The 144179-nt window shown below is 44.9% G+C and overlaps 1 protein-coding gene across 3 annotated transcripts; it reads right to left on the bottom strand.

Moving 5' to 3' along the window:
* Nucleotides 1-28402: 28402 nt before the first annotated feature.
* ADAM11 (ADAM metallopeptidase domain 11) lies at nt 28403-118073 on the bottom strand. 3 transcript variants are annotated; one of them, XM_044299165.1, is made up of 27 exons: nt 117899-118073; nt 107142-107329; nt 104465-104541; nt 100669-100732; nt 79811-79905; nt 78765-78825; nt 74302-74356; nt 73032-73087; nt 72060-72134; nt 71558-71626; nt 68267-68433; nt 58487-58571; nt 54110-54200; nt 53976-54027; nt 50786-50885; nt 47950-48021; nt 46153-46248; nt 44616-44696; nt 42781-42831; nt 40090-40153; nt 36744-36843; nt 36012-36131; nt 34012-34180; nt 33607-33721; nt 33155-33245; nt 33016-33033; nt 28403-29892 (listed from the first exon to the last, which is right to left on the bottom strand). In XM_044299165.1, the coding sequence occupies exons 1-27, from the start codon at nt 117954-117956 to the stop codon at nt 29877-29879; spliced, it is 2286 nt and encodes a 761-aa protein (XP_044155100.1). In that variant the 5' UTR covers nt 117957-118073; the 3' UTR covers nt 28403-29876. The 3 variants fall into 3 exon arrangements, with proteins under 3 accessions (XP_044155100.1, XP_044155101.1, XP_044155102.1); XM_044299166.1 differs by having other exon boundaries at nt 34030-34180; XM_044299167.1 differs by having other exon boundaries at nt 34142-34180.
* Nucleotides 118074-144179: the final 26106 nt, after the last annotated feature.

Here is a 144179-nt window from a genome sequence, read left to right as displayed (position 1 = left end):
TAAGGCGCATGCAGCTAGTATAGTGATCCGTGTAAGGCATAGCGAAGATATTGTGTATTTATTATATAAAGGCATAAATAGGCGGAGTCATCACTAGACGGCTCCTCCTATTTAGGAATATTAATTATCGATATTCGCATAATATTGGTGATTAATATTCCCCCTTTACATTGGCGAGTCAGGCCCACTGCTTAGATTTTTGAATCTGTGTTTGGTTTTGAGGCTAGAGGTCGGTTATTCTGTGAATTGTCAAGCAAGAGAGACGCGGTCAGCGGTCTGAACGTCTAGGAGAGACGTAGTCAGCGGTCTGAGCGTCTAGGACCTGATAATTCGGACAGATAACGCGACTCTTCCTCACAGCTCCAGGCGCAGATCAAAAATCTTTAGCAGAGAATCTATAATTGTTCTGTGAATTAATATTTTGATATTTTGCTTTACACGATTACTACATCGCTCGAGTGATTGCAAGAGAGAAGAGGATACGTCACTGGAGAAGATCCACCTTCGTTGGAGCAGCGTACAAGTCCAGCTGGTCGGGAAGAAGCGTTCCGAGAGAAAAGGGACTTCTTCCAAACAGCTACTGAGGACAAAGAGGTACGGCCCCAAGGAGAAGATGGACGCTCATCAAAAAGTGAGTATGGACTTCTCCACACTGCAACACTTAAGTAAACACAGCACTTTTAATCCCATTATACCTACTACATACAAATCCGCTGAGCTGCTATGGTCCGCCTTTCTGGACCAAGCTTACGCTCATGACCGGGTTTGTATCAATAGGAGTATCTTCAATAAAACAAAAAAACGCTTCCAAATGTTAGCCAAATTGGTTCACACCTTTGAGGATACCATTTGGAAGGCAGAACACACAAACACACTCGCCAGCACAGGAAAGGCAGGGGAGGTTGCTGATAAGGCAGACTTCCACTGCAATTGTTGTGTTGACAACGTTAGAAGAATATACACACTAGAGGCTCGGTTACAAGAAGAAACCCAGTGTACAGTCGAACGGGGCAGAGAGATCTGCGTGCTAGAGTCCAGACTCTCGGATGAGGAGGGTCTCTACTCTGACATGGACAGAGAGCTGCTCCGGCTGTACACTGAGAATAATCAGTACAGGAACAGTGCGGCATCTACGGATGCCCTAATTGTTCAAATGAGGGAGGACCTGGCTGCAAAGGCGCAAAGTATTGAGCATTTGCAGAGGGCAATCTCCAATTGGTCTAGGCCTGGTACTAACAGCATGTTACCCACGAAACAGGTTTGCGTTTCGGGAACGGCACAGGGGGAGACGGCGGCAACAGCGCCAAAGTCTTCAGCGGATAACACATCCGCAATGGTGGACCGGTCGCTACGATTCACCTCGACGCCCGGGGAGACTAGTAGTAGCGGCCGTGCCCATGAACAGGACAACAGTTGGGAAGAGGAAAGTAGATGGCCAAACTCCTCTTCCAATCCTCCAACACGTCCGGAGAAACAGGAAGGAGTTTATCTTAACCATTCCAGTATGGAAAGGATAAACTTCCTGTTACGGATTTGCAAAGAGATCCCAAAATACGATCCCAATGTAGATCCGTTCACTTCATGCGATATTTTTGAGGGTCACTGTAATAAATATTCAGTGGCTCCAGAATATCGTATGGAGTTGTTAAAATTGTGGTTACCTACACACCTTAACCAAAGGTATGAGGTAACGGGGAGGACACAACCCACGAATGGCCAGTTTCATGATAAGGAGGAACGCCTCTCCATACTCACGAGACTGGCCACGGGTCATTGGGATGTCACTCCAGAGGTCCTGTCAAAATTCAAGCCTACCATCCATGATGAACCTTTGTCATTATGTAGTAGGTTTGAAGCGATGTACAGGAGGGTTACTAAGGATCAGGGTATTGGGATTCCACAAGGCATGGTTCGCATGTTTGTGGAAAAGTTCCCATACCTGGATACTGCAATCCGGCTGAGTGCAGCTAGGGAACCATCCCTCACGGATGCGGCTATGACTATTGAACAGTGTAGACAGGATATACTGTACAATAAGAAGTCCGTTAAAGTGAGGGAACGTGCGCCTGTATACGTTAGATCACAAGATGAACGGATACAGCGCACAAGGTCTGCATCAACCGTTCGCCCCACGGCCCCGCCATGGGAAAAACCAGGAAACATTCGGTGTTTTCTGTGTTTACGATATGGGCACATTCAAAGGAATTGTCCACAAAATAACTGGACCAACCCAGAAAAGACTGGCAATAACAATGGTTTTAGAATGAAACCTGATATTGCCAAGTCAGTGGGAGAACGTGTTGATAAAAATCTGGGACATTCACCAGGCCAATCACCAAAACGCGTGGCTGCCGTGAATGTCCCAGGGGGTGTGGAATCAAAGGATTCCACACCAAATACTCAGGGTGAAAGGACACAAGTGGCAGTATGTACCGCACAGGTACCTACTGGGAATCTGGTGGACATCAACTGAAGGTTAGGGGTCCCTCAAGAATTGGCACCAGTATGTCCCATCATATTGGATTCTTCAGGGAGACCCCACATAAAAGCCAAAATAAAAGAACGGGAAACTAAAATCATGCTCGACACAGGTGCGGAAATTTCCATCACTAATGTCGAGCACGATTTGCACCCCAACAGCCCCCAATGTGTGGTGATCGGATTTGATCACCAACAAGGGGGGGTAACGGCCCACAGAATTGAAGATGTAATCGTCCAGATTACCGTGTGCACCACCCTCAGGATACCCATGTGGTATTACCCCGGTTCTGACAACATTATCGGAACCGATGTAATGACACAAAATGGGTGGATCCTGGATCTGGCAAATTGCATAGTCTGGAAAGGTCCCAGGCGAGCTAAAGTGTTTGTCATTCGACGGCATTGCCTGGGACCACCTTTGCAGACAGTAGAAGAGTCTACTGACATGCTCAAACACAAATGGCCGGAGGTCTCGCACAATATAGACCTGGAGCTTATTGTGTATGAACATCCCGAACTGTGGGCCCAGGGAAAAAACGATTGTGGCAGACTGATTGGTGTTCAGGTGGACATTCAGGGTCCGATGGAATATATATAGACCACGGCACTCAAAATAAGGTTATCAAAAATTAATTCATTTATTAATTGTCCATCCCAGGTAGGATCATTTATAGTGCAAATGGCCAATGGCCGCCAATGGCCAACAATATTGTTTCGGTCCAGCAGGACCTTGTTCACGGCCTTAGTGCGGTAGATCTGGAGGCATCGGGAGGACTGAGTCCTCCCGATGCCTCCAGATCTACCGCACTAAGGCCGTGAACAAGGTCCTGCTGGACCGAAACAATATTGTTGGCCATTGGCGGCCATTGGCCATTTGCACTATAAATGATCCTACCTGGGATGGACAATTAATAAATGAATTAATTTTTGATAACCTTATTTTGAGTGCCGTGGTCTATATATATTCCATTTGACCTTTCCCACTGAGCACCAACCGCGACACATAAGGAGTGCCATCCACTACATTCTTGACATTCAGGGTCCGGACCCTCCACCACAACGCCAATACCGATTTCCACCAGAGGCCACCCATTCAATTATGGACACCATCCAGGAATTGAAGACCAGGGGTGTAGTTATTGAGGGCAACTCAAAATGCAATAATGCCCTCTGGCCAGTCAAGAAAAAGGACACCAGTGCATGGAGGCTCACCATAGACCTCCGGATCCTCAATAAATACACCCCAACGTCAGCGCCAGTGGTGGCCCAGACTCCCGACATCATGGCCAGAATAAGCGGCAAAAGCCGCGTATTCTCGACCTTGGATGTGGCCAACGGGTTCTTCTCCATCGAACTCACTGAGTCATGCCGGTACAAATTTGCCTTTACGGTGGGGGACAAACAGTACATGTTTGCTGTACTGCCCCAGGGGTTTCATAGCAGCCCCACGTATTTCCATCAAGCATTGGCGGCCGTACTGAGTGTGTTCTCACGGCCGGAATGCCTTCTACAATACGTGGATGACCTGCTCTTGCATACAGAAACCATGGAGGAACATTTGGTTCTGTTGAGAGAGCTGCTGGGACTCCTGGCAAAGTCAGGACTCAAGCTGAGTCCACATAAGGCAAATTTGGCCCAAGCAGAGGTAACCTTCCTTGGAGTCCAAATTTCATTTGGAACCAAAGGTATCATGACAGCCCGCGTGGAAGCCATGGTAAAGTTACCCAGACCCGGCGCTCTTCAGGATTTGAGAAAATTCCTGGGAGTGGCCAACTTCATGAGGGAATTCATAGAGGATTTCGCTGCCAAAGCAAAACCTCTCTATGAACTCCTTCGCGGGGAAGAACCCTCGATCAAAGGTTGGTCTGATGCGCAGGAAGAAGCCTTTTCAACTTTGAAAAAGGATCTCTCCTCGGCACCTGTGTTGGCCACCCCACTTCCAGATGGGGAAATGGCCATACAGGCGCATGCAGGGATGGAGTCTATCGCAGCGGTCCTGCTTCAGAAAGCAGGGTACGAGACCAGACCGCTGGGATATTTCTCCAGACTGCTTTCACCCGTCGAACGAGGATTCGATGAATGTGCCAAACAACTGGCAGCCATACACTATGCCGTCAAGACCAGCGAGCATATTGTAGGCTTCCGACCCCTCACCTTGCAGACTCCACATTCTCCTTTAGCCCTCTTGCTCCGTGATACTCTACCTGGAGTCTCCCAACAGAGATTCGGGAGATGGATCATGGATCTCAGTGGCCGGAATCTGCAGGTGGACCACAAGGCCAAGTATGTTCTGTCTCAGTTACTAAATCTAACTGGAACCGAACATGACTGTGGTCAACCAGAACAGGACGACTCTCCACAGATGTTCAGAACCGACAGGCGTCCAGATGACAGAATCATCTTTGTTGATGGCTCTCGATTCTACATGGAGGGGGAATATGTCACAGGGTTTGCGGTGCTGGATGAGACCACTGGTACCCAGAGTCTTGTCAGGTTACCGGGTCACATGTCAGCACAGCGGGCAGAGCTAGAGGCGGTGAAAGAAGCTCTGCTGCTTCAACCTCCAGGGAAACGAACTATATATAGCGACAGCTCATATGTAGTTCGCTCCCTCACCCTGCATCTTGACATATGGAAGAGAAGAGGATTTGTGGACAGTCAAAACAAACCTCTGGCTCATGTGTCGGTCCTGAAAGAACTGTGGGAGTGGGGCATGGCACACATGACGGAAGCAGCCATTATCAAAATCCCGGCGCATCAAAAAGGCGATGAACCTTTGATAATGGGCAACAATAAGGCAGACGAACTGGCTAAACTAGCGGCAGTGTCTGGTACCCTCCGAGATCCAGGCATGGGGCCACTACCAACTCACCGGATTGCAACACGTATCCATCTGAGTGATGACCCGGTGTCATTTGAAGAGGAACAAACCAAGGATCCTTTTCTAATGACACATATCAAAGCACCACAACATCCATGGTCGATACAACAAGGGATCTTGTGTTACGATACCGGTACTCAGCAACTCCCTCTTCCGGTGGTCCCGCAGCATCTGCAAGCAGAACTGACGCGATTGAACCACCAACTATTTGGACACCTCGGCCGGAATAAACTTTTGCCTCTCCTGAGGGACAAATTGTACTGGCCAGGGATGTCCAATTCAGTAGAGGAGGTTACTCAACAGTGCCTGGTGTGTGCTCAAGTAAACCCAAGGGCTTCCGCCCTGAAACCGGTGTTACAGCGAGTTCCACCTGCTGATGGTCCATGGTCCGCAATACAAATTGATTTTATTGGACCCTTACCGACCGGAAGCCGTAACTACCGTTACGCACTGGTAATAGTGGATGTCTTCTCAAAATGGGTAGAAGCCATCCCCACGGTCAATGATACGGCTACCACCACCGCCCGCGTCCTCTGGGAACAAGTTCTGTCACGATGGGGCATACCCAGAGTGATAGAATCAGACAGAGGGACCCATTTCACGGGTAAGGTAATGAAAGCGCTTTGTGGTCTCTTAGACATAAAACAAAGGTTTCATGTGCCTTACCACCCTCAGTCTGCGGGCATCGTGGAACGGATGAACCGGACCATCAAAACCCGGCTTTCCAAAGCACTGCTGGAGAAGGGTTCCTCTTGGGTAACCTATCTTCCAGCCGTGCTTATGGGTATTCGAGCTACCGAAGCCTCCAGTACCGGTATCTCCCCGTACGAACTGATGACAGGACGCAAAATGCCCCTATGTCTACCCAACGAACCCCAAGTATCGGAGCCCATGAAGGACGCCATCGCCAGAGACCTGTTTCTTCAACAGGTTCAACAGAACCTGAAGGAGCTACTGCCTCACGCAGCAATACGGTTACACAAACCGTACCTACAGGGGGAAACGCCAATGCCCGCTGTAGGAGGAATGGTGATGGTGAAAGTCTTCCGTCGGGCTGGCCCATGGGACGCAAACTGGGAAGGACCATACAAGGTCCTTGAAGTAATGGGAGACACCATGCTGAGGGTACAAAGGCCAATCACCAACAAAAAGAAATCCCGTAGACGGCAGGAACTCTTGTGGATCCACATCGACCAAGCCAAAGCCACCCGGGCTTCCCCAACTCAATAATGCCTGAGTTGGGTGAAGGGAGGGGTAATAAGGCTTGGTGAGTCGATGGCAAATCCACTCCACTTATCACACTCCATCTAATTACAGAACACAAGAGGGAGACACGCCATGAGACCACTTGGCCAGGGAAGAGCTAGGCGTCCTCTGAACGGGATACGTCTCCAGCTTGTGACACTGGTGGTAAGCATGTTGACGGCGGGATCGGCCTCTTCAGGGGAGGGCCTGGGGACTAACATTGATATGGCCAACATATCACTCAGTGGACCCGGCCTTTTAATGGTGGAATGTTTTGAGGGCAAAATCCGGAAACCATACGAGAACTTTACCTTTACATCAGGTCAGTGGTATCTGTATGGTTTCCAGAGAGAGGGTTTTGCCAACGGTGTAATTCAGCATTATGCCCCGGTGGAGAATGTGTCTGCCATTCAACATGACTTACACGCCCTCTGTCTCAAGGAATTTGCACATTTTCGGGACTCAGACCCTACACCTATCAAATCCTTAAGATGGGTGTCTAGGGACCCACACTTGCACCCATATCAGCAGGTGGGAGCCAACACTACCACAGTGTTGTGCACCAAAGAGGGTATCCTGAGTCCTGAAGATGTCACTGGGGCAGAATACAGCGGTTGGCACATCCTGAAGGCTACCTTCTTGGGGAAGGATAGCCGGGACAGGTTAAGGGTTAGGACATATTTTGATAGACCCATTCCAGTAAAAGGCACCCTGAAGGCGTATTGCATGTTGAGGGATTCCCAGATGATTATCACCAGGGAATCCAGTTATGTCCAGGGACATGTGTCCACTGATCATTTACGAACCAATATAATGATGTTAAAATTAAACTGCAGTGACACTGGTCAGGCCATCTGGAATGACCAGAGTGGTCCGGTAAAACTGGAAGGTTTATATCGAGCCACAGTTTTAAAAGTACGGACTGATGCCAAGGACCCTAGGTATGTTCAGTTAAAGGGATCTCCATCCATACGGTCTTTCATGATTACGATCATGAGAGACAACTGTGTTCCCGAGGTGACAGGATACTATTTTGCCACCTATGCCCACTGGGAACAAGAAACCCAGATGGTGATGTTGGACACCAATCCCTGGAGATGGGACTTGGTGTGCAACGGGATAGATACCCCCACGGTGGATGTATGGATGGATGGTACCCCTATGAATGAAGAATACCGAGGTAGGTATGTGTCTTCCGATTGGAAAGACCCCAGGGGCAGAGACATTAACTTTGACATCAATATAGATGGTTCGTTCAAGTGGCCTTTTTGTGAGGCAGTAGACGAAGGATGCTGGACCTTTACTCAGTGGGCCTATCTGTCTCAAACCAAACCTGTAGGGAAGCTAGTGCTGCAGGCTGGAGAAAACGATCAGTGGTACCCGTTCAAAGGAAGGGGACAGATCTGTGCAACAATAGTGAGGGTCCCTTACGATACAGAAGGTCTCCAACCGGTAAAACCACATTCGAACTCTTGCACCGCCCATATCCATCAATTGGCAGATCCTGTAGCTCCTCAACTGTCATCCCCCTGGAAGATCATCACGGATGCCAAATTCATTCTGTTTACCTGGAGAATCTCCGTAGATGACTTTCGAGTGGACCATTGGGATCACAGGCGTGAGGAGTTTGTTAGGAACCAAATTGACATGGTAAGAGGTTGGGTAGAGGCGGGGCAAGAGGTAAGAAAAGACGACTCCCGACGTAGGAAGAACAGGGGGAGGAGAGATCTGGTGGCTATGGGACTTGGCGGAGGTGCTTTGGGAGTAGGCGCGCTGAACACTGTGGATATGGAAGTCCTGAGAAGTAAGCTTGGAGAGGTTGCGCGACATGCCGGGGAAGGATTCAAGACCCAGCTTGATGTAAACCACGTCTTGGAGGGTTTACAGCATTCGCACATTGATGCCACTACCTCTCTATCTTCTGCTATACGTGAGAAATTTAGGAGGTTAGTTGTGGGTCTCTTGGAGGAGCAGGATCGGGCTCAGCTTGCTCTGGCGTGTACGCAGGTCCAAAGCGAACTCTCGGACAACCTTAAACATATTGTCTCAGCGTTACACAACGGCCACTTCCCATTCAACCTCCGCCAGCGAATAAGCCCACTAATCTCTCCTTTTGCCATTAACCATACCAACTGGTGGGTGATTCAATGGCATGGATGCCAAAATTTAACCTGTACTGCTTCGTCCTTGGCTCCTGTGTCCGGTCACCTCAGACAGGGATACGGTGTCCTCAATCTAGGTACAATGATCAACAACCGAACGATACTTCATCCCCGGCTCCCCTCGAGCGTTCTAACTTATGAAGAAGGCCATCCTTTTTTGTTTGACATAGAGGGATGTTGGTTGAGAGAGGATGCCATCCTATGTCAGGGTGATCAGGATCGGATACTTCGACACCAGTGTTGGAACACCGAGGGGACCTGCGAGATGAAGGTCAACTCCATACCCTTATCCCCTTTAAAATACTTGGGACAGGGATATTGGTGTTGGTACCAAGGGAGCAATGGGTCGTATACAATTTATGGTTTTAATTGTACCGAACGAGGAATACTCCTCCCCGGAACGTACTGTACCCTTAGCCCCGTTCTAGGTCTGGATGTCGCAGAGCAGCAAGGAAGAACCCCAATTACCCCGGAGAGAAGACTCGACATTCGCCCCGATGTTCCCGTGAGACTACAGAAGATCCCCCTAGGCTTCGGCACAGAACTTAAACGGCTCCTTTTGGACTTTAACCAAGAGGAAGAAATCTTACAACATCTTCGGGAGGCAGAGGAACAGGCCACCATCCAACTTACCCATGACCGGACGAAAATTATTGCGGTTGCCTCAGCATTAGACAAAGACTCAAAGATCTCGTGGTGGGAGAGTCTTTTTGGATACAGTCCTAAGGCGACCTCGTTCTTCAACTTACTGATACACCCAGTGATCGTGCTTCTGGTTCTGGTCGGATTCATGTACATAGGACTGTGGTGGATGTACCGGAGGGTCAAGAGACTAACGGACCAACTAAACCAGACAGCACTTCACGAACACAATCGCCGGAGGCTCAGGACTTAATTCACCAATTCCTGAAGCCAAGAAGGGTCCTAGGAATAGGAGGACAATTGTGTGGGGAGAGGTTCAGGGTGGAGAATTATCCTGAGGCCTCATAGTGTTTTATATAAATGTCTTTTGGGTTTAGGGGGGTGGGAGAGAAAGGGGAACTGTGTGGGGTGTTTTGTGTGAATGGGGATAAGATCAGGACACGATAGGGACAGACTTCCGTTGTTGACCTTTGCCACCTTGAACCCTGGAACGGTGAAGCTCTTAAAGGGAAGGGCTGGAGGTGTAGTGTGGTGGAGGTATTCTCCACAGTTAGAGTTTGGGTACTGTGACATCACCGCTTAAAGGTCGGGCCTGCCTTGTAAAGACCTACTAATCTGTCCCTGAGAGAACTGCACCCACCCAGATGGAACTAAAGATATTGGACCAAAGTCGTACTTGAAAGTTGGCACAGTAAAAGACTAGGTCGGTGAAGGTGAACCCGCTCCAGATTCCGTGGGGGCGGGCCAGACCTGAAGAACGGCAGCATGCCAAGAGAATGTGTGTGTGTGTGTCTATCCCAACAGCAGGGGTGACTAACACCGGAAGATGGTTATCTGTAAGGAAGACCAGTCAAAGCAAGCAAGAGTCAAGCCAGTTAAAATCAAGAAAGACGTCAGTAGGAGAGACTGACACCAAAACAAGGCAAAAGATGTCAAGAAAGTTCTAAAGAAGAAGATGGTGTGCCCGGTGGATGGAGGAGTAGGTTACGGTGAACGGCAGGTCGGAGGCGGGAGGGGTGATGTCTAGGTACCTAAGAATTCGGACACTACAGCCCTTCCTGAACTGTCACCAAGGATGGGGTTGAGGAGGGGCAAACGGGTCTCAACCCTTTTTCCCTAGTTATTGTCGTATTTCCGACAACAGGGGGATTGTTGAGGAAGGGTTGAGACGTATGCATGTATGTCCATGCATGCCTGCAAACACGTGCAGGCATGTATGGTATACATGCATACTTGTATCACCACGTCAGGGGAAGATGTGTGCAGATGTGCCCAGCATCTGCTCACATCTGCCCATGGTGACCCCCCCAGGGGCTCATTGTGGTCCCTGGGGGAAATATGTGCCCCCTTAGTGCGTTACGTATATACCTTGATGTGAATATGTATATAGATATATATATATAATATGGGGTGTGTATGTGTATATATATATCTATGTACATGTATGGCCCCACGTTCACATAATCCCCCTTAAGATGTGTCTCCCCTCCCCTCTCCACGCCAGAAACCAGATGCATCGGTGTGAATGTGCCCAAGCATTCACACAAATGCAATCTGGTTATTTACATCAGAATGACCGAAATGTCCGGTCATTCTGATGACTACAAAGGACTCAGGTTCAATAGAATCTGGGCCCTTTGTTGTAATTATCCCCAGCACGGCTGGAGATAATTACACATGATAGAAGAAGTGGAGAAACCTCCCCTCCTTCTATTATGCGCATTCCGGCAGCAAAATTAGGTGGGAGATCTGAGGCTTCTCCCGCCTGTTGGCGCGCGCGCGCGGCCCCGATGCGCTCGTTCTGGAGACGCTCGGGCCGGCGCAAGTGACGTCATCTCACTGCGCCGGCCCTCGTGTCTCCAACGGTGGCGCGCGCGCGCCACCTTGTGGGCGGTGCGGCAGTGCGGGCCGCCGGACTTAAATAGCCGGCGGTCCCAGCACTAAAAGTTAGTTAAGAGCCGTGCCGCCCCTGAAGAAGAGAGAAGGAGCCGACCACCCCTAGACTGACGAGCCCCCCCTGGACAACGAGCAGGACCCTAAGTATCCATTAATCCCCCCACTATCCCACCAACGCTATAAACCCCCCACTATCCCACTAACGCAATCATAACCCCTTCCATACCCCCCATTATTAACCCCTGCCATACCCTCATTCCCTCCCTGGTCATTCCCCTGGTCCATACCCTCATTCCCTTGGTTCCCCTGGTCCATACCCTCATTCCCTTGGTCCCCCTGGTAACCCTTGCCATACCCTCATTCCCTTGGTTCCCCTGGTAACCCTCCCTCATTCCCTTGGTCCCCCTGGTAACCCTTGCCATACCCTCATTCCCTTGGTTCCCCTGGTAACCCTCCCTCATTCCCTTGGTTCCCCTGGTAACCCTTGCCATACCCTCATTCCCTTGGTTATCACCCCTGCATTGGTTTGTGGTCTGCTTTACCCCAGCACGACCACCGTTAACCCTCGTCGTGCCCCCTAGGGATAGAATATTAGTCAGGTGGGTGGGCTATTATACCTGTATGTGTGTACTGTATAGTTAGGTGTGGGTGGAATTTGGGAACGTGTAGTGTAGTTAAGTATTGTATGACTAGTGCTGTATTATTACTGTATTGTGTGCGTAGTGTCAGATGTTAATAAATACTGTTACTTGTACCCTTTGTGTAGTGTGTACTTGTTAGCGGTAGTAAGTAAGGCGCATGCAGCTAGTATAGTGATCCGTGTAAGGCATAGCGAAGATATTGTGTATTTATTATATAAAGGCATAAATAGGCGGAGTCATCACTAGACGGCTCCTCCTATTTAGGAATATTAATTATCGATATTCGCATAATATTGGTGATTAATATTCCCCCTTTACAATAGTGCATTGGGACTCTGGGTCCCCGCTTAAATTTGAAGCCATTTGAAACCCCTGGAGATCTTATCGACGATTTATTATGGATTAATTGCATTATAATAAGCATATACTTAGTATGCTTGAATAGCGGCCTCTTACACGGTGCTGAGCGGGTCTGGGTGTATATAGATGAGACTTACAGACAGCAATTCCACGGCATCTGACTGTCCTTAACACGTTGATGTTATATGAATAAAGGGTGGGAACTTTATATACCACTTATCTGCCCCCCCCCCTCACTTTTTTCCTTATCTACCCCCCCCCCCCTGTATTTTTGTCTAATTTCAGTTTTTCTGTGTTCAGTTATAAGTTCAATAACATGTGGAGATTGGCGCCACGTGACTGAATGTGTTCCGTAAAGATTGACTCTGTCTGGAATGTTTACAATATCATAGAGATGTTCCTGATACACGTTATATCATCTTGCGTCTGTATCTTATCTGATCTGAACGGATATGTATCTCTTGTATCAAACAGTCATTATATTTGCTTTATTGGCTAAGAAAACAATAAAAATAGTTTTAAAACAAACAAAAAACAAAACCACAATTCCACCAACTTTTTGGGGGTATTGACATTAATGCGTTTACTGTGCGATAAAAATGACATGATGTCCTTATTCTGTGGCTCAATACGAATATGGCAATACCAAATTTGGATAGTTTTTTTTTTACTACTTTTAAAAAAATACAAACATTTGAAAAAAGAAATTGACAGACATTTCTGTCCACAGAACTGTAGTTTTTATTGGTTTGTGGTACATTTTGATCACTATTATAAAAAAAAATTGGGCAGAAAGATGACTAAAAAACAGCAAATTTTTGTGACTCATTCACTGCACAGGAACTGCAGACGCAGCAATACCGGATATTATTTTTTATTGTTAATATATTTTAACCGTATTTTTCGCCCTATCTGATGCACCGGCCCATAAGATGCACCTAGGATTTTGAGGAGGAAAATAAGAAAAAAAATATTTTGAACCAAAAGGTGTTCTTTTGGTGGGCTTTGAACTAGTAGTAGCCTGTGAATGACACTATTATGGGGGATCTGTGGATAACGCACTGTTATGGGGGATCTGTGGCTGACATTGTTATGAGCGTCTGTGAATGGCACTGTTATGGAGGTCTGTGGATGGCACTGTTATGGGGGTCTGTGGAGGGCACTGTTATGGTAGTCTGTGGCTGACACTGTTATGGGGGCCTGTGGCTGACACTGTTATGGGGGTCTGTGGCTGACACTGTTATGGGGGCATCTGTGGATGGCATGACATGACAGATAAATAGCATCTTATGCTATTTGACATCCACAGATTCCCCCATAACAGTGTCAGCCACTGTGAATGACCCCCAATACAGGGGGAGGGGGCTGGCATCTACACTAGTTTTTATATGGCAGCGGGAGCCCAGTGCAGTCATTGCATTCTATTGGGAGCCCCTACCTCTATAATCTCTGGTAGGGACTCCCTAGCCTCGGCCACGAACAGCAAGGCAACATCTGCATATAAGGCTATTTTCTCCTGTGAACCGCCCCGGCTAAACCCTACAATCCCATCATGCCTCCTAACAATAGCAGCTAATGGCTCGATGGCAAGGGCAAACAGTAATGGAGACAAAGGGCATCCCTGCCTGGTTCCCCTATAGAGCCGAAATCCCTCTGATAGATACCATATAACAGCCGCACCCATGCTATGAAACTATCCCCCAAACCAAACCTCTCCAGCACCTCCCATAGGTACTGCCACTCAATACTATCGAATGCCTCAGCGGCATCTAGGGAACAGATGACTCTATCCCCTATTGCCCACCCGAATATGCATATTTAGATATAGGCTGATGTTAATCGCCGTGGACATATCTGGCAAGAATCCAGACTGATCTATATTTACTAGTAAAGAGGCAGCGTTCGAAAGGCGCATAGCCAGCACCTTAGCTAGTATCTTTATGTCTGTGGGTAACAATGATATGGGTCGGTATGAATCCGGGAGGAGAGGGTTTTTATCCGGCTTAGGGAGAACAACTATAATGTCCCCGTTTCCGAGGCCTCCTGGTAAACCCTCAACAACTGGGGCAGTAAGACATCTCCAAACTGCTTATAAATTTCTACCGGCAGCCCATCAGTACCCCGTGATGTATTATTTGCCATGGAAGACACCGCCTCCTCAATTTCCAGCAACTGTAATGGACCATTAAGGTACTCTCTATCTGAATCTGACAGCCTAGACAAGGATACCCCATGTAGATATGATGATATATCTTCCCTATTACAATCTAGACGTGACTGATGCAAATCAGCATAAAAGGAGCTAAATACAGACACTATGGCCTGGCTATCCACAATTTCCGTCCCATCCACCCGCTGTAAAGCGGTAACATATGCCGAAATGGATTGTGCCCTAGCCACAAGGGCTAGTAGGTGGCCAGTCTTCTCCCCCTCATCATAATACCTGTCGCTGGAAGAATTGCTTTGTGCGGGCAAGTTCCACAACATGCGAGTTATAAGCATCTTGAGCCTCCTTCCAGACAGATAAAGACAACTGATCGCCCTTCTCCCCAAAGTTTGCCTCTGTCACCCCAACTCAGTCCCTCAAAAACTCTCCAAATTGTCGTCTTTTAGGTTTGGCTCTATTAATCCCCTGAATAAACACCCCCCTTAAGCAAGCCTTGATAGCGTCCCATACCACTCCGCTTGCGGCTGAGCCTACATTCAGGGTAAAATACTCCTGCATAGTAGAACTAATGTAGGAACAGTCGATTACCTGTAACCAAAAAGAGTTAAACCTCCACAGCGGACGGGAAACACGGGTGCGGCGGACAGACTCAAAAACAAAGGGGAATGGTCAGACAAAGCCCGAGTCAGGTACTTCACCTCCACCACCTGTCTGCACACCAACTTAGATCCCAGTTCCAGATCAATACGTGATAAGGCCTTGTGTGATCTGGTATAGCAAGAAAACTGACGCACATTGGGATGTTGAGTGCGCCACAAATCCATCCGGGCCAGCTCCTCCAACAATTTACCAAAGGTTGATACAGGGCCATCAGCATCCGCCTGTGCCCCCCCATATCTATCGCAGTAGGGATGATTAGTATTGTTGAAATCTCCCACCATAATGACTGGTATATCAGGGTTACTATTAATAAAAGTCAGGGTGCCTCTCAACGCCACAATGCTATAAGGTGGAGGTATATATAGTGATATTAGCAGGTACTCCTGCGTGAAGATAATACAGTGTATGCAGATAAAGCGGCCGGCAGGGTCGATACTGGATGGCTGAACCTGGAAGGGAATTGATTTATAGACCAGGACACTAACCCCACGGGAATAGCTAGAGAACGCTGAGTGGAATGTATGACTCATTCATGACCTATGGAATGCCTGTGCCCCCTCCTTTGTAAAATGGGTTTCTTGCAAACATATAATAGCGGGGAAATACGGGCGCAGATAATCCATCACGGCAAATTGCTTTGACGGATCACCCAGGCCGCGCACATTCCAGCTCACAATATTAAATACATTAGCCATACTTGAACATCAGAAACATGACCCAGCTAATAACGTAATAGGAGCATTGTAGGTACTGGTGATACAGTGGCGGTATCATACCAACAGACAGGCATGATATCACAGATACAGAGCATCAATACAGACATAGTAGAGAGAATCTCCAGAAAAGAAAGGTAACAGAAATAAAAACCGGAACCAAAAAATCATGCATGCATTGCATAATCTAACAGGCCTAGGCACAAGTCCTCCATGAAACCAGACATCTAAGTAACGTTTCAAATGCTCTACTTCTGCTGAGCAAGATTGTCCCCCGCCATAAAAGGATATTTGCGCTCCGTGGGCAGTTCAGTAGTAGATCAGTAGAGGAATATCTTTCCAATAGGTCGCTCATTAGTAACCAAGGGTACAAACTTGAAATGGACAGATGGCCATTATCTCTCCTCCTGCCGTAGCCGACGTTCGTGCTGGTCAATCCATGTGGCCGCATCTTTCGGTGCATTGAAGAAATGAACACATCCCAGAGCAGCCACCCGCAGACGCGCCGGGTACATCATAGAATAGGACACTTGGAGGGAACGAAGTCGCCACTTGAAATCCAGGAACTGGCTACGCTTCTTTTGGAGTTCGGAAGAAAAGGCCTGAAAAAATGCAATTGTTCGCCCCTTGATAGTGATGGGGGTGGTTTCTGGCAGCCCTCAAAATGGCACCCCTGTCCCTGTAGTGAAGTAATTTAATCAGAACAGGTCGTGGGGGTGCTCTCGGCGGCAGAGGTCTAGTGGGGACTTGCGTCAGTTCGACCACATATAATGGGGAGAGCACCCAGTGCCAAATATGTCTTTAAGCCATGTTTCAAAGTAAGACGTAGGATCATGTCGCTCAACTTTTTCAGGAATCCCCAGAAGACGTACATTATTGCGTCTAAGACGGTTCTCCAGATCATCCGTCTTGGCTATCAATGCTGAGATCTGTTGTTCATGGGTGCAGGATGCCCTGGTTAGAGGGGTTAGCTTATCTTCCACCTCACTGACATGACCCTCCACCTCCACCATTCTTTCATTAACTTTCTGCAGATCATGGCGAATTAGGCTACTTTCACACTTGCGTTCGGAGCGGATCCGTCTGGTATTTGTACAGACGGATCCGCTCCTATAATGTAAACGATGGTATCCGTTCAGACGGAACCATCTGCTTTATATTTTACTAAAAAAGTCTAAGTACAATTTGTATTCCGACGGATCTGTCCAGACTTTACATTGAAAGTCAATGGGGGGCGGATCCGTTTGAAAAATGCACCATATTGTGTCACCTTCGAACGGATCTGCCCCCATTGACTTCCATTGTAAGTCTGGATGGATCCGTTTGCCTCCGCACGGCCAGGCGGACACCCGTTCGGGTGTCCGCCTGCTGAGCGGAGGACAGACGGTGCCAGACTGATGCATTCTGAGCGGATCTGCATCCACTCAGAATGCATTAGGGCTGGACGCATCCTTCAAACGGAACTCACAAGTGGAGCCCCGAACGCTAGTGTGAAAGTAGCCTAAAGGAGAACTCTTGCTTCAGGGACCCCATTTGCTGCTGTAATACTGTCAGGGTCACTCCACACTGAGTAACTGCCCTGAAGACATCTTTTAGTGTTGGCTCTGCATTCTGTGGAGACATGGCCCTCTCCTCTTCTATCATAGCTGCCTCCTTTGCGCCTGCCACACCATACTCCATAGTGTCCTTGTGGGCTCCTCCTGCAGTAGTCTTGGTTGTCTCCTCCACCTCCAAATCCTCTTCCATGTAGGGTCCCTGCAGCTCTGGCATCTTCAGTGGTGCCCTGGAGTTCGCTGCAGCCCTCGCAGCTCCCGGCACACCTCCCACTCTGCCCTGCTTCTTTGCTGTGGAGAGCATGCTGGTGCCATCTTGCGCACCGCGTTGGGCACCTCCCGCTGTCTCCTTGCTCTTCTTGGCAGTTGCTCTGGCCATGGGACCCCATGGCCAAGGACACCGGGCATTAACAGCCGGCAAGAAGAGAGCACTGCCGGTCCCTGGGAGGCTCAGGTAAGCCCACGGAGCAGGCTATTTGTTATAGATAGCGGGAGCTAACACACGCTGCTGCCACTCCCAGTCCCAGCCAGGCCACGCACCCCAGAACCTGGGATCTTTCGACCCCTTGTGCTGTTCACCCTAAGGCCTCATTCAGACGGCCGTAGTGTTTTGTGGATCTGCAAAACACTGATACCGGCCTTGTGAGTTCCGTAATTTACAGACCACACATGGCTGCAACCATAATATAAAATGCCTATTCTTGTCCGTGATTGCAGACAAAAAAAGGATATGCTTTATCCTTTCTGTGGAGCCATTGACATGAGTGGGTACGCACCCGTTCAGCCAAATTGCGGAACGAGTGCAGACCCGTTCATACGGCCATCTGAATGGGCCCTAATATATAAAAATGATAGTTGCAAACAATCCATCCAAGTTGGATTTTTGTGTCGCAGTCGTAGCATGTCGCAGTGCGACACCATTGACTATCATTTCAAAAAATGTCAACAGACAGAGTGTAGTTGTTCCTTTTTTGTCGTCGTGTAGCCTTAGCCTTATGGTGAATGGGATTCAGCTTACCATGGCAGGTGTGCGATGCTTCAGAAGCATCCAGGCTGCCATCCTGAAGATAGGCCATCAGTATTAAAATCCTAGAATACCCTTTTAATCCTTTCCCTACCAGCACTGTACATGTATGGCGCTGGAGCGATGGGTAAACATGGCGCACGCTTGTGCATGCCGATCGCAGTCATTAAAGCCTTTAGATGCTGTGATCAAGTGTGATCACGGCATCTAAAAGCTCCAAAACCCGGAAGTCCGGGCTTCTTACTGGCATACTCTGCGGCCAATGAAGATGCCAGTAGTTGGTTTCAATACGCTGGATCTCTCTAAAGAGACCCAGGGTATTGGAGCTGAAATTCTTATTTTGTCCAGCAGGTGGCAGGCCAACATCAGAAATTAGCAATTCTAGTACCATTATGGATCTATACGAAACATAATAGTACAGATTAAAAAAAAGTGAGTCTTTCCGTAGAATAAAAAAATAAATACATAAATAACAAAAAATTTAAACATCCTGGGCATCACCGCGTCTGAAAACACCCATACTATTAAAATATAAAAATATTTTTCCAATATGGTTAATGGCGTAATGGAAAAAAGGGTCAAAATCGTTAATTTCTAACGATAATTTGTTTTCCCTTAGTCCTAACAGCAGCACAGATGGGGTTAACTGCCCCTGTGGACTGGTAGGACCGGCGGAATTTTAATGAGCCCAAGAACCAATAAACGATCTTCAGCTCCCTGAAAGGGAGGAGATCACCCCCCAGCCCACCGTGTTTTTAACAAGCATAATGTATTTAGGGTGGGATATTTGTGTGCTGCTGTTAGGACTAAGGGAAAACAAATTATCGTTAGAAATTAATGATTCCCTTACGTCCTCAACAGCAGCACAGATGGGGAGATAGCAAGAAGAATCCCCTAGGGAGGGTCCTCATGCCTGGCAGAACTAAGAACAGTCTGCCCAAAAGCCGAAAACTCTGCCATCCTAGCATCTATCCTATAATGGGAGATGAAGGTTGACTCAGAGCTCCAGGAGGCTGCCTTACAGATCAACTCTAAGGGGAGGAGTCTTCTCTCCGCAACCGAGGTGGAGACCGCCCTAGTAGAATGGGCCCTCACAAACTCGGGAGGATCTAAGGATTGGGAGACGAAAGCTTCCATAATGGCCTCCTTGATCCAGCGACTAATGGTGGCTTTAGACGCTTTACGGCCTTTAGACTTACCGGCAAACAGGATAAGAAGATTCTCATCTATCCTGAACTCACTAGATCTATCCACATAGATCTGGAGGCATCTTGAAATATCCAGCGGGTCTCTAGCTGGAGTATCAGAGGAGGAGGCTGTAAACAAAACTGGTAAAGATATTACCTGATTGATGTTCTGGAAAGTAGGCACCTTAGGCCTGAAGTAAGGTAAAAACTTCAGGAGTACTCTATCCTGTAGAAAAATAATGTACGGGTGATTTGCGGAGAAAGCCTGCAATTCAGAAACTCTTTTGGCTGAAGCTATAGCCAGAAGAAAGACCATCTTTAAAGTCAAAAATTTAAAATTGACCTCCTCCAAGGGCTCGAAGGGGGGAGATGCTAGCCCCCTGAGCACTACTGAAAGATCCCACTGGGGGATAGGTTTCAGTATAGTAGGCTTTAGTCTTTCAGCTCCCTTCAGGAAGCGTTTGATGAGTGGGTCCCGAGAATGTGGCCTGTTGAGACAGGCCGAGATGGCATAAACCTGTACCTTCAAGGTAGCTGGAGATAGGCCTCTATCTAATCCATCCTGAAGAAATTGAAGTATCGCAGGAAGGGGCGGATCTGCAGACGCCACCTGTCTGGAATCACACCATGCCTCGAAGATTCTCATGATCCTGGAGTAGGCCTTCTTTGTAGACTCTGCTCGGGAATGCGACAAAGTTTTCAGGACCGACTCGGAAAGCCCTTCTATATTGGGAAGGGACTGATAAACCTCCAGGCTGTCAGGTTGAACTGGTGCAGATCTGGGCAGAGGTGAGTGTCCCACGACACCAGGGTCTGCTCCGGGGGGAGTCTCCAGTATTGTCCCCGACTCATCTGAATGAGCTGGGTAAACCAGGATCTTCTGGGCCAAAACGGTATGATGGCTATTACCGAGGCCTGATCCTGACGGATTTTCATCAATACCCTCGGTATCATGGAAAAGGGAGGGAAGATGTAAGCCAGCCTGAACCTCCACGGTATTGACAGAGCATCTATCGCCAGGGGGTTGTCTTCCCTGTAGAGGGAACAGAACCTCATCACCTTGGCGTTGAACCTGGTTGCCATGAGATCCACTTCTGGCATACCCCATCTGTGAACTAGCTGCCTGAAGATCTCAGGATGCAGAGACCACTCCATGGTCGGTAATCCTCGACTTAAGCGGTCCGCTATCATATTGAGGGAGCCTGGAATATGAACGGCAGATAGATGGGAAAGGTTCAGCTCTGCCCACCGAAGAATTACCCCGATCTCTGACAGAAGGGGCAATGATCTTGTGCCTCCCTGTTTGTTTATATAGAGGACTGCAGTCATATTGTCTGACTGGACTTTCACTGCTTTGCCCCGGATCTGAGGCGCAAAGTGAAGGAGGGCTAGCCGGATAGCTCGCATCTCGCGAAGATTGGAGGAAAGATGCCGCTCCAGAGGAGACCAAGATCCCTGAATTGGGGATCCGTCCAGGTGAGCGCCCCAGCCTACAAGGGACGCGTCTGTAGTCAATATGACCCAAGCTGGTTGGGTCATAGACTTCCCTGCTGGTAGCTGAAACCACCATCTGAGGGAATTTCGGGTTTGACCGGACAGGGAGCACAGGGAATCTAGCCCCGCAGGGCTGCCGTTCCATAGGTGTAAGACCTCCGACTGAAGAGGACGGAGGTGCCATAACGCCCAAGGGACCGCATCCGCAGCCGCTGACATGAGCCCCAGCATCTTCATGAGAGTCCGGATAGAGACTCGACGAGGGACATAAAGGACCTTTGCCAGGTCCTGAATCCGCGCTCTCCTTTCTGGAGTCAACCGGAGGGACATCTCCACAGAGTCGACCACGAATCCTAAGTAATGGATTGAAGTCGATGGGCTCACATTCGACTTCTGCCAGTTGATAATCCAGCCTAGGCGGAAGAGAAAGGAGGCTGCGACCTGAAGATGGTGGGTAAGGATCGGAACTGAAGAGGCTATGAAAAGCCAATCGTCCAGATAAGGAATAATAGTCAGACCTTGGAGTCTCAAAGCGGCCACCACCGAAACCACCACCTTGGTGAAGATGAGGGGGGCAGAAGAGATTCCAAAGGGAAGCACGGCGGACTGAAAGTGCCTGCAAACCCCTGAGATCTGGACCACGATCCTGAGGAGTTTCCGGGAAGCGGAATGGATTGGAATGTGAAGGTACGCATCCTTGAGGTCCAGAGTAGCCATGACGTCCCCAAGATTGAGGATATGGCTGACTGACCTTATGGTTTCCATGCGAAACCTTGTTTTCCTTATAAATCGATTGAGGAATCTCAAATCGATGATCATCCGGAGATCTCCTGTCTTCTTGGGAACCAGGAACACTGGTGAATAAATCCCTAGGCCCCTCTCCCCTGCCGGTACCTCCTCCAGGGCTCCCTTGGAAATATAGTCCTGAATGTAAGATTCTAGGACCACCTGTTTGGCAGACCCGAAGCTTCGTGTGGCGATGAATCTCTCTGGGGGGAGAGAGATAAGATCTACCCGGTACCCGGCGGAAACTATGTCCTGGACCCAGGGGTCTGCAATCAACCGGCTCCAAGAGTCTTTGAAGTGGGTAAGACGGCCCCCCACGGGAATCTATGGGAGGGGTACGGGAAAATCTAGAGGAGACACTGCAGGGGCAGCAGGGCTTATCGAAGAGCCTCGAGGAGGCCCATAGTCAGGAGGGTTTTGCCTCCCTGGTGGGTTTGCGGGGGCGTCTCGGATATTTACGAGACGGCCCCCCCCAATCTCTGCGCCTAGACTGCTGCCCAGAACGACCTCCGCCCTTCTTTTCCTGTCTGGGGCGTCCCCGAAGGGGCTGCTGGGGGAGGCTCTTCCCTTTTTTATCGGAGAGCCCCTCCATTATTTTGTCCAATTCGGACCCGAATAACCTATCTGGTTCGAAGGGGAGCCCACAAAGGTTAAACTTGGATGCGTTATCCGCGATCCACGGTTTCAGCCAGAGTGGTCTGCAGGCAGCTGAAACTAGGGCCATAGTTTTGTAGTTTTGGCGGCCAGCTTTAGCTGCATCTGGGAGGAATCAACTAAAAAGTCCATAGCCAGGTTGGCTGACTTGAAGGCTGCCAGGATGTCGTCTCTTGATACGCTCTGGTCCACATCCGTCTGGATTTGATTAAGCCTAGAGCGTAGATAGGTGGCTACCTCAGTGGCCGCAATGGAAGTAGATGCGGAGGCAGCGGCCGCCGCGTAACCCCTCCTAAGGGTGCACTCTGCCCTCCGGTCTAGAGGGTCCTGCAGGCTAGACCCATCGTCTGCAGGGACTAGAGTGCGCCGGGACAACTTGGCTATAGCCATGTCCACCTTGGGAACGGAACCCCACGATTCCACCAAGGGTTTAGCCATCGGGTACATGAGTCTGAATTTTCTGGTAAGCACTGGACCCTTCTCAGGCTTTTTCCACTCTGTGCGCATCACAGAGAGGAGGGTCTCATCCGCTCTAAAGACACGCTGTGTCCGACCGGCGGGATCGGAGGACTCCCCCATGTCAACATCCTGGTCCCCCGACCTGATGGACTTGAGTAACTTCTGCGTCTTTTCTGGAGGAAAAAAGCAAGAAGTAGATTCTTCTTCCTCAGAAGAAGAAGACCCCACTGAACAGGGGGTAGGTCTTTCGACCGGTGCGACCACCTCCATGGGAGTCTGAGAGGGACCTGGTAGCCTCTCATTAAGTAGCTGAACTACTCCCTTGATGGAATCATCCACGTATGTCTTGGTCCATTGGAACATCTCCTGCATCGTGGGTTCCGTGGATGCCGTGCGACAACTCTCACATCTGGAGTAAGGACAGCTGTCAACTAGGGGTGTGTTACATTCGTAACATGCCAAATGCTTCCTCTTGGCCCCAGCCTTCCGCTGATCCTCCTTAGGGGAAGCCATAGTCTGTAATGGAAGAAACAAAACAGGTCATAACACCTACAACATCAGGAGGTGGAGAAAACAGACCTTAAGGGGGCCCACCAGCACTAGAAGAAATAGAGCTGAAAGAAGAGGAAGTACAAAACCCAAGCAAAGCAATACTGCAGGAATATCACAAAGCACAGGAGAGCTCTGGAGCTAACTTGTGAAAGCAACGCAACCAGAGCACTGACTGATGGGCTCTGGGCGCTTAAAAGGAGGAAACCCCGCCCAATGGGCGGGTTCCTGAAACGAGATCAGCACCACTCCCTTTTTTTTTTGTATATGTGCTGCCAAAGCAAGCACTCAGAAAAACCAGAGCCTATACTGGCTCTACCTAACGAAAAATTGTCTCCCCAGACTAATTCCTAAGTCCAGGATGTCATTCTAGGGAGCCAGTTTAAAGAAAGGTGAGTTTTATACATCACCGCATCGCTTCGGAAAACCGGAAGTGACGTAGCGCCCGGAAAATGGCGGCGCCCATAGCACCGCACACATGCGGTAACGGAGGAACGGAGGACCGTCTACAGATGATGAAAGAAGAGGGGAGGGGACGCCCCCCTCCCCAATGGTACCCCAGACCGAAATCGCCATGATCAGGCCTAAAATAAAGGCACTGAGATCCATAGAAAGCGAGCTAAGCTTTAAGGAGGGAAAAAGGAACCCTTAAGCAATCTTCAGCTCCCAGGGAGGGAGCGACACGCCAGTCCACCTGTCCAGAGGACAGAAAAAAACACGGTGGGCTGGGGGGTGATCTCCTCCCTTTCAGGGAGCTGAAGATCGTTTATTGGTTCTTGGGCTCATTAAAATTCCGCCGGTCCTACCAGTCCACAGGGGCAGTTAACCCCATCTGTGCTGCTGTTGAGGACGTAAGGGAATGGCTGATTCGCTATTTTTTCATTGCTTCTCTTACCCAAATAAATGTAATAAAATGTGATAAAAAAGTCACATATACAGCAAAATGGTATCAATAAAAACTGCAGATCATCCCGTAAAACCAGATAAAACTACAAAAAAGTAATAGAGGCTCAGAATATGGTGATGTAATAAAAAAAAACTTTCTTTTTACACTATTTAGACATTAAAAAAAAAACTATACATATATGGTATCCTTGTAATCGTACTGACCCAGGTCAGTTTTTCCCAAAGGGAACCACTAAAGGACAAAACCCGTAAAACAGTGGAGGAATTGCATTTCGTTTCCCGATTCCACCCCATTTGGATTTTTTTTCCCCCCTTTCCACTACATGCCATAATAAATGGTGGCATTAGAAAGTACAACTTGTACTGCAAAAAATAACCCCTTATATGGATATGTGAACGGAAAAATAAAAAAGTAATGGCTTAAGAAAGATAAGAAAAATGAAAACACAAAATCCTCCAGTATCCAAGGGGTTAATGTCTGCAAAAATGTGCACCATAGCCATACCTTATTTTGGTAATTAAAGCCATGAAGCAAAGAAGAAAATGCAGATATCTCAGTCACAGACTTCTATTACACAATAGAAATGGTGACCTCATGTGGCAAAAGGAGCAATTTAAAATCATCTTGCCAGCAACAGAATATATCTAATTATTTTTATTGTTCCATTTATGTGCTCGTGCCTTATTTCTAGTTTTTTTTATTAAATCCTGTGATTCCAACCCTATTGTAAAAATGGGAGATTATTTCATTTTTAATCATATTTTATTGCATTGCCTAATGAATGCCATGGTAAAACTAAACATAAATAGTCTTTCTCAGGCCTCATGCACACAACCGTATTTTTTGTGCATTTTTTTTTTATTGCAGACAGCTCACGGTTGTCATCCGTGTGCGGTCCATTCTGCAAATATTCTTGTCCATTTTGCAGACAAGAATAGGCATTTCTATAACGGGGACTGAGGAAAGTGCGGGATGCACACTGCCGGTATCCATATTTTGCAATGTGTGTGCATGAGACTTTTTAATGATTTTTTACAGTGTCTCTTATTTTTGTGCACCCTGTGATATTTTAAAGAGAACCTGTGTCCTCTCCTGACTTAGTTTAGTAACTACTTGCATTGTCCATGTATCTTTCAAATTACTTTAAGCTGTGCAATTCCTTTACTATTCCTACTATAAGTTTATGAATGAATTGTTAACAGGCTGCAATAAAAGTCTGGGTGTTGCTCGGTGTGTAATGATGCTGCAACCTTCTTTCAAGTTTCTTATCTGAACGCCAGAATACCCATATCTAAGGCTACTTTCACACTAGCGTTTCTCTTTTCTAGTATCTCAATACCGGAGAAAAACGCTTCCGTTTTGTCCCCATTTATTGTCAATGGGGACAAAAAGGAACTAAACAGAACGGAATGCTCCAAAATGCATTCTGTTCCATTTGGTTGAGCTCCCATACCGGAGAGCAAACCGGCAGCATGCTGCGGTTTTCTTTCCGTCATGGGATGCAGAGCAAAACGGACCCAGCATGACCCACAGAACAAGTCAATAGAGAAGGATCTGTTTTCTCTGACACAATAGAAAACGGATCCGTCCCCCATTGACTTTCAATGGAGTTCATGACTGATCCGTCATTGCTATGTTAAAGATAATACAACCAGATCCGTTCATAACGGATGCAGATGGTTGAATTATCAGTAACGTAAGTGTTTTTTCTGATCCCTTGCCGGATCAGGCAAAAACGCAAGTGTGAAAGTAGCCTAAGAATGGAACTGAAAAACAAAGTGCAATTTTCTGATGTCTTAATGTATGCAACATTTTGCTGAGATTTGCATGTGAGTGCATTATGTCATAAACTTTGTTTATATTGGATATAAATATAACTATATATATATATATTTTTTTTCACCCTATAAGACTCACTACCCCCCCTTCCCCCTAGTGGGGGGGGGGGGGAATTCAGTGCGTCTTATAGGGTGAATACTAATGAACGCTTCCATTATGGAAGCTCTCATTAGTACAGAAGTACCGGGAAGCAGTGAATATAGCACTCCCCAAGCTCTGTACTCACTGCTTCCCAGTCTTCTCCTGCCGGCTGTATGACCTCATACTGTGCGAAGTCGAGTCACAGCACAGTGCTGTAGGAAGACCAGGAAGAGCACTAGATGTTCAGAGTGGCGGTGTCTGGAGCAGGAGGAGTAAGTTGATTTTTTTGTTTGTGTGAGCATGGGGATCTGAACTGGGGTTCTAATGGGGTTTATCACATTGTGGGTCTGATCTGGGGTCTGAATGGGGGTTTAATTCACAGTGGGGTTCTGATCTGAGGTCTGATTGGGGGTCATTCATATCGGGGGTCTGATCTGAGATCTGAATGGTGGTCCTTTTCACAGTGGGGGTCTGAGCTGAGGTCTGAGTGGGGTCTTATTAACATTTTGGGTCTGATGTGAGAACTGAGTGGGGGTCTTATTAACACTGGGGGCATGAGTGGTGGTCTGATCTGAGGTCTAATGAAAAATATTTTTTTCTTATTTTCCTCCTCTAAAGCCTAGGTGCGTCTTATGTGCAGGTGCGTCCTATAGGGCAAAAAATACAGTGTGTGTATATATATATATATATATATATATATATATATATAGTAACATATATTTATAGCGATTGGCGTTGTTTTTCTGATATGACTGTCCAAATCTCATGAAAAACAGTGCACCAGCTGCTTTCAAAGTATAATACGTAATTGGCACACCATTTCACCATTTTGGTCCTAATTAGATTTATAAAAATATATGGTGTTCAAAGGTGGGTTTGCACTTTGATGATGTCACATGCTTAAAGGGGTCATCCGACCCCTTGCTAAAAGAGGTTATAACAAGTATTAAAATTATCCCCTATCCACAGGATACTGGATAACTAAATGATTGATAAGGGTCTGACCACTGTAAACCCTACCAGTCCCGCAAACAGAGATCCTACATTCCCATCCTGATGGAACAGCAGGCCAAGCATGAACCCTGTTGTTCCATTCATTGTCTCCCACCAGTCCGACCACCACCAATCAGTTATTCCCTAGATGTATACAAAAAAGAATTTGGAACAAACAACTTCTTCTAATTCCATCATTGTGAGAACATTCACTTTATTCTTTTTGTTGTATTAAAAAAAAAAAAAGAAATTAAGACCCCAACTTCTGCTTCAGTCCCAAAAACCAATTACCTAACCAAGCTCACCAAACCCACTGTTGAAGAAAGACATTCAGAGCTGCATTGTAAAAGAGTCTTTCTGGACTGTATCCAAGTAATAGACTAGATAGACTATATTTATCTAAGTGTTCCCGATGATTCCTTCCTCAGTACTCACAGATGCCAGGTACTCCATTTTCCAAGGTTATTTAATATTCATTTCATTCAGCACAAATCTATGATCCTTTGAGGCAAGTTCTAACCCATTGTGCTGTGTCCCCTCCTTGCTGGGTACCACGTTTTGTGCTGTGTAGCATCCATATTATGTATGATCTTTCTTGAGTAGCTGCATGATTCCTTCCATTTCACTCTTGGTCGAGCTGTATTCCTGAAGTGTTGTGCTGCCTCAAGTACAGTATTTTGTCTATATGTTGTATTGTATTCTGTGCAGATACTTGGAACGGAAAATATCTTGGCAGTGAGTTGCTCATCTATAATGATGGCAAATGTCTGGTCTGGAGAACGACATGAACGCTTCTGGTGATGTTGGAGCCAAGAAGACAACGTAAGTTGATGGATTTTACATCTGGTTTAGGAGCTTAGTGAGAACCTCTTCAGATATGGACTTGCTGTTCTTTCTGTATTTTGACTTGGGGTAACAAAACCAATCTCCAGCGCCTCATTAGGAACATGGCGTCATATACAGATTTATCCATGCAGTAATCAGATAGCCGGCTGCAGGCAGCAGTGTTTATATCAGCATTGCATTCAAGGCAAGAGATATCTGATATCTTGCCAGTTTTTTTTTTTTTCAAAATGTGAATACAGTTGGCGTAGGCCAGGGTTAGTATAAGCTGTGTTATTAAAAGTTTGAGTAGTCTGCATCATAATCCAGTATTAATGCATTCTATGTTTTTCAGGGGTGGTGTAGTTATTGGTCTTTCTATCCCGTAAAAATTATAAACTCATCCTGTACCCTTCCCATCTGCTTAATCTATTAGTGCAATCAATGGGGGATTTTTATCAGTTTTCCTATTTTTATATTTGAATGTTATAGATATTCTTAAAATTATACATATATATGACTATTTTCAGGAAACACTTAGTTGGAACCTTCTTCTACCACTGGGTATAAAGGCAGAAGTTGTTACCTGGAATCAAAGCTTATTCATGGCAGTAATTTAATTAAGCGCTAAATTCCAGGATGGTACATGGGGTCCCATGGCAATGCTGTATTTAAGAACAGTCCCTCCTACAATCAGTTTCCTAATGGCAGTGACATTTAAATAGTCCCTTTCACCTTCATGAGTGCCAATTTTTTTTATGAGTTGAGCCAATATTCACAAGCTTTTGGGATGCTGAAGCCTCAGAAATATCCAGGGGCGGACTGGCCATAAACCCTACAGGGACATTTCCTGGTGGGCCGATGTCCTCCTCACGGCTGCTGGCTGGGTACATAACGATCTGATGCTCTCATTATTAATCAATGCTAGGAGTATCAGGTACTGATGCACCTGGCTAACAGCCGCATAGGACGGTGATACAGTTGAATACTGTGGTGAGGGCGGCAGTATTTTGTGCTGCACTGTGGTATTTGGTTCTGCTGGGGCGGTATTTTGTGCTGCACTACAATATTGCCAGCCCTACTTCCATGACTACTTGTGTTGCCCCACCTTCTGTCAATTCGGACAGAAGGTGGGGCAGTTAGTTTGTTGTTTCCCAGGGTCACTTTAAGTCCCCAGTCTGGAAATATACTTTCAATTGTCTCAATCCACAAAAATCAATGAGGTGACCAATAAAAAGAAAAAAGTTGAAGTCGTTGTAAAAACTAAAATGTACTCAAGATAATTGGCTTGTTTTTAGTGGTCGCTCCTTCCCAGTAACAAAGTGTACGATCGGCAGTGACACGTTTTAAAGGGTCAATCCTTCCTGAATTTAAATTGCAGCGGCAGCTTTCGGGACTGACTGACAAGTTCAATACGGCTTCTGCCAACAGAAACCTGCTATGTTGCAGTCTATTACTGTCCCAGAGAGACAGCTTAATTCCAGTCCTGGAAGACAGGGAGAAAGTTCCCATAAATATTCACTGTAGTGGTCCCTGCTGCAGACTTGTCATTCTTTTCTCACTCCAATGGATTATCATCATGTTTGCTTTATCAAGCAAGGCCTAGAGGTGTCATGGGAATGATAGAGAATATTGATTGACAAATGGCGAGAGAAGGTGTCACGAAGGTTATGCCACCGGCTATCCACCTCCAGACCTGGAAAACAAGCAGAGGAAGCTGTTTGTACAATGCAAAGAATCAATTCCAGACAGTCATCATAGTAATTCAGTAATGAGCTGATGAAGTAAAAAAACTGAGTAGCCACCAACTTTAGTGGAAGTGCCATTGGTCCGTGTTATCTACATGGAAAAAATTAAGAACGTTTTCCTGCCATACCAAACTTATCTTTTTTCTGATTTTTGAATGTACTACATTGTACCATTTAATTGCTGTAGAACATTAAGGCCTCTTTCACACGGGCGTTGCGGGAAAATGTCCGGGTGCGTTGTGGGAACACGCACGATTTTTCAGCACGAGTGCAAAACATTGTAATGCGTTTTGCACTCGCGTAAGAAAAATCGCGCATGTTTGGTACCCAAACCCAAACTTCTTCACAGAAGTTCGGGCTTGGGATCGGTGTTCTGTAGATTGTATTATTTTCCCTTATAACATGGTTATAAGGGAAAATAATAGCATTCTGAATACAGAATGCATAGTAAAATAGCACTGGAGGGGTTAAAAAATTGAATAATAATAATTTAACTCGCCTTAATCCACTTGATCGCGCAGCCGGCATCTCCTTCTGTCTTCATCTTAGCTGTGTGCAGGAATAGGACCTGTGGTGATGTCACTCCGGTCATCACATGATCCATCACATGATCTTTTACCATGGTGATGGATCATGTGATGGACCATGTGTTGACCGGAGTGACGTCACCACAGGTCCTGTTACTGCACACAGCTAAGAAGAAGACAGAAGGAGATGCCGGATGCGCGATCAAGTGGATTAAGGTGAGTTACATTTTTTTTTTTTTTTTTTAACCCCTCCAGCGCTATTTTACTATGCATTCTGTATTCAGAATGCTATTATTTTCCCTTATAACCATGTTATAAGGGAAAATAATAATGATCGGGTCTCCATCCCGATTCGTCTCCTAGCAACCATGCATGAAAATCGCACCGCATCCGCACTTGCTTGCGGATGCTTGTGATTTTCACGCAACCCCATTCATTTCTATGGGGCCTGCATTACGTGAAAAACGCAGAATATAGAGCATGCTGCGATTTTCACGCAACGCACAAGTGATGTGTGAAAATCACCGCTCATGTGAACAGCCCCATAGAAATGAAAGGGTCGGGATTCAGTGCGGGAGCAATGCATTCACATCATACATTGCACCCGCGCGGAATACTCGCCCATGTGAAAGGGGCCTAACAGGGGTTAACCCTTAACAACCGCCCACTGTCTTCTGACGGTGCAGGTCTCTTCAGTCTGCAACAACGTCTTTTGGGCTGCTGAAGCGGTTTTGCACTAAGAAGCAGCTATTACTAAAATTTCTTAGCGCAGGCTCCTGCATAAGAGCCGGGGTCAGTGGGAGCGCCAACTCTGGCTGTTAATCTTTTGATCACGCCATAATCCATACAGCAGTATGATCAAAGGGGATCCCCTCCTGCAATCGGGTCACCAGGTTTCCCAGTGACCTGATTGTAGCTGGGGGAGCAATGCTCAATCAGCCCTGGGGACCTATGATGGTCTCCAGGGCTGTCTGCACTGTAAGCCTGCTGTCAGGGCACACTATCGTTGCCCTAATAGCAGCCTGTGTCATAATGACACAGGGCATAATGTATTTGCATATAGGAGTCTGTTAATACATTATAAATGTGAAATTGAGTTATAAAACATTAATCCCATAATGGGATATTTTTTTAAATGCCATAATGTAATAAAAAACGTTAAAAAAAAATGTTCCCCCCTAAAAAAAAAAACCTCCATTATTTAGTGTAAAATACATTTTATTGTGTGCACACATTAGATTTAATTTTTTTTTAAAATCTATAAAACTGTAATAACCTGAAGAATAAAATTATCAGGTTATTTACTGTGAAACTTGTAAGGCGTAAAGATTTGACAAAAAAAAAGTGTTTTTCTATAATTCCGCAGCAATAATAAATTACACTTTAATTTATATTTACCACTGAACAATGTAAAAAATACCAATATTTCTCCCACATAAAACAAAGCTCCAGGCAGCCACATCAGTAAAAAAAAAAAAAAAAAAAAAAATATATATATTTTGATGGTCATTAAGACCTTCTGAAGCCTGATCATAACGGGGATTTCCAGGACATAGATATTAATGGCCTATCCTCATATAGGTCATCAACATTAGAAAGGTGGCACCCCCACCAATCAGCTGTTTAGACCAGCAATTGACCCCAGAAAATATAGTGTATGGAAGGCTGCAATACCTAGGCATGACCACTACACAGTGTATGAAGCCTTCTGCTTCCACCTCTTACACTGTATAGTTTCCAGCGTCTGCCTGACATAGCTGATTAGTGGGGGTGCAGGGTGTCGGACCTCCCACCGTTCTGATATTGATGACCTATCCCGAGAATAAGTCTCACCCCTCCCACATGCTTGGGACTACTACACAGCAAAGGCAGTGGTTTTTCTAACAGCTGTGTCTGGTATTACAGTTCAACGCCATTCCTTTCAATGGACATGAGCTATGGACAGATGTAGCAGATTTTATCGTGTCATCAGTTACTATTGGATGAATAAGGGCTCATTCAGACGGCCGTGAGTGTTTTGCGGTCCGCCCATGTGCGTTCTGCATTTTGCGGAACGCACACAGCCAGCCCTATACAGAAAATGCATATTCTTGTGCAAAATTGTGGATAAGAATAGGACACGCTGTATATTTTTTGCAGGGCCGTGGAACAGAACTAACACCATGTGCTGTCCGCATCTTTTGCGGCCCCATTGAAATGAATGGGCCCTTAGAGTACAGCCCAGCAGGGTAGCTGGCTACATGCGGGCAAGCTATGTCCATCCACAGCAAACAACTGTCGGATGATTTTGCGGTAAAATCACACAGCCATTGGTTGCTGAGCATGGGCGTGGTTTTACCGTATGCAGCCAGCCGCAAAATTAGGCCGCACCCTAACGGCAATAATTCTGGATGGGTGATGGTCTTAGTATGTTCACATTTCTAGATTTTTACTGGAAGAGGATTCACATTTGACATATCTATTTTGAGTAATGCTGATCAGACTATAGAGTCATTAGCAGGGTGCAGAAAGAACCGCAATTGGCTGTAATTGTATGGTTCATACCTTCCTCTCCGGATATTCCTTGCAGATAGGAAGAGAGAAAGAAAGAAATACCATTATTAGCACACAATGTCAGGTTTCCCTTTCTCAATATATAATTCTAAAAATGATTGGTAAAAAAAAGAACCTGTTGGTTACTTACTTGAAACCCCATCCGGTTCCCCCTAATACAATGGCAGCAATGAGCACAGCCCCTGCGATAGATCCGATGATAATATTTGTACCACTGGGACCTGCAGTAATAATATGGTTTTAGTAAAAGTAATTCCCCAGTGAAGAATAAGCTGTAGGGCTTATTATAAATCATATATATAGACAATGAAAGTTCACAGTTGAGGCAATTTGAAATTTTCATCTCTCAAGTTTTTTTTTACTGTTCCCATTCCATCAAGTGAAATTATGAGGACATTTGTCCTGTTTCCACGATCCAACAGAAACAATTTACTTCTGATGCTATGCAAACATTTACATTGTGTGGACATTTTTCTTCTCTCATGAAACATTCAATGATTGGTCCTGAAAACATCATACTAGATAGTCCATGAAGACAGAGAGTACTATAGTCTTGACATATAGATGAAATACATAACGTACCTTTTGTTCTCTCCACAACTCCAGTGGTTTTAGGAACAGGAACTGGATCGTATACACTGCAGTCTTTTCCAGTCCAGTCCGAATGACAAATACATTTCCCTTCGTTACTGCAAACCTGAATAAGACAGAGAGGATCTAAATGGTGCTAAGCCTGCTGTTGGCCAGTTCTGACCAACATGCATCAGGATCCTGCATGAGATTAGAATAGCATGGCCGTTTTCTTCCAGAAATAACACCACACTTGCCCGTGAGTGTTTTGGGTATTGCAGCTACTGTAAGTCTCTGGGGCTCAAGTATAATACCACCCACCACTCATGGACAAATGTGGCCCTGGTGCTGGAAGAAAGCAGTTGCTTTCTTCTTGTAAACCTCTTTGGTACATCCAGAATATGAAACTGAACATACCCCATGATCTGAGCATACCCCTCCACGTCCACCGCTTGGGCAGGTACTAAAGTTGAACTCATTTGCTGATATACACTTCCGATCTAGACACATCATGTTAGGTCCACACGGTGTCCCATCCTCAACATACCCCAATCCTGAGCCATCTGGTAGAATCACCTGTCCTCCTCTGTAAGTAAGAAAAGATCATGACATTGTGGTGTCAAAACATTCCCACGGTACATTATAATCAGGGGGGCAGGATACATATTAAAGAGTCACTGTACTTTCAACAATTTCATTTTATTTAATAGAGAATGGTGCAAATAGCAAATTTCTAAATCACTTCATTTAAAAAAAATATGCCTGTATCCACCTTAAAAAAGCTCAAATCATGGCCACTAGGGGTCACACTTTCACCTAATCCTCTGCCTGTTGTCAGGCATGATCCATCCTTAGCAACAGAGGCGGCAGAGGTGAAGTGGGGGTGGGGGGTCAGAACTAGCTGAGATGCTTAGACTGATAAAAGAACTGCTCCTAATAAGTATCTAAAGATCACAGGAGCCTCCTGCCTTTTTGTAAAGGCTCATTCACATGACCGTAGGCCGTCTGTACCTGTATTGCAAACAGCAAACACAAAACCCATTGATTTGAATGGGTCTGCAAGATACAGCGTGGAGGCATGGATCGGAAGCCCATGAAAGCACTACAAAGCTCCTCCGTGGGCTTTTGGGTCCGGGCCTCTGCACAACAATCATCAACTGTTGCTCTACCTGTAGTATACCACGACCTGATTCAGAACCTCACTCAGGCTCCACAATTATATCCACATAATCCACTCAATCGTATTAGTCTTATTCAAAAGGTGATTCGTGAGGTATAAATAATATTTACTCTTTTGAAGCTTTGCTTGTATTTTTCAGTCCATTTATTTTTCATATAAATAAGTCGCTATAATGCATAGAATTCCTGAGAGCACTGAACTGATTGCTGCCCATGCTGCGCGAAGTTTCGGGGTTCACGCATGATTAAAGGGGCGTGGCCCCCGAAACGATACTCCACACAACAAAAAATAAGACAAGTCCTATCTGTTTCCGTATACGCCACTATACAGGATTAACACGGACGGCCTATGGTCGTGTAAATGAGCCCTACAATAAGTGTGATTTTCCCCTCCTGTGAGCCACAGAGCTGAAAGCAAACAGTGGGAAGTAAGGAAAAAAACGTCACAGCAGTACGGTGCTGGCTTATTCCACAGAGAGATACATCCCCTGCTTCTGAGTGAAATGCATCTAGCTGTGCAGCTGAAACAGGGAATAATATGGCTGGAAAATACATTGTTAACAGTTATGATTGTACAAAGAAGCACTGCCATTATGCAATTTTTTTTATTTTGTTTTAAACTCAGGTGCCTTTTAAAAATAAAAATAAACATAATTGAGTTGAAAGTTACAGAAATTTTGTTATAACCTCATCTTTTAAATACTAATACAAGAATACATATGTCCCTTTCATGAGATTTCAAAGACTGCAATAATAACTATACATTGACTACACAAGAGTACCTGGAAATTCCATAGTTGTTATCTGTGCTTAAGCACTGCAATTTTGTTGAATTAGAGCCATAACTTTTTTCCTGGCTTCCTGATCCACCCATCTATTTCCTGAGATGTCATCGCCAATGTCTATTATATGCAGTAATTAATGTCACATTGTGTTGACTTCTTGGCATCTTCATTGAGTATTGTCCAACTAGCCTAAACAGTTGCTTTGATCAGTGGAACAAACGCTCATTCAGACACCATCATATGTAAGGAAGCCGTGATCCAACAAAACGTTGACGTGTCATTGCTCATGCGTCCATTAAAACGACTTGCTGGTTGGCAGTATATTTCCCCATGTAAACAGGGGATGTGCTGCTGACATAGTGTAAAGTGGATGTGAGGAGGGGGTATGAGTGGCACTCATTATGGGCAGAAAGTTGGCATTTTTAAAAGGACTCATATATGATTGTGTCTTACCTGCAATCAATGTATCTGTTCTGGTGATAGAAAGACATACTTGTGATGTCACCATTCAGCTCTCCAATTCTTGGTAATCCAGAGATATTAGAACATAGGAGGTAGCCACAGAGCACATCTCTAATGGACAGAAAGAGGACATCTCTGTGAACACCTGTACAGCATACTGTACCCCACACCTCAAATTACTTATAACAAGTAATGACTACCAGTCAACTGTAGAGATACATGCACACAGCAGTGCAGTTATGCAGTTTTTCCGTGTGGTCTTCACTGCATTTTCACACCAAATCCATATGTGTTACTAGCGGTGGGGATGGGGATTTGCCAGAGATAATGCAAACGGCAAAAATCTGGCCTGAAAATCCATGCAAAAAATTCATATGCTGCGGATTTCAAAATCTGCACCTCAGGTCAATTTCTGCACTGAATATTTCCAAAATTTGTACATAAAATTTTGAAATTCTCATTTACTTAGGTGCTACTGCATTGGGTGGTACTGTATTAGGCCCCCTGCACACGAACGTGTAATTTGCGGGCCACAGCACGGATCACACATGTTCGTGTGCAGGGGGCCTTACGCTGTGGATTGTCCGCACAAATATCCGTGTGGTGAATCTACACGTAATACCCACCTCGTGCATGTACCCTATGGTGTTCATCGCTGCCCTAAGTCAGGTCATACAATAGAGATCGCGTCATCAGGTCGCTGTTGGCTCTGTTCTCACTTACGGTTTGCTGCACTGAATCCAGTTATCGCCATCTCTTCCACAGTTGCCTTTCTCTGTCCCTTCAATGTTTAGTTTTTCATAGCAGAACCTGTCTGATTCACCTAGAAAAAGTAAGAACGGTACATTAGATGTTGCAAGGTCCATCTTCTTGATTTGTCACACTGTTTGAATAGATGGAACCGAAAGATAGCTTTGATTACTTAAGTGTGATGCTGCAAATGTACCATTAGATCTTCCAGACTACGGACATCAGTCTTTATATGTACAGTGCTAAAGCATGTATGAAACCTGCAAGGTGCCTTCGTTTTCAATATAGGGACACACTAACTATAATGTTTAGGTGTTGGCATCTTTATATTCTAAATTTATACAGTGATAGTTGATCTTTCATTTATATGTTTGCCAAATCCCATAAACTTTATGTTAAATGAAAACACCTCTCCTGATTCTGGCTCAGTCTGACATAAGTAACTTTGGGAGGCAGTGAGAATAATAAGATCATTTTACGAAGGTCAATAAACAACTGGAAAGAGTGATTTTTTATTATTTTAATTGTCCTGAGGCAGGAGACTACCACTGAGATTTAATGGAAGCGATCTGGACAATACAAGATGATTCTAGTAGATAATGAGGAAATATACAGAAAAGGTTCTATTATATGGACTGAAGCCCAGGCAATTATTGGGAGGGACGAACTGATTGTGAGTGGAGGTGATAGCTTCATTTACATGCGGCAATCATATCCTCTGTATGGGGATGAATGATCAGCCCTGCGATTGCTCTGCCCTATGCAGATTCATTGTTTGCCGGCAGCAGATCCCTGTTTACAAACAATGATTTATGTGCCACATAAAAGATGATTTTTACTATGTCTGGATAAAAGATCTGATCACATGTTTACACGGCCAATGATTGGAAACAAACATTCTTCTTCAGCCGCCTATTCGCCTGTGTGAAAGGGCCGTAGAGCTATTCAGGAATTTCATAATGTCTAAAGCTTTAACCAAGATTTCAGTTAATTTATCATATTTTTAAGTGGATTGTATGAAGACATGGCATTTTAAAAGCAAAGCTCCACTCTTGGCATCACATTAGTATACTTGTATTTTTGAGCATTTGTATTTTTCTGCGTGCATAGGACCCTGTAACGGTACAGTAAGACTGCACACGTTGAGGATTACATGCGTTTTTTCTGCACACATTTTCATCCAGGAAAAAAAACAGCATAAGGCCTCTTTCACACTACCGTTTTTTTTTTCCGTTTTGCGGTCCGTTTTTTGCGTTCCGTATACGGTCCGTATACGGTCCGTATACGGAACCATTCATTTCAATGGTTTCGCAAAAAAAACGGAATGTGTTCCGTATGCATTCCGTTTCCGTATTTCCGTTTTTCCGTTCCGTTGAAAGATAGAACATGTCCTATTATTGCCCGCAAATCACGGTCCGTGGCTCCATTCAAGTCAATGGGTCCGCAAAAAAAACGGAACACATACGGAAATGCATCCGTATGTCTTCCGTTTCCGTTCCGTTTTTTCTGAACCATCTATTGAAAATGTTATGCCCAGCCCAATTTTTTTTATGTAATTACTGTATACTGTATATGCCATACGGAAAAACGGAACGAAACAACGGAACGGAAACGGAAACACAACGGAAGCAAAAAAACGGAACAACGGATCCGTGAAAAACGGACCGCAAAACACTGAAATGGACATACTGTAGTGTGAAAGAGGCCTAATACAGTAACGGCAAAGTGAGGCCTCTTTCACACTACAGTATGTTGAATTCAGTGTTTTGCGTTCCGTTTTTCACGGATCCGTTGTTCCATTTTTTGCTTCCGTTGTGGTTCCGTTTCCGTTCCGTTGTTCCGTTCCGTTTTTCCGTTCCGTTTTTCCGTATGGCATATACAGTATACAGTAATAACATAGAAAAAATTGGGCTGAGCATAACATTTTCAATAGATGGTTCCGCAAAAAACGGAACGGATACGGAAGACATACGGATGCATTTCCGTATGTGTTCCGTTTTTTTTGCGGACCCATTGACTTTAATGGAGCCACGGACTGTGATTTGCGGCCAAATATAGGACATGTTCTATCTTTTCAACGGAACGGAAAAACGGAAATACGGAAACGGAATGCATACGGAACACATTCCGTTTTTTTGCGGAACCATTGAAATGAATGGTTCCGTATACGGACCGTATACGGAACGCAAAAAACGGACCGCAAAACGGAAAAAAAAAACGGTAGTGTGAAAGAGGCCTGAATGAGATTTGCCAAATCTCATATACACATTGCGCATTTTGTAAGTGCGGAAACTGACTTGCAATGCAGATTTTGAAATCCGCAGCATGTCAGTTGTTTGTGCAATTTTGCACCTTATGTAGAGTAGTTTTCCTGTAGACTTCAATAGGGTTGTTAAACAGAAAACTCGCACCAAAAACGGCATAAAAACCTCACACAAACAAATGCGATTTATGTGCGTTTTTTACGTGGTTTTCACACAGATTTTTTGCATACAAATACCAATGTGTGCAGGTAGCCTTAAAGGGGTTATCCCATGATTAATGTAAAAAATGAAAATCAGACATCATATAATACATGAAAATCAGCCCTGTACCTCACATGGATCCAGAGATCTCCCTATTCATTGCTCTGCTATATTTATATCAAGCTGACAGCTCAAGGGGAGTGTCTTTTCTGATGTAGCTAAGGGGGCGTGTCTCAGATCTCCCTATCACAGCTCAGGAGGTGTGTCCATGCTCTCCCTATAACAGCTCAGGAGGCAGTTAAAGGATAAAACTGAGCATGTGCAGCCTTCTCAGTGAGCAGGACAAAGAAATAAGAGAAAGAATAAACAGCAGGTGGCGCTGTACAGATTTTATTGAATAACTCAATGGATATGCTAAATTTTTAATTACATGCAGTTAAAAAAATATTCAGATCTGGGTGCTGATTTGAACACTGTAGAATATTTTTCATGGAACAACCCCTTTAAGGTCTGCAGTACATGATATACCATCCCCTGTATCCATTATCAAGGATAACAGCGTACAGTATAGTACTTGCAAAATTATCTCTGTGCATCTGGCTTATTATGCTTGTGATATGCAGCATTCATTCCATGTCAAAACTCTGTCATCAACAATGATCCATTCCTAAACTTTGACTTTACATATGCCATTCTCCACCTATCTCTCCCTTGATTATTGCATGTCATTTATTTTGCACTCTATTGCTTTTAGTTCAGCTGTGTATTTAATCTATTTCTTATGCACTAGGGCTAAACAGAGCTAGAGGAAACAAAAATAATCTGATAGATTTAGCTACAGAGGTACCACTTACTCCGTCCCCATAGTGCAATGCATTGACGATCTCTGGTCTTGCAACGGCCTCCATAGCATCGACCCTGTTAAGCATACATTTCTATTTTTATCAATAAAATCAAACATCTTTAAACAAAAATTATACTTCTATCACATAGTGTAAGTTAAACAATTAGGCCTCTTTCACAGGGCGTCGCGTGTGAGGGCCAGATAGGAAGCGGGTGTGTCGCAGGAAAATGTGTGATTTTTCGGCGCGAGTGCAAAGCGTTTTATTGCGTTTTGCACGCGCATGAGAAAAATCGGCATGTTTGGTACCCAAATCCGAACACGGACTTCTTCGCAGAAGTTTGGGTTTGGTGTTGTGTAGATTTTATTATTTTCCCTTATAACATGGTGATGAATCATGTGACGGACCATGTGATGTGCGCAGTGACGTCACCAAAGGTCCTTTTCTCCCAGCTCATTAAAGAAGAAGAAAGAAGAGAAGCCGGGCTGCGCGAACAAGTGGATAAGGTGAGTTTTAAAAAATTTTTTAACCCCTACATCCCTAATTTTCTTAGCATTCTGTATTAAGAATGCTATTATTTTCCCTTATAACCATGTTATAAGGGAAAATAATAAAGATCAGGTCCCCCTCCCGATCGTCTCCTAGCAACCATGCGTGAAAATCGCACCACATCCGCACTTGCTTGCGGATGCTTGCGATTTTCACGCAGCCCTATTTACTTCTATGGGGCACAATATAGAGCATGTGGCGATTTATTACGCAACGCACAAGTGATGTGTGAAAATCACTGCTCATGTGCACAGCCCCATAGAAATGAATGGGTCCGGATTCAGTGCGGGTGCAATGCATTCACCTCACGCATTGCACCCGCGTGGAAAACTCACCCGTGTGAAAGAGGCCTTATTCTTTTTCACAATATGTTTGTAGATTTTTCTCAGGTATAAAAAGAAACAAAAAAATAAGACATTCAAATTATGCCTTCAGAGAAAAACCATGACTAACTACAAGCTGTCAATGAGATGCATGCAATGAACCAATTTAAAAAATAGGGAATAAACCCAACAAGGAGAGTACCATAAAAGTAAATTTTTATAACGCTCTAAAGATTGTCTATAGGATCCAGTCTTTCAGTAAGAGTCTATTTACACGTCTGTCTGATATCCTAATGGGATTCAAAGATCCATGAGAAAGAAACAATTTAGCTGCCTATGGAGCCAATCACTTGCCACTAGTGTCTTGTTACGGTTCCCCTGGCCAGTTGCCAGGGGAACCAGGGCTAGAGGGTGGACCTCGCTGACGTCGGAGCCCCGGGCCAATGAGGAGGTGTGCCGAGGCTCCCGAACGTCAGGCCGTGCGGGCGGCAACTCCGTGGCGTACTGCCACACCAGTGTGAGCTGCCTTCCTCTGGTAGGTGACGGTGAATTTCTTGTCCTCTAGCTCCCCCTACTGGATCCTTGCATTATTGAAGACTCCCCTGGCTTGGATCCCTTATTGGTATTGAGACTCCTGGTTCTGACTCTTTGGCGTATTTTGGTTTTCTCGTTTGACTAGCGTTACTTGTCCTGTATTGTCCAACTGGCATTTGACCCTTTTTCCGTACGCCGACTCTCAGGATGTTTGTTTGTTAGTCCATGTTTTTGTGTTGCCCTTCTCGTATTGCAGTGTAGGGACTGTCATCCAGTTGTGGGGTCAATCCTTAGGGTGCAAGTAGGGACGAATAGCGGGTCCAGGCAGTTTTAGGGCTCTACTATTGCAGTTTATGTGTGATGGTAGTCCTTATCCTTCATTTATGATATAGGGGCTTGGCCTTGAGAATAATTTGCACTGGTGGGCCCCAAGAACCCCAATCTGACATTGATAACTACCCTGTGTTGCCTGTGAAGTAAGTTGGCGAATACAGAGCTCAGGGTCCAGGTCAGGAGGCAAATACAAGTTGGTAATACGACAAATAAGATCAAATACAGAAAGCCAAAATTTATTAACCGTCATGCATTCCCACCACATGTGAAAATAGACCCTTTTGGGACACAAGCCGCTCCAACAAGGACTAGAGTACAATGGTTTAGATGTAGCCAGTCTAGCAGGAGTCAAGTACTATTAAAGGAAATATTTTTGTGTCGTTTCCCAACGGGTGATACTTTTAGAGACTTTGCTTATCCAATTGAAAGCTAGTTACCACTCAGCCTACCCCAGATCATTCTCCCACAATAAACTTGCGAGAAGATTTGCATTCCAAATAAAGGACATAATTTTACTTAATAAAATGTGGAATATAATTTTTTGCCTTAGACACTAAAGTAAAAAATATAAAGGCTGATTTGGAGGAATGAGGAACATCCACATTAACTAATGACAAAATATGCTGAATACCAAATATAAAACAGATCAAATTTACGATAAAGGAGGAGTGTCCCGTCACTCAGCACCTTACCAACAGAAGTGTTACATAATTATATCCTAGTATTTTCTGGTGAGAACTCTTGCTGATCATGTCATTTTAAGATTATTTGAACATGAATTTTATTCATAATTCACTCCTGCACCTGTGTCTAGGAATTAAAGAAGTGGTGGTATAACCTGGTGGATCTGGCATATAAACTGGCAGTAATATTGGTGAAAGCCACCTGTGATTGAATGACTTAGAACATGACAAGGAATTGTTCTACAAACAGTGATATGCATTCAAAGCCACTGTGAGAGTACCTGTTCATTGTCACAGAAGTATCCGTCCTGCTTGTGTAGATTTGCTGGGCACTGTGTAAACACAAGGAGACATGGATTACCTTACATAAGACAGATTCACATTCACAAATCCAATAGTTTTTTTCATTTTGATCTTTTATTCGTTGACGTCTTCTCCCTCTGTTCTATGAGGGAATTTTTTTCTTTGTGTAGTAAAACAGGGATGGATGTGTCCTAAAATGTCAATGTCTAGTAATTTCATATCATTGCCCAAGATCAAAGTTACCTGAACCTTAAAAGGGTTGTCCAGGGTGGTTAGAAATGACTCAGAGTGGGATAAAAAAAAAATATGAAAGAAGGGATATTCGCCCTCAACTATCCCCCGTTACTCACGTTCCGATGTTTACTGAGTTCCTGCTTGTCTCTGCTTCCTGGTCTTAAAGGGGTTGTCCCAGTGTTTAATACTGTTGACCTATCCTGGATGTCAGGATATGTTATCAGTATCTGATTGATGGGATCCGACTCCCAGCACCCCCGATCAGCTGTTCGAAGAGACCTCTGGTGAGTGCCGCAACCTCTTCCTAGGCCACTGGCATCACGTTCATTGAACACAAGTGAATGGGGCAGAGATGCAGGACCCAGCACAGACCCTATCCAATGGACAGCACTGTGCCTGGTAAGCTGTAAGGAGGCCACGGCACTCAATAGAACAGTATGGTGTCTCTAAACAGCTGATCAACTGGGGTGCCAGGTGTTGGACCCCCACCTCAGTATAGGTCATCATTATTAAACACTCGGAAAACCACTTTAACATCCATCAAATGCCTGCGCAACCAATCACTGGCAGTACTGGTGAAAGAAAGGAGAGTAGGGTGTGTGGGACTGTAGGGCGTGGAAGAGGCCCCCGAGTACAAGGACTGCTTACCTTCTGTGCTGTGAGGAGGGCACGACTACCTAAAACGCTAAAGGATGGAGCCGAGCGGGCTATGCACCCTGTTCCCCTCCTGGTGCAGGTTCGTTCACTTGACAGCTGGGGACTCTGATGCAGTACTGCAGGAACATTACGACTCCAAGGACGTAAGGATAAGATAGCATTTATTGGTGACAAAAGGCAACGCTTTTCAGGGTCGGAATGACCCCTTCGTCAGGCTAGGTACACTGTAATCATTATGGTGTATGTAGCCTGATGAAGGTGTCATTCCAACCCTGAAACGTGTTGTCACCAATAAATGCTTTCTTATCCTTACCTCCTTGGAGTCATGATGCTTCTGCAGCACCGCATCAGAGTCCCCAGCTTTCTTCCCTATCGCCAAACAATCAAAGGCTGAGGCAGGTCACTGTCACCGTCAATGATTGGATTGAGCAGGCATTTTCTGTTGAGATGGGACCAGGAACCTGTAAGTGTTGTAACTGGAGCGTAGCCCTTTCTAAAAAATGTACCCCTTGGACAACCAATTTAATGGCTCCAGCATTTAGGGGATGTCCTTATTGACTCTCAGAGCTGAGTTTTTGGGATCAACAATTATTAAGAAAATATCAATAGTCAAAGAACAATATTCTGTGTCTACTATGAAAGTTCTCTATTTATAAAGGTATTTGTTTAGCTCAAAATGGGAAAGTAAATGCAGATAGCATAAATCACTGGTACAGGAAATCCGTCTGCAGTCATGGTCCCAGCCTTCGTAGTAAAGGATTCTAATGACGTACTGTACGAGTTCACTTCTGCACAATATAAAAGGTCCCATAATAGATGCTGGTCCCAGTAAAATGGAGATGGCAATCCTCAGACATGCTGCATGCAGAACAGGTCCAAGGATGCCACACTATCCAATTAACACACGATAAGACTGACTCACCACACTGGAGTCTCCAGGACACATCTCTGGTACATCACATTCATTAATGGGCTCACGGCAAATCGTCCCCCTTGGTTCATACTGTGATCAAGACACGGAAGAAAGATATATCCTAAAAGAGTCTATGAACGCAGCATCACATATTATCTTGAAGTCTAGATGGGGCAAGCCTATAGCGCCTTACTGTCCACCCCTATATGAATCCGACATGCCAATTTCCATTTCATGCTGTATTGCGGCACACACAGTGCCTACAGCTCAATAATATGGTGCTATAATGTGCACCGTAACGGTGTAACTGTTGTGTTCTTTGTTTGTTTTTTTGCTAATGTGTAGGGACAGAGATAGGGAACATTTATCTAATATAATTTATTTAGAAAAATTGTGCATTTATAGTAGAAATCTTGTCCAGAAATGTCAGTTTGCAGCCACTCTAAAATAAGCATTGCTAAGGCACATCCGTCTTCCTAGTGCAGTACTGACTGGTGATGCCCTCACATAGTGGACAATAGGTTGATATCTGTATCTAAATATATATTCGTCTCCCTGCTATTTATCACTGATCAGTGTGGCCAGCGCGGTCAGTCAGTGATTCTGCTGGATTCCCGGAGTAACTAGATACATGATAGGATAGCAGTAAGTGCTCACTATTGTCAATGCAGGGAGGCAGGGGGAAGCTATTCTGCTGTATATAGGGAAAGTTATAGAGTTGAATGGATCTATAGTTAGTTACTCAGTGCGCCAAGAATACAGCAGAATCTGTGAGAATGATCAAGGCACATAAATATATATTTAGATATTGAAAGGGATTTCCAGGATTTTTTTTCCTCAGGATAGGTCATCATCGGTGGGGATCCGACACCTGGGGCCCCCACCAATCTGTTTTGAGAAGGCACCGGCGCCTGGCCTTCTCGCCGCTTAGCAAGCACAGTGCCGTACATTGTATAGCAGCTGTGCTTGATATTGCAGCTCAGCCCAGCATTCACTTGAATAGGGCTGAGCTTCTCCTAGGACACGTGACACATGAACGTGTCATCACTCCGTCTAGGAAATGCAGAGAAAAGGCTGCGGCGCTCACAGGAGCGCCGATGCCTTCTCAAACAGATGATCGGCGGGGGTCCTGAGTGTCAGACCCCCACCAAACAGAAACTGATGATCTATCCAGACGATAGGTCATCAGTATAAAAATCCCGCAAAAATCTCAGCAGCTCCCAGCCCAGCCCGTCTTCCCTGTCAGTACTGCACTGTACACTACTAGGAAGACAGATGTGCCTTAGCAACACTCATTTAACAGAGCACTGCTAAGGAACATTTCTGGGCAAGTTTTCAACTATAAATATACAATTTCTCTAAATAAACTATATTAGAAAAATGTTCCTCATCCCTGTCCCTACACATTAGCAAATAAAAAAAAACAAGGCAGTTACACCTTAAATGTCCCTTCATTTTATAGTCCTTGTAGTAGTAGTCATTATTTTTCTTCTTAAGTATATACTGGTCAGACTTAAATGATCATTGTAGAGGAGTGATCTCTTACCTTACATCGCCGACAACACAGCCCGTCACTACACATGGCATCATGGCTGAGTGTGCACTTCTTACAGCAGTTCAGTGCCCCACTCTTTTTACATTCCTGTCAATAACAATAATAGCGCTAATGACCATTATGTGGTGTTTTATAGAAAACGGCTGCTCTAATATTGTGTAAGTTATACCAGTTTCTGATGTAAACTGCAGTATATTTCTCAGCCTGTGGAGACTTGGCCCAATACAAAAAACGGGAGTAGAGTAAAACAAAAAAAAGTCACAACTTTTTTAATGCAAAACTAAGAGCCAACATTTGCAACCAGAACACTAGAAAACTGGTGAAAGTTGCATAATAAATTTCCTCCATAGTGTCCGTGATAGTCGATATTAAAAAACTGATCGAAATTTGGGGGAGATTTATTAAGCTAAATGTTCTAGAATCCTGGTTCAATTTATACATGCCTTGCACAATATTTCTTATGCGATTTAGACGCTTTTTGTAACATACTAGAAAAGGGGATGTGGCTTAGCAGGAAGGGTCATGGCTTAAGTATCTAACTTTTACCAAGATGCACCAAATTCACTGGGATACATTTGGTGAATTTCTAGACTGCCTGATATAAATTTACACATTCTTATTATTAGACAGGATTAGTAAATCTGCCCCATAGTTTGTGGGAAAGGGTTTAGTCTAACTGGTCACTTACCATACACTCTTTGGGCTTTTCAGTTTAGTAAGCAGACCTACTGACAGCTATCTGTATGCATGCTGATACAGGACAGTCTATCAATCACTGATTAAGACTGCCCACTGGACTCCTAAGCCAAAAGAAATGTCCTATACAGCTGTCTATGTATGACTGTGAATAAAAAGATAATTGTTTAGGAGTCCACTGGACTCCTAAACCCAGAATGAACCGAGATTTAAATAAACTAGAATAGAAGTTATACTGAATCTTTTCCCACAAAAAACTATATATCAGCCTGCTCAGCTTCACCTACTCTATAACATGCTGCCCACAGGTAGGACTGCATGCCCGACTTATCAGATTATCATTAAAGGGGTTATCCAACCCCTATAATGACCCCCCAATGCCCAGGCACCTAATATAGGTTATATTTACCCCACTCTTCAACACCCACGTCGCTCCTGATCCTCGAATGGCTGCAGCTGAATCATCCTGTGCGCAGATCAAAACATCCAGAAAAGGGGATGGCAACCAATAGTAGGCTGTGACGGGGACGAGCCTCTCTAGCATCGCGGGTGACACTAGGGAGGCTTGTCCCCGTCGCGTCCTGCTATTGGTTGCCAATGCTACAGGGAGATGCAGTGGCGGCAGTGCGGGGATCAGGAGCGACGCGGGTATAGGGGAGAGGGGTAAGTATAAGCTATATGAGGTGCCCAGGCATTGAGGGGGTCATTAAATGTCAACATTAACCCTGGGTTCACACCTGAGCGTTTCTGAGACGCGCGTATTTGTCGCGCGTTTTTATGCGCGTTTTTTGCAATAGTAAACGCGCTTTTGACGCGCGTTTGTGTGATTGACTGCAGTGTTGTCCAATGAGTCTATGGCCAAAACGCGCGACAAACGCCCCAAAAAAAGCTCAAGAACTTGTTTATGCATCGGGCGTTTTACAGCGCGTTCAAACGCGCTGTAAAACGCTCAAGTGTGAACCAGGGCCATAAGGAAGCATTGGTTTCCACGTGTTGAGCGTTTTACAGCGTGTTTGAACGCGCTGTAAAACGCTCAGGTGTGAACTTAGGGTCACTGTAACACAAAACAGTAATTGTCACTTGGGTACTCACAGTAGGTGAACCACAGTCACATTCTTCTCCCACTTCTACAAATCCATTTCCACAGGATGGAGCATCCAATAGCTAACAGAGGAAAATGAAAAGAATAAAAATACATTATTAAAAACTGGATGCATAAGATGGCAAAAAAAGCCAAATTAAAGTGAAACATTTGTGAAGGCTTTGGTGGTGTAAGGTCTATTACACTGTGAGTAGCAACCATAGTTAAAATGTACCTACACTTCCAGATGACTGTTCAGGATGAGCTACCATGTTCACGTACAGCAGCAATATTTATGTATGACATTACACAAGAGTTCGTTTGCATCTACCGCATGCCGGCACAAATGCTGACTGTAGGAACAGTTTTTTTTTCGTTTTTTCTGAAACCCAGCATTTATGCTGAAAAGTGGCCGGATCACAGCTAGACTTCATTATAGTCAAAGGGGATCCGGCGGTGAATGGCAGAAACTGGCAATGCCATATCTTGGCACAGCCTGCCAGATCCACTGCCGCGTATGTGAATGTACCAAAACTTGTATTTTTTTTAGCAGTTCTCCCCTCTGCAGGCTTCAACTCTAATTCTCCATTTCCCCTGAGCTAGTAGGTGGAAACTAGCTACTATCATGTCTCCCATACATAGCACCTGGAGAAAACAGGAGATTCTACTCCATAGCTCTCTCTAAGGCTACTTTCACACTTGCGTTCAGAGCGGATCCGTCTGGTGTCTGCACAGGCGGTTCCACTCCTATAATGCAGACGATGGGATCCGTTCAGAACGGATCCGTCTGCATTATAGTTTAGAAAAAATTCTAAGTGTGAAAGTTGCTCAGACGGATCCGTCCAGACTTTACATTGAAAGTCAATGGGGGACGGATCCGTTTGAAAATTGAGCCATACTGTGTCAACTTCAAACGGATCCGTCCCCATTGACTTACATTGTAAGTCTGGATGGATCCGTTTGCCTCCGCACGGCCAGGCGGACATCCGAACGCTGCTGTCCGCCTGCTGAGCGGAGCAGAGGACAAACGGTGCCATACTGATGGATTCTGAGCGGATCCGCATCCACTCAGAATGCATTAGGGCAGTACGGATGCGTTCGGGGCCGCTTGTGAGAGCCTTCAAACGGAACTCACAAGCGGAGGCCCGAACGCTAGTGTGAAAGTAGCCTAACACACACTCACTCACTGCCTCACTCAGAGGTGGTAGCAGCAGCACAATTTAGGCCATTACAGAGGTTTACTAAAAAGTACTGGTGTGAATAAAGCACTTGGGTGAGTCTGTCTTTGGAGACCAAGACAGAGCTAGCAGAGAATTCAGAGTGAATGAGTGAACAGTTAAAAATTTAGGGGACCGGAGAGAATGAGCCAGATCAGTGAAGAAAAAGGCATGTTTCTCCTATTACAAAGTTTCTTATATTTTCCCGAACGATTGACTTATGTAATGTTTTTTGAAAAGACAGTAACCATTTAAAGGGGTCGTCTGGGATCAAATAGATTTTTAGAAACATGACATCTTACCATGTCTAGCGGATTCAAGGTCCCCCTGTTGTGTTCCTGTATTTTTAGCACTTCTCCAGTGCTCCTACACTAAGTATTGACATGTTTGTGTATATCTGCGGTAACTTCCTGTCGCAGCATTGTGGAGTCCGGGCTGTCAGTCGGATCAGTCTCCACTCCTCCATGGATCCTCTCCCTAATTGATATTCCGCCTCCTGCCCGCATATCCCTCCTCTCTATCTTCCTAGATAAGGCTGCGCAATGCCCGATGTCGTCACAGGGCCAGAGGGGCGTTACATATCCCTGATGTGACCTCCTACATACCTTCCTGCCTGCGCTCTGCATAATATTCTTGTCTGCCGGTGACGTCACCGGACCAGGGGGTGTTACTTTAGCGCAGCCTGTTGCTGCCTACTACCCGCCCTCCCTGCGCTCTGAATAATCTCCGTAGGTGCCGGTGACATCACCGGGCTCCTTGCGAGGCGAAAGAGGCTTCGCTCTCCATAAAGAGGCCCTGTACGTCACTAACATGTGGAGTAACCACACTTCCGGCTCAGAATTTGGAGATTAGAAAACGGGGCATCAGAAAAGGAAAATAAAGGTAGCGCACTTAAGCAAATGTCACCAATCCTGGACAACCCCTTTAAACTGCGTTATTTTGTGATCCACCAGCACACAGACTCAAGGATACTTCACTTCCATAGGTAATGCATACAATACAGTAATGTATGCAGATTATTTGTTATATGAATTTCTGTACATATTTTCACATGGAATCTAAACTCACTAATGCTGAGAAACCATAAACCACTGTGATGTGCTATGTAGCTTAGAGCACATATCCGCTACAGGAGGCAGGCGGGAATGTTCACATTTCAATCTGATCCATAGACCTCAATTACCCGACAGAGGCTAATAGCGTGTCTTCTTGGCCTCTGTCAGGCTGCTATGCTTCAGCATCCGTTTATTCAAACTGTACAGAAAAGCACACTATACAGTGGACCAATAAATTTTTTTTTTTTAAATACAAATATTTTTTTTTTTCAACACTGGGGCGTAAGGGTGATGTAAGCCATCTTAGACTTCCATCAGATGCTCCTGACCTATATGTCTGATGAAAGGTGATGTGAACAAAACAACAAGCTGTAGCGGGTGGAGGGATAGAAACATGGGGATATAGGAACATTATAAGAGGTATGTGAAGGCAGATATGCAGCTAGGGGACGAAATGCAAACCCAGACTTATATAGGGACACGTTTTAAAGGAAAAAGCTATGTGAGGATGTAGGACTAGTGAGGATTCTGTGGAAATACCAAATAATGTCATGTTAGGCATGAAAGGTCTCTACCTTATGGGGTTTGTTAAACAAGCACTTCCCTCCTCCGTTTCCCAAGAACTGTCTGTATTCATCAGTACTGCAGCGGGAGAATCTCTGGGGAAGGTAGTACCTGAAAAAAAGCTAATTACTGTCAGTGGCAAACACAACCGTACTCCTGATTTACTGATCCTAATGTCATGTACACCAATACAACAGTCATAGAAAACCACTTAAAACAACCAGAAGCACAATCCTAAAACCTGCTGTGGTAATATTCTGGACTATTGGAATTTTTAAAATGAATGTTAGATTAATGTGTGCATAAATATGTATTTATGAATGCTTTTTCTGGACAATTACCACATACGTCCAGGCATTGTATACATCACTGTATGGAGTATGTCAAGCTGAATTAACCCCATCACTTGTATGTATAATATATATATATATATATATATATATAAAAATGTACCATGCAGCTAGGACTTAAAGGATAACTGTCATATTTTTTACTCAAAATTCAATTTTCATACATGTTGTTGCTGCTGTGGTGATAATCCATAGTCACTAATTATTGTGTTCACATACCACTTGTTTAATAAGATTCGTCCATAGCAACCGCTCCTCACAAGACTATCTGACTATCTTCTCAAGATGGCCGCCGATGCCCTTACCCTGAGGCTAAGACCTCCCTCCCTAACTACCCAGAATTCAATCGGCTCATTTCGGGAACGCGCAGCCTCACCCCAACCAATCGGCTTTCTCCAGACTTAAACACGCCCTCTTCCTCCTGAGTAATCACAAACTTTTAGCACAAATATTCTAATTGCGAATTTTTATCCTGAATATCGGCACTATCCCAGTCCGACGGGAGCGCGCAGGCAGCGATCGGGACTGCCCACTACTACGTCCTCCGTCTTCTGTATATAGAAGATAGGAGACAGAGGACACCTAGGAACGCTGTTTTACCCCCACCTCACTGAAATGCCTGGGGGAGGAAAGAACATGCTGCAAATACTAGGTGACTCAATACCTATACAAAAGTATTAGCTAGGGAACTAAGGTAAACTTAGTCGGACCAATCCAATTACAGTTAAAAAAAAATATGACAGTTACCCTTTAAAGATACAGCCACCACTTCCCCGTCCCATTTCCTATCCTAGACATTTATGACATAACCTGTACATAGTCAGGGACCGGGACAGTGACAAGAGGCAGTCTAGAACCCTCTGTATGTTACACACAGGGGACAGATAGTGATGACTATTGATGAAAGGATAAGTGGAGAATTGAATGACGCCTTACTCCATGGAGCCCAAAAGTTATTCCTATTTGCTTTATGCCTTTTTCTGTGACATTTGTACTGTGACGTGTACTTTAAACTTGTTTGTGACATCATTATGTTATTTTTTTTCCTGTGCTGTGTCAATGTGTATTCGGTTACCTTTCTTGAATGCATTTCTGTGACATCACTGTGTGTATTATCCCTATAACAGTGACATCACGGTGTGCATTATCACTATAACTGTGACATCACTGTGTGCATTATCCCTATAACTGTGACATCACCATGTGCATTATTCCTATAACTGTGACATCACCGTGAGATCACTGTGTGTATTATCCCTATAAATGTTACATCACTGTGTGCATTATCACTTTAACTGTGACATCACTTTGTGTATTATCCCTATAACTGTGAGATCACTGTGTGTATTATCCCTATAACTGTGACATTACTGTCTATGTTGTTCCTGTACTGTGTCATCACTGTTATCACTGTATTGTGACATTGCTATATGCATTTTATCTGTACAGTGACATCACCATGTTTATGATCCCACCCTATACAGTGACATCACTGTGTATATGATCCCTGCACTGTGACATCAGTGTACAGTGTACTGTATATTTTCTCTGTACTGACATGAAAATATTTATACTGTAGAAATCTCTGTGTACATTATACCTACATTGTTACAACTTAAGCTTTATCGCTCTGCCAACAAAATAATGATTTTTTCATTTTCTAAACCCACTGCTACAGTATGTGCCCATTCCAAATTTTGCTATTTGTGCCCCATCATTAACTATTACACCCCTGAAAGTCAGTGTCATCATACACATGCTCTTAGGCCTCTTTCAGACGGGCGTTGCGGGAAAATGTGCGGGTGCGTTGCGGGAACACCTGTGATTTTTCTGCGCGAGTGCAAAACATTGTCATGCGTTTTGCACCTGCGTGAGAAAAATCGCATGTTTGGTACCCAAACCAAACTTCTTCACAGAAGTTTGGGTCTGGGATCGGTGTTCTGTAGATTGTATTATTTTCCCTTATAACATGGTTATAAGAGAAAATAATAGCATTCTGAATATAGAATGCATAGTACATTAGCACTGGAGGGGTTAAAAATAAATAAAAATAATTTAACTCACCTTAGTCCACTTTATCGCGTAGCCCGGCATCTCTTCTGTCTCCTTTGCTGAACAGGACCTGTGGTGAGCATTCATTTCAGGAACAGGACCTGTGGTGACGTCACTCCGGTCATCACATGATCCATCACCATGGTAAAAGATCATGTGATGGAATATGTGATGACCGGAGTGACGTCACCACAGGTCCTGTTCAGCAAAGGAGACAGACGAGATGCCGTGCAGCGCGATCAAGTGGACTAAGGTGAGTTAAATTATTATTTATTTATTTTTAACCCCTCCAGTGCTATTTTACTATGCATTCTATATTCAGAATGCTATTATTTTCCCTTATAACCATGTTATAAGGGAAAATAATAATGATCGGGTCTCCATCCCGATCGTCTCCTAGCAACCGTGCGTGAAAATCGCACCGCATCCGCACTTGCTTGCGATTTTCACGCAACCCCATTCACTTCTATGGGCCCTGCGTTGCGTGAAAAATGCAGAATATAGAACATGCTGCGATTTTCACGCAACGCACAAGTAATGCGTGAAAATCACCGCTCATGTGAACAGCCCCATAGAAATGAACGGGTCGGTATTCAGTGCGGGTGCAATGCGTTCAACTCACGTATCGCATCCGTGCGGAATACTCGCCCGTGTGAAAGGGGCCTTACTCTTACAAATGTCCCAAATTGAAGATAAGATGCCAATCTTTCAACTTCAGGCAAGTGACAACATATTTCTAGCAGCTCCATGTGCTCCGAGGGGCCATAAAGTTTTAACAGTGTTAGGACCCATCACATACCCTGTATCCTCCATGATGCAACCGAGCCACAGGTCTGGACAGCTACAATCGCCTACAGGGAATACATTAAAGCGATTATTACTATATACCAGCAGCAGAAGACATACATGTACAGACATACAGAGATACAATACCTGCAGCCATGCGTGGTCTGTTATACATCATGCCAAGGTTTTGTCCCAGAGCCTGTGCTAAAGTCACCGCCATGGCAGCAATGCTTCCAAACTGAACACAGTAAACACAGTACACATATTAGAACCAGACAGTTTTACCTTTAAACCCCTTCACTTCTTATTCCCATATTTAAAGGGGGGATCTTTTTTTTTTTTTTTTTTTTTTTTTTTAAAGATGGATATGACATATCCATGGTTATCCACTTGACAGAGCCACCATAAGGAGTATGCTATTCTGACTGTCAAGTATAGAAACCTGATGGGAAAGAGCTTAGCCAAGCGTGGACAGAGTCTGAAACAGTTATTTAAACATTTGCACTTGTGACAGAACTTATTTCTAGCCCTACAAGGAACAATTACTAGTAGACTAAGAGGGGTCTTGAGAACCTAAAATGTCCTTGTGATGGGCTAGTGGGACAAGGGAATTCTATTCTTTCATAATGAAGTAGATTCAGAAAATTCATTATGTGAATTCATGTGAGAAATCGCTTTTCAGGTTGGTAATTCAACCAAGGTATATGTACTGATGAAGCAGGACATTTTGTTAAAAGGGTCATGGTAAAGGGTCTATAGAACTCTTCTTGCAAAATATAGGAATCTAAAGGCAGCAGTTTCTTATATTAACTCTTGATTATGTAGTTTAATTATTCCTTATTTTACCACATTTACTTTAAAGAAGTTGTCTCTTTTTTATCAAATGGCATTTATCATGTAGATAAAGCTAGTACAAGGCACCTACTAATGTATTATTATTACCCATATTACTTCCTTTGCTGGCTGGATTCATTTTTTCATCACATTATACACTTTTAGTTTCCATGGCCACGACCACCCTACAATCCAGCAGTGGCGGCTTGCACACTATAGAAAAAAGAGCTGGCCTAGGCACACTCCCGTGGCCACCAGAGAGGATGGCGCTTTTTCCTATAGTGTGCACGTACGGCCACCACTGCTGGATTGTAGGGTGGTCGTAACCGTGGAAACTAAGTGTATAATGAGATGGAAAAATGAATCCAGCAAAGCAGGCAATATGGATAAGTAGTAAGTGCCTTGTATTAACTTTCTCTACATGATAAATACCATTTGATGAAGTGAGACAACCCCTTTAATTTCATTACAATAGTACAAACTCTTTCACTACCATAATATACAAGGCCCAAAGGGGGAATTTATCAATCGCTTTACACCAGAAAACTGGCACACAAAAGTTGCAAATTTTGGTAAAAGCCTCATCTGTGCCCTTTGGCTGTTTTCCAGCGTTATAAAAGTGTCTGTGGTTTACCTGTGAAACAACAGATGAACTATAATTTATGCCAGAAATTGGTGTAAATCATAGCACAAATCTATGTTAGCTCATAGCTGCCACAGATTAGATTTTCTGGCTCACGGACAGACAAAGAGCTTTTGCCTCCTAAATAGTCACTAACGTTGCATAAATCAATACTACAGGAACTACAGGCAAATATAAGAAACTGTGTAATACACAGTATCAGACAAAAATGTCCTTTTCTCCCTCTAGTAGCTTATTTTCCCCCCCACTCTCCATAGACTTTGATGGGCAGCATATAATTAGATCCTTCAGTGAGCTGACAGTTCATCAAGAGGGATTTAATGGAGAATGTTAGTTTTAAAGAACTATTTTTCTCTGATAACATATATTACAAAATTTCTTGTGTTCATCTATACTATTTGTTTATGCAAAGTGTGCTGAAAGGTTAGCATCTGTTTAATATTTTTTTTGCATCTTACAACAGCACACTTTGGACTAAAGGCAGAGTATGAAATATCTCAGAGTATGTACATTTCTCCCATTATCTAGATGTCTAGGATGATCAGCATGCAGTACTTGTTTTTGCCAAGACTACGGACACTTCAAAGGGTATCTCTTCAAGAAAACCCCTTCTTTAAAAAAGAAACTCCTAAACTTCAGTTTCTCAACCTGTTATAAGTATACCCTAGGAGCTACACGCCATATCTTGGAGGATATTCACACTTTCCTTATAATGTGTACAGTGCATAATCATATGCTTGAAGGTACTTTGATATAATATATTTGAGAAGGGGAGGATTACTTGGTTCAGAAAAAGTGACCTAAGTCTGGCTGATATAGCCAGGTTAAAATGTGGCAGGCCATCATATATAGGGGTGGGCCAGGTCTGCCGCTGCGGGAGCTACTCTTATTTGGCATCTCTCTGTTTCAATCCCCTCTATGATGTCCATTTGCCCTACTAAGGTCTTCATGAGACAACCCTTTAAACTTTTAAAGGCAGAATTCACACACAACATATTTGTTGCAGAGTTTCGCGTGCAGAAGCCACACAGATTTTGCATTAAAAGGTGCTGCTTATTGAAATTCTGAGAGTGAACTAATATATTGAGTGTTGTCCAAATTCACTGTTCCAAAAGACAATTGGGTCTTATCTTGTAAGGTTAGAAGTAGAAACCGCAAAAAGAAATATATCAACAATGGTTACTGCATTCATTATACACGCAACATCTCCGATATTCACCAGGTAAGAAAATCTTAAACTATAGTTTAAATAAGCCATCACTCAGTGTGTACTTCTGGCATATTTTCAGGGGAAAAAAATCTATGTAATAATAATAACATTAAAGTTCCCTTCATCCGTTCATCCATGTCACATCAGTATCTGGAAAAACAGAATTATTCTTGTGCACACAGCTCCAACTAGTGGTGTAGTACTGCAACTGTTCTCATATTGCACAAATGAAGAACACAGGGGGACATTTATTAGGACAGGCATATTACACACTCGTCTTAATCTATCCCCAGCTGACATCAGATATACCACAATTAGATTACATGCACACGACCGTGTTTTTCGGTCTGAAAATTGCAGATCCGCAAAAAAAAAAGGATGACATCCGTATGACATCCGTTTTTTTTTTGCGGATCCATTGTTACAATGCTTAAAACAGACAAGAATAGGACATGTTCTATTTCTTTTTGCGGGGCTATGGAACGGACACACTGATGCGGACAGCACACAGTGTGCTGTCTGCATTTTTTGCGGACCAATTCAAATGAATGGGTCCGCATCCCATCCGCAAAAAAAAAAAACGGAACAGACACGGAAACAAACAACGTTCGTGGGCATGTAGCCTTATTAAGAGGCGCACGCCTCCTAATAATTGTAGTGCGTCTGTGCGCCAAAACGGAAATCTACACCGACAAGGGAGCTGGTGTAGATTTCCACTATAATCTATGTCAGTTTTCTGGAGTAGATTATTATAAAGGTGCCAGTCTGTCTATAGCCGCCCCTGCACTGCCCATTACCCGCCCCATTCTGGTAACTTTTTTAAATAGCGGCAAGTGAGGGCTCTAAACCGCTAAAAAGGTGGAAAACCATGCTCAACCATGGCATGAACCAAACTTTGCGACTTTTGCTGCCCGTTTTATGTTGTATAGGGGATAATAAATGTTCCAGATAATGTGGGAGAGGACACTTCTGCAAGATTATGAGACATGCTCTAGAAGTGGAGGAATTTGACGGATATATACAAAATATAAGGAATTCACAAGAACTGACCAGTTTTATAGCATAACATGGCCGTACGGAGCAGTTTATGCCATTTCGGAAATTATACTGTAAACTGGCCAAATATTTTAAAGGGGTTGTCCAGGCATTCTGAAAAATACAATGATTCCGCAGTCCTGCGGAAGAAAGATGGTTTCATAAGCACTGCGGATGGCGCCGTCCCTGCTGCACTCGCACAGACTGCTAGCTCTTCCTTTTGGGTCCCCACCGGATGTGTGCACGTCTTTTCCTGTGCGTATACTGCTATTCAGCTGAACACGAAGAGAAGCGCACACATCCGGTTGGGACCCAAAAGGAAGAGTCTGGAGCCAGGGACGGCAAAACCATCTTTCTTCCATAGGTCTGCAGAATGCTTATATTCTTCAAAATGCCTAAAGAACCCCTTTAAGTAACTGAAAGAGGCAGAAAGGAAATCCCTGAAGAAAATTTTTTTTAATTCAGTTTTTGTCCTGGAAGGATGATCTCTAAACCAAACAATCTTACCCAAAGATCTCTTTATGTCTGCTTCACTTAGATCAGGAGATGACCTTATTGTGGGAGCTCCATCCTGCCCTATGTATAAATAGGTGCACCCTCTGCTGAAAGCGGCAGTCTAGCAAAGGCAGGATTTATCTATACAGATGACCATGAGGCGTGATGGAGGAAGCAGTCCGGTTATCTCTGCATTGCAAGACCCCATTTTAGTGAGTAAATATCCATCAGGCAAAACTGAATTTCGTGTTTTTGCTCAAAGATTCTCTTTTTGTCGTAATGACAGATTTGATTATATTATACTCACCTCGATCACACCACCGCCTTTGGTTGGAGAGCATATCCCACCAAAATAAGCTGCCCCACTGCGGCTACTTTTAAAAGTGCGTCCTCTAAATGCAGAGAAGAGAGAACGTTAGTAAAGAATGTAGTGATTCTTCTAGGTCAAGGGTGGGTGACAGGTCATCATTATAGGAGATGTCCGAGATAACTAGAAATTTGAGCAATGCTTTAAAATAAAGAGGTTACATACTCAACTCTTTCTCTGGCACTCTTCTCTGCGCCGCCGCTTTGTTCCTTCTGTATACAGCACAAGACCGCTGAGGACAGTAATTGGCTGCAGTGGTCACATGCCATGTACAGCCAAGGACAGTTTTTGGCTGCAGTGGTCACATGCCATATACTTCCAAGGACAGTAATTGGCTGCAGTGGTCACATGCCATGTACAGCCGAGGACAGTTTTTAGCTGCAGTGGTCACATGCCATATACTGCCGAGGACGGTAATTGGCTGCAGTGGTCACATGCCATATACCGCTGAGGACAGTAATTCACTGCAGTGGTCACATGCCATACACCACTAAAGACAGTAATTGGCTGCAGTGGTCACATGCCATATACCACTAAGGCAGGGTTTCTCAACTCCGGTCCTCGGGACCCACCTACCAGTCATGTTTTCAGGATTTCCTTAGTATTGAGTAGGTGATATAATTAGTGTCAGTGCATCAGTACTTACCACGGGTATTCATTCTGTGGGATATTCTCAAATCCAGACTGGTAGGTGGGTCCCGAGGATCGGAGTTGAGAAACCCTGCACTAAGGACAGTAATTGGCTGCAGTGGTCACATGCCATATACCACTAAGGACAGTAATTGGCTGCAGTGGTCACATGCCATATATCGCTGAGGGCAGTAAATTGCTGCAGTGGTCACATGCCATATACTGCCGAGGACAGTAATTGGCTGCAGTAGTCACATGCCATATACTGCCGAGGATGGTAACTGGCTGCAGTGGTCACATGCTATATACTGCCGAAGACAGTAATTGCCTGCAGTGGTCACATGCCATATACCGCAGAGGGCAGTAAATGGCTGCAGTGGTCACATGCCATGTACAGCCGAGGACAGTTTTTGGCTGCAGTGTTCACATGCCACATACTGCCGAGGACAGTAATTGGCTGCAGTGGTCACATGCCATATACTGCCGAGGACAGTAACTGGCTGCAGTGGTCACATGCTATATACTGACGAGGACAGTAATTGGCTGCAGTGGTTACATGCCATATTGGCTGCAGTGGTCATGTGCTGTATATCTGCATCTCACCACTGCAGTCTGTCAACAAACAGCAGGTGAAGGACCAGACTGGCGGCATGGAAAACAGCACTGGAGAAAGAGATGAGTATGTAATCATCATTTTTAACGTCTAGTATCTCAGACAACCCTTTAAAGAGGACATGTCACCTCCCCTGACCGCTATGTTTTAGTAAATACTTGAACTGTATTCACCATGAAATAACAATGCTGAAGCCTCTTTTCTTGAAGTCTGGATTGTGCCATTCCTTCGGTCATTCCTCCCAGAAGTTATAAATACATTAACTACTGGTAAATCTCCATTTCCCCTTGTAAAACAGGGTGTATCCCTACATACCGTCACTGACTGTTAGTGTTAGGAGCATTGCGAGTGTCTTGCTGCGGACGACGAGACACCCGGCCTGAACTCTGCAGCACTGCCGGGGTCACATAGCATTATATTGATTTATGATGCTATGTAACCCTTAGAGGTCTGGAATGTATTAGATGACACTGATATAATGCTGTCAGTGTTATCCAACACATTCCAGAATTGTAAGGGTTACATAGCATCATAAATCAATATAATGCTGTGTGACCCCAGCAGTGCTGCAGAGTTCAGGCCGGGTGTCTCTCTGTAAGTCCGCACCAAGACATTCACTCGTCTCAAAGGGGTCTTAGGCCTCTTGCACACAGCCGTTGTGGTTCTGTTCCATGCATTTGTGTGCGGGCAACGTCTGTGCGGCGCTGGGATCGATCCAGACCCATTTAACTTGAATGGGTCCGTGATCCGTCCGTTCCGCAAAAAGATAGAACAAGTTCTATTTTTTTTTTGCGGAACGGAAGCACGGATTGTTCCGTGCTTCCGTTCCGCACCGCATCTCTGGATTTGCGGACCCATTCAAGTGAATGGGTCTGCATCCGTGATGCGGAATGCACATGGCCGGTGCCCCGTATATTGCGGAACCGCCGTATACGGCCTGCAATAAGGCCACGGGCACACAATGGCCACGTGCAAGAGGCCTTAGAGTGTGTGGGGACACATCCTCAACTGCTAACATGCAGTTCTCAATTCACTCATAAATTTCTAGTTGGAATAATAGAGCAACATTATAACATAGTTGGAAGATGTTCCAGAAATGTTATATTATGTGAAATACAATTATTTCTAAGACAGATATACAGTATTATTAAAGGTGATGGATCCTCTTATATAATAATAACTGTTGTATATGGTCAAAAAGACATGGTTTGTGGTGGGAATGATCATTCACAGTGTCATGGTAATGTTTTTGTAGCTTTCTTTTGTATTGTATTTCATGAACACCAAGAAACTATTGTGCTACTGTAGATAGTTATGTCTGTCTACCAGTGGTGGTCAACCTGCCACATAGCGGGGGGCTTATATTACAGCTGCATACTACAACTGTCACATGTTCCCAGCAGAGGTGTGACCATAGATGAAAATATATTCCCTTAAAATGTCCTTCATTTTTTTCTTTAAAATCCCTTAACAGTCCGCGGTCTTGTCACAGAGGGCGGTGAGGTCCTCAGTCTGTAGTGACAGTGGCCCGTGTCACAGAGACACACAGCATAAGGTGGAATGCATCAAGTTTAAAATAAAGAAACCTAATAGTATTCCCATAATGATATTTAAAAATGTCCCATAATAAAATGTAATTAACAAAGTCACCCCCCCAAAAATGTTTTGTATAAAATACATTATATTGTTCATACATTACATAAAATAAAAAACCTACACATAGTAATATCTAGACGTAATAACCTGAAGAATTAAACAGCGCACAGCATAAAACAATGTAGAAAGTCGAGCCGCAAAAAAACAGCGCTAAAAATAATATAATTTCTCCTGTATAAAATGAGGCTTCAAACAGCAACATCAATGAGAAAAAGGGAGCCAAAACTAAAAACTATTAAAGACAGCCTGTCACATTCCTAGTGCAATGTTATAGAGCAGGATGAAGTGAGAGGATGCGTCGTTTAGTAGGAAGATTCTGCAGCTTGTTAGGCTACTTTCACACTTGCGTTGTTGAAAAAAAAACGTTTCCATTTAGTCCTCTGAATGGAAAGAGATTCGTACAGGAGGCATCAGGATGTCTTTCGTTCTGTCAGCACTCCGTTTTGTGACTGGACACAAAACCGCTGCAAGCTACAGTTTTGTGTCCGGTCATAAGAACGGAGAAAAACAGATCCAGCCTGAAAACAATGGTAAGTCAATGGTGATAGATCCATTTTTCTTGGAGCCGTTTTTTTCTGTCTTGATATACACAATTGCATCCTAACGGAACAGATGCATCCTGATGTACAAAATCAAAGCAGATCCGTTTAATTCCGGTATAGAGAGCCTTTGCTGGATCTCAATACCGGAATTAACAACGCAAGTGAGAAAGTAGCCTTATTTATTGATCAAAACCTTTACTCCATGACGGCCGACTGTATGGCGGTCAATCACTAAAAGGACTCCACTGGACTCCTAAGCAGGACTTGTCTGCGTCAAAAGATCAGTCCTAGTAGGAATATATCAGGATACAATTAAGGTGCAAAATACACCGACCAGGACACTCGCATGAAGAGTAAGAGTCTTCTTCTTTATTGAGTTTTTTTCTTTTTGTATCAATAAAATAAAAAATGTAAAATCAAAAACGCGTTTCGGGGGTACTAAAGCCCCCTTCATCAGGTTAAAAGAAATCGAGTGCTTTTAACCTGATGAAGGGGGCTTTAGTTCCCCCGAAACGCGTTTAGTTTTTTATTTTATTGATACAAAAAGAAAAAAACTCAATAAAGAAGAAGACTCTTAGGGCTCATGCACACGACCGTATGGCTTTTTCAGTGTTTTGCGGTCTGTTTTTTACGGATCCTTTGTTCCGTTTTTTGTTTCCGCTGTGTTTCCGTTTCCTTTCCGTTTTTCCGTATGCCATATACAGTATACAGTATTTTCATAGAAAAAATTGGGCTGGGCATAACATTTTCAATAGATGGTTCAGCAAAAACGTGTTCTGTTTTTTTTTGCGGATCCATTGACTTGAATAGAGCCAAGCACCGTGATTTGCGGACAAGAATAGGACATGTCTATCTTTTCATGGTACGGAAATACTGAAACGTAATGCACACGGAGACACTTCAGTTTTTTTTGCTGAACCATTGAAATGAATGGTTCAGTATATGTACCGCATACTGAACAAAAAAACGGCCAGTATACTGAACGCAAAATACTGTCGTGTGCATGCGCCCTTACTCTTTATGCGAGTTTCCTCGCCGGTGTATTTTGCGCCTTAATTGTATCCTGATATATCCCTACTATATTGTCTTTGGAGAAGTTTGGGCATCCTCTCCGGAACTTTTGGATACCACGGCAGCATAAACCGACAAGTGGACGCACGAGTTCGCACGAATCTACTAAACCCACAGTAGAGTTGTGCCTATTGATAGCACAACTCTTTAAGGTGAACCTCCATTTTTTTTTGTTCTATCAACCAGACATATCTAACTGGAACATACTACCCTATGGTGCGCTTTCTTTATGCTTTTCTATCCACTGTACGCCTATACATATAAACAAAAGATCAGTCCTGGCATTTAAAAGCATACAGGCTCACCTCCAGACAAGGCTATGCCATCCCAGTAGGAGAGGGCATTCATAGGTAGATTTCTTAGCTCTCTGCACTTTAGTGGTTGTATTGCTACGAGCTGATTGCCAGTTATGCTCACAATTTTACACAATATTTGGCACATTTACACAGGACAATGATCAGGAACAAATGTATTTCATTCCAGATGAACGGCCTGTGTAAAAGGGCCATACGCTTATATGATAGAGCCCCATGGCAAAATTTCGTAAGGACCACATCCCAGTGAGAAATGTAAAGAAGGTACTTAAAAATATAAGTGGAGGAATTTCCTAATAAATAGAAGAAAATGAGCTCTGTCTCACTTTACCCAACACCTACTGGAAAGAGTGGAATATTTACTTTATAAATAGGGCGCTCATTCTGAATAGAATATTTCTTAATGTATTTACGCCTGACAATTGGCATAATTACATTTATACTGTAAATGTCCCCCATACAGCTCTATGTTTCCGGCTTGCCTTCACATAGTACATTATAAAACTGGTTGCCTGCAGCCACCACAAGAGGGAGCTTACCGCATAGGAGTTAATACAGTTTAATGGCAGCTGTAAAATCTCTTTGCACTGTGCTCTCCCTGCTGGCAACTTCAAAAAAATGGAGTGAATTTATTTATTTAGAAAGTGGCTCAAAAAACATCAAGACTACACAAAAAGCAGTGTGTGACACCCCCTAAGGCCTCTTGCACACAACCGTATGTATTTTGCGGTCCACAAAAAACAGATCTGCAAAAAATATGGACGACGTCCGTGTGCATTCCGTATTTTACGGAACGGAACAGCTGGCCTCTAATAGAACAGTACTATCCTTGTCTGTAATGCGGACAATAATAGGACATGTTCTATTTTTTGCGGAACGGAAATACGGACATACGGAAACGGAATGCACACGGAGTAACTTCCGTCTTATTTTGCAGACCCGTTGAAGTGAATGGTTCCCATTGAAGTGAACGGACACAGAAAGAAAATACGCTCGTGTGCATGAACTCTAAGGCTGAAAAAATATGCAGGTATTGCACTTTCCTGCTTTAGGCCTCTTGCACACGACCGTATGTATTTTGAGGTCCACAAAAAACAGATCCGCAAAAAATAAGGATGAAATCCACGTGCATTCCGTAGTTGGCCCCTAATAGTATGTAATGCGTACAATAATAGCACAGGTTCTATTTTTTTGCGGAACGGAAATATGGACATACGGAAACGGAATGCACACAGAGTACCTTTTGGTTTTTTTGGCGGACCGTATACGATCCGCAAAAAAACGGAACGGACACGAAAGAAAATACGTTCGTGTGCATGAGCCCTTAGTAGGGTTTTTGGTGCAATTTTAGCTGCAAAACATCTCCAGATGCACAAGCATTTCTTTGCCTGGTGGCATTATTTTCTAAATGGTGGAATTTTTTTTGTCTTGAAGCCTTTGGCTTTTTTTCCAGGTGTTTTTTATCCTCTTCTCTAGAGAGAAAAAATGGCAGCAAAAAAATAATGTTTTTTTCAAAAAACACCACTGAAAAATGACATATTGAGATAACTGCAAGTGGTGGAAAGAACACCAGAGCTTTTTTTTAAACATAGGTTTATTTCTGGCATTCCTGAGGGCTTTTGCTGTTTTCTGGTGAGTTTTTAAAATGTTTTTAGGGAAAACCCTGAGTTTCAGATGTTGCATGAAAGTCTTTGAGAAATATTAGGCCACCTGCACACATTGCAGAATACACTTGATTTTTCTGGGCGGATTCCCGGGTGGAAAAATGGCAGTGCAGTACAATACCAGCAAAGTGTATAAAATTACGCAAATCTCATGTACACTTTGTGGATTGTTTCCGTGCAAACATTGACCTGCATTGCAGATTTCCAAATCCGTAGCATGTCAATTATGTTTGTGGTTTAGGCTGCGGATTTCACTCTTTTTAATGGAAGGGTGAGATCTGCGGCAAAACCGCATCTAATCCGCACCAAAATTAGTAATTTAGAAATTATGGATTTTGGTAGGGATATGCTGCAGAAACGTGCTTTCACTTGCACTCTTGTACAAGTGGCCTCAAATGGAGAACAAACAGGAGTTTATTGTAGTAGCTTTTTTTCACCCTTGAGATTCATTTTTTGTGTTAACAGTGTTTTTTTTTTTCTAAAATCGCAGCATGATTTGAGTCTGGAGTCTTTTTTCCTGCGTTGCAGGACGAGTGCAAAGCGTTTTAATGCGCTTTGCACGCGTGTGAGAAAAATCGGCATGTTTGGTACCCAGACCCGAAGCCGGACTTCTTCGCAGAAGTTCAGGTTTGGGATCGGAGTTGTGTAGATTTTATTATTTTCCCTTATAACATGGTTATAAGGGAAAATAATAGCATTCTTAATACAGAATGCATAGTAAAATGTCCATTGAGGGGATAAAAATAATAAACTAATTTAACTCACCCAAATCCACTTGATCGTGTAGCGGATCTCCTCTTCTTTCTACTTTCTTCAGGACCTGGCTAAAGGACCTTTGATGACGTCACTGCGCTCATCACATGGTCCATTACCATGGTGATGGGCCATGTGATAAGCGCAGTGACGTCATCACAGGTCCTTTTTAGCAAAAAAGAAAGAAAACATGCCAGGATGGGTGTTCAAGTGGATTAAGGTGAGTTTATTAATTGTTTTTTTATTTTTTTTAACCCCTGCATCACTATTTTACTAAGCATTCTGTATTAAGAATGCTATTATTTTCTCTTATAACAATGTTATAAGGGAAAATAATAAAGATCGGGTCCCCATCCCGATCGTCTCCTAGCGACCATGGGTGAAAATCGCACCGCATCCTCACTTGCTTGCGGATGCTTGCGATTTTCACGCAGCCCCATTCACTTCTATGGGGCCTGCGTTGCGTGAAAGACGCACAGTATAGAGCTTGCTGCAATTTTCACGCAATGCATCAGTGATGCGTGAAAATCACCGCTCATGTGCACAGCCCCATTGAAGTGAATGGGTCCAGATTCAGTGCAGGTGCAATGCGTTCACCTCACGCATTGCACTCCGCACGGAATTCTCGCCCGTGTGAAAGGGGCCTAACACCTCAAAAACACATCTGGTTTTGGCTCAGAAAACGGCATCAAAAACTGCCATAAATGCACCATGTAACACCAACTTGCTGCGGGTCTTAGCAACAGGATACCACATAATCTCAGGACTCAACTAACAGAAGCTGATTGACCAAGGCGCACAACCACTTTCAAAAATCTTTTTTTTGGAGGGGCATTGTGTGCTCCCTTGGCAGTTTTAGTAATTGCAATGCGTCATCAGAAGATGACCTATTGTTTTAACTACGTTTTTATGTTGAACATATTTTTGGGGTTTTTGGTGAGTTTTTATTTTTTTTATATGTCACTATCTATATTTAAAAAACTGTATATAATCCTGTAAGTTTCACACTGGCCACTAGGCCTACAATATTAAGATTTCCTGTCTTTTGAAAGCAGCCACATAGGCTATAGACACAATGGACAGGAGCTGACCCTATTGACTTCTATGGGATGCTCTGCTGTGGCGGGTGCAGAGGTCAGGACGGAGCTGATAAACTGTGATATCACCTACAGATGTAGCAGGGTTAGCACTCCAGCCCTTAACTCAAATTTCTTAACTCCTCACTTTATCTTGAGACAAAAGCCATTGAAAAGCAATTGAAGGTGTTTGCTAAACGCATTTAGTTTAGATAACACGTCTCATAAAGCATGAGTGTAAACTCTACTACATCTGTATTGTGAATTGTGGATCATGTCTTATCTATATAGAGGGGTTACTTGTCATTGTAATTCTGTCTGTGGTGATAACGACAACAGCTACTAAAAAAGGATACCTGCACAGAACAGGAAATCATGACCTTTTGCACACGACCGTGTGTCCCCCGTGGCCGTATTGCAGCCCGCATACGGTGGTTCCGCAATACACGGGCACCAGCCTGTGTGCATTCCGCATCACGGATGTGGACCCATTCACTTGAATGGGTCCGCAATCACGGAGATGCGGAATGAAAGCATGGATTGGAACCCCACCGAAGTTGAATGGGTCTCGATCCGTCCCGGCCGCCCAATGCACCTAACGGATGCACAACGATCGCGTGCAAGAGGCCTTATTATTAGACCTAGTGGCCAGTGAAAAATAGCAGGATTCTATAAATTTTTTTCAATATAGTGACATGGAAAAATAGATTAGTTTTTTTTGCATATGTATCAAATCGTTTTTTTTACACAATAAAAGCACACAGAGCTATGGGAACTGGGTATTGCGGATGTGCTAGCGGCTATCTAGCAGCCCATGTCCTAAGCTCTATACACAAAATCCCGGTGACAGGTTCCCTTTAACATAAAAATGTGAGTTAACCAATAGGTCATTTTCTGATTACACATTCCCTTTAAATTACAGCACACTCTAGAGAAGGTGTTTACCCGTAGCCTTCTGTATAGGAAAAAACTCTTAAAAAAAGGAAGAAAAATGTAAGTAGAAAGAATGTAAGAAAGAAAAAAAGCTCAAAACGATCATGGTATTACCAGCGGAAAAACAATACCAGGAAAAAAGAGCACTGAACAATTGAATATCCAAGGATAAGTGAATAGAGGTTTTTCGATGCACACAGGAGACACTAAATTGCCGCGGATACAATTGCTGACAAAGCTATATCTAGTAGTGTACCCCCCAAAGGAAATTACAATAATGGATACATTTCCTTCTCATACGCAAACCGGCTATACAGAGCGTTTTTCTTGCTGACATAATCCTCTGTAACATATCCCATTGGTGTACAGTGAGCTAAATACAACGGTGAGTGATGGGAGACAGACTGGATGACGGTGGCATGTTCAATGGATTATATAATAAGGTGCCGCTAACCCCATTGGACTCACGAGAAGAGGTGAGTGGCATCGCTGTGCTCCGGTATTTCCATGCTCCGATACTTCATGAAATCAGCCAGTGTCTGCAGAGGGTCTTCACCGACAGCAACCTTATCCCCAGATGTCCAGGTCTCCATCGCCACCAGAACAATACTGGTGTTCAGCTGCTCCCTAAAAATCTAAGAGGAGAAGCCAGGAATAAACGAGTGTGGGCAGGGGGTATTAAAAGGTGGGCAGGGAGCCAAGAAGGGAGACTGTGGAGGTATAAGGGGTAAAGAGGTGCTGGATACTGACAATCCCAGTTCAGAGAGGCACTAACAAGCTATGGAAGGCTAATGTAATGTAATACATGCAAGTACCTAGCACTGTCTACAACATTATACTAACCCATCAGATAATATTGTTAGTAAAGATAACAGCAAACCATTGAAATATATAGAAATGGTATTCCCTAAGTGAAGCTGATTATGGGAGAGGATAGAGTTCACTCAATTGTTTTCTATCATGTCTGCTAATCTGACTGAGCCTTCATAGTCCTACTGAGCCATACCAAACACAAGCAGCTCTTTGCTTAGATTATTAGATGGGGATCTTTACTAAAATGCCCCAAGTGCTCTTTGTATTTATTTAGGTAAAATAAGTATATCACTAGCTAAAAAATATTTGGGCTTGGTCAAACATCCTTTGGTCTCTACACATCCTATGGACTTACAGTTGTGTTCAAAATAATAGCTGTCAGACATCACTAACCTGATCAATCACAGTTTTTGGTAGAACTGATATTTCTATATGGCAATTAATTTACTAGCAGGTGGAGTAGAGTAATAGAAATCCAACAGACCCAACAGTCATGACATGCATGCTGCTGATTCTGTGTAATTGAATCACTAATTGAAAGGGGCATGTTCAAAATAATAGCAGTGTGGAGTTCAATTAGTGAGGTCATTCATTCTTTGAAAAACAGGTGGAAATGATTGCCCTTATTTAAGGAAGGAAGGCAGCAAATTTTGTACATGCTGGTTACAGTGCATTTCTCTCTGAACTTCTGAGGAAAATTGGTCATTCCAGACATTGTTCAGAAGAACAGCGTACCTTGATAAAAAAAAGTTGATTGGAGAGGGGAAAACATATAAAGAAGTGCAGAAAATGATAGGCTGCTCAGCTAAAATGATCGCAGATGCTTTAAAATGGCAACTAAAACCTGAAAGATGTGGAAGAAAGCGAAAAACTACCATTCGAATGGATAGAAGAATAGCCAAAATGGCAAGGACTCAGCCAACAATCAGCTCCAGGAAGATCAAAGAAGGTCTAAAGTTACCTGTGAGTACTGTTACAATTAGAAGACGGCTATGTGAAGCCAAGCTATCTGCAAGAAGACCCCGCAAAGTCCCACTGTTGAAAAAAACACATGTGCTGAGGAGGTTACAATTTGCCAAAGAGCACATTGACTGGCGTAAAGAGACACTTTGTGAACTGATGAAAGTAAGATTGTTCTTTTTGGGTCTAGTGGCCGGAGACAGTTTGTCAGATGACCCCCAAACACTGAGTTCAACCCACAGTACACTGAAGACAGTGAAGCATGGTGGCGCAAGCATCATGATATGGGGATGTTTCTCATACTATGGTGTTGGGCCTATTTATCGCATACCAGGGATACTGGATCAGTTTGAATACATCGGAATACTTGAAGAGGTCATGCTGCCTTATGCTGAAGAGGAAATGCCCCTGAAATGGGTGTTCCAACAAGACAACGACCTACAAACACACCAGTAAATGTAAAACATCTTGGTTCCAGACCAACAAGATTGATGTTATGGAGTGGCCAGCCCAATCCCCGGATCTTAATCCAATAGAAAACTTGTGGGGCGACATCAAAAATGCAGTTTCTGAGGCAAAACCAAGAAATAGAAGAACTATGGAATGTAGTCCAATCATCCTGGGCTGGAATACCTTTTAACAGGTGCCAGAAGTTGGTTGACTCCATGCAACACAGATGTACAGCAGTTCTCAGAAACAGTGGTTATACAACTAAATATTTGTAAAGTGATTCAAAGGAAAGCTAAATCTTCAAACATTTTTCAGTTTATATAGTGAATGTTTGAGTTTGTAAAGAAGAATACAAACACTGCTATTTTTTTGAACAGTCTAATATTCACTTTTCTTTAAAAAAAAAATTGGGAGGAACAACACAAATTTTATATACTTTTCTTCATGTTTTGATTTGGAATAGAATGTGTAGTGTTCCCAGTGCATTTGTGTGTATGGAAATAAAAGCTATTAGAAGGATTAGGGTTATTCACTTTTTTAAACACACTGCTATTATTTTGAACACAACTGTAAGTGGGTTTCAATATTTCCAGATCTTCACTTGATATCCTTTCCTATGATCTGTCTTGAGTCTCCTGCAGGGACCCAGAGAGGGTTACTAAGGGCACCTTTCTGTAACACATGTCTGAAGGAGACATTGCAGGACCCTCAAGAGTGAACCTGGAAGCACACTGAACACATATCAAAACTGGAAAACTGGCTTAGTTGCCCAAGCAAAGAATCAGATTGATCCTTTCATGTTCCAAAGGTACTCTGAAAAATATAAGGTGGATTTTGACTGGTTGCTATGGGCCACTAAGCCAGTTTTTCTTTTCACCAGTTTTGATAAATCTCCCCCCATTGGGTTTCCAAGTTTCCTGGTTCTCCGACAGTCCAGAATTAGAGGACGGAAAAAGGCCTCAGCAAATAAAGAGTTTTAAATTTTGTGTACGTACAGACATGATAGAAATGAAAGGAGAATAAAAGGCCACTTCTTGCACCTTGGATTAATCTTCTCAGGAGGCAGATAACTTATTGGTGATTTAAAAAGGTTTTCTGAGACATTTGAAATGCTGACCTATCCTTTGGATAATCACTATCTGATCGGTGGAGGACGGAGACCAGACACCCCCTGCCGATCAGCTGTTTGAGAAGGCACTGACATTCACAGTAGTGCCATGGCAGCTTTCCCTAGGCCACCATGTGAAAGGTGCTAAGCTGCACCTAGGCCATGTCACCAATGGATGTGACCTCAAATGCCCTAGGGAAAGGTGGGAGAAGGCTCCAGCGTTATTTTTAGTGCCGGTGCCTTCTCAAACAGCTGATCGATGGGGGTCCCAGGTGTCAGAACCCCACCAACCAATCAGATCAAAAATCTCAGAAAACCCCTTTAAATCACAAAGTAAAAAAATAATAAAGATAAAATATAAACAGATGATAGAAGTCAGTGAAGCCGCTACGGAAAAGGCATTATAACCCTGGTGGAGCTGTACTCACAGAATCAGCTAGATTCACCACTGATTTGGCATAACTGCTTGAAAGACCCACAGATTGTCGGACCTGAAACTAGAGGGAAGAAAGGTGTGGGAGTTTTGAAATTCTCACTATTTGTTGTAGAAAAATACAAAGGCATGATAATAATAATGATAGCACAGATAAATTATAGATCACTGCCAACAAAAATGTCCTCTTGTTGTCCTCTTCTGTCTCTTAATATGTTGGCATTTCCCAGGCTCCAGAATGGCAAATCTACCATTCAGCAAGAGATATACTACAGTAGTAATCAGGATTGCTGGTGACAACTATGTTGGGATTTATAATAATGGCCATGTTGGTAGTCAAGCTTTCCTAGAAACAGCTATAACTACAATGGATACATATGAAGTGTAATAACATGACATAAAAGGACTAATGGAGCACTTAGAGTTACGGCATTGTTAAATTTACGAAGGTGGGGCTCTTACAAACATAACCACAGACCCATGTTTGTGACACGTACCAGGCGCCAGTCATTGACCACCATAAGCTCAATGTATTTGGTTTCAGACAAAGCGGAGTGCGCAGTTGTGCGGACCTAGAGGTGTGAGATATGCATGAAAACATGAGTGCCATGTGCTCGACATACTGTGACAACACTTTAAACTTTTAGGTCACTCTGAGGCGACTTATAATATTCTTAATAACTTATTATAGCAGTGGTGGGTACATCCCATATAACAAACAATCCCATAAAACGCATAACTCAGCTCCTGATAAAAGGGGAATTCCAATAATTTCAAGTTATCCCCTGTCAAAATGCTAAGAGATTACTATTACATTGGTGGGGGTCATACCGATGGCACCCTACCGATTACGAGAACAGGGCAGCAGGACGAGCACTGCCAGAGATAGCAGAGTACAGCGCTCGACTATTTTGACCACAGAGATGAATGCAGCCGCAGAGTGCATGCTCGACTTGCCGCCCTGTTCAATTTGGGTACAGAGCCTCCGTTCTTGTGACTAGTGTGGGTCGTGGTGATAGAACCTCCACCCACCTATCAGTTATCTACTATCCTGAGGATAGCGGATACATTGAAATTACTGGAATAACCTCTTAAATCATTACAATTGCATCATGCTCTTCCTCTCCAAGAAGTTCTGCAGCAGGTAAAGTGTCTGTAACAATACCAACTAAAATGCCCCCCATACCATTCTAACCACAGTGCCCATGAAACAGTACCCGCTTGAAGGACATTTCTTCATAACTGGAGTTTGCCACAGGTAAGAAGCATATTACAGTGCCCCTATCCCCCATAGAGTGCTAGCCAAAGCCCTCATAAGCAAATCACAATGTCCTTCATTGCACAACGAATTTTCTTTTTTTTTTTTTCAGTCAAAGCTAGAAATTGATCAATAAAGGGGTGAAAACTCAAAAACTGCATGAAATTAATCCTGATTCAAAAGATGAATACCAATTCCTCATTATACTGACCTGTCTTTTCCTGCGTATTTTTGAGCTTCTGGGAATTGCTTGAAGATTCACACAGCCTGGGGAAACCAAAAAGTTGCGGAAAAAAAAATATATATATTAAGGTCAAACACACACAAGCAGTCAATGCAGACACGAAAGTAACACGTGTCCAGCAAATATGGGTTTTAGTTTTTTTTGGGTGATGTAGCACAAGAAGATTAGGTGAGTACTACTGATTCTCGGATTTTAGACAACTAAAAGCAGAAACAACATATGCACACCACAACATATTACACATTTTGGAACAGTGTGAATGCAAAAAACTTGCTTTTTTCCCCCCAAAGGAACAGTACAACTCTTGTCCATGGACTATGTCTGGTATTGTGGCTCAGCTCCATTCACTTAAATACCATATACCCCCATGGACAAGAGAGAGGCACTAATCTGATAAAGCCCATTTCAATTAAATACGATTTGTAAAGAGGAGTTGTCACCTCGTGGAATGTGTGTTTTAGTAACTGCTTTCATTCCCCATGTTTTTTTATGACTTTATTTTGTTCCATTTCTCTATTACTACTACCCGAAGCTTACCAATAAAGGCACAGCTGGGTGTTACCAGTTGGGGGGTCTGTTACTACACAGTCTGACAGTTTCCAATCAGTGCTATCCCCAACTGGTAACGCCCAATTTTACTGAGTCATTTCAGTCTCCTCCGTCTTCCTCTCAGCTTACCAAGCAGAGCTCCAATTCACTTGAATAGGACTTAGCTGGGCCTAGACCATGTGACCGATGAATGATGTGACGTCACTGGCCTAGGAAGAGGCTGCAGCACTCACCGGAGCACCACAGCCTTCTTCAAACAGCTGATCAGTGGGGGTTTCAGAGGTCGGACCCCACCGATCAGATATTCATAACCTGTTCTGAGGATGGCATCCATATCAAAATCTCAGACAACCCCTTTTTACTTCTAGCAGGAATAACAGACAAATAGCACAACATAGAGTCATAAGAAAACATCCTGAATTGTCCTTCAATGTGGAATAAATTTTTACTAAAACAGATATGTCTGGAGAGGTTACAGGTCCTTTTCAAAAAAAAAATAAATTTCTTACTAGTTACTGACAGTTTTAGGCTTGCAAGCTTCAGAGAAAAGAGCTCAGACTTGTACCACGTACTTTTCCAGACTACAGACTCCAGCCAGTAAATGACAGTTCTGATCTGCCATCCATACAATTACCACACATCTACTATGGTATACTAGGTGATTTTTTTGCTCAAAATGCGTATGTACCTGGTTCTTGGCATTTCTTTGCCCGCTCAATCACATGAGGCCACTGGAGAGACTTCTGTAAAGTGAAACAACTCATCACCTACTGTCAAGTGAAAGCAATAATGGCATAAACTGTGTGGATTCAATCACCGGACTGTGGGTTAGGCCACGATTACATATGCAGCAAGCTAATCCGGCTGCCTGATCATACAATGTTTTTTGTCCGGCCAAAGCCTGGCATTTATGCAGGAAAGTGGCCGGATCATTGGTGGACCTCAATACAGTCAATTAGGATCAGGCAGTGAACTAACAGAATCTGGCAATGCTGGATCCAGCAAAATCCATCAGGCTGCTGTCGTAAATGCAAACGTAGCCTTAGTGATTCAGGTTGCGGTATATGTCATGCTCCAGATGCACTGACTAACTGATACTGGGGCTGGACAAAGCCAAATACTGAGACTCTGCACATGGAATAGACACACACCAAAAAAACAACCAAAAAAAAAAACAACCTAAAAATGCACTAGACAAAAGAACGGAGGAGGCAAATAGAGGTTTAGCATTGGTGATGGTGCAGAACAAAGGGGTACATTTATTTAGACCGTCATCTTAGACTTTGGTCTTAATAAAGCCCCATCGCTGGCGGTGGATCGCTGCAGTTATGAAGAGCCTCTCCATAACTTCGGTGGATTCTCTGCCACTTCTAAATGTAAGACATGATTTTTAAAGAATTAATTTGTCTTGCGCTGCTGAGAAAATCAGTGTTAATATTTGGTACAGAAGCCTTTGTTTGCAATTTCAGAGGTCAAATGTTTCCTGTAGTTCTTGACCAGGTTTGCACACACTACAACAGGGATTTTGGCCGACTCCTCCACACAGATCTCCTATAGATCTGTTAGGTTTCGGGGCTGTCACTTAGCAACATGGAGTTTCAGCTCCCTCCAAAGATGTTCTATTGGATTTAGGTCTGGAGACTGGCTAGGCCACTCCAGGACCTTGATATGCTTCTTACGGAGCCACTCCTTGGTTATCCTGGCTGTGTGCTTCAGGTCGTTGTCATGTTGGATAACCCAGCCACGACCCATCTTCAATGCTCTGACTGAGGGAAGGAGGTTGTTGCTCAAAATCTCACAATAAATGGCCCCATTCATCCTCTTCTTAATACAGTGCAGTCGTCCTGTCCCCTTCGCAGAAAAGCACCCCCAAAGCATGATGTTACTACCCCCATGCTTCACAGTAGGGATGGTGTTCTTGGGATGCAACTCATCCTTCTTTTTCCTCCAAACACGACGAGTGAAGTTTAGAACAAAAAGTTCTACTTCCATCTGACCACATGACTTTCTCCCATGCCTCCTCTGGATCATCTTGATGGTCATTGGCAAACTTCAGTTGGGCCTGGACATGTGATGACTTGAGCAGGGGAACCTTCCGTGCAATGCATGATTTGAAACCATGACGGCGTAGTGTTCTACCGACCTTTAAGGCCCCATGCACACGGCCGTGTTTCACGGCCGTGTGCGGGCCGTGGAACCGCGGCCTGGATCCCTCCTGAGAGCAGGAGCGCACGGCGTCACTGGTTGCTATGACGCCGTGCGCTCCCTGCTGCCGCCGCAATACAGTAATACACTGGTCGTGTGCATGGGGCCTAAAACTGTGGTCCCAGCTATGTTTATGTCATTGACCAGCTCCTCCCTTGTAGTTCTGGGCTGATTCTTCACTTTCTTATTATCAGTGATACCCCACGAGGTGAGATCTTGCATGGAGCCCCAGTCCGAGGGAGACTGATGGTCGCCTTTAGCCTCTTCCATTTTCTAACAATTGCTCCAACAGTAGGGCTGCAGCTAACGATTATTTGAATAATCGATTAGTTGCCGATTAATTTCTTCGATTAATCGATTAATCGGGAAAAACGACAAAATTACAAAACAGAGGTTTATATGATCTTACTTGAAAAATTATGTTCAAAGGCCATATTAAAACAAATTGTGGGCGACACTATTATGGGGGATCTGTGGGCGACACTTATGGGGGATCTGTGGGCGACACTTATGGGGGATCTGTGGGCGACACTTATGGGGGATCTGTGGGCGACACTTATGGGGGATCTGTGGGCGACACTTATGGGGGATCTGTGGGCGACACTTATGGGGGATCTGTGGGCGACACTTATGGGGGATCTGTGGGCGACACTTATGGGGGATCTGTGGGCGACACTTATGGGGGATCTGTGGGCGACACTTATGGGGGATCTGTGGGCGACACTTATGGGGGATCTGTGGGCGACACTTATGGGGGATCTGTGGGCGACACTTATGGGGGATCTGTGGGCGACACTTATGGGGGATCTGTGGGCGACACTTATGGGGGATCTGTGGGCCACACTATTATGGGGGATCTGTGGACGGCGTAGTTATGGAGAGGGGGATCTGTGGACGGCGTAGTTATGGAGAGGGGGATCTGTGGGTGGCGCAGTTATGGAGAGGGGGATCTGTGGACGGCGTAGTTATGGAGAGGGGGATCTGTGGACAGCGTAGTTATGGAGAGGGGGATCTGTGGGTGGCGCAGTTATGGAGAGGGGGATCTGTGGGTGTCGCAGTTATGGAGAGGGGGATCTGTGGGTGGCGCAGTTATGGAGAGGGGGATATGTGCAGTTATGGGCATAACAGTGCACAGATCCCCCTTCCCATAGCAGTGCCATACACAGACCCCCCCTCCTCCCCATAGCAGTGCTATACACAGACCCCCCTCCCCATAGCAGTGCCATAGACAGATCCTCCCCCCTTCCCATAGCAGTGCCATACACAGACCCCCCTTCCCATAGCAGTGCCATAGACAGATCCCCCCCTTCCCCCTACCCCCTAACAGCCCCGGCCCCGATGCTTGCATCTTTATTTTACCTTTTTACAATGACGCTCCCGCTCCTGTAACAGCCAGGCAGAGCGGACGGCGGCGTAACGTCACTCAATCACGTGACGCGCCCGCTCCGCCCACTTCATGAATGAAGGAGGCGGAGCAGGCGTGTCACGTGAGTGAGTGACGTTACGCCGCCGTCCGCTCTGCCTGGCTGTTACAGGAGCGGGAGCGTCATTGTAAAAAGGTAAAATAAAGATGCAGCGCCCGCCCGCCCGAATAGCAACGAATCGGCGATTATTCGATAACTGGATTCGTCGACAACGAATCCAGTTATCGAATATAATCGATTACATCGATTAATCGTTGCAGCCCTATCCAACAGTTGATCTATTTTCACCAAGCTGCTTGGCAATTGCCCTGTATCCCTTTCCAGCCTTGTAGAGGTCCACAATTTTGTCTCTGGTGTCTTTTGACAGCTCTTTGTTCTTGCCCATGGTAGTAGTTGGCGTCTGACTGACAGTGGGGTGGACAGTTGTCTTTAAAGAGCTCAGACAGGTGCTACTAAGTTAGATTATTGAGTAGAGTAGAGGTGGACTTTTTAAAGGCACAGTAACAGGTCTTAGAGAGACATAATTCTTGCTGTTTCTCAGGTGTTCAAATACTTATGTTCAGCAGTGCAAGACAAATACATTCTTTAAAAATAATACAATGTGATTTCTTGTTGTTTTTATTTTATTCTGTCTCTGAGAGTGGAAATGCACCTACAATGTGAATTTCAGAGCCCTCCATGATTTCTAAGTGGGAGAACTTGCAAAATCGCGGGGTGTTCAAATACTTCTGTTCCTCACTGTACATTCAGACCTTTTACAGACTCCTTTTAAATACTAGGGCTAAAGTTGTACGGACATGCATGCTAAAATGTGGCCTAAGGGTCTATTCAGACGTCCATGGTTCATGGTCCGCATCTGTACTACAATTTTGTGGACAAGATGCGAACACATTCATTTCAATGGGGCCGCAATAGATGCGGACAGCACAGCGTGTGCTGTCTGCATCTGTAGTTCCTCTTCGCGGCCCCGCAAAACAGATAGAGCATGTCCTATTATTGCCCTTAATTACGGACAAGAATAGGCATTTCTATCACAGGGACGGCCATGTGCGGTCTGCAAAATGCGAAATATACATGACATGGTATCAGTGTTTTGCGGATCCGCAATTTGCAGACAGCAAAACACTTTGGACGTTTGAATTGACCCTAAGTCAGGAAACTGCTGTAACTTTTACTAGGACAAGTGTACTCTATACCATAGATTGGTGGCCTACATAACGTACATATCGGTGGCGTACATCGTTAAGGGCCCTATAGCAAGGATCAAACCAGGCCCCCCACACAGGACAGAAGGGTTTCTGCCTAAACCCCTTTTAATGACCCTTGAGCCATTTTTTCCACTACTTTATTTGCTAAAAGTTGTTACTTTAGAGGGTAGAGTCCTGACCAAGTTTCCACCCCCAGTAGAAGAGGAGATAATCCCAACTAAGACTGGGCCCCATCTTGCCCTGGGCCCCATAGCAGTCGCATGGTCTGCCGCTATGGTAGTTACGCCACTGCCATAGATGGATGCTTTGGTTACCTTGGTTTTCTGCTCTTGGGGGTATATTGTATAAGTGAATGTTCCATCAGAAAAGGCTCCACTGTAAGAAAACTAAATGTTATAATAAACCCACTATTAATCATTCAAAATAATGCATCAAAATACATAAAGAAAAAAGTGGCAATGAATAAGTCACATAGCCCCGTCATGATGTATTAGTCCAGTGATGCGAAAGACTCAGTACACCCATCACAGTACACATGTTTTAAACAGTAGGTTGGCATCTAGCTATCTGCTGGCATTTCACTGAGCCAGGTATGTGTGGAAGGAGAAGACACGTAGAATAGAATGCTACCCACTTCTGTGACAAGTGATAGGATACAAGCTTGTGTCTCTCATGTATATCAGAGAGTGTGAGGCGCTGATATCATCAGTCACAACTTATTTTTCGGAATCCTAGCATTCAAAGATCAACATCAGAAGAGATTCCAGCACGGTGTAAAGCAAGAGCTTCACAGAAACATCCTGCTCTGTTCTAACACCCACACACATCTCCTGCTGTGACCAAATGGTCCCGGAGACATAAGTCACATCACATGAAATAATTACTGTCACCAGCGACCTCCCTATCAAACTGCAAAGACACATAGCTGTGGTTCACCTGATTAAAATCTGACTGTTGATCCGACACTCCATTCCTGAGTTATGACACTTTTTCTCAATAAGCAAATTAGGCCTTTGGTGCAATGATGGTGCCACTGTAGCTCTTCTTGCACCCAAGCTTTACTCCTTTCTGTGGTCCCCGCTTGCTGCTTCGATTGACAGGGCCAGGTAGTGGCAAAGCAGTGAAGAAGGATCTAGCCACATAAAGGAGTGGAGCTTGGGTGCAACAAGAGCAATGGTGACAGCTTCATTGCACCAAGGGCTAGGATCATAACTCGGAAATGGAGCCTGATATCAACAAGAGAAATCAGGTGAACCACAGCTATGTGTCTGTGCATGAGGTGCATGAAGTTTGAGAGGGAGGTCCCTGGTGACAGATTCCCTTCATGGGCACAGAACGCCAGCCAGTGGCACCCATTTACCTTAGTCCATGACAGGTGGAGACTGCAGCCCACGATTGTTCAAACCCACGCACATGGCCCTTGTAGTAACAATGATCTCCAGCTTCACCAGGAGTCTGGAAAATAAAAATATATGCCATAAAAAGGACATAAAACAACATAGAAAGTGGATTTAAAAACAAAATCAAAATGTTTCAATACTTTTATCCTTCCTTTTAGATATTTTTTTGTTCTATTTTGCTTACTTCACCTTGAAAAGATTTTGGAAACCAAAAGGTTTCATTCTTTTTGTGAATCTCAAAAGATAATGATATACGCAATACTGCATATTTTCTTTACAGGATCTACTGTGGGTTCGGTGTCTGTCTGTTGGAAAACGCCCAGGGCAGTGGCGTAGCTCTGTTCTTCGGTTGCTCGTGCTCACGTGGAGCTACCTAGTGGCGTCACTTGTACGAGCTATGGATCACCGTGAGTACCAAAACTCCAACGCGTTTCGAACAATAACGTTGTTTTTCATCAGGGAATCACTTTGGCACTACCAACACCACTTCTTTTATAGACCTGTACTATCTTCTTGCATTAACTCTTACTCTGCCGCACTCCTTTTGACTCATACATACTGTTTAATATGTTGCTCCCCCCTTTTCTTTATTCAAATGCAAACAGCTCTATCTCCACATTTAAGCCCTTTGGTACCATTGTATCCATATTAAAGATCCATTTTGTTTCAGCTTTAGACATGCTTTTAATGGAATCCCCCCCGCGTGCATCCATTTTTACTATTTCTAATCCGCAGAACATAGATCCCTCAAATTTCCCTTCATGTTTGTCCTTATAATGTCTTGACAGCGGATGTCCCTCAAATGTCCTCCCACTCTCTTTTTTAATTGCTTTTTTGTACGGCCAAATGTATATTTTATTGCAGGGACATTTAATTGCATATATTACTCCTCGGCTATTACATGTTATGTGTTCTGTAATGTCATATTTATATGAACCATTTGAACCAGGGTAAAAGCCTATCGGTAGCCTTATAGCTATTGTTTTTTTATTATTTTCTATTGCCGCACCTTTCCTAGTGGATGCCACTAAATTCCCTATATTTACTGCTCTGCGGTATACAAATTTCAGGGCTTCTGGGTTATGGTCTCCAATTATCTTATCTTCCTTGAGGATGTCCCAATATCTACTTACTATCTTCCTAAAGTACTTCTCAATAATCATGTTTGCCACAAAACCCTTTAGGCCTCATGCACACGGCCGTGTTCCGCGGCCGAGAGTGGACCGTGGAAACCCGGCCGGGATTCCTGCTGACAGCACTTGCGCTTCATGCAGCCGCTGCTGTACAGTAATACACTGGTATAGATCATTATATATTCTGATATAGATTACTTTACAGCAGCGGCTGCATGAAGCGCACAGCGTCATAGCAACCAATGACGCCGTGCGCGGAACACGGCCGTGTGCATGAGGCCTTAACAACATGTCCACCTTGAACTGACTCCCAACACCTCATCCAACTAATTTTTTGACTAGCTACAATCTGATTTCTGACCCCACCACTAACCTTAAAACTCACTAACCAAAATCACTAGTGATCTGCTAGCTGCCATAGCTAAATGACATTATTCCAGGCTCTGCCTTCTAGACCTGAATGATTGTGCATCCCAGTATTATAGTTTAAAGTCTGGCAATGCAACGTCTACTGTCTCCCATGACCTACATACTGTATATGGTGAGGCATGGTCTCTTAACAGCTCAAATAAAAGGTGCAATGATCCCCTATAAGTCTGAAAAAAAAGTGTTGGGGTATTTAGTGGGGAACTTCAGCAGTATATACAAAAAAATCCGGCAATAAAACCATCTAACCAGGGGGGCGTGGCCAGCGATGGAAGTGTGAGGACGCGCTCGATGTGAGCTCCGCTGCACCCCTGATTAAAACAAGCCCGCACCTGCTCTTAAAGAGGTTTTTGTCATCTCAGACAATGGGGGCATATCGCTAGGCTATATCCTTATTGTCTTATATCGAGAACGGAGCCCCGCATGCGCAGCCGCCCTCCCTTCATTTCTAAGGGGCCCACTGAAAATAGCCGAGCGTCTGCCACATAAAAATGAATGGGAGCATGGGCCGCGCATGCGCGGCACGCTCCCATTCACTTCTATGGGAGAGGCGGTATTAGCGCTTGGTGGTGGACGGACCCCGGCAAATCTGGGGTCCTCCAGTCACAGTGCTCTCCGCTCGGTTCTCGATATAGGTGCGGGTCCCAGTGGTGGGACCCGCACCTATCAGACAATGGGGGCATATCCTAGCGATATGCCCCCATTGTCTAAGATGGGAATACCCCTTTAATGATAGGGGAAAAATACTAAAAAGTGTCAAGCCCGTCCATCTGCTCCCCTTACCGCTTCCCAGGGCGACTTGTGCACTTACTTCTCCAGGCAGGCCGACCCTGCCTGGAGGGCGGCACCCTCTCCACGCGGCTTTCCAAATGGGACCCGGTCTGCGAATACAAGGGAACGCCGCTCCCTCTCTGCACCGCCGGCGGCCTGACCTGAATGCGAGGCACCTCCTGGACCTGCTTTGCCGTCCAACCAAACAGCTTCTCTAGCGCATGAAACAAAAAATGGCCACCAGCACCCGCTCTCACAGGACCAGCCTCGGCTCCTGCTGGCATTGACAAAGATAAGGACTAGCCGATGGACGAGAGCTGTGCACCACCCCAGGAAAGCCCGCAAGTACCCTTTTCCCCTCTACTGCCCACCTTCCTTGCTCCACTGTCCTCTCCTGCTCCCTCTCACCCCCCAGGCTCTGCGCTGAGGCCCGGGGTGCAATCTTTTTGGCCTCAAAACTTACCCACCCCTGCACTCCAGAATTGTGTACCCCTCCATCACAGCACCCAGGCCCTATATTCCTGGAAGTGGCGATTGCCGAGGGCGTATACCGACACCAACAGAACTTGTCTTTGGCCTTGGACGACCGCGTGCGGCGCCAGAGGGCCCCCTCTCTCCACCAGACTCACCTAGCACCTCTTTAGCGGTGTCCCTACATTGGTCGACTGGGTCATCGTGGGACAGCTCCTGAGCTATGGCACCAGAACGCTCTCCTGATACCCATCTGCCAAGCCCCAAAGCCCAGGGGCCCCTCCACACCACCTCCCATTCTCAAAACCCTTTAAAGAGGACCTTTCACTAGAATAAAAAATCTAATATTTAGACCTGCCGTAGCAAATTCTATGAGTTTGGCAATAAAAGTGGATGCTTACTGGCCAGGGCCCTTAGGGGTTAAATGGCCTCTTCTTATATCCCGGTCATTAAAACTTCACATGGTCTACCAGTGCATATAACTCCAGATATTGCATCCACCTTCCATACTTTTTACTCTGCTCTGTATACTTTTCCGGCCCCGCCCGAGCAGAGGGACTTGCCCCTGTCATCTGCCGCATGGTTGACGGCAGAGCAATCTGCTAGCCTCGAGGCTCCCTTCACTGTCGGAGAGCTCCAAGATGTACTTAAATCCCTTTCCTGGGGGTAAGAGCCCGGGCCTGGATGGGTTTACGGCAGGGTTTTACAAGTTATTTTCAGAAAACGTAACTCCTTTCCTTCTTCAGTGTCGTCTGGGCTTCCCTTTCCGGCACAGTCTACTGAATAGCGGTCATCCTCAAACCTGATAAAGATACCCAAGTATGTGTGAGTTATCGCCCAAGCTCTCTTTTAACTGTTGATCTAAAAATATATGCAAAACTTTTGGCGAATCGCCTGAAGGTCTTTCTACCATCTCTCATTCACTCAGACCAGGTGGGGTTTGTGCCGGGAAGGGAGGCTAGGGACAACACCCTCAAGACACTGGACATTATTCATTATGCTAAGACTCATAATATACCCCTCATGGTCCTGTCTCTTGATGTAGACAAGGCCTTTGATCGTATTTCGTGGCCTTATTTACGCTCTGCACTTGCACACATTGGTCTAGGCCCCAGGTTCCGTCAGCGAGGAGAAAAGTTATCAGAACTCTTTTCCCCTCCTTTTCCATAAACAATGGCACCCACCAAGGCTGTCCATTGTATCCCTTACTATATGTCCTGGCCATAGAACATCTATTGTCCACGATACGTGATAATCCTGATATTAAGGGCATCCATATAGGAAATCAGGAGTATAAATGTGCTGCCTTTGCAGATGACCTATTACTATATATTACCAATCCCTGTATCTCTCGTTTTGGGGAGTGGCTCATTTTGGGGAGTGGTCTAACTTCAAGATCAAAATGTCCAAATCTCATGCCCTGAATATCTCCCTAGGGCTGGACTTAGTTGCTTCACTTAAAGCCTCCTTCCCTTTCTCCTGGCCTATTAGAGACATTACTTCAGAATTTAAATAAGTTCTCTTTTGTTGCATCCGTTTAGAGATAATTTTGCCCTACTTCTGGCTCGATTCACAAAAAGAGGAATGAGAATCTGAAAGACTTTTCATGGTTTGGACGGATCAGCATTGTGGCGAAACCAACCTCGCCACTGGGTTTTGGAGAGGGCTGTTTAAAAGCCTCTTGCCTCAGGATTATGGCCCATAGTAACTTTAAAGGAGAAAACAGACCGGCCGCACAGCTTAAATCTGTCTGTAGAATTGTATTTTATGTTATTATGCGTTCGGTTAAATTGTATGTTATGTGAGGGCACCCAGATAGCTAATATTATTGTATTCGTGTATTCTGAGTGCCATTCACCTAATGATATGCACTCAGACTTGAGCTATCTGGGGATATGTTGAATGTCTGTGTTTGCTGTGGGGGTGTGCCATTGTGTGTTTAAATGGTGATGTCTGTCCTGTTGTCTCCACATGTGTATTGGTGATCTCCCTTTGTCCTGAGAGATAATTGGATTGCTTCGGTTGTCTTTGGGACAGAGAGGAGGAAACCATGATGCATTGTGGGGATGTGTTGTATCTGTTCTGTATTTGCAAAACTGTAATAAAAACCAGGCTGGGTGTGCCAGCACTTCAGACCACTGCTTGACCCTGATCACGGAGCCTTGTCTCGTCATTGGGGGGATTCCCTGTATGCTGTTGGAGACTGATTGCCAGGAGTGTAAGCTGACTGAATGCTTTTCCTGTTCGTCTGCTGGCAGTAGCTGTGCCTGTCTCTCAGAAAGGGGCATATCGCCTAAACGGATTGTAACCCCTTGTCTGCTGAAACGGTCCGTTACATTGGTGGCAAGCAGCGGGATCGTTCCTACAGCCAGAAGGACAGCTACAGGAGACACCATTTCTGTGGATTCTACTATTTAAGGGCAACGCATGTCCCAGTACAGCAACCCTAAAAGCACCAGGATGGAACCAGCAGTGTTATACGAGGAGGAGGACCTGGATGGCCGGGATGCATTAAGGAAAGGCATCTGGTACCAGGCCCTGGATAATGTACAATACCAGCGAGGTGAGAGTCTCCCCAGTGAAGAGCAGCGGTTGCAGAAGCAAGTGGCCCTGCGGATGTCCTTCCTGGGAGAGCAGCCCCTGGAGGAATGGGTGAAGGAACTAGAGCACCGGGTATGGCAGGAGCTATGGCTGGAGGATGCCTACCAGGCGCTTTGGTGGTATGTGGCACAGTTTATACCCTGGACAGCTGAGCATGACAAGCCAGAGGGAGAGGAGTTTGATGGTCCTGGCTTGTTATGGGAGTCCTTTGCAGAGCCTGACTTCGGGAGCCCTGCACAGTCCAGACTTCAGGACATTTTCTATGAGAGGGAGGCTAGGCATGAGTGGGATGACCCCCATGAGGTAGAGCAAGACCTGGCTCACCTAGCAACCCTGGAGTGGGAACTGGAGCAGGACTACCGAGATCTCTTCCACTCTATTGGGAAAGCTCAGCAGGACAGCAAGAAGTCAGACCCAGGTCCAGAGCCCTTCAGCTGGGAGGATATTGTTGATGTTTACTGGGAAGAACCCCAGGTGGCCGGTGGAGATGGGACCGAGGTCTCTCCACCGGTCCTGCAGGGAATTGGGAGCCTAGTCTCCATTCCCCAGCGGCAGGCTGAGTTACAGGGGGCAGAGGTAGTTGATCCTGCCCCCCAGCAGCAGCATGATTTTTTGGGAATTGGGAGCCTAGTCTCCATTCCCCAGCAGCCGTGTGATGTACAGGGAATTGGGAGCCGAGTCTCCATTCCCCAGCGGCAGGCAGAGTTACAGGGGGCAGAGACAGTCGGTCCTGTCCCCCAGCAGCAGCAGGATTTGTTGGGAACTGGGAGCCTAGTCTCCATTCCCCAGCGGCAGCTTAACGCACCAGGGGGAGACAGTAAGCCCCACAACTGTGCAGATGGGACCGTGGTCTCTGCACTCACAGCACAGGGGGTAGAGACATTCGGTCCTGTCCCCCAGCAACAGGGCTGTTTAGCCAAAGGGGAGACAGTCGGTTTCCCCCTCCAACCAGACTCCAACCAGGCTTCTTCCGTGGTAGCGCTGGTACCAGGGCAGAGTCCCGCTGATCCCTGCCCACAAAGCAACCTCCACTCCAAGCCAGGGAGCAACTCAGAGACCGGGAGTACCAGCTACCAATATAACCTTGCGGATTCACTGGACAGAGACAGCCTACTAAATTCAACAGGTCCAGTATTGGGTTGTGGGTGGGCTGCCAGACTAACTCAGGTACTGACCGGCGTGAGGTCAGGTATCTGGTTAGTCTTCCCTGGGGGGGGGAGATGTGTGGCGAAACCAACCTCGCCACTGGGTTTTGGAGAGGGCTGTTTAAAAGCCTCTTGCCTCAGGATTATGGCCCATAGTAACTTTAAAGGAGAAAACAGACCGGCCGCACAGCTTAAATCTGTCTGTAGAATTGTATTTTATGTTATTATGCGTTCGGTTAAATTGTATGTTATGTGAGGGCACCCAGATAGCTAATATTATTGTATTTGTGTATTCTGAGTGCCATTCACCTAATGATATGCACTCAGACTTGAGCTATCTGGGGATATGTTAAATGTCTGTGTTTGCTGTGGGGGTGTGAAGATGAGGAAAGTCACGGCACTCCAAAAGCTTGTTCAGTGTTCTTTAATTCACCAAAGGTTCAGCAGCAACGTTTCGACAACAGTCTTTATCAAGCTACATGTAGCTTGATAAAGACTGTTGTCGAAACGTTGCTGCTGAACCTTTGGTGAATTAAAGAACACTGAACAAGCTTTTGGAGTGCCGTGACTTTCCTCATCTTCACTGGTAACTTTGGGGTCTGCCGTCACGAGCACCGCCGCAAAGCTCCTTGAATGCATTCAAGTAAGTGGTGCTGTCCTACCATCCATTTTTGTTTGATTGCTGTGGGGGTGTGCCATTGTGTGTTTAAATGGTGATGTCTGTCCTGTTGTCTCCACATGTGTATTGGTGATCTCCCTTTGTCCTGAGAGATAATTGGATTGCTTCGGTTGTCTTTGGGACAGAGAGGAGGAAACCATGATGCATTGTGGGGATGTGTTGTATCTGTTCTGTATTTGCAAAACTGTAATAAAAACCAGGCTGGGTGTGCCAGCACTTCAGACCACTGCTTGACCCTGATCACGGAGCCTTGTCTCGTCATTGGGGGGATTCCCTGTATGCTGTTGGAGACTGATTGCCAGGAGTGTAAGCTGACTGAATGCTTTTCCTGTTCGTCTGCTGGCAGCTATTTGCGAGGTTCCAGTTTGGAGTGCTATTTTGTATCCAGTTCGGGAGGTTGGTGTTCTGCAGTAGCTGTGCCTGTCTCTCAGAAAGGGGCATATCGCCTAAACGGATTGTAACCCCTTGTCTGCTGAAACGGTCCGTTACAAGCATATTAAAAATTTATCTTTTGCCCAAACTGCTTTACCTCCTGCAGACTATCCCCATCCGGATCCCCCTCTCCTTCTGGACCCAGATTCGCAGATGTTTCCTGAAATTTGCATGGTCCCCTGGTAAGCCACGAATACACTGGGAAGGGGATGGGGTTGGTCTCCCAGGCTGTAGGTTATATTACCACTCTATGGCTTATGCCAGGCTTCTGGACATGTTTCGTCTTACTTCCCAGAAAGTGTGGGTTAATATAGCAAGGGACTTAATGCCCTGTGCGTTGACTGCTCTCCCGTGGCTGTGGAATGTTTTAAGGCACTAGGGGCCATTGGGTCAGAATCTTCTCTCATAGACCCTCAGGGACCCTTTACCCCCATTACTGACCACCCCCTATTCCCCCCAGGATCCTCACCCCTTTCTCACAGGCACCACATCTCTCGTCTGCATTTCTGCCAGGTTCTCTTAGGGGCTTCTCTGAAACCCCTGGCATCTATACTAGGTGATACATCCTCTACACAAAGGTACATCTTTGAATATCTCGAACTACGACACTTCTATACCTCTATGCGTGTTTCTCATAATCTTACAAGGAATTTGACAGTCTTTGAGGAAGCCTGTCTGGCCCCTTTGGCTGTGTTCCGAGACATTTCCTTTATGTATAAACTACTTCTCCAGCAGAGATCTTCCTCACCCCCACCGATCTGTGCAGCATGGTAACAGGATTTAGGTTGTTGTGCATTTTCATACGTATATAATATTATCTAATGATATTATAGCCAAAATGAATGCTAATTGCCTTTAAGAATAAAATCAGCTTGAACCAAAGTTCTGTTATGTGGCTGGAGAGGCCAAGATGAGTTCATGGCAAGTTCAGTTTATAAAAAAAATAAAAATTGTGAATATGAACGGACATTATATTTTAAAGTTATTGCTAAAGATATGGGTTTATCTATGGGGGGAAGAAAAATATTAGAGAGAGAGAGAGAGAGAAGTTGAGCTTTCTAGAGGGGTCTATCAAGATGAAAGATAATGGTGAGATGCGCTATGATGGACCACCCAGCTTTCCTAGGAGCAGAAGTGAGATTCCTACTAGGACTTGGTAAGAGACACAGAGAATGATATTTCATTTTATTAAGACTAATTAGATAGTGTGGGTGAAATTATACCATCTAGACTGGCGAATAAATAAATAAATTCATTAATTGATCATCTCCATATTGAGATGTAGTCTTAGGATATTGTGAGACTTCATTCTACCTGCAGAAGAATCAAGACTCATAATCTAGCAAAGCATTAAATGATTGCTTATACATATATATATATATATATATATATATATATATATATATTGATAGAACATTCTTCGCCAAGCTAAGTGATGGATTCCCACAGGAAAGACTTGTTTCAAGTCCTTCCCATTCAAGGTATGGTCTTGCAAAGATCCTAGATCCCTGTTATTTGTCTTAATATTTTTACCAAAGTCATATGTGTGAAAATAGTCCAGGATGGGGAGGAAGGATACAGTTATCTCTTCTAAGTTATATCCTTGAATGGATTTGCCCATCTTGAAGTCATGTGATGTGTAGTTGGTTAGAGGGGAGCGGAATGCATGTAGCATTCCAAATTGATTTCTAGGATTAGACATTCACATCTTGATATCATGAGGTTTTCTCTCAACAGAAGTAATATATATAACTTATGTTCCTATTCTGATATCCTAACCTAATAATAGCTTAGTTATAATGTGACAAGTTATTTCCACTCACATGTATTGTTAAGCTTGTAATGTTTTATAGTACCGCTATATATTCATTTGCATGTATCATTGTGTTTATTTATTAATACCTGTGTATCATTGTATAATGTAGGACTACATGTTTATCATTAACGTCATCTCACGTCACTTATTTATCTGAGGAAATAGTCGGACTCAGATGTGAATTGTATCGATTAGTTTGTCTACAATTCACCAGGTCATGATTTTAAGAATTCATGACAAATTTTATACATTTTTTTTTTCTATGGTTAATTATTTTTATGACCATAATTAATAAGTCTTAATTGAATTATTACCTCCCGACAAGGTATTCAATTGACCTCCTCTCAGTGGCTTAGATGTTACATTTTTTCACACAAGGCACTGTTAGCCACAAGAACACAGGAAACTTGTTATAAGATTCTGTCCCGGTGGTACAGGGTACTGACATTGCTACATAAGTGGTTCCCCTCGGACACAAGTGTTGGAGGTGTGGGATTTTGGAGGGTACACTGTTGCACATTTGGGACTCTATCCATAAGGCCATTCTTAAAATAACAGGCTTTCCGATACCAAACATGCCAGAATCCTTTCTCCTACTGTATATGTATTTGACCTCACCATCCCTGCATATAAAAACTCACTTCTCAAATATCTCATTCAAGCGGCGAAGGCAGTGATTCCTCACCACTGTAAATCGACGGTCCCTTCGACCCACGAGGAATGGTTTGAGGAAGTAATGTTATATCAGAGAATGGAGGAACTAATAGCCCACACCCCTAAGATGTACACACGATTTCTGAAGATATGGGGCCCCTGGGATGACTTCCGTGCCTCTGGGACATATAGGACACTCTAAACTAACTGTGTGACTCAAACCTCTTTTCTCTTTCTGTTTTTTACGTTTTATTAAGTTCCATATTGTTCTTGACTATAATGTTTTGTTTAAGTACAGCTCTGTCCCACCTATATGAAGAGGACAGGCACACTTTATTGTACTCATTTCTGATTTGTGGTTTCATACTGTTCTTACTTATGCTTATAACAATACCTAAGAATCTTGTCTCTAATTGAAATGCTTGTTGCGCACAAGTTATAATACCGATTTATGGTGTCTTTTTCTGACTTCAGCTTTGTTTAACTACTGCTTTGTATTGCAATTCTCGATGCTTAAGTAATTTTTGCATCATTTTAATCTCTGTACAACTTGTACTTCCGAAAATTGTTTAAAATCCAATAAACGTCTTAATTATAAAAACAAAACAAAAAAACATCTAACCAAACTAACCCAAGCAGGTTAAAAGAGTAAAAGCTTAGACCATGCATGTGTCTTCAGACAAGCCTGGGTCATTACAGGAAGAACATTTAGGAGGAAGTAATCCAGCATGCTCCTTGTGCCCCTCTCACCAAGACAGGTATCTCAGTTGACAACCTCAAGGGGTGGGAAGTAGCCACCCAAGTAGCAGCAGAAATATCCATTGGGATTTTATGTGATTTAGGTCAGCATATGACCCAAATTCAGTGATCAGCAGAAACACTCCAGATAATCACCTGCAGCAGCCGCCTATAAGAAAGTTGGTCTTGCACCTAGGACCCATAGTTTAGTATCAAAGAGTTTACAAGTTCAAACGTGCTGTGAATATAGTAGGACCGATGAGTAGTCAGGAAATTATGTGGACCAACAAGAGGCGGTCCCTAACAACACAGGCGGTGTAAAAAATGTATAGCAGGCAAGTAAGATGACTCAGGAAAGGGAGAGAGTTCAGGTTTCCACACAGGATATAGTAAAGGGGTTATCCCATGAAAAATATTCAGCAGTTTTCAAACCAGCACCTGGATCTTAATACTTTTGTAATTGCATGTAATTAAAAATTTAGTATAGGAACTGAGTTATTCACTAAAATGTATCTGTATAGCGCCATCGGCTGTTTGTTCTTTTTCTTATTTCTTTGTCCTGCTCACTGAGAAGGCCGCACATGCTCAGTTTCCTCCTTCCACTGCCTCCTGAGCTGTTATAGGGAGAACATGGACACGCCCCCTGAGCTGCAGCAGAAAAGACACTCCCCTTGGGCTGTCAGCTTGATATAAATCTAGCAGAGCAATGAATGGTTCTAACTTTATTATAAAGAGGTTGTCATGTACTATATGATGTCTGATTTTCATTTTTTACATTAGTCATGGGATAACCCCTTTAAGATCAGTGGGTGGTGGGTTAAGGGAGTAGATTTAGTAGAGGAAAGCCCAGCTGACCTGTGGTCTTGTAAGCCTTTTATTTTAAGACCATAGCTGACTGTTTGCTATATAAGTTGGGGGGCTGCAAGAAGGTCTGGTGCACAGCTCTATGACAAGAAACTTTAGGTAAAATTTGATCAATCTGGAACAGGGGTCCACACAGGTATGTGGAGACAGATGACCAGCAATGTGGAATTGGGGGCAGTCCCAGTGCCGTCCTGATGTTATGTATGAAGAGGGCACAGTATATGGGGCATTCTGCCAAGAAGAAGGTCCAGTGGCCTGTACTTATGTCTCACAAGGTTTCTTAGGTTAAACTGGAATCTTTACGGACGGGAATGGGTCTTTTGGAGTCTCCTGCCAAGGCATTGTGCGATTCTGTGGGCAAGGCTTGGGCAGGAAAAGGAGTAGTGCAATGGATGGGATGCCAGCTGCTCAGGTACTACCTTATGTTTCCCCCTGCAGAGCAACTTGGTCTGAACCAGGAGGCAGGGCTGCAATACAGAAAGCAACGTCTGTTAGTGGACAGAGCAGGTGACGGCTTGGAGCAGGCTGTAATACTAGACAGCTGTAATACTGAAAACCTCCAGCTTGCCGTCCACCAAAGGGGTTGGCCACTTTAGGGTTAATGGTAACCAGTTTGTGTCTAGGATGAATACATACCACTTACTAATACAATAAGTTATGCACCCTTTGCTATTATCGGTGAAGCCCTGCCCCTTTGGTCAGCAAGCCTGCTCTCTCATCCACTACAAGGCTGATGGAGACGTCTGCTTGAATTAGGGTCTCAACCCTCATACATAGAAAGGATGTAATTCAGCAGTAATAGATGCAAATTAGTAAATTATTTTATTACGTGTCAAGGCAGTGTACAAGTGATGTTTTCATGTGAATGTTTTCCCTTGGTGACGTTCACCCCTCATAGTGCCAGTTGCCTCTTGCTCTATATCTCCAAGGGTAATAGTGTTTGAAAAAGGCAATTGTGACCGAAATGCCACACGTACGTTGCCTTTAAATTAAATAAAATAATTTACTAACTTGCATCTATCCTGAGGATAGGCCATCACTTACGGGTACTTTCAAACTAGCGTTTTTGTTTTCCAGTATTGAGTTCCATCACAGGGGCTCAATACTGGAAAAAAACTGATCAGTTTTATCCTAATGCATTCTGAATGGAGAGCATTCTGTTCAGTATGCATCAAGATGCATCAGTTCAGTCCCTCTTAAGTTTTTTTGGCCGTAGAAAATACCGCAGCATGGTGCAGTTTTCTCTCCGGCCAAAAATCCTGAACACTTGCCGGAATGCCGGTTCCGGACATTAATTTCCATTGAAATGCCCCAAGTGTTCTGGCAAAACGTATCTGGTTTTGCGGTCTGCACATGCACAGACTTTTAAAAATTAGAAAAAAATAAATACCGGATCCTTTTTTTTCCGGATGACAACCGGAAAGACGGATCCGGTATTGCAATGCATTTGTGAGACGGATCCACATCCGGATCCGTCTCACAAATGCATCCGTTTTTGTCAGGATTGCCGAAAACTGCCTGCCAGAATCCTCTGCCACAAGTGTGAAAGTACCCTAAAGGTGGACATCTCCTTTAATGTCCTATAAACCAGGTATTTCTTCAAACACCCTATTAGAGAAATCTGAGTTAATAGAGAGTGTGGCAAAACCAACCTCGCCACGGTGTTTTGGAGGGGGCTGTTTGCCAGCCTCTTGCCTCAGGATTATGGCCCATACTAACTTTAAAGAAGACAGGCCGGCCGCACAGCTTAAATCTGTCTTTGGAATTGTATTTTGTTATGTGAGGGTACCCAGATGGCTAGTTTAATTGTATTCGTGTGGTCTGAGTGCCATTCGCCTAATAATATGCACTCAGACTTGAGCTATCTGGGGATATGTTAAATGTCTGTGTTTGCTGGGAGGGTGTGACATTGTGTGTTTAAATGGTGATGTCTGTCCTGTTGTCTCCACATGTGTATTGGCGACTTCCCTTTGTCCTGAGAGATAATTGGATTATTCCTCGGTTGTCTCTGGGGCAGAGAGGAGGAAACCATGATGCATTGTGGGGATGTGTTGTATCTGTTCTGTGTGTCACAGTCTCCATTCTGGTCCCCTAAGGGCGTGTCCACCAGTAAACTATGTAATACTTCAATTCTCCTGTGGTGGCGCTGTTTGGAAAATGCCTTGCTTCAGAGATTACAGCTGATCACTGGAGGTTTCAGCAGCAGGACACTATGTGATCAACGTATTGTCTGGGGACCATCCTAACAAAAAAGGGATTGTTGAAAGATGTCACCAGCTTTATGCCTCAACCTAAAACATACACCTTTTTCTTTTTTTTTCAATCTCCATATTTTATTTATGATACAAAAATACATATCGACATGACATTTATAATATCTTAAATGTTGAAATCATCCCCAACCCGCCCCAACCACCCCCCTCCCTCCCAACCTTGCAGGAAAAAAAAAAAAAAAAAAAAAAAAAAAAAAAGAAAAAATTAATGAATTAAGCCGTAACCCACTCTCCCCACAGACCACTCCATTTTAAGTAGGCTCCTCTCTGTTTGTACAAGATCTTCTCGTAGTTCTTCACCTTCTCAACCATAGCCATCCAATTACCACAATCTGGGATGGAGGAGCTAAGCCACAGTCTAGCAACAATAAGCCTGGCCAGGAACATGACCTTAATCAATAATTGACGATTTATGGGCTGATAGTTAACCTCCGATAGGTCTCCCAGGACCCATATCCTGGGGGACAAAGGAACAAGCATATTCAGTTTGCAGGCCAAAGTGGTCTGGACTGATCTCCAATAACCACCCACCATCGGGCAATCCCAGAACAGATGTAAATGATCTGCCCCGGAGTCGCCACAGCGTGGGCAATCGGAGGAGGTCCTAAATCCTCTTCTATATAACCACATAGGTGTCACATATATTTTGTGCAGAATGTTAAATTGTACAACAGTGTGATTGAAGTTGTGTGAAACATATTTTAAGTTTTCCCCTATAGTTTCCCAATCTGGGGGACCCACCTCCGAAAGTAGCAAAGACCAGGACTTCTGTCCTGGAGAAAGAAGACCCATAAAAAAGTGTTTCATTAAGTGTCTATAACAATATGACATTTTAATTTTTGTAGCAGTTTTCTTAATAATAAGATTGTGTAAAAATTCAGGAGAATCTATAAAAAGAAGGTGACTATTCAGAGTGCTGGAGAGTGCAAACCTCAATTGGAAATATGCATACCAAGCCACCTCACCCATATCTGCCCTCTCCCCTATTTCCCTTGAGGACAGAATTTGTCCACCACTAACCACCTGATGTAAATACTGAACTTTCTTCGTCCTCCAGTACTGGCAGCACTTCAGGTCCCTTATATTCACAAGCTTTAGGTTATGCCACAGTGGGGTGCAAATAAGCGATGCCTCAACTCCACACCAGCTCCTGATGACCCGCCAGGTCTTTGTAGCCATTCTGCAAAAAAGTGTATACCCGGTCTGTGAATTTAATAGATAGTCGGACTCCAATACAGTAAAGAAATCCGTAAAGCCTGAGTCTTTCACCACCCTATTGCAGAAATGGCTATTCTCCCAATCACTAAAAAGGCAGAGCTGAGAGGCCATGAAGTAACCCCTAAAGTAAGGGAGGTTAAGGCCTCCCTGACTATAGGGCATAGAGAAGTAGAGCGCCTTCAGTCTGACGCGCTTCCTCCCCCACAGTAGATCATTAAGCATCCGCTCAATTAGTCTAAAGTACTTATCTGCGATCCATACAGGCGAGTTGCGCAGGACATAAAGAACCTGGGGCAGTACTACCATTTTGATTAAAGAAATTCTATCAGCTTTCGTATGCAGAATTTTTTGCCATATCTTGGATTTAGCCCTCAGCTTTGTCAGCAGGGGAATCAAGTTAAGTTGTAAATATTCCAGAGGTTTAGCAGAAACTAAAATCCCCAGGTACTTTATTGATTCAGAGACAGTTAGCTGATCATCCCAGTTACCTCGCAACTCGTCTATAGGAAGGAGAGCAGTCTTCTCCCAATTGATCTCTAGGCCAGACGGAGCGGAGAAAAAACCAACCAGATCCATTATACGAGGGAGACTAGTTTCTGTTTGCTGAAGGAAAATCAAAATGTCATCTGCGTAGAGAGATACGCGGTCATGCTTCCCCATTAAGCCGAAGCCAGCCACCTGCAAATCCTGTCTTATGCTGGCTGCTAAAGGTTCAATATAGATATTGAAAAGAAGAGGTGAAAGAGGACAGCCTTGACGGGTGCCTCTTCCTAGGAAAAAGCTCTCTGTGACCGTATCATTAATCCTGATCCTAGCAGTTGGGGAGCTATATAATAGCTGAACCATCGCCATAAATCTAGGGCCAAAGCCCATTTTTTTCATTACCGCCCAGAGAAAAGTCCACTCCACCCTGTCGAAGGCCTTAGTGGCATCCAGCGACAGGATGGAGCGGGCCCCACACCCTGGAGACTGAATGTTAATAAATAACCTGTGCAGATTGTGGTGAGTGCCCCTTTTTGGCATAAAGCCATTTTGGTCTGGGTGAATAATAGTTGATATAACCTGTGAAAGCCTCCTAGCTAAAACTTTAGATAGTAGCTTAGCATCTGTGTTTAATAACGAGATCGGTCTATAGGCGCTCATTTCTAGCGGATCCTTATCCTTTTTGGGAATTAAGACAATCAGAGCCTCCATCATAGTGCATGGTAGATTTCCTCCCTGTGTTGCCTGAGAAAGGACCTCTAATAGCTGAGGGAGAATCACGTCGCTATGCTTGCGGTAAACCTCATATGGAAGGCCATCCATCCCCGGCGACGAGTTCCCTGTGATGGATCCCAAAGCCTCTTGAAGTTCCAAAAGGGATAACTCCTCTTCCAGATATTCTACTTGGGCTTCATTTAATACAGGAAGTGAGATCCTCTCAAGAAACCGCGTCGCTAGGTCAGGCGGCAAGCCAGGAGAGGGGCTATATATCTGGGTGAAATATTGTAGGAAGGTGTCCCTGATTCCTTCAGGATCTGTTATAGTTTCCCCTGCTGTATTACGGATCGAAACAATAGACTGATTTTTCTTGCCTTGTTGTGAAATTATCCTAGCCAGCAACCTGCCGGGGCGTCCAGACTCCGAAAAATATTTTAAACATACACCTTTTTCAACATAAATGCCCAACTAAAAGACCATGGAGTGGAGAATTGAGCAGTCATGGTTGTTCCGTTATATCAATTACTGAACATTTACTGCCCAGCACACTTAATCTAAGACACCATCACACCACATGGCCCTTTTGCCATTCTGTGAATGGTCATACACAGGACAACAGATCATTGGTAAAATGCAAAGACAACAAAAATATCCTTGGCCCCGTTTCACTGTCTACATGTCCTCTGTGTTAGTACTTAACGTTTCATTATATAACGGGTCCAACTGTTTAAGTGGAGCAGAAATAATGATAAAACAATATCTGGGTCTCTCCACCTCCCACAGAACATGGCCTGAGGTAAACTGAACCTTCATTTATTAGTCCTGCCTCGGATGAAAGAGAACGTGCAAAATAAGAAGCTGAAGAGCGGCTTGAAGTGAACACTGACTTCTCTGTATGACCCATTTTATCTTGAGGGAAAAAGGATTGAATAACACAGATGTACTATGTAGATATATATAGATTACAGTATATTATGTTCACAGTATACACTGTATACGTATAGCAAAGGATAAAAGAAGAACATTAAAGGCCATTTCTACTGTAATAAAGCATTTCAATATAGGCATGCATTTGTGAGTGGTCCTTTTTACTGTCCATTTATTTCCTAAATCCAAATTTAATGGGGTTTCCCAAGACTTAAAGGGGTTCTCCAGGTTTTAACAATTGATGACCTATCCCTAGCATAGATCATCAATATCAGATCCGAGAGGGTCCAACACCCCACACCCTTGCCACCGGTACCGGAAATACGCACCAGAACTACACAGCTCGGTCCACTGACTAGTGGACAGAACTGGTTACTGCAGAACTGCACCCATTGTAGTGAATGGGAACAGTGCTGCTGTAACCAGCTCTGAGTACACCAGGGGATAGAGCAGTAGCAAGTTCCGGCAACAGAGCTACTACTGAACAGATGATTGGTGGAAATGCGGGGAGTCGTACCCCCACCAAACTGATATTGATGACCTATCCATGGTCTGTTGTTCCCTATGGTTACCATACAGGTTACACAACACTGTTAAAGGGATTCTGTCACCAGTTTTTGACCCCCACATTCAAAAATATGGTTATGTGCATGGAGCCCTTGTGATTCCTAATGTGGTCTTATAAGCTAAATCTGTAGGCTCATTTAGTGTAAAAAACATTTTATCTAACCTGTCATTCATCAGATTAAGGTGCCCAGGAGGATGCTCATGTCTCCAAGATGCCGCCCGCCGCCGTTCGTGCCCAGCTCCTCCTTTGCTGTCATCAGCGATGTGCCCAGCTCCTCCTTTGCTTTCATCAGCGATGTGTCCAGCTCCTCCTTTGCTTTCATCAGCGATGTGCCCAGCTCCTCCTTTGCTGTCATCAGCGCCGCCTGAGAATACTTTGCACCGCCTCCGGCTCTCCCTCACTCCCCCCTCCTTCTTCTCTAAGATCCCGCGCGTGCGCACAGGCCTGTGCCTGATGCGCCCGTGCGGACTTCTCCGTTCAGCTTCATTGAGCGAAGTGCGCATGCGCCGGCACTTCGCTCAACCTCCCGATGACCTGAACGCTGGCGCACGCGCGGGATCTTAGAGAAGAAGGAGGGGGGAGTGAGGGAGAGCCGGAGGCGTTGCAAAGTATTCTCAGGCAGCGCTGATGACAGCAAAGGAGGAGCTGGGCACATCGCTGATGAAAGCAAAGGAGGAGCTGGGCACATCGCTGATGAAAACAAAGGAGGAGCTGGGCACATCGCTGATGACAGCAAAGGAGGACCTGGGCACGAACGGCGGCGGGCGGCATCTTGGAGACATGAGCATCCTCCTGGGCACCTTAATCTGATGAATGACAGGTTAGATAAAACGTTTTTTACACTAAATGAGCCTACAGATTTAGCTTATAAGACCACATTAGGAATCACAAGGGCTCCATGCACATAACCATATTTTTGAATGTGGGGGTCAAAAACTGGTGACAGAATCCCTTTAACTTTCACATGGATAAGTAAGTGTAGGGATCTTATTTAAAAATGCTAAGAAAAACTACATTACATAAACTGTACTTAGATCTGCGGAAGTGTATTATAACTCCCTTTGGAATCAATTATTTTTTTCGTTAATTAAGAAATTACAGTACAACTAAAATGAACCAGGGGAAGGGTAGTACATTTTTATTGCTGAGGCAGGCAAATGTGCTAACAATTATGCTTTTACTCACAATTTTTTATTTTTTTTTTAGAATTTTAGAAACTGCATAATGGGAAGACCTTTGTATAGGGGGTGCATGAACAAGCGTAGGTATAGTGACAGTAGACTGAAGATTATATGATTCATACAAAAATAAAGCAAGCATTCCACTGAATCACTGGAGTCTGAACTGAAGGCTCAAACTGAGCAGCTAAGGTCCCAGAACTTCTAGCGTAAAGTATTTTTAACATACAGAAAAATATAAAGGATCTTTGCAAAATATAGGGGTTATGTCATTGCATACATGATCGCATATTGCTGGGGGCCAAAGCTATTTTTGGAAAGAAAAAAAGAATTGCTGTGTCATATGGCTTTTTTCAGGGCTGCCTAGTGGGGCACATGGGTGGACTGGCTATAGATCCCCGTGAGACGATGGCCAGAGGGCTATCCGAGCCCTCTTCACTCCTACTGGCCAGGTACGTAATGATCCAATACTCTCAGTGTTAGAGAATGAAAGCTAGGAGAATCAGGTAACTATGTACCTGGCTGGTGACTGTAGGGGCCCTCCTGAATTCAACTGTACTGCTCTCCTCAGGACGGTGATACAATTGAATACCAAGGTGTGGCATGGAAGCCTTGACCCGCTGTTCACCATCATAAGCCACTATATGAGGCAGTGTAGAAATGGGGCAGGGACGCAGGCATCTCAGGCCGCAGCTGAAAACGTCTGTGGCCTGCACCAGAGATGGCGATTATGAACCAGACTCAAGTATTTTACTGTTTTCTTCTTTCCTTGGCGACTTAGGAAACAGCCTTAGATTGTGAGCCCTATTGGGGACAACAAGTGATCATAATATCTGTAAAGTGCTGTGGAATATAGTAGCGCTATATAAGTGCATAAAATAAATAAAATACTACTGGGGGCACTATAGGGGTCATTAGTAGGGGAAGTCTAGGCAGCATGCTGAAGGTAGAGCTGGCTTGGTGATGTGGCCCACATATCACCTCTTAAGCCCCCTGCTCCATATCTTAATTAGAGACAAGGGAAGGAGGAGGACAGAATGTGGCAACTATTGATGGCCACCACAGAGGGACAGTATATTGTGCTGCACTGTGGTATTTGGTTCTTTTGAGATGGTATTCTGTGCTGCACTGTGGTATTGCTGACCCTGCCTATTTGTGTTGCCCCACCTTCTGACAATTTGGAGCTGCCTAAAACATCAAGGCTACTTTTAGGTTTTTCCGGGCCAATTTAAGTTCCATTGTATCTATAAAAAGCTGAGCAGAGATGACAGGAGAACTAAAGGTCCCCATACATATTAGTGTATTGTCGGCTGAACCTGCTGAGAACAGTGTGTTCGGTCGACGTGTGTGGGGGGATTTCGGGGAAGAGAAAGATTCTGAGGATTGAATATTTTTGACCAATCCTTTTGTTCTCCCAGGAGATAAGCTGCTGCAAGAAGTGTCTGTCAGCCACTTTCTCCACCCTCCGCATTCAATACTCATGTGCGTTCATTCAAACCGAATGTGTATGTGTATAGGGGAGTCTGGAGAGACAGCTGTTCTCCAAACGACAGCCACTGAATGTGTTTTGCCGCCCTAAGGAACATGTTGTTTTCCACTTCACCTAAGGAGGTTAACATCAGCCAGACTCCTGACAACAAGATAAATGCTGGTAAATCCTGTCAATATGCCATCAATGTCTGTCATGAAACATCCCCTTTAAGAATACATATTGAAACACTCACCAGCACACGAGAATTGTTGTTATCACTGTAGTGGATTTCTATGTATCCAGAAGACAAGAGATTACTAGGATAAGAGAAAGATAATGCACAGTCAGGCAATTATTGCAAAAACAACAGACTTCAGTCAAAAGTAAAAAATGAGCTATCTCATACTGCTTACCTATGCTCTATCTATCACGCAGTCAAGGACCTAGTGAAACCCATCACACCATCTTTAATTACAACTTGTCTGCAGAGAAAAGTTTTTAAAATCCTTACCGTCTTAAAGTTGCATGGATTGGCCGCTCTGGAACCTGGCCATGCGAAGCGCATCTCTTTGGAAATCCTTAATCTGCTGACATCACGTCAATTAGTCAGAATGCCAGGTTTCTGGTCTGGTCTATGGACAGGCAGGTCGCTTCTGCAGAATCCAGATCACCTGCGCATGCACCAGGTAGACGAATGGTTCTGGCCCTGTCCACAACACCTCTAACGTCCTGGCTGTGAAAACCTGGTAATCTGGCTGAAGGACATGATGTCGGTGGATGTAGGATTTCCAAAGTAAGGCATGTCATATGAGCTCAAGAGTGGCCAATCCAGGCAACTTCAAGACAGTACTGTATATTGGAAACTTTCCCGTTGGGTCCCAGAACACCCCTTTTAGGCTTTGTGTTGTTACTCCCACAATACAAATTTCGGCAGGTGAGGGATTGTGTCAGTCACATGCAAATTACATTCTTTTAACAAAGGTCAACTGTTTATTACAGATAACTGGAATCCTCCCAGGGTAGAGAATTTGTTAGGGTATGTTGAAGCCTTCACGGAAATATTACCTGTTACCATTATTAAATGATGTGCGCATTTTTCTTTAACCATTGTCACTGTACATAACTAGAGAAGAGTGAATCGATTCTATAGAATCAGATCTTAGAAAAAATTGGAATATACAGTCAGGTCCATAAATATTGGGACATCGACACAATTCTAACATTTTTGGCTCTATACACCATCACAATGGATTTGAAATGAAATGAACAAGATGTGCTTTAATTGCAGACTGTCAGCTTTAATTTGAGGGTATTCACATTCAAATCAGGTGAACGGTGTTGGAATTACAACAGTTTGCATATGTGCCTCCCACTTGTTAAGGGACCAAAAGTACTAGGACAATTGGCTTCTCAGCTGTTCCATGGCCAGGTGTGTGTTATTCCCTCATTATCCCAAATACAATGAGCAGATAAAAGGTCCAGAGTTAATTTCAAGTGTGCTATTTGCAATTGGAATCTGTTGCTGTCAACTCTCAAGATGAGATCCAAAGAGCTGTCACCACCTGCAACTCTCAAGATGAGATCCAAAGAGCTGCCACCACCTGCCCCAGGATCCCGCAAGTAACTGTTTCCAATGAAGAAATAATAAAGAAGCAACCTGAAATAGCAACTTCGGTGAGTGCCGCACATCTTTATTCATCTTCTCTACATTGTTGCAACTATCAGTGAAGCAAGCCAACATTAGGCTGAAAAAACAAAACAAACCCACCAAAGAGATAGCAAAAACATTAGGCGTGGCCAAAACAACTGTTTGGAACATTCTTAAAAAGAAGGAACGCACTGGTGAGCTCAGCAACACCAAAAGACCCAGAAGACCACGGATAACAACTGTGGAGGATGACCGAAGAATTCTTTCCCTGGTGAAGAAAACACCCTTCACAACAGTTGGTCAGATCAAAAACACTCTCTATGAGGTAGGTGTATGTGTGTCAAAGTCAACAATCAAGAGAAGACTTCACCAGTGAATACAAAGGGTTCACCACAAGATGTAAACCATTGGTGAGCCTCAAAAACAGGAAGTCCAGATTAGAGTTTGCCAAACGACATCTAAAAAAGCCTTCACAGTTCTGGAACAACATCCTATGGACAAATGAGACCAAGATCGACTTGTACCAGAGTGATGGGAAGAGAAGAGTACGGAGAAGGAAAGGAACTGCTCATGATCCTAAGCATACCACCCCATCAGTGAAGCATGTGGTGGTAGTGTCATGGCGTGGGCATGTATTGCTGCCAATGGAACTGGTTCTCTTGTATTTATTGATGATGTGACATCTGACAAAAGCAGCAGGATCAATTCTGAAGTGTTTCAGGCAATATTATCTGCTCATATTCAGCCAAATGCTTCAGAACTGGACGGCGCTTCACAGTGCAGATGGACAATGACCCAAAGCATACTGAAAAAGCAACCAAAGAGTTTTTTAAGGGAAAAAAGTGGAATGTTATGCAATGGCCAAGTCAATCACCTGACCTGAATCCAATTGAGCATGCATTTCACTTACTGAAGACAAAACTGAAGGGAAAATGCCCCAAGAACAAGCAGGAACTGAAGACAGTTGCAGTAGAGGCCTGGCAGAGCATCACCAGGGATGAAACCCAGCGTCTGGTGATATCTATGTGTTCCAGACTTCAGGCTGTAATGGACTGCAAAGGATTTGCAGCCAAATATCAAAAAGTGAATGTTTGATTTATGATTATTATTATGTTCAATTACTTTTGGTCCCTTAACAAGTGGGAGGCACAGAAGCAAACTGTTGTAATTCCTACACCGTTCACCTGATTTGGATGTAAATACCCTCAAATTAAAGCTGACAGTCTGCAGTTAAGTCTACATGCACACGACCGTATGTGTTTTGCGCTCTGCAAATTGCAGATCCGCAAAAAATGGATGATGTTCCGTATGGCATCCTTTTTTTTGCAGATCCGTTTTTTTTTTGCGGATCCATTGTAATAATGCATATCCTTGTCCGCAAACTAGAAAAAAATAGGACATGCACAATTTTTTGGGAGGAGCAACGGAACGGACATACTGATGCGGACAGCACACAGTGTGCTGTCCGCGTTTTTTTGCGGACCCATTAAAATGAATGGGTCTGCATCCTAGCCGCAAAAAAAAAAAACGGATCCGACACGGAAACAAAATATGGTCGTGTGCATGAGGCCTTAAGCACATCTTGTTCGTTTTATTTCAAATCCATTGTGGTGGTGTATAGAGCCAAAAATGTTAGAATTGTGTCAATGTACCAATATTTATGAACTTGACTGTAAAGAATCAGAATTTTAGATGATTCAGTTTGGGAATATTTTTGGAGAGAAAGTCACAGCTTTTCAGGGTAATTGAAGCACTTTCAATTCAGGCTCAATCAATTCTGGTCCGAATTGAATCAGACCTAAATCAAATTTATAGAAATTCGATCATCTCTTTATATAACATTTTAAGATAGAAAGATAGGCAGAAAGAAAGATATTAGATATGAGATAGATATCAGACAAAGATAGATAGATATAGACAGACAGAAATAGATAGACAGACAGACAGGACATAGATGGCTAGATATAAGATATATAGATAGATGGATAATAGGTAGATAATAGATAGATAGATAGATAGATAGATAGATAGATAGATAGATAATAGATAGATAGATAGTTTTCCATAGAGGGAAAAAAGATTACCCATGCTGTTATGTGTTCTGCCAGGTTTTGAATGTGGGAACAGATAAATATTTGATCGTATCTCATACACTTCAATGCTGAAAGTATGGGAGGAGAATCTAGAACATGTCCTACTTTCCGCCTTCCATGTTCCTTCATGCATTCTGTAAGGAGGCCTTTATACAGTACATTGGCTGCACTTTGTGGACATTGATCCCTATGTGTGTATATTGTACAATTCTTCATTCCCCTCCATTTAGTAGACCAAGAAAACACGTGCCAGACAGACCCAGATTCAGGCGGATGCAGGTAAAGGGGGAATATTAATTTACACTCACTGGTTAAGTTCCAGGTCCAGAATAAATTCTTTCTTGAAGGCTGGCACCAGGAAGCTGACACTGGCGAGGTGAGCCGGCTGCACAAAAGTCAAAGAGAAAACGTGAAATCAGGCAGTAATTATGTCTCCTGAAAAGCAGAGACGCAGGGATCAGGACAGAACTTTTTACATTTTTAAAAAACATAAATAGCCTGAATGCCATAAAACAGCTGGTTTAAAATAGAGTGACTGAAGAATATCATCAAAGGTGTCAAACATAAAGCAAAATGAATGAATCCTCTTCACTTCCTTCTTAAAGGGGTTATTCCCATATAATTAATGTAAAAAATGTTAATCAGGAAAAGAAAGTCAGAACCAGCCCTGCACCTCACATGGATCCAGAGATCGTCCCACTTCATAGTTGCCAACTGTCCTTGACATTCACAAACCCCGTCCATAAGTAGTTGTTTCTGGGTAGGTTCTGGCATTCCTGGGGGCTCGGCTTATATGCCCAATTTTACCAACTGAAATGTTGGTAAGTATGCCATTTATTGTTCTAATTGCTCTACTAGATTTATTCCAAGCTGGCAGCTCAGGGGGCTTGTCTCTTATCAGGGGGTGTATCCTTTTCTCAGTAGGCATGTCCTTTCTGCTGCAGCTCTCTCCCTGTAACTGCCACAGCTTCTAAAAGAAGATCCAGTTGGTGGCAGTTAAAGGATGGAGCTGAGCGTGTGCATCCACCTCAGTGATGTTACTCAGGTGGACAGAGAAATAAAAAGGAACAAAACAAACTGCAGTTGGCGCTACACTGGTTTTATACTATATTTTCTACATGCAATTGCAAATGTATTGAGATTCAGGTGCTGGCTTGAATAATTTTGAATATTTTTCGTTGGACAATCTCTTAAGGTACCTATAGACGTACACCTGCCAAACCCAGCACCGGAACAAGCGTCACAGCCAGGGAGAAGGTGAGTTTTTTTTTTTCTCCCTGGCTGTGATTCTGTCTGCTGTGATTGGATTGCGGCACAGCCATGGAGAAGTAGACTCCCATTGAGAAACCCCGGCGTCTCCTGGCACAGCGGGGCGTACAAGCGGTATTTTAAAAAAAACAGGGTGGCAGCATCAGCAAGGAAAGGTATTTAAATAAACTAGAAAACTCCCATGAAAGGTGCTCTTTAATATGTCTGATCCTTTGCTATTACAAAAGATGATCAGCTTCCATACCTGTCAGCCCTGCCCTGTGTGCTTGTGGGGTCGGAAGGAATAGCTGTTAGCCAAATGTTTGTTTGATCCAACAATAAAGAGATCGAATCCATGCCCCCCGCCCCATGGTATTAAGCAGCAGCTGTCTTTACTGAAACATCACGAATGGGAAAGATCTTGTCTACCCAATGCTTTCTTGAGGCCTACAATGTATGTTTGGCTGACAGCTATGTTAAGTGTAGGGCCACCTTTAGCTAAAGGGCCCAGCATATTTCTTAAGGGACGGCCATAAGGAACTACAGTACATCAAAAGGGGTTCAAAGAAGGGAGGAAAAACAAAGACAATTCTCAGCCCTTGGCCTAGCACTTCATAAAAACGGGGCCTGTCCTGCACATTATAATTCTTCTGTGTGGCTCATGGCTACACAGCTAAGGACCATTGGACTGTGCAGGCCTCCAAAGAAGATCTCCAGAGGAACATGTTACTCTCTAATCACAGGTCACTGAAAGAAGAAACCTTATATACATGCAGCCTGTAGATGTGTTGCTCTCGTCTAGTTGCAATCTCATAAAGTTATATTAAACATAAGGTTTTATCGTATTTGAATGTGAAATGAGGCCAAACTTTTAATGAGGATTTGTGAATAACATGGGACATGTGGCGGTTCTCACACATTCTTCTTCTAACATCTGTGTCCTGGAATAAAGCCCAAAATAATGAACCAGAAGAATGATACAAATTGTATCAACGAGCATGAAGCAAAAAAGTGTTACACCCACAAATTAGCTATCTATGGAGGCATCAAATACTAAAGGATAGGGGTGAAAACTACACAGTTAGGTGACCAAACACTCAACGGTCTCCTCCATGTCCATATTTCAGTGCTAACACAACTGACTGAATGAAGTTTAGGTTACTCTGCATCCATCCGTGTCTATATTCACACTTTACATTTTGATGCAGTCCCCCCTCCCTCATAATTGAGAGTGGATCAAAAAAGAGTTGCAAAGATCCATCTGGAGCTCAGTATGCCTCTGAATTTATATGGAGACACATTGGATTTTTACAAATTCAGCACATTCCATATTACGGAGGTCCTTTCCTCCAGGAGCAGTGCTAATGGAGGCAAACAGACCCACAGAGGCTATGTACGCCACAAGACAGGATTGTCTAAAAAATTGTCTTTATTTTTCCCCTCTTGGGCATGAGCTGTGTCTGGTATTGCAGATCAGCACCATTCATTTTAGTAAGGCTAAGCTCCAATACCAGGGAAAGTTCATGGACAAAGGGGCGCTGCTTTTGGAAATAAAAAGCAAATCCTTACTTCTAAACCCAAAATGCACCATAAATAAGTAATCTCCCCTCAAGACAACAATTCGGGACCTTCACAGGATAACATGGTCTTTTTGGCAATCTGTGTTTGCTCTGTAGATACTGAAAAGCATGACCAAATCCAGGTGTAGGAAAGAAGAATTAAAAATAGGACACTTACTAGATTAGGGTTGCCGTCATTTCTGACCTGGGTGTCCAGCTGGTATCTTCGAGCTTCTGCTCCTGATGTCCGCCCAATTAATCGACTAGGGTGCGTGATCTGGGGAAGTTCCAGGGTCTGGTGCCATTTGGTAACAGACTGAGACTGACCAGTATCAGTGGGGGAAGTAGAATTTTCTAGAGGAAGCCCTAAAGTAAAGAACATAGAGGAATATATAGTTATGAGTGGTGACTCCTAGAGGCTTTCAGTATCAGAAGTGCTCCTCACATTATGTTCAGAAAAGATAAAACCCTCCAATTAGACCTCTTTTTCTTTTCCGTGTGTCCATTTTTTATCCTCTGTGTGTCACCCATATTCCTTGGACAATGCTAGGCTATAAATTAATTTCCAGAGGATCTCCTACCAATTGTTTGTGAAAACCACAGACCAAACACTTATGGCATCCGTGTTGTGTCTATGGTTTTCATGGATCCATAGACTATAATATGCGTAAGGGATCTGTGATCATGGACAAAAAAATAGGGCATGCTTGCGTGGTATCAACAGTGACCCACGGTCCATGGAAAACCACTGCTGTGTGAATACACACATTAAAGTCAATGGGTATGTGTGCTATTTGTGGAGGTGATGGACAGCACATGTCTGTGATTCACTGACGTGTGAAAGAGGCCTTAGTGATGGAAATGTGTTCACAGACTTCATTTGCCAAGAGAACACCGTTGTATGTCCTAGATGAGCTGGGATTTCATAGTATGGAATAGTGGAGAAAGGGGGCATGGTGGCAGGGGCTCCATGGAGGACGTCCAAGTATTGATCACTACTCAGTTGAGCTTAGTATTATCTAACAGGGCCCCTCATCCTGCATACCTCACTGGTAGACAGTGCCTGCAAGGGATCGGTGTTGTGTAATGTAGGACGTTTATCTATACGGTCATGCTGGTACTTGGTAGTGGTGTGACTCTGTCAAGGATTCCTAGATTACTGAGTCTGCTGCCACACCTGCATTTACTATCACTCTGGAAGGACTGGACTAACCTCTTGAAACCTTGAAACACTTGTGGATGTGGTTCCTTTAACCTCTCCTGACATGAGTTTTAGTAACTACTTGAATTCCCCATGTAAGAACAATTCTGGATCATCTGTTCCCTATGTGATGTGCCACTCCTTTATTATTCCTTCTAGAAGTCATGAATGAAATGCCAGCAGTTTGCTATATAGGTCCATGTGGGTGTTAACAGTTAGGGCGTGTCCCTGCACAGTCTGACCCTGGCAGCACTGATTAGGTAGTGCCAGACCATGCAGGGACACACCCCTATCTTGTAACACCCAGGAGGAGCTTTTTTGAAGATTGCTGTCAATTTATAAATATCTAGCAGGAATAATAGAGGAATGGCACATCAAAGAGTCATAAGAATAGATGCTCCAGAATTACATGCAATTACATGCAAGTCGTTACTAAAACAGACATGTCAGGAGAGGTTACAGGTCCTCCTTAAAGCCTGGCTCAGTCAGACGTTTCAAGTTACATCCATAAAAAAATGGGCCTATGACATTCTGTGGGGATTTCAATATGGCATCCAGGTGCTTCTGTTTCATTCCCACTCCCATATACAGTACAGACCAATAGTTTGGACACACCTTCTCATTCAAAGAGTTTTTTTTTTTTTCATGACTATGAAAATTGCACACTCTTGGCATTCTCTTGATGAGCTTCAAGAGGTAGTCACCTAAAATGGTTTTCACTTTACAGGTGTGCCCTGTAAGGTTTAATAAGTGGGATTTCTTGCCTTATAAATGGGGTTGGGACCATCAGTTGTGTTGTGGAGAAGTCAGGTGGATACACAGCTGATAGTCCTACTAAATAGACTGTTAGAATTTGTATTATGGCAAGAAAAAAGCAGCTAAGTAAAGAAAAACGAGTGGTCATCATTACTTTAAGAAATGAAGGTCAGTCAGTCCGAAAAATTGGGAAAACTTTGAAAGTGTCCCCAAGTGCAGTCACAAAAACCATCAAGCGCTACAAAGAAACTGGCTCACATGCGGACCGCCCCAGTAAAAGGAAGACCAAGAGTCACCTCTGCTGCGGAGGATAAGTTCTTCCGAGTCACCAGCCTCAGAAATCGCAGGTTAACAGCAGCTCAGATTAGAGACCAGGTCAATGCCACACAGAGTTCTAGCAGCAGACACATCTCTAGAACAACTGTTAAGAGGAGACTGTGTGAATCAGGCCTTCATGGTAGAATATCTGCTAGGAAACCACTGCTAAGGACAGGCAACAAGCAGAAGAGACTTGTTTGGGCTAAAGAACACAAGGAATGGACATTAGACCAGTGGAAATCTGTGCTTTGGTCTGATGAGTCCAAATTTGAGATCTTTGGTTCCAACCACCGTGTCTTTGTGCGACGCAGAAAAGGTGAACGAATGGACTCTACATGCCTGGTTCCCACCGTGAAGCATGGAGGAGGAGGTGTGATGGTGTGGGGGTGCTTTGCTGGTGATACTGTTGGGGATTTATTTAAGATTGAAGGCATACTGAACTAGCATGGCTACCACAGCATCTTGCAGTGGCATGCTATTCCATCCGGTTTGCGTTTAGTTTGACCATCATTTATTTTTCAACAGGACAATGACCCCAAACACACCTCCAGGCTGTGTAAGGGCTATTTGACCATGAAGGAGAGTGATGGGGTGCTGCGCCAGATGACCTGGCCTCCACAGTCACCGAACCTAACCCAATCAAGATGGTTTGGGGTGAGCTGGACCGCAGAGTGAAGGCAAAAGGGCCAACAAGTGCTAAGCATCTCTGGGAACTCCTTCAAGACTGTTGGAAGACCATTTCAGGTGACTACCTCTTGAAGCTCATCAAGAAAATGCCAAGAGTGTGCAAAGCAGTAATCAAAGCAAAAGGTGGCTACTTTGAAGAACGTAGAATATGACAGATTTTCAGTTGTTTCACACTTTTTTGTTATGTATATAATTCCACATGTGTTAATTCATAGTTTTGATGCCTTCAGTGTGAATCTACAATTTTCATAGTCATGAAAAAAAGAAAACTCTTTGAATGAGAAGGTGTGTCCAAACTTTTGGTCTGTACTGTACGTGAATGAATGAGTAGCAAAAAACTAACAAGAATAGTGGACACTACTATTTTCTTGGTATGGACCAACAGCCTGTGTTGAAAAATGGACATATGAACTGCACCACTGATCTTAATGGATCTGTAAGCAGTCATTGTGCAGTCAGAAAATTCTCTTGTGTGAATCGAGTCTAGTGGGACTTTCATTCCTGCTGCAGCACTAAGGCAGCAGCCCCAAAAATCTTAACCCTCAAAATAGAAGTTCCAGCACTGAACTGCTTATAAAATCCAAAAATCTATATTCCATATTGTTAAAACCAATAATGTGGTTGAGATTTGACTATGAGTAAGGGTGCATGATGCCTGAAACGAGTCAACCCTATGTACTGTCCCATCAAATCCATTTATAACTATATGGAAAAAGATTTTTGGATTTAATAGAGTGGAGTGCAGGACCTTCTGTTGTTGAGGACACTGGCTGAGACCTGTTGTCGACATGTGGACTGTGCTTCTTTAGTTTAGGGTAGTTTCACATATGCGGCACAAAATCTGTCAGGCTGTTCCTGCAGAGAACAGCCTGCCGGAGCTCTCTGGATCCGGCGTTACCAGACAGTAATGAGATCCGGACGCAAACTGCCAAATATGCAGAGAATTGACCGGACAAAGTGCGTCTGATCTCTTGCCGCATATGTGAAACTAGCTTAAGCTAGATAGTGAGCTGTTCCTTTTTTAACTTTGTACAGTTGTTACGTAAATAATATTTATAAATTTCGGATAACTTTTAAGAAAAAGCTGCTATGTGTGTATAGATGAATGATGGCATTATATCTGACCATTATATGACTTGTAATTGCCATTTTTAGCCGTTTTCCCCTCTGTGGGCTCGGTCTCTAATTTTCAGTTGTCTCTGAGCTGATGGGTGGAGACTAGATGTAATGATGTCTACCTACAGACTACACATAGGGACAGGAGATTTTCCCTCCTAACTCTCATTATATAGGACATTACAATGAAGTGCTGAGCAGCGTTGATGTGAATAAAGCACTTTGGGTGATGTATACCACTTATTATGAGCTGCTGAATTATGTCCCTCTCTCTCTCTATTTGTTCCTTACTGAATGCAGCTCAGTGCTCCTCCCCTCAACTCTCCATAGAGTTCTATGGGCCTCCAGCGAGCAAGGCATTCCGTCTATTAGGAGAAATTTGACACAGAGTTTGGAGAGAAAATTGGTTTTAAAAAAGGAGGGGGGAGAGAACAGCTGATAACTCAAGAACAATGCATTTTTGTCTGATAAGATATATTACAAAGTTTCATGCCTGTACTATTGATTTATGCAAAGCTGTGTGAAAGTATTCCCTTCTATCGGTACCTTGCTTCTTGCTAACATACCAAATATAGGAACCTAGGCATAGGAATATAATACCGGAATAGCCGCACTGCCTGTGCCTAACAGATCCCATTCACTATAATCATTCAGGTCCATCAGGTTTTAGGATGCATTCTGGCATTCAGCTGGATAAAATACCGCTGTGTGCACCAGTCTTTTGTCCAGCAGAATGCCAATGGACCCCATTATAGTGAATGGGATCCGTCTGGTAGTGTCCCACATTGCCTGGATACGGCAATTTTAGCATTCTGCTCCTATGCTGTAACAGAATACTAAAATTCCAATCACAGATGAGGATGAAGCCTTAGAATATACTGAGTTGCCTGTTACCATGGAGATGCATTGTGTGAACTGGAGCTGTAGAAGGAAAACAAACAGAAATGACCTATTGCAAAGTTGTCTTCATTTTAGTGCCTCCTGTCCAATATTTTTTTTAAATCCCCCCCCAACAATGGTACCTGTGAAGAGATCCATACCTCCCTGCTCCATGCTGCTCTGTTTCGGCTCCATGGTTTCCAGGCTGTCTTCACTAATCCTTCGGTCCTCACCTGTCAACTTCTGCACAGCCAAGGTCATGTGTGCCACTGCAATCAATGACTGGCCTCAGCAGTGTCCCAAAGCCACACGTGACTTAGCAGTGATGTTTCGCTTGAGGATACGTCACCGGTAAGGACAGACATTGGCCGCAGCGACACTTATAACCATGTCCATGCAGGAGGTCAACAGGTGGGGATCAGAAGTGCCATTAAGACAGCTGGGAGCCACAGAAATGGAATAGAGTGGCTGGGTCCAGGTAAGCATATTTCCCTTCACAGGTACCCTGGGGCGGGGGGCGGGGGTTAATTTTAAAAAATCCAGAACAACCCATTTAAAAAATAGCTTTTTAAATGGGTATTCCCTTCTCATAATGCCATCACTTTATAATAAGTGGTTGTTTCACCTCTATGATAGAAACTATGATTCGAATTCTCTGGCCATGTCACAGTCTTTCCCTGTACAGTGGCACCAGCTGAATCAGTGCTGTAGCTTTTATGCTCTCAGCGTTTTGGGGGGGCAAGAGGTCCAAGCTACTTATCATAACTTCATGGCAATGAATTTAACAGATGAGAATACCCCTTTAAGCTTTATTTATATAATACCAGAACCCTGTTCAAACCTCAAAGGTGTTGTGCAAGAATGTGTACTTGGCCACACCTGTAAAGGGAAGATTACTTACCTCCTTCCTGGCGCTGGGTCCCCGCTCCTTCTCCTCCTGGCCTGTGATGCTCCGCTGGGCTCCTTCACTGAAAACATCTGGTTTGACGCCACCTGCTTCCAATCACTGGCCACACGGTGACTGGATCCCCTGGCGTCACGTAACCATTTGTCATGAGGCAAGGGCAGCAGGTCACTGCCGTGGCCAGCGATTGGCTGCAGCCATGTCAAACCAGATGTTTACAGTGAGGGAGTCCAGCAGAGCATCGCAGGCCGGGAGGAGAAGGAGTGGGGAGCCAGCGCCAGGAAACAGGTAAGTGATCTTTCCTTTACAGGTCTGGTCAACAGGGGGAGATTTTAAACGCCTTTTCCCCAAACAAACTTGCACAACCCCTTTAAAGTTTTTTTTTTTGGGGGGGGGGGGCTTTTGGGGGGGGGGGGGGCTTTTTATAAAACCTGCACTTTCTTCTGCCTTGTGAAGGAAGGATTGTGTGGTTCTTACCCATCTAATTGCGCTGCCACACTCTCCGCTGTATTTACTCAGGGCAGAAGAAAGGCTGGATTTTTTAGGCAACAGACCACCTAAGTACTAACATGACTTATGTACCCAAATTTATAGTCATGTCATTGAGACAGATTAGATTGTTTGGGCATTCATGTTGGGACCCCACAAGTGCCATAATTCTGACTCATGGTTGCTCATGCATGGGTTAAATTTACTAGTGTGATTGCACCTACAGCTTGTCGTAAAATGCACCACATTTTGATGCATTTCTGGCACATAATGTTGCATCAGGCCCATTGCACATCTGTTTCGGCTTTAACAAAGGCCACGGCTTAGGATGCAACGTTTGCCAAAAATGTGCCAAAATGTTCGTGCCAACTGAGCCAACCAATTTAGTTCCAAATGTTGGACGAAAGTATCCTGTAATTCACAAATGTATTATGCAGCATAATACATTTGGTGCATCTGTAGACTGCCTAAGTTTGGGTTATCTCCATTTTAAACAGTTAATCTGCCACATTGAGTTAAAGAAGTCCTGGTCAGAGGCAAAGAATATTGACTGTCTATTGAATGCACTGATAACACCTCCCCGTGTACAACTGAAGTCAGAAAAAGCTGAGATATAAATGTATGAATTAAACGTTATACTGAATCTTTTCCCACAAAACTATATATAAATCTGCTCAGCTCCTCCTGCTCTATAACAACATGCTGCCTGCAGATTGCACTGCATTTTCTCTTTAAAGCTACTCCACCCATTTTCAGCCAGCTCATTCAACATGATATATCAGTGGGTAATAAAACAAAGAGAAAAGCTTTACTCACCTGCGCAAGGTCCCTCTGTTCCATGTCACATCCATCATTCACATAATGTTCAGCCAATTACTGGTCTCAGAAGTCGGGTGCCGTTCATGCACTCGTGACAGCTGAGGCCAGCAATTGGCTGAGAGGTCTTATGAACAATGGACGCAACATCACTTTCAGTCCAATGGGTACTGGAAGCCCTGGAGACTGCCACCACAACACTGAAACGGAGGGACTTTTAGCAGGTGTGTACAGTTTTTTTCTTTGCTTTTATAAGACTGTCTGCTCCCCTGCAGATTTTAAAAACTATCAGAAACACCTTAAAGTCCCTTTTCACATCACATACAGAAGATCCATTTTCTTAGACGTCTGTTTAGATCAAATGACGGATTGCATTGCTGCACAGGGGACATATTAAACAGTTCCTAATACATACAGCGGGGGAATTTATTATGATGGTCACTTTTAAAGTCAGTTTTTCTTGAGTGTGTATTGCCGTTATTTGCACCAAATGTCTCAAACGTCCCTTACAAACTACGTTACTATGCTAATCTTCCCTACGCCTCATTAAAAAAGCTTACCACTCACTGGATTGAGTAGTGTAAAAGCACAAAAAGAATCCCAAAGTTTTGCACAAGCGAGCCCAAACAGTTGCAAAAGTCCTCTTTTCTGACTTTTCAAGCCAGAATTCTGGCATGCACTGCTTTATACATCCCCCTGTATCTTCTTCAAGCAATGTTTCCTCTTCCTCTTGTGCCACACTCTGATTTTCTGATCCAAAAAGACATGGGAAAGCGGACAGGAAGCTTGTTGTCTAGGATCAGAAAAAGGGGTCTGTAGTTTGCCCTTAGAAACAGCACCATTGTTGTCCACTGGCTATGTCTAGTATTGCTGCTCAGTCCCATTGACTTAAATGAAGTGGCCCCCCTAAACTGGACTTAAAGGGGTTTTCAGGTTGTGAGAAGATATCCCCTATCCACAGATCCTATCACTGATCATGAGATCAGGGACCCCATGCCCTTCGGGGGCCCCTGAAATGAACAGTTCAGCATGTTGGGCATGATTGCTGGGGGAGGACCTTCACTGATCCAATAGTTATCCCGGCCCTATCCTGTGGATAGGGGATAACTTCTCACAACTGGAATACCCTTTTTACCCATGGGCTATACTACTTCCCATATAGAAAAGCTCAGTTAATGCAGCAGTGTCCTACAATACATGCATATTCCATCTCCACGTTATACTTTTCCCAGTTGTGATCAAGGGCAGACATATGCCACTCGAAAGGCATACAGCAGCCTTGGCTCGATGGCACATACGCCCCAAACATGATGTGAAGAGAGCTGCAAACAGACATAGGTTTTTATCCCAGTGAAAGTTCTAACAAGTGCTTTCCGAGAGGCTAACATGGACAAATGAAGGTCAGATATCCTGTCTGTCGTGGATCTGTTCTTTACAAAAGCCTCTTTATTCACAAGATGACTCCTGCCCTATCATAAATGGGATGACCACAGAAGGCCTCCACTCTATGCTGTAGTCCGAGAAGAACTGCACCCACCATTGAACATGTATACATAAATCACTGGGGTTACAGTGGCATTTTCATCTGGTAATGGACTGTTTCTGGGGTGTGGATGGAAACTAACCACAAGTCATAAACTATCATTGATTACTATGGGAGCACATAGGAGCTCCGTCCTTTACGAGATGAGACAACGAGGTAGAAGCAACTAGAGAGAGATAAATGTAAAATCTGTGATCGAGACTTGGAAACTATCCTGAATACACTTGATCAATCCTTGGTATTGTTACTGCATCCACTTGGATAAGAAGTTTGGATACTTTAATTAGCTGTCCCATGAGGAGCACAGAGAACAATCCCCCCTTGTAAGAAGCTTCCCACCCTCCCACCACAGCATCTATCATCTACCTGATGCATTGCAGTATATCTACTGATACTACAGAAAGCCTGATGATGGCAGGAAAGATGGGGGAAGGGTGTTATGGTCCCTTCTTACTCATATTGGAAAATATGAGTAGGGTGATTTATAAACTAGGGTTACATGGTGCACAGATTATGTTGGTGATCCTACATAGATCTCATATCTGATGGTGGTAATTAGCATCTCAGATCCTTACAAGCATTCCTATTAACCTAGATTGCTCCAAGACAGCTTGCACCTCTCCACTGATGATGCCAATGCAGAGAGATCATGTAATTGCTCTCATCAGGGAAGATGGCAATGTATGATGAGAAGGGAGGGATGATGATGGAATGGATGAGCAATGAAAGGAGTAAAAAAAAGGTGATGAAAGGAAAAGGAGATATAGCAAGGGAAGTGACAATGGGTATAGGGAGCTGGAGGGTCAGTAATCCCCAGTACACTGGGGTGAAGGGCCAATATCACAGATGTATGAAGGTGCATACAGGCAGGAGAGGCAATAGTCACAGTTATATGGAGAGGAATGATCAGTAAGCAGAGTACACTGTGCAGGCTGGAGATGAAGCAGATGTTCTAAGAAGCATGCAGGAGAATTATCCAATGGATGCAAGGAAGGAGTATAAGACAAATAGGGTACAGGGTGTAGGCACAGCACAATCAGGGGTACAGAGTGTAGGCATGGCACAATCAGGGGTACAGGGTGTAGACATGGCACAATCAGGGGAACAGGGTGTAGGCATGGCACAATCAGGGGTACAGGGTGTAGGCATGGCACAATCAGGGGTACAGGGTGTAGGCATGGCACAATCAGGGGTACAGGGTGTAGGCATGGCACAATCAGGGGTACAGGGTGTAGGCATGGCACAATCAGGGGTACAGGGTGTGGGCATAGCACAATCAGGGGTACACGGTGTAGGCATAGCACAATCAGGGGTACAGGGTGTAGGCATGGCACAATCAGGGGTACAGGGTGGAGGCATAGCACAATCAGGGGTGCAGGGTGTAAGCATGGCACAATCAGGAGTGCAGGGTGTAGGCACAGCACAATCAGGGGTACAGGGTGTAAGCATGGCACAATCAGGAGTGCAGGGTGTAGGCACAGCACAATCAGGGGTACAGGGTGTAAGCATGGCACAATTAGGGGTACAGGTTGTAGACATGGCATAATCAGGGTTACAGGGTGCAGGAATGGAACGATCAGGGGTGCAGGGTGTAGGCATGGCACAATAAGGGGTACAGGGTGAAGATATGGCACAAACAGGGGTACAGGGTGAAGGCATCGCACAATAAGGGGTACAGGGTGTAAGCATGGCACAAACAGGGTGCAGGAATGGCACGATCAGGAGTACAGGGTGCAGGAATGGCACGATCAGGGGAACAGGGTGTAGGCTTGATGTAGATCAGGAGGGTACAGGGTGCAGGAATGGCATGATCAGGGGTACAGGGTGCAGGAATGGCACGATCAGGGGTACAGGGTGCAGGAATGGCACGATCAGGGGTACAGGGTGCAGGAATGGCACGATCAGGGGTACAGGGTGTTGTGTAGGCTTGATGCAGATCAGGAGGGTACAGGCATGACAGAACAAGGGGTAGAGAGAAATCCATAGAGAACTATAGATACAAGGAAAGGTGTAAAGCAGCAGGTAGGTGGCATTGTAGAAGACAACATGCAGTAGAGATGGGGGAGATGCTGCTGCTGATGGTCTCCACTGATGGCAGATGCTCCATTGGCTCAGTACTACAGATGTGAAGAGGGTCACCACAGGGTTAGGGTGAATGGGGGAAATTAGGGCAGATGTCAGGGAGCAGAAGCATCACCTCCTCCCCCTCTGCGGAATAACACTCACCCAGCTCTGACATGGCACAGATCACAGCAGCTACAACCCAGAGCAGCCCTAGACGCATCCTTCATACATAATCACTCAGCCCCGGGCACAGGGGACAGGGCAGTGGCAGGAGGTGGCAGTGGACATGAGCCCGGCTCCTTTGTGTGCCTGTCACCATCGGGCTGCAGTGTGCAGGAGGTTGGATGCTGGCTCTGCAGTGTGGGGAGATCCAGTATTACCATAGAGGAGACACGTGAGGAATATTTCCCTCCTCCTCCACCTTCATCTTCATCATTCCTCTCCCTTCCCCCTCCCCTGCACTCAGCCGCTATACCTATCAGTCTGCTCCCCTATGTCTCCCTCATCCCCCTCCATTATATCAAATACACACTGACCGTGCAACCGGGATCCCGATAATAATCACTGATACATCGACAGTCCACAGAAAACCTGCTGCTCAGGCACGGACATGACAGGGAACTGCATTAACCCTTAGTTTGGTGTAAGATGCCAAGACCTTCATGAATGATACAGTCAGCTTCTTATAGATTAGACTGTGGAGCCCCATGTCATGGTGAGATGGAGTCTGAATATTACATTTCTGCACAAAAAAAAAATATAAAATTTTTATTTTATATAGCGTTGTATATGAATCAGAATTGGCCACCCACCATTGTAGCAAAAAGATGGGTTCAAGTGGTCATTATATAGGGTCCATATGCACACAAATTTGCACTAGTGTAATATGACAGGCTCATGCACTTGACAGTATCCTTTTTGCAATCCGCGAAACAGGGATACCGACCGAGCGCATGCCGCCCTTTTTTTTTTTTTATTCTTACAGAAATGTCCTATACTTGTCTGTAAAAACTCCAGAATAACCACCCTTTTTTTTTACCCCGTTTTTTGAGGCATCTTTTACAGGTGTTTATTTTTTAAATAGTGTGATTGCCCGCTAGCCTTTTCTTTATGTTGTTTTTACCTATAGAGATGAAGATTCCTGAAAGAAAGCCGTATTTTGCTCACATTTGTTCTAAAAAAAAAACTTGCATGTGTGCTTTGCATCACACTTAGGGCTCGTTCACACAAACGTTTTTTGCGTTCCGTATACAGGCTGTTTATTGTGTTCCGTATATGGTCCGTATACGGAACCATTCATTTCAATGGGTCCGCAAAAAAAACCTGAATGTACTCCGTGAGCATTCCGTTTCCGTATGTCCGCAATTCCGTTCCGCTAGATTTTGAGTCTTGTCCTATTCTTGTCCGCAAATCACGGTCCGTGGCTCCATTCAAGTCAAGGCTCCATTCCGCAAAAAAACGGAACACATATGGAAATGCATCCGTATGTCTTCCGTATCCATTCAGTTTTTTGCGGAACCATCTATTGAAAATGTTATGCCCAGCCCAATTTTTTCTATGTAATTACTGTATACTGTATAGGCCATATGGAAAAACAGAACGGAAAAACGGAACCGAAACGGAAACACAACGGAAATAAAAAACGGAACAACGGATCAGGAAAAAATGGCCCGCAAAACACTGAAAAAAGCCATATGGTCGTGTGAAAGAGGCCTTACAAACTGTTTTACAAACTTTTCTAATCTTTTTACACTTCGCCCAACAAAGGGGCATGGCTTGTGGGGAAGGCATATGGCTCCTTGAGAAAGTAAAACTACACCAATTTATAGTTAGTTGGCCTAAACTTAGTTCAGGCATTTATTTTTATTTTTTGGAGTTTTATGAGTTTTACTTAAAAAAAAAAGTTTGTGCTGGTGCACAGATAGAATTTTTGGCCTATGGACAGAATTCTAGCAGAAATCTCTAAATGTATACGAATAGTAAATTTGTCTAATATTAAGGCTGTGATTTGTATTCTTAGATAGTGTAAAGTACGACACTATTAGTAACAGGGTTGCCAAGCAGAATTTTTATTTTTTCTGGACAACTTATCCCAAAATCATGGACATCCAACATTTTTTTATGGACAAATTGAAAACCATAATAAATGATAAAGATTATAAGTATAACTCAATTTACTGTGACCTGTAAAATGCTGATACAGGACATGCCTATTTTTTTTCACGGACGCAGGAAAAAAATCTATTTTTACGGACTGTCCAGAAATTTCTAGATGGTTGATAACCCTGATTAGTAAATCTGCCCCAGTGTGTCTTACTACTAGCATTTTCTTCATGGTGTTTTTCCCCTACAGAGAAGGTGATGTGAAAGAGCCTGAAAGCGCTCCAGCATGCTATGTTTCTGAAAAGACACCAGAAAGGCAAAAAACACCACTTAATGAACAAAAATGGAAGTAGAAAAAAATCTGACAGCTCTCCTGTGTGGTGTAGTATAGAGGATCTGTCAGCTCTCCTGTGTGGTGTAGTATACAGGATCTGACAGCTCTCCTGTGTGGTGTAGTATAGAGGATCTATCAGCTCTCCTGTGTGGTGCAGTATAGAGGATCTGCCAGCTCTCCTGTGTGGTGTAGTATAGAGGATCTGTCAGCTCTCCTATGTGGTATAGAGTATTTGTCATCTCTCCTGTGGTGTAGTATACAGGATGTGTCAGCTCTCCTGTGTGGTGTAGTATACAGGATCCGTCAGCTCTCCTGTTTGGTGTAGTATAGAGGATCTGTCAGCTCTCCTATGTGGTGTAGTATAGAGGATCTGTCAGCTCTCCTGTGGTGTAGTATAGAGGATCTGTCTGCTCTCCTGTGTGGTGTAGTATAGAGGATCTGTCAGCTCTCCTATGTGGTGTAGTATAGAGGATCTGTCAGCTCTCCTGTGGTGTAGTATAGAGGATCTGTCAGCACTCCTGTATGGTGTAGTAAAGAGGATCTGTCAGCTCTCCTGTGTGGTGTAGTATAGAGGATCTGTCCACTCTCCTATGTGGTGTAGTATAGAGTATCTGTCATCTCTCCTGTGTGGTGTAGTATAGAGGATCAGTCAGCTCTTCTGTGTGGTGCAGTATAGAGGATCGATCAGCTCTCCTGTGTGGTATAGTATACAGGATGTGTCAGCTCCCCTATGTGGTGTAGTATACAGGAGCCGTCAGCTCTCCTGTTTGGTGTAGTATAGAGGATCTGTCAGCTCTCCTATGTGGTGTAGTATAGAGGATCCGTCAGCTCTCCTGTGGTGTAGTATAGAGGATCTGTCAGCTCTCTTGTATGGTGTAGTAAAGAGGATCTGTCAGCTCTCCTGTGTGGTGTAGTATAGAGGATCTGTCAGCTCTCCTGTATGGTGTAGTATAGAGGATCTGTCAGCTCTCCTGTGTGGTGTAGTGTAGAGGATCCGTCAGCTCTCCTGTGGTGTAGTATAGAGGATCTGTCAGATCTCCTGTATGGTGTAGTAAAGAGGATCTGTCAGCTCTCCTGTGTGGTGTAGTATAGAGTATCTGTTATCTCTCCTGTGTGGTATAGTATAGAGGATCTGTCAGCTCTCCTGTATGGTGTAGTATAGAGGATCTGTCAGCTCTCCTATGTGGTGTAGTATAGAGGATCCGTCAGCTCTCCTGTGGTGTAGTATAGAGAATCTGTCAGATCTCCTGTATGGTGTAGTAAAGAGGATCTGTCAGCTCTCCTGTGTGGTGTAGTATAGAGAATCTGTCAGATCTCCTGTATGGTGTAGTATAGAGGATCTGTCAGCTCTTCTGTGTAGTGTAGTATAGAGGATCTGCCAGCTCTCCTGTGTGGTGTAGCATAGAGGATCAGTCAGCTCTCCTGTGTGGTGCAGTATAGAGGATCTGTCAGCTCTCCTATGTGGTGCAGTATAGAGGATCAGTCAGCTCTCCTGCGTGGTGTAGTATAGAGGATCTGCCAGCTCTCCTGTGTGGTGTAGTATACAGGATCCGTCAGCTTTCCTGTGTGGTGTAGTATAGAGGATCTGTCCGCTCTTCTACATGGTGTAGTATAGAGGATCTGTCCGCTCTCCTATGTGGTGTAGCATAGAGGATCAGTCAGCTCTCCTGTGTGGTGTAGTATAGAGGATCTATCAGCTCTCCTGTGTGGTGCAATATAGAGGATCTATCAGCTCTCCTGTGTGGTGCAGTATAGAGGATCTGCCAGCTCTCCTGTGTGGTGTAGTATAGAGGATCTGCCAGCTCTCCTGTGTGGTGTAGTATAGAGGATCTATCAGCTCTCCTGTGTGGTGTAGTATACAGGATCTGACAGCTCTCCTGTGTGGTGTAGTATAGAGGATCTGTCAGCTCTCCTGTGTGGTGTAGTATACAGGATCTGACAGCTCTCCTGTGTGGTGTAGTATAGAGGATCTATCAGCTCTCCTGTGTGGTGCAGTATAGAGGATCTGCCAGCTCTCCTGTGTGGTGTAGTATAGAGGATCTGTCAGCTCTCCTATGTGGTATAGAGTATTTGTCATCTCTCCTGTGGTGTAGTATACAGGATGTGTCAGCTCTCCTGTGTGGTGTAGTATACAGGATCCGTCAGCTCTCCTGTTTGGTGTAGTATAGAGGATCTGTCAGCTCTCCTATGTGGTGTAGTATAGAGGATCTGTCAGCTCTCCTGTGGTGTAGTATAGAGGATCTGTCTGCTCTCCTGTGTGGTGTAGTATAGAGGATCTGTCAGCTCTCCTATGTGGTGTAGTATAGAGGATCTGTCAGCTCTCCTGTATGGTGTAGTATAGAGGATCCGTCAGCTCTCCTGTGGTGTAGTATAGAGGATCTGTCAGCTCTCCTGTATGGTGTAGTAAAGAGGATCTGTCAGCTCTCCTGTGTGGTGTAGTATAGAGGATCTGTCCACTCTCCTATGTGGTGTAGTATAGAGTATCTGTCATCTCTCCTGTGTGGTGTAGTATAGAGGATCAGTCCGCTCTTCTGTGTGGTGCAGTATAGAGGATCGATCAGCTCTCCTGTGTGGTGTAGTATACAGGATGTGTCAGCTCTCCTATGTGGTGTAGTATACAGGAGCCGTCAGCTCTCCTGTTTGGTGTAGTATAGAGGATCTGTCAGCTCTCCTATGTGGTGTAGTATAGAGGATCCGTCAGCTCTCCTGTGGTGTAGTATAGAGGATCTGTCAGCTCTCCTGTATGGTGTAGTAAAGAGGATCTGTCAGCTCTCCTGTGTGGTGTAGTATAGAGGATCTGTCAGCTCTCCTGTATGGAGTGGTATAGAGGATCTGTCAGCTCTCCTGTGTGGTGTAGTGTAGAGGATCCGTCAGCTCTCCTGTGGTGTAGTATAGAGGATCTGTCAGATCTCCTGTATGGTGTAGTAAAGAGGATCTGTCAGCTCTCCTGTGTGGTGTAGTATAGAGTATCTGTTATCTCTCCTGTGTGGTATAGTATAGAGGATCTGTCAGCTCTCCTGTATGGTGTAGTATAGAGGATCTGTCAGCTCTCCTATGTGGTGTAGTATAGAGGATCCGTCAGCTCTCCTGTGGTGTAGTATAGAGAATCTGTCAGCTCTCCTGTATGGTGTAGTAAAGAGGATCTGTCAGCTCTCCTGTGTGGTGTAGTATAGAGAATCTGTCAGCTCTCCTATGTGGTATAGAGTATCTGTCATCTCTCCTGTGTGGTGTAGTATACAGGATCCGTCAGCTCTCCTGTGTGGTGTAGTATACAGGATCCATCTGTAGTGATGGACGAACATCGGCCGGGAAGATTCGCGAATGCGATCGTGATCAAATGTTCGCGAACTGCAAGTTCGCGGCGGGCCCCATTCACTTTAATGGCAGGCAAATCTGAAAAACCTTCAGGTCTGTCACAAATCATTTAAAGTGGACCCACTGTGCTACTGTCACCACCAGACATCTGAGAAGCTCTGACAGATGCCTTTCAGAACCTCCTCCTTGAGCTTCCTTTGTTTTGCTTTCAGTTCCTCATCTCGTTAGCCTCTCTCAGCTGTCATGTAGTTGTACTGATTGCATCCCTTTAAATTCCTCCCCATAGTGCATCAGTGTGCGGTTTATATTTCTTCCTGGAGTGTGTGTGCATGCTGATCCTACTTCCCAGTCTTCTACAAGATAAGTGTTGTGCATTCATTTGTGTTTTTCTGTTTGCTGGATCCCAGGTGACCCTGACTCCCTCCGTATCAAGTGTAGGGAGCCGGTGGTCGTGTCCCCTCACTATTATAGGGTGTTCAGGTGTTATACAGTCGAGGTACGAGGATATGCGATCATCTACCATTGGGATTTTTGCATAGGCTGAGCAGTCAGGGAGAGTGCCAGGTCTGATGCAGGGGTCTCCCTTTTTGTTCCTTAGTTTTGGATCCAGTGAGTCGTATATTCATTTTTTGTTGTCTTGTTTCCTGTACACCTTCCGTGACAGCTACAGACTGGCTGTACCCTGAGGGGCGTTACTAAGCAGCTACCTGGTCTTCTCTAGAGCCTCTGGTGGTGAGGATAGACTTGGGCCGTTAGGGTAGCTGCCAGGTACTACTCCAGGGCAGTCCAAGAGTCGGTAGCAGCTGGTCTGGGGGCGGACCAGGAGGTACCTGCGAAGGTACCGACAGTATAGAGGTAGTTAAGCAGGGTCGTTACCAGGAGCAACCAGGCAGGACCGGTAGATGAGGCAGAGACGTAGTCAAGACAAGCAATGGGTCAAGGCAGGGCAAGCAAACAGGGATCAGACGAAGAGCGTAGTCTAGGAACAAGGCACGTAGTCAGGAACACAAGTAGTAGCAAGCTCAATTGCACAGGATAGGACTTTGACTCTGAGGCGCTTGGGTAGAGGGCTGAGCCACTTAAATACCTCCAGGAGAGCCAGGGTAGGTCAATGGAATCACCTGACACAACACAGCCCCGTCCAAGGAGTGATGCGTACAGCAGCGTTCAGGTTGACTGGAAGCTGCGGAGCGGAATCTCCAGAGCAGCAGCAGCAGAGACAGAGAAGCACATATCATGATCACAGGTGAGCACGGTGCCTGGAACCGTGACAGCGTCGCACCGAGGATGCTGTTACAAGGTCATATTTGCAGCCACCAAATACTTACTAGAAGTGCACAAATTGTCCCACAACATGGACAGTAACATACCAGAGGGGGGTCAATGGCAAAAATTCCCACAAAAAATATGTATTTTAATAAGGGGCCATTTTTATGAGTCTTAAAGGGAAACTGTCAAAAATGTGCCCTGCTGGAGCCTAGAGAATTTTTATTTTAGACCACGGGAGTACAGGCCCCAAACATTAGGCATTCACCGGACAGAAAACATCAAGTGATTATGTGGCTGGAGGTATAATAGACGGCTATTGGATATCAATTTTACTGCAGGCCAGTGGACTACAGGCCCCAAAAATTATGCATTTACCGTACAGAAAAGATCAAGTGATTATGTGGCTGGAGGTATATTAGAAGGTCAATGGATATCAATTTTACTGCAGGCCAGAGGACTACAGGCCCCAAAAATATTTAATTTACCGGATAGAAAACATCAAGTAATTATGTGGCTGGAGGTATATTAGACGGTCATTGGATATCAATTTTACTGCAGGCCAGTAGAAATACATGTCAAATACATATGTTTAAAAGAACAAAAAATATAAAATTGGATTAACAACATGGCTAACAAAATCCCTCTCTTATAAATAAACCCCAAATGATAATAGGTGATGAATTCCTCCGAGGCCCCAACAATTGGGCATTCACCGTACAGAAAAGATCCAGTGCTTATATGTCTGGAAGTATATTAGACGGTCAATGGATATAAATTTTACTGCAGGCCAGGGAACTACAGGCCCCCAAAATTATTCATTCACTGTACAGAAAAGAACAATTGATAATGTGGCTAGAGGTACATTAGGCGGTCACCGTATAACAATTTTACCGTTGGCCAGTTAGATTACAGGCCCCCAAAATTATGCATTCACCGTACAGAAAAGAACAAGTGATTATGTGGCCGAAGGTATATTAGACGGTCATTTTTTTTTTTTATAGTATCTTTTTATTAAAGTTTAACAAAAAGCATTACAAACACTCCAATTGCAGACGAGCTACAAAACAATCCAGTACATTAAATTACATGGGATCAGTCACAGCAGCTTCCTTTGCCCTTACTCAGGTCAGAAGCGGATATCAACTTAATAGTATGAATAGCACCCAATAAATTATACCTAGAAATAATAAAAAGTACTGCACACACATACACACACACATTCATACACACCTTCATCGGTCAGAAGCAATCATCCCCATTGGAAGTTGTTGAGCGGCCTGGCTCCTGCTCATTTCCCAGGAGAATGTCGTCCTCGGTCTCCTCCCCTCAGCCACGGACAACACCAGGGATCCCAGAAAAGTTTAAAGCCTGCTCTTCTTGCTCCTCCTCCTACCCCAGGCACCATCCTCCTCTGACTCCTCTTCAGACTTCTGCTGACTTGTCCCAGATGGAGTAGCCCCCTTGGAAATTCATTCAGCATTGTAACTTCCTCATCTTTCTGCTCCTCGATGGCTTGATCAATGACATGACGCAATGCACGCTCCAGAAAGAAGGCGTAATGTACGATGTCACTGATGGCGCCCTGGCTGCAACTGACCACTTTGGTGATCTCATCAAATGGCCGCAGAAGTCTGCATGCGTCGCTCATGAGCAGCCACTGGCGCGGTGAGAAGAAAAAAACAATCTCCCCGGAACCAGTCCTGCCGCAGAGTACGTACAGGTAGTCGTTAACGGCACGGTTTTGCTGGAGCAGCCTATGAAGCATATACAGTACAAGGTGGAGTTCCAGCATATTGGGCAGTCACAAATCAGACATCTGATGGGCAAGTGATGTCGCTACCGAACGTCAGCAAGGCGAGCCATGGCTGTGTAAGATCTAAAATGGCCAGAGATTTTCCTGGCCTGCTGCAAGACGTCCTGGACCCCGGGGTTGCCCTGTTTCAGCGCGCTCAACAGATTTCCACCATTGTCGCACACCACTTTACCAACTGTCAAATTGAGCGGGGTTAGCCACTGATCGGCCTGTGACCACAGAGCTGAAAGGAGTGCAGGGCCTGGTGTGGCTCTTGGCTTCTAGGCACAACAGCCGCAGCACAGCATGGCAACGTCTCACCTGGCACGTCGAACAGGTTCTGGGGAGCTGGGGGGGGGGGTGCAGCGGAAGAGGCGGTAGCAGTTGAAAATGAGGAGTCAGCCAAGGAGGAGATGGAAGATGGAGTAGGAGCAGGAGAAGAAGAGGCAGGCCTGCATGCAATCCGTGGCTGTAACACCAAATCCACTTAGGTGTCACGGGTTGCATGCTTGACAGCTGTCAGAGGGTTCACCCAGTGGGCAGTAAAAGTTATGTACCTTCCCTGCCCATGTTTCCTAGACCACGTGTCTGTAGTCAGATGTATCTTGGCACTGACACTGTGTGCCAGAGATACATTCACTTGCCGCTAAACATAGCCATATAGCTCTGGGATGCCCTTCTGGGAGAAATATTTCCTTCCAGGGACCTTCCATTGCGTTGTGCCAATGGCCACAAATTTTCTAAAGGCTTCCAAGTCCACCAGTTTATATGGCAGTAGTTAGGGGGCTAGCAGTTCCGACAAGCCGGCTGTCAGTGATGGGCAAGAGGGTTATCCGGCGCCATCAACTTTTTACGTTCCAACATTTGGGCCACGGAAGCCTGCCCTTTGTCAGATGAACGCGACGACGGCACAGTGGAAGGTGGAGTGGAGGAAAAATGGGAGGAGAAGAGGCAGCACGTGGAGCACCGGGAGTGTGGCTTTGTGGATTCTGACGGTGTTGCTCCCACTGGGTTTGGTGATGGGAGGCCAGGTGCCTTCTTAAAGCGGTCATCCCGAGGTGATTGTTGGGCTTACCGCAACGTATGTGTTGACAGCACAGGCTGCAGATGGCAACACTATTGTCAGCAGCTGACACATTAAAAAAAGCCCACTCTGCGGAGCCATGTGCCGGCATCCTGGGAGCGCAAGATGTGAACCATGCATGGTGGATGGCTCACTCCAGATACATTTGCAGTCTGCTTTTTGCCTCCTATGCACTGCGAGTTCTGCCTGCTTCTCCTCCCTATCTGCTACTCCCCTCCTCTTCCTCTCTTGTGGTCACCCACGTGACGTCGATCATCGTCACCTTTACCACCACTGACATTAGAGATCTCGAAGTAGGCAGCAACAGCGGGGACCACCTTCCTTGGGCTGATTTGGATACTGTCGTCAGACCGCTGCAGCCGTTGCTACCTCCTCTTCCTCACCCAATGCCAAGAATGACTGCGCATCGGTAAGATCTGGGAATGGATGGGAAAATAATTCCTCTGACTCGAGTGGCAGGGCTATGGTGGTGGTGGTGGTGTCTTTGGGGGGGCACACAGCAGAGAGTGAGGAGGGTGCTGATACAGAGGATGAGGAGGGTGCAGAAGCGGAAGGCTGAGTGCGTACTTTGACGTAATCGTACGCACCTTCTCCAACTTCCCACTTAGGCTTCGGCCTGGTGCACCTGCCCGACCCCTACCACCCCTGCGGAATGGCCTGCCTCTTCCTCTGCCTCTCATTTTCAAAATGACCCTGTCACAAAGTCCCTATAGAAGAGCAGTCTTTGTGGAAACAGGTATATCACAGGCCTCAATCAATATTTTGTGGAAGCTGGTATATCAATCCCCTCTATCTGTATTTTGTGGAAACAGGTACAGTCCTGATCAAAAGTTTAAGACCACTTGAAAAATGGCAAAAAAAATTATATTTAGCATGGCTGGATCTTAACAAGGTCCCAAGTAGAGCTTCAACATGCAACAAGAAGAAATGGGAGTGAGACAAAACATTTTTTGAGCATTCAATTTAATGAAAACAACAAATAAACTGAAACAGGCAGTTTTTCAGCTGATCAAAAGTTTAGGACCACACCTCCCAAAAAAAACGAAACCCCCCCCAAAACAGAAAACCAACTTCCAAACATGAACTCAGTAATGAGTAGCTCTGCCGTTATTGTTTATTACTTCAAAAATTTGTTTTGGCATGCTTGATGCAAGCGTTTCCATGAGGTGAGTGGGAACATTTCTCCAAGTCGTGCAGACGGCCGCACGAAGGCCATCTACTGTCTGGAACTGTTGTCCATTTTTGTAAACTTCCCTTGCCATTCATCCCCAAAGGTTCTCAATTGGATTTAGATCAGGGGAACACGCAGGATGGGCCAAAAGAGTGTTGTTATTCTCCTGGAAGAAGTCCCTTGTCCTGCGGGCATTGTGTACTGTAGCGTTGTCCTGTTGAAAAACCCAGTCGTTACCACACAGACGAGGGCCCTCAGTCATGAGGAATGCTCTCTGCAACATCTGGAGATAGCCAGCGGCCGTTTGACGCCCCTGCAATTCCTCAAGCTCCATTGTTCCACTGAAAGCACCCCAGACCATTATGGTGCCCCCTCCACTGTGGCGCATAGAAAATATCTCAGGTGGGATCTGCTTGTCATGCGAGTAACATTGGAAACCATCAGGACCATCAAGGTTAAATTTTTTTCTCATCAGAGAATAAGACTTTCTTCCACCTTTGAATGTCCCATGTTTGGTGCTCTCTTGCAAAGTCCAAACAAGCAGTTCTGTGGCGTTCAAGAAGACGAGGTCTTTGAAGACGTTTTTTGTTTTTGAAGTTCTTCAGTCTCAGAGGCCGTCTGATGGTTATGGCGCTGCAGTCAGCACCAGTAAGGGCCTTAATTTGGGTCGAGGATCCTCCAGTGTCTTTACGGACAGCCAATTGGATCCTTCGGCTCAGTGCTGATGAAATTTTTTGGGGTTTTCCACTTGACTTTTTTGTTCCATAACCCTCAGGATCATTTAAGAAATTCCAAATGGCTGTCTTACTGTGTCCCACCTCAGCAGCGATGGCGCGCTATGAGAGACCCTGCTTATGCAGTTAAACAACCCGACCACGTTCAAAAAGGGAGAGTTTTTTTGCCTTTGCCATCACAACGTGTGACTACCTGACAGAAAATGACAATGAAGCCACATCTTTGCACTGATTTGGCCTTTTAAAGGCATGTGGTCCTAAACTTTTGATCAGCTGAAAAACATTTTATTGTTTTCATTAAATTGAATGCTCAAAAAATGTTTTGTCTCACTACCATTTCTTCTTGTTGCATGTTCAAGCTCTACTTGGAACCTTGTTAAGATCCAGCCATGCTAAATATGATTTTTTTTGCCATTTTTCAAGTGGTCTTAAACTTTTTATCAGGACTGTATATAGAACCCAATAATGAGTATTTGCTGGAAGCTGGTAAATCAAACCTTTTAATCAATATTTCATGGAAGCTGGTGTATCACAGTCCTTAATCAATATTTGGTGGATGCCAGTATATCAATCCCCTCTACCAGTATTTTGTGGAAACAGGTATATAGAACCCAATAATGAGTATTTGCTGGAAGCCGGTAAATCAAACCCCTTAATTAATATTTGGTGGAAGCCAGTGAATCGCAGGCCTCAATCTATATTTGGTGGAAGCCAGTGTATCACACCCCTCAATCAATATTTTGTAGAAGCCGGTGTATCACACCCCTCAATCAGTATTTTGCAAAAGCAGGTATATCGCACCCCTTAATCAGTTTTTTGGGGGCAACAGGTATATCACACCAGTTGCAATTAGTTATTCGAAAAGCGTTTGTCCCTCTATATAGCTGCAGTATAGCAGCAGAACCGCACACAACTGCTGCACAATACAAATGCACTATAATATACTTTCTATGTTAGAAGGTATGTAATAAGTATATCACACCCCTCTGTATGTCACACCTATCGATAGCACACCTATACCAGTCCTTAAAAGGACTTTTGTGGCCCTATTAGCTAGCGTTTGGTGTTTCTAATAGTCTGTCCCTGCTCCACACAGCAACCTCTCCCTACACTGGCAAAAGACTGAGCTCTCCTGTGTGGTGTAGTTTAGAGGATCCGTCAGCTCTTCTGTGTGGGGTAGCTTAGAGGATCTGTCAGCTCTCCTGTGTGGTGTAGTTTAGAGGATCTGTCAGCTCTCCTGTGTGGTGTAGTATAGAGGATCTGTCAGCTCTCCTGTGCGGTGTAGTATAGAGGATCTGTCAGCTCTCCTGTGTGGTGTAGTATAGAGGATCTATCAGCTCTCCTGTGTGGTGTAGTATAGAGGATCTATCAGCTCTCCTGTGTGGTGTAGTATAGAGGATCTTGTCGGCTCTCCTGTGTAGTGTAGTATAGAGGATCTGCCAGCTCTCCTGTGTGGCGTAGTATAGAGGATCTGTCAGCACTCCTGTGTGGTGTAGTATAGAGGATCTGTCAGCTCTCCTGTGTGGTGTAGTATAGAGGATCTGTCAGCACTCCTGTGTGGTGTAGTATAGAGGATCTATCAGCTCTCCTATGTGGTGTAGTATAGAGGATCTATCAGCTCTCCTGTGTGGTGTAGTATAGAGGATCTTGTCGGCTCTCCTGTGTAGTGTAGTATAGAGGATCTGCCAGCTCTCCTGTGTGGCGTAGTATAGAGGATCTGTCAGCACTCCTGTGTGGTGTAGTATAGAGGATCTGTCAGCACTCCTGTGTGGCGTAGTATAGAGCATCTGTCAGCACTCCTGTGTGGTGTAGTATAGAGGATCTATCAGCTCTCCTGTGTGGTGTAGTATAGAGGATCTGTCAGCTCTCCTGTGTGGTGTAGTATAGAGGATCTATCAGCTCTCCTGTGTGGTGTAGTATAGAGGATCTGTCAGCTCTCCTGTGTGGTGTAGTATAGAGGATCTGTCAGCTCTCCTGTGTGGTGTAGTATAGAGCATCTGTCAGCACTCCTGTGTGGTGTAGTATAGAGGATCTATCAGCTCTCCTGTGTGGTGTAGTATAGAGGATCTATCAGCTCTCCTGTGTGGTGTAGTATAGAGGATCTTGTCGGCTCTCCTGTGTGGTGTAGTATAGAGGATCTATCAGCTCTCATGTGTGGTGTAGTATAGAGAAGCTTGGTCACATGACTCTTATCAGCCAATAGAAGCTTGCAGGTCCTCCAGTATCCAGTTACACAGGTTTACTCCAGGTTTCCATAACAACCCAGCCATTTTTCTTCACTGCTTTAGGAGAGCTTTAAAGGAAATCTGTCACAAGGGTAATCGCTATGGCCTAATAGCACTTAGTATCTTATTCCAAGATGTGCCTTTGTTCCAGCAATAGATGTTTTTATCCTCTGAAAATCCAGTTTATTTGGTATGCAAATGAGCCAGTAAGGTGCTCAGAGGGGCGTCACTCTTGCAGGAAGGAGCCCAGACACACCCCCTGCCACAATGTGTCCATCCTCAAAAGACAAACTTAAAACCCCCGTCCCCAGGTCCAGCGAAGTCACGCCCATGATCTGGTTAGGCCATGCCCCCTCCCACTCCTGAGCCAACGGGGATTGAAAAAATGAAGGTAAAAATCTACTTCTGTCAGCTGCAGGGGAGGGAGGGTGACTTTCTCCCTGCAGCTCACACTGAGCTGTTCAAAAAGACACGCGCCATTCCGGTTAGGCCACGCCCCCTCCCACTCAGCCGACAGGGATTGAAAAAATGAAGGTAAAAATCAACTTCTGTCAGCTGCAGGCCCTGCAGCTCACACTCAGACAGTACAGTGCTGCTGTCTTAGAGTGAGCTGTTCAAAAGGACATGCCCCTGATCTAGTAAAGGCCACTGTTAAGCAGTTGGGCCCCTGTGGAGGTCACTGTCAAGGGGGTGGTATACTGTGAAAGTCACTGTTAAAGGGGAAGGCTGCTGTAAAGGTGAAATTTAAGGGGGTGGGCTGCTATGGTGGTCTAATTTTAAGGGACGGGGCACTGTGGAGGGGGCAGTGTTAAGGGGTGGGGGACTGCAAAGGTCACTGTTTTGGGGGCGGGGTGCTGTAGATGTCACTGCTATAGTGGATAGTGTTGATATCTTTTAACGACACACACAAACATGAAATGAAATAGATTAAATATACCCGAGCGAAGCCGGGTCCTTCAGCTAGTAAATACTATAGTCCAGTGATGCCCAACCTACGGCCCACGAAGCTGTGTCATGCGGCCCATGCGACGCCCTGGAAAAAGTCTAAGGTGTACCAATACGTCTTAGACTTTTTCCCCACATTCATCAGCGGCACAGGCAGTGAAGCGATGCTGCCTGTGCCTGAAATAACCAATAACAAAGCTCCTTACAGCAAGGAGCTTTGTTATTGGTTGGTATGAGCGCACCAGAGCAATATAAGTCAGGTCAGGCAGGGGAGCTGGAAGGAGGAGGGGCTGGCTCCAGGGGTGGCTGTAGTAAGGGGAGCAGAGCACGCTGCCCGAGGACCGTGGGCAACATGACAGGGCTGCTGGAGAGCTAAGGAGCAGGGGCTCATGTGACTGGTCCCCAGTGACCCTGCTACGCCTTCCTACTATCACCCCACTAGTGACCCTGCTTCCCCCTCCTCCTGTCACCCCAATAGTGACCCTGCTTACCCTCCTCCTGTCACCCCACTAGTGATCCTGCTTCCCCCTCCTCCTGTCACCCCAATAGTGACCCTGCTTACCCCTCCTCCTGTCACCCCACTAGTGACCCTGCTTCCCCCTCCTCCTGTCACCCCACTAGTGACCCTGCTCCCCCTCCTCCTGTCAACCCACTAGTGACCCTGCTCCCCCCTCCTCTTGTCATCGCACTAGTGACCCTGCTCCCCCTTACTCCTGTCACCCCACTAGTGACACTGCTCCCCCTCCCCCTGTCACCTCACTAGTGACCCTGCTTCCCGCTCCTCGTCACCCCACTAGTGACCCTGCTCCCCCTCCTCCTGTCACCCCACTATTGACCCTGCTCCCACCTCCTCCTGTCACCTCACTAGTGACCCTGCTTCCCCTCCTCCTGCCACCTCACTAGTGACCCTGCTTCCCTCTCCTCGTCACCCCACTAGTGACCCTGCTCCCCCTCCTTCGGTCACCCCACTAGTGACCCTGCTTCCCCCTCCTCCTGTCACCCCACTAGTGACCCTGCTCCCCCTCTTCCTGTCACCTCACTAGTGACCCTGCTTCCCCCTCCTCCTGTAACCCCACTAGTGACCCTGCTTCCTTCTCCTCCTGTCACCCCACTATTGACCCTGCTCCCACCTCCTCCTGTCACCTCACTAGTGACCCTGCTTCCCCTCCTCCTGCCACCCCACTAGTGACCCTGCTTCCCTCTCCTCGTCACCCCACTAGTGACCCTGCTCCCCCTCCTTCGGTCACCCCACTAGTGACCCTGCTTCCCCCTCCTCCTGTCACCCCACTAGTGACCCTGCTCCCCCTCTTCCTGTCACCTCACTAGTGACCCTGCTTCCCCCTCCTCCTGTAACCCCACTAGTGACCCTGCTTCCTTCTCCTCCTGTCACCCCATTAGTGACCCTGCTCCCCCTCATTCTGTCACCTCACTAGTGACCTTGCTCCCCCTCCTCCTGTCACTTCACTAGTGACCCTGCTCCCCCTCCTCCTGTCACCTCACTAGTGACCCTGCTCCCCCTCCTCCTGTAACCCCACTAGTGACCCTGCTTCCTTCTCCTCCTGTCACCCCATTAGTGACCCTGCTCCCCCTCATTCTGTCACCTCACTAGTGACCTTGCTCCCCCTCCTCCTGTCACTTCACTAGTGACCCTGCTTCCCCCTCCTCCTGTCACCTCAATAGTGACCCTGCTCCCCCCTCCTCTTGTCATCGCACTAGTGACCCTGCTCCCCCTTACTCCTGTCACCCCACTAGTGACGCTGCTCACCCTCCCCTGTCACCTCACTAGTGACCCTGCTCCCCCTTACTCCTGTCACCCCATTAGTGACCCTGCTCACCCTCCCCTGTCACCTCACTAGTGACCCTGCTCCCCCTCCTCCTGCCACCTCACTAGTGACCCTGCTTCCCTCTCCTCGTCACCCCACTAGTGACCCTGCTCCCCCCTCCTCCTGTCACCCCACTAGTGACCCTGCTCCCACCTCCTCCTATCACCCCACTAGTGACCCTGCTCCCCCTCCTCCTGCCACCTCACTAGTGACCCTGCTTCCCTCTCCTCGTCACCCCACTAGTGACCCTTCTCCCCCTCCTCCTGCCACCTCACTAGTGACCCTGCTTTCCTCTCCTCGTCACCCCATTAGTGACCCTGCTCCCCCTCCTTCGGTCACCCCACTAGTGACCCTGCTTCCCCCTCCTCCTGTCACCCCACTAGTGACCCTGCTCCCCCTCTTCCTGTCACTTCACTAGTGAAACTGCTTACCCCTCCTCCTGTCACCCCACTAGTGACCCTGCTTCCTTCTCCTGTCACCCCATTAGTGACCCTGCTCTCCCTCCTTCTGTCACCTCACTAGTGACCTTGCTCCCCCTCCTCCTGTAACTTCACTAGTGACCCTGCTCCCCCTCCTCCTGTCACCTCACTAGTGACCCTGCTACCCCTCCTCCTGTCACTTCACTAGTGACCCTGCTTCCCCCTCCTCCTGTTACCCCACTAGTGACCCTGCTTCCCCCTCCTCCTGTCACCTCAATAGTGACCCTGCTTCCCTCTCCTCCTGTCACCTCACTAGTGACCCTGCTTCCCCCTCCTCCTTTCACCTCAATAGTGACCCTGCTTCCCCCTCCTCCTGTCACCCCACTAGTGACCCTGCTTCCCCCTCCTCCTGTCACCTAACTAGTGACCCTGCCCCCCCTCTTCCTGTCAACCCACTAGTGACCCTGCTCCCCCCTCCTCTTATCATCCCACTAGTGACCCTGCTCCCCCTTACTCCTTTCACCCCACTAGTGACCCTGCTCCACGTCCCCCTGTCACCCCACTAGTGACCCTGCTTCCTTCTCCTCGTCACCCCACTAGTGACCCTGCTTCCCCTCCTCCTGTCACCCCACTAGTGACCCTGCTCCCCCTCCTCATGTCACTCCACTAGTGACCCTGCTTCCTTCTCCTCCTGTCACCTCACTAGTGACCCTACTTCCCCTCCTCCTGTCACCCCACTAGTGACGCTGCTCCCCCTCCTTCTGTCACCTCACTAGTGACTCTGTTCCCCCTCCTCCTGTCTCCCCACTAGTGACCCTGCTCCCCCTCCTTCTGTCACCTCACTAGTGACTCTGTTCCCCCTCCTCCTGTCACCTCACTAGTGACCCTACTTCCCCTCCTCCTGTCACCCCACTAGTGACCCTGCTCCCCCTCCTTCTGTCACCTCACTAGTGACTCTGTTCCCCCTCCTCCTGTCACCCCACTCTTGACCCTGCTCCCCCCTCCTCCTGTCACCCTACTAGTGACCCTGCTCCCCCCTCCTTCGGTCAGCCACTAGTGACCCTACTCCCCCCTCCTCCTGTCACCTCACTAGTGACCCTGCTTCCCCCTCCTCCTGTCACCCCACTAGTGACCCTGCTTCTTTCTCCTTCTGTCACCCCATTAGTGACCCTGCTCCCCCTCCTTCTGTCACCTCACTAGTGACCTTGCTCCCCCTCCTCCTGTCACTTCACTAGTGACCCTGCTCCCCCTCCTCCTGTCACCTCACTAGTGACCCTGCTTCCCCCTCCTCCTGTCACCTCAATAGTGACCCTGCTTCCCCCTCCTCCTGTCACCTCAATAGTGACACTGCTTCCCCCTCCTCCTGTCACCCCACTAGTGACCCTGCTACCCCTCCTTCTGTCACTTAACTAGTGACCCTGCTTCCCCCTCCTCCTTTCACCTCAATAGTGACCCTGCTTCCCCCTCCTCCTTTCACCTCAATAGTGACCCTGCTTCCCCCTCCTCCTTTCACCTCCTCAATAGTGACCCTGCTTCCCTCTCCTCCTGTCACCTCACTAGTGACCCTGCTTCCCCCTCCTCCTGTCACCCCACTAGTGACCCTGCTCCCCCCACCTCCTTTCACCCCACTAGTGACCCTACTCCCCCTCCTCCTGTCACTCCACTAGTGACCCTGCTTCCTTCTCCTCCTGTCACCTCTCTAGTGACCCTACTTCCCCTCCTCCTGTCACCCCTCTAGTGACCCTGCTCCCCCTCCTTCTGTCACCTCACTAGTGACTCTGTTCCCCCTCCTCCTGTCACCCCACTAGTGACCCTGCTTCCTTCTCCTCCTGTCACCCCACTCTTGACCCTGCTCCCCCCTCCTCCTGTCACCCCACTAGTGACCCTGCTTCCCCCTCCTCCTGTCACCTAACTAGTGACCCTGCTCCCCCCTCCTCCTGTCAACCCACTAGTGACCCTGCTCCCCCCTCCTCTTATCATCCCACTAGTGACCCTGCTCCCCCTTACTCCTTTCACCCCACTAGTGACCCTGCTCCACCTCCCCCTGTCACCCCACTAGTGACCCTGCTTCCTTCTCCTCATCACCCCACTAGTGACCCTGCTCCCCCTCCTCTTATCACCCCACTAGTGACCCTGCTCCCCCCTCCTCCTGTCACCCCACTAGTGACCCTGCTCCCCCTCCTCCTGTCACCTCACTAGTGACCCTGCTTCCCTCTCCTCGTCACCCCACTAGTGACCCTGCTTCCCTCTCCTCGTCACCCCACTAGTGACCCTGCTCCCCCTCTTTCGGTCACCCCACTAGTGACCCTGCTTCCCCCTCCTCCTATCACCCCACTAGTGACCCTGCTTCCCTCTCATCCTGTCACCCTACTAGTTACCCTGCTCCCCCCTCCTCCTGTCACCTTACTAGTGACCCTGCTCCCCCTCCTTTGGTCACCCACTAGTGACCCTACTCCCCCCTCCTACTGTCACCCCACTAGTGACCCTGCTTCCTTCTCCTCCTGTCACCTCACTAGTGACCCTGCTTCCCCTCCTCCTGTCACCCCACTAGTGACCCTGCTCCCCTTCCTTCTGTCACCCCACTAGTGACCCTACTCCCTCTCCTTCTGTCACCTCACTAGTGACCCTGCTCCACCCTCCTCCTATCACCCCACTAGTGACCCTGCTTCCATCTCATCCTGTCACCCTACTAGTTACCCTGCTCCCCCCTCCTCCTGTCACCTTACTAGTGACCCTGCTCCCCCTCCTTCGGTCACCCACTAGTGACCCTACTCCCCCCTCCTCCTGTCACCCCACTAGTGACCCTGCTTCCTTCTCCTCCTGTCACCTCACTAGTGACCCTGCTTCCCCTCCTCCTGTCACCCCACTAGTGACCCTGCTCCCCCTTCTTCTGTCACCCCACTAGTGACCCTGCTCCCCCTCCTTCTGTCACCTCACTAGTGACTCTGCTCCCCCTGCTTCTGTCACCCCACTAGTGACCCTGCTCCCCCTCCTTCTGTCACCTCACTAGTGACTCTGCTCCCCCTCCTCCTGTCACCCCACTAGTGACTCTGCTCCCCCTGCTTCTGTCACCCCACTAGTGACCCTGCTCCCCCTCCTTCTGTCACCCCACTAGTGACCCTTCTCCTACCTCCTTCTGTCAAGGAAGAAGCTGAACAGACTCCACCAACTATGATGGGATCCGTTCAGTTTCCGTTCGGGTCCTGTCTTTTTACCGGACACAAAAATGCTGCATACAAGGCTTTTTTGTCTGGTCTTTCAACAATCTGCAACAGGTGCTCCAAACGCAGCCTCCAACGTAGATTTGAAGGCCTACGTATTATGTATTTTAGTAATGCTCTCACGTGCCCCCTCACAGTGTTTGCATTTCTTTCTGGCAAAGCTACCTGGTTCTGGCCCGAGAAAATTATACCATATCTAGTGCGGCACCACTGCTATAGTCGAATTTCCCAACTATAGTCGAATTTCCCAAGAAAAATCTATTTTGAATCACTAATCCTTACAAGTCTGCATTGTGCTATTCCTCTTTTGTGCCTCCTGAAAATGTTTGAAAGGGGTGTTACTATTCCCCTCTGTCAATTACCGTAACTGTACCACTACACAGTGGGTGTATTACATACAGTATCTCACAAACAGTGAGTACACCTCTCACATTTTTTTTTTATATATATCTTTGATACAATGTAAAGTAGTCAGTGTACAGCTTGTATAACAGTGTAAATTTGGTGTGCCCTCAAAATAACTCAACACACAGCCATTAATGTCTAAACCGCTGGCAACAAAAGTGAGTACACCCTCTAAATGTAAATGGCCAAATTGTGTCCAGTTAACCATTTTCCCTCCCTGATATCATGTGACTTGTTAGTGTTACAAGGTCTCAGGTGTGAATAGGGAGCAGACGTGTTATTTGGTGTTATCGCTCTCACACTGGTCACTGGAAGTTCAACATGGCACCTCATGGCAAAGAAGTCTCTAAAGATCTGAAAAAAAGAATTGTTGCTCTACATAAATCTGGCCTAGGCTATAAGAAGATTGCCAGCACCCTGAAACTGAGCTGCATGATGGTGGTCAAGACCATAAGGCGGTTTAACCAGACAGGTACCACTCCGAACAGGCCTCGCCATGGTCGACCAAAGAAGTTGAGTGCACGTGCTCAGCGTCATATCCAGAGGTTATCTTTTCAAAATAGGAGTATGAGTGCTGCCAGCGTTGCTTCAGAGGTTATAGGGGTGGGGGGTCATCCTGTCAGCATCAAATTTGTCTGCATGGCATCCCAGAAGGAAGCCTCTTCTAAACATGAAGCAAATAGTTTGATGAAGACAAGCAGACTTGAATTACTGGAACCATGTCCTGTGGTCTGATGAAAAATACAGTGGGCGTGTCCAGAGGAAACTGAACACAAGTGAGAGCGCAAAATAGGGTAGTACGTTCTGTATTCAGTGAGGATCAGACAAAAAAAAAAGTGAAGGCTCACCCTATGAGGTTGTGCTATAAATAGGCACAACCCTATTGTAGGCATGTAGAAGATTCGTTAACCAGAGGCCGGATATGCTGCAGTAGATCCTTGGTGAAGAGTGCCCAATCCCTCAAGGCAACAATGTGGAGAAGTAATAAATCCTATTTCAGGAGCAAAGAATCCGATGCCAATGAAACTTGGAATGAATAGATCCTCTTTATTACAGGTATAATCGATATAGCAGGTAAAGGACAACGCATTTTGGGGGTACTAAAGCTGCCTACATCAGGTATATAGATAGAACACTCATGTGGGTGTATAAATACTAAAAAGAAAACTCCAGAAAACGCATGTTGAACTTGGGAACATATGACACATCATAAGAGGGGGAGCGGCTCAACGTCGCTCCCTAGAAGAAAATAATTGGAATATGTTGTGGTTATGGTCACATGGCTCCTATGAGTGTATGGAAGAGTATATCAATATAAAGTAAATTGCCTATTGATAGAAATAAAAGAAGTATGTGAATAATAAAAAGTAGGTGTATGTGTGTGTGAGGTCACTAGGGCTAGTATATAAAAAGGTCCTGTGGGTAAAGAGACTCTGAGGTCATATAACTATAACAACGACCCAACTGTCATTGGGCAGCATGTAGAAAGAGTAGTCGTGTAGTTTGGTGACCTACACTTTGTCCCTATGTAAATGGTAGAAGTCACAGCAGCATATCCGGTGCGTCTTTTTATTGGAAGCCTTGAGTGCACACACAAATAAAGTACGAAGTTTCGGCATACTTGACAAAGGCTACTGCGTAGCCGAAACGTCATACTTTGTTTGTGTGTGCACTCAAGGCTTCCAATAAAAAGACGCACCGGATATGCTGCTGTGACTTCTGCCATTTATTCCTGTTCCTTTGACTGCTGTGGATCTGCGGTCCCATCGCGGCTGTTGCACTCCGGTTTTGGTCTAGAGGTCCGGTTGTGCTGCTCTTCTACTTTGCTTATGCTTTCCTGTGGATAGTCATCAACATTCAAAAGCTGGATGACCCCTTTAAATATTACAGATAGTTTCCCAGTCCTGTCCATCCACTTTTAGGGCAGGATTTTCATGATAGAAAATTCAGATGCCGCTCTTTCCCTTCTGAGCCCTGGTGCATCCCCAAATAACAGTTTATGACAACAATTGGTGTGTTACTGTATTCAGGAAAAAATGGATAGCAAATTGTGGGGTGATATTCTCCTTTTATCTTTTGTGAAAAAGTAAGTTTGGGCCTAAAGCACAATTTTCTTGTAAAAAAAAAAAAAAAATGTAACGCCTGTTGGGTCAACGTGCTCGCTACACCCCTTTAAAATTCCTTGGGTGGTGTAGTTTACAAAAGTGGTCACTTTTTGGGGGTTTTCACTGTGGGGGTACCTCATGGTCTCTTCAAATGCAACATAGCTTCCTAAGACCATTCTAGCAAAATCGGCCCTGCAAAAATCATATGGTGCTCCTTGCCTTCTGAGCCCTGCCGTGTGCCCATACAGCGGTATACGACCACATATGGGGTGTTTCTGCAAAACTGCAGAATCAGGGTAATAAATATTTAAGTTTGTTTTTATGTAAACCTTTGAATGTGTTACAGGAAATCTTTTATTAAAATGGAAAATCTGCACAAAAAAGTTAAATTTTGAAATGTCACCTCTATTTTGCTTTAATTCCTGTGGCATATTTAAAGGGTTAACAACATTTCTAAACCCAGTTTTGAATAGTTTGAAGGGTGTAGTTTCTAAATGGGGTCATTTATGGGTGGTTTCTATTATGTGAACTCCTCAAAATGACTTCAGAACTAAATCGGTCCTTAAAAAATAAAATTACTAAAATTGCTTCTAAAATTCTGAACCTTCTATCATCCTAAAAAAATAAAATTACATTACCAAAATGATGCCAACATAAGGTAGACATATGGTGATTGTTAATTAATGAGCATTTTATGAGGTATCGCTATCTGTCTTAAACGCAGAGAAATAGAGATTTAGAAAACAGTGAATTATTTCAAATTTTCGTTAACTTTTGGATTTTTTTTTATAAATAAAGGTGAAATATATTGACTCAAATTTACCATTATCATGATGTACTATGAGTCACGTGAAAACAATCTCTGAATGGCTTGGATAAGTAAAAGCGTTCCAAAGTTATTACCACATAAAGTGACATATGTCAGATTCGCTAAATTAGGCCTTGTCAGGAAGGGGGCAAATTGTCTGAAAGTGGTTAAACAATTAAACTACCTGGGGGAGATTTATCAAACTGGTGTAAAGTACAACTGGCCTAGTTGCCCATAGCAACCAATCAGATTCCATCTTTCATTTTTCACAGCTCCTTTAGAAAATGAAAGGTGGAATTTGATTGGTTGCTATGGGCAGTTCTACGTTACACCAGTTTGATAAATCTTCCCCCTTGGTTTTAAACATAAAAGCATAAGGAATGGTTCTATGCAGGCAACCCAGATAAAACATAATACAAATAGGACTTAGCAATCAGAAGTGCTGATGATCAATTCTTTAAGTGGATTTAAAAGTACCTCAAATGCTTCTATTACAGGCTATAGTTTTTTTACTTGCTATTAAATCATATTAAAGGGGAATGATCCAGGAATATAATCTTGTTACTATTTAAGGTGCCAGGGAAGAGATATTTCCTTCATTTCGAGCATTAACTGGCTGAAAACATGTAAGTTATGCATCAAACAAACCATGGAATAATTGTTAGAATATGTAAACTATTACTAGATGGAAATGGTTCACCAATAATATTATCTGGCAGTTAAAACCAGATAGCAACACATCTCCTTTTTTCTAATATGCTTTTATTTTCTGATTACAGATTTTTTAAATTCTATTTCCTGAATATCATTATGGGGACGGCCATCTTGCCTGAGCTGTTCTTAACAGCATTTACAAAGCAGTAAAATACAGTCCTGATCAAAAGTTTAAGACCACTTAAAAAAAATGGCAAAAAAATCATATTTAGCATGGCTGGATCTTAGCTAGGTTCTAAGTAGAGCTTCAACATGCAACAAGAAGAAATGGAAGCGAGACAAAACATTTTTTGAGCATTCAATTTAATGAAAACAACGAATAAACTGAAACAGGCAGTTTTTCAGCTGATCAAAAGTTTAGGACCACACCTCCAAAAAAAAAAACTAAACCCCCCCAAAACAGAAATCCATCTTCCAAACATGAACTCAGTAATGAGTAACTCTGCCGTTATTGTTTATCACTTCAAAATTTCATTTCGGCATGCTTGATGCAAGCGTTTCCATGAGGTGAGTGGGAGCATTTCTCCAAGTGGTGAAGATGGCCGCACGAAGGCCATCTACTGTCTGAAACTGTTGTCCATTTGTGCAAACTTCCCCATCCATCCCTAAAGGTTCTCAGTTGGATTTAGATCAGGGGAACTTGCAGGATGGGCCAAAAGAGTGATGTTATTCTCCTGGAAGAAGTCCCTTGTCCTGTGGGCATTGTATACTGTAGCGTTTTCCTGTTGAAAAACCCAGTCGTTACCACACAGACGAGGGCCCTCAGTCATGAGGAATGCTCTCTGCAACATCTGGACATAGCCAGCGGCCGTTTGACGCCCCTGCACTTCCTGAAGCTCCATTGTTCCACTGAAGAACAAACAAGGTTAGATTTTTTTTCTCATCAGAGAATAAAACTTTCTTCCACCTTTGAATGTCCCATGTTTGGTGCTCTCTTGCAAAGTCCAAACAAGTAGTTCTGTGGCGTTCAAGGAGACGAGGTCTTTGAAAACGTTTTTAGTTTTTGAAGCCCTTCAGTCTCAGATGTCGTCTGATGGTTATGGGGCTGCAGTCAGCACCAGTAAGGACCTTAATTTGGGTCGAGGATCGTTCAGCGTCTTGACGGACAGCCAATTGGATCCTCCGGCTCAGTGCTGATGAAATCTTTTTGGGTCTTCCACTTTACTTTTTTGTTCCATAACCCTCAGGATCATTTAAGAAATTCCAAATGGCTGTCTTACTGCGTCCCACCTCAGCAGCGATGGCGCGCTGTGGAAGACCCTGCATATGCAGTTCAACAACCCGACCACGTTCAAAAGGGGATAATTTTTTTGCCTTTGCCATCACAACGTGTGACTACCTGACAGAAAATGACAATGAATCCACATCTTTGCACAAATTTGGCCTTTTAAAGTCCTTAAATTTGGATCAGCTGAAAAACAGCCTGTTTCAATGTAATCGTTATTTTCAATTAATTGAATGCTCAAAAAATGTTTTGTCTCACTTTCATTTCTTCTTGTTGCATGTTGAAGCTCTACTTGGAACCTTGTTAAGATCCAACAATGTAAAATATGATTTTTTGAAATTTTTCAAGTGGTCTTAAACTTTTGATCAGGACTGTATTGCTTTCCAGCAGCCCCATGCGCCATCGACACAATGGTCAGGAGGTGACCTTATTGACTTGTATGGGAGAGTTTTCTAGGCATGCTCTGTGGCCTGTGCAGAGGTTATTGTACAAGGAAAGAATAGATAAGCTCTGACAATCACCTGTTGTGAATGGTGGATCCTGTCTTATCTGTACACAGAGGTGGTATCTCCTTATCATTACAGACAGGATTAGAATAATATATAACTGCAGTAAAGTGATCTGTACAGACCAAGAAGTGGTGCCAATTATTAGACATAGTGGCCAGTGCGAAAATTGCAGGATGTTTAAAAATAACATCCTCAAGAATGACACATTCCCTTTAAGTAGCCAAGGATGGGTCACATAAATT

This window comes from Bufo gargarizans, chromosome 6, assembly GCF_014858855.1.
Source record: "Bufo gargarizans isolate SCDJY-AF-19 chromosome 6, ASM1485885v1, whole genome shotgun sequence".
Classification (NCBI taxonomy): Eukaryota; Metazoa; Chordata; class Amphibia; order Anura; family Bufonidae; genus Bufo; species Bufo gargarizans.
The sequence above is the reverse complement of the archived record's forward strand: the minus strand, read 5'-3'. Positions and strand labels throughout refer to the sequence as shown.

Coding starts and splice junctions, on each gene's coding strand:
- ADAM11 (XM_044299165.1), bottom strand. CDS start 117,956: ATGCGTCTAGGGCTGCTCTGGGTTGTAGCTGCTGTGATCTGTGCCATG. Junction 100,733..104,464: donor CTGGACCTGGAACTTAACCA/GTGAGTGTAAAT, acceptor CTCTTATCCTAG/TAATCTCTTGTCTTCTGGAT. Junction 48,022..50,785: donor TGTTTAACAAACCCCATAAG/GTAGAGACCTTT, acceptor TTCCTCTGTTAG/CTATTGGATGCTCCATCCTG.